The sequence below is a fragment of the Akebia trifoliata genome, chromosome 11, assembly GCF_017979445.1.
Source record: "Akebia trifoliata isolate Shusen 1 chromosome 11, ASM1797944v1, whole genome shotgun sequence".
NCBI lineage: Eukaryota > Viridiplantae > Streptophyta > Magnoliopsida > Ranunculales > Lardizabalaceae > Akebia > Akebia trifoliata.
Genome location: NC_141385.1, coordinates 2,293,070 through 2,427,524, shown reverse-complemented (window position 1 = coordinate 2,427,524; position 134,455 = coordinate 2,293,070). Strand labels below are relative to the sequence as shown.

General features: G+C 34.3%; 6 protein-coding genes and 3 pseudogenes across 10 annotated transcripts; 8 read left to right on the top strand and 1 right to left on the bottom strand.

Annotated features, from left to right (window-relative positions):
* The first annotated feature begins 10,509 nt into the window (after positions 1-10,509).
* On the top strand, positions 10,510-14,497 carry LOC147390289 (PR5-like receptor kinase). Of its 3 annotated transcripts, none has more exons than XM_086417099.1 (3): positions 10,797-10,936; positions 11,119-11,364; positions 13,038-14,497. In XM_086417099.1, the coding sequence occupies exons 2-3, from the start codon at positions 11,208-11,210 to the stop codon at positions 14,348-14,350; spliced, it is 1,470 nt and encodes a 489-aa protein (XP_086273225.1). In that variant the 5' UTR covers positions 10,797-10,936; positions 11,119-11,207; the 3' UTR covers positions 14,351-14,497. The 3 variants fall into 3 exon arrangements, with proteins under 3 accessions (XP_086273222.1, XP_086273225.1, XP_086273223.1); XM_086417097.1 differs by having other exon boundaries at positions 10,817-10,936; positions 11,023-11,364; XM_086417096.1 differs by having other exon boundaries at positions 10,510-11,364.
* Positions 14,498-23,185: 8,688 nt separating this feature from the next.
* LOC147390288 (cysteine-rich receptor-like protein kinase 10) lies at positions 23,186-32,055 on the top strand (annotated as a pseudogene). Its single transcript, XR_015182616.1, has 6 exons — positions 23,186-24,243; positions 29,661-29,875; positions 29,980-30,232; positions 30,383-30,620; positions 30,863-31,013; positions 31,668-32,055. The product of XR_015182616.1 is annotated as a cysteine-rich receptor-like protein kinase 10 (transcript).
* An 11,342-nt stretch (positions 32,056-43,397) lies between these two features.
* Positions 43,398-45,260, bottom strand: LOC147390287 (homeobox-leucine zipper protein MERISTEM L1 pseudogene; annotated as a pseudogene).
* A 755-nt stretch (positions 45,261-46,015) lies between these two features.
* Positions 46,016-47,295, top strand: LOC147390286 (cysteine-rich repeat secretory protein 1-like; annotated as a pseudogene).
* Positions 47,296-47,320: 25 nt separating this feature from the next.
* LOC147390285 (cysteine-rich receptor-like protein kinase 11) lies at positions 47,321-51,021 on the top strand. The gene is made up of 5 exons (XM_086457785.1): positions 47,321-47,326; positions 49,696-49,809; positions 50,219-50,279; positions 50,547-50,785; positions 50,901-51,021. The coding sequence occupies exons 1-4, from the start codon at positions 47,321-47,323 to the stop codon at positions 50,630-50,632; spliced, it is 267 nt and encodes an 88-aa protein (XP_086313911.1). The 3' UTR covers positions 50,633-50,785; positions 50,901-51,021.
* Positions 51,022-51,042: 21 nt separating this feature from the next.
* On the top strand, positions 51,043-63,240 carry LOC147390284 (cysteine-rich receptor-like protein kinase 34). 2 transcript variants are annotated; one of them, XR_015182515.1, is made up of 6 exons: positions 51,047-51,979; positions 53,682-53,807; positions 54,413-54,534; positions 55,000-55,930; positions 56,747-56,872; positions 63,101-63,240. XR_015182515.1 is itself a non-coding variant. In XM_086457365.1 (5 exons), coding segments are annotated over exons 1-5 (1,998 nt in total). In that variant the 5' UTR covers positions 51,043-51,162; the 3' UTR covers positions 63,103-63,221. The 2 variants fall into 2 exon arrangements, 1 of the variants encoding a protein (XP_086313491.1); XM_086457365.1 differs by lacking the exon at positions 56,747-56,872 and having other exon boundaries at positions 51,043-51,979; positions 63,101-63,221.
* Positions 62,650-70,848, top strand: LOC147390283 (cysteine-rich receptor-like protein kinase 25). Its single transcript, XM_086457362.1, has 7 exons — positions 62,650-63,672; positions 67,326-67,460; positions 68,844-68,965; positions 69,144-69,354; positions 69,720-69,957; positions 70,075-70,225; positions 70,335-70,848. Exons 1-7 carry the CDS (start codon positions 62,841-62,843, stop codon positions 70,677-70,679), a joined length of 2,034 nt encoding a protein of 677 aa, XP_086313488.1. The 5' UTR covers positions 62,650-62,840; the 3' UTR covers positions 70,680-70,848.
* A 29,691-nt stretch (positions 70,849-100,539) lies between these two features.
* LOC147390282 (cysteine-rich receptor-like protein kinase 25) lies at positions 100,540-111,686 on the top strand. The gene is made up of 7 exons (XM_086457363.1): positions 100,540-101,641; positions 106,032-106,169; positions 109,089-109,210; positions 109,369-109,579; positions 110,537-110,774; positions 110,892-111,042; positions 111,157-111,686. Exons 1-7 carry the CDS (start codon positions 100,834-100,836, stop codon positions 111,499-111,501), a joined length of 2,013 nt encoding a protein of 670 aa, XP_086313489.1. The 5' UTR covers positions 100,540-100,833; the 3' UTR covers positions 111,502-111,686.
* A 6,696-nt stretch (positions 111,687-118,382) lies between these two features.
* On the top strand, positions 118,383-134,252 carry LOC147390281 (cysteine-rich repeat secretory protein 38-like). The gene is made up of 2 exons (XM_086457784.1): positions 118,383-119,371; positions 133,873-134,252. Exons 1-2 carry the CDS (start codon positions 118,435-118,437, stop codon positions 134,250-134,252), a joined length of 1,317 nt encoding a protein of 438 aa, XP_086313910.1. The 5' UTR covers positions 118,383-118,434.
* Positions 134,253-134,455: the final 203 nt, after the last annotated feature.

Here is a 134,455-nt window from a genome sequence, read left to right as displayed (position 1 = left end):
ATTAAATCAATCAGATTTGGATTAGAAAATCGTTTTCTGACTTCATCAGCAATCCATTCTCCATCTCTCTATATCTCTTCCATTGTAACCCTTATGTCTTCATTCTGGAAATCACCTATAAGGGGGCTCATCACCCTGCCAATTAGACAACAGAACTGAGATTCCAGCACCTTTGTTCACTTTCATCTTAGAGATTTTTTTAATAACGTGCATAGCTTTTTTGATACTTCTCCAGATTCTCGAACCTCCTCATTTTGACACCAAAGACAACCAATCCCCATCATTGGCAATTTTTTTTTGTTTGTTTTTGGAACAGGATATCTCTAAGTCTAATGGACTGATCATGGTTCATTGGTCTTTATCCAACTCATGAAATAGTCTTATTCTTCAGAATTAATTCTTGAATATCACTCTTCATCCAACACCTTGTCACGTGACCCCATTTAAGTAATCACGTTGCTCTGGAGGGAAATATAAAAATTCAAAGTCAGGACCTAAAGAACATACCACATTGCAGGAACCTTCTCATTTAAGATCTACCAACAAATCCTCATCGTAAGGACTTACGAACCTCCTCCAAAGGTCTAATGCCTAGACCTCCCTCCTGTTTAGGCTTACAAATTTTCTTCCATCCAACTAAACGGTGCTTCTTTCTATCACCTACTAACCCCAAAAAAACCTTTACGAAAAAGAGTCAAATTGAGATGTAACGAACTTTGGGAGGGGCAGAATGGAGATTTTGGAGGCGGCCTCCTTCTGACAAAACTTTTTTTTTCCGCCCTTCTATTTTTTTATAGAAATTTTGGAGACCACGTCTCTCTCGTTACTCTTCCTGAAAATAGAGGAACTCTTGGATAATTCTTAGGAAGAGTACCTCTTGGAAAATCCAAGATTTGAGAACCCTACGCAATTCTATTTCTATAGACTGAATTACAAATAAAGAATTTATTAATCTTTGCTATACTAACTTGTTGCCCGGACGCCTTTTTCATAAGTTAGAGGGAAATCTTTAACAGCTCTTAGAGACTTCTTGGAAGCCTTTGCGAAGATAATCAGATCAAAAAATGGCTTTGGAGTTTGCCTCTCCTCGAGATATTAAACCTTTCCATTTTACCCGATTGAATCAAATTATTCATACCCAAGGAGAGAGATTCTTCCACAAGGATAAATAAACCTGGAGATAAATGTTTTAGACCCTGAGAAGTTGGGAAGAAAGCGTATGAAATTCCATTTATCATAAAAGAAAACATGGACGACTGGAGACACCCTCTTATTAATTTCAAGTAATCCCAAAGATCCCTCCTCTCCGTGACAAAACACGATGCTTTGATTATGCAAACCTTGACCTTAACATTCTGAATCTCCACTACGACAAGCAAAAAACCTAAGAACCCCATGAATTAAATTAATCTTGGCCTGATCTATGAACCACCATAGCCATACCGACCCACAATCACTAGAAAAAAAAAACCTTTGTTTTGAATTTCCTACTCAACTTCTGAAGGTTTAATCTTCTCCTTGACAACAATGAATAACTAAAAGATTATACTACTTTTTAAGATTCGTAAGTCCTACTTGAGATGAGAAATTCACGACCTCTCTCTGATATTCTAGATGATGGATGCACGACATAGGAAACAATCATCGAGTGCTCCTTGGGATACACCTTTTTATGGGGAAATGCAATCGTGTATCCCAAGGTGTACAAATCTTCGGTTCCCAAATTGTTTTGTTAGGGAGTCGATTGAGTATGTTAGTTGACGAGTCATATTATCATGACTCTTCTTACAATCCTCACAAGATCATTATCTTTTGAGTAATGATAAAATGACTCCCCCGCGTGGCATACTCAATCGATTGCCCTGACGTGGCATGTGCTATAGTTAGAACTGTAGATATGTACTCCTTCGGATACAAAATTTCACTTTTATTGTGTATCCTGAGAAGTATAGATCAACAATTCTAGCACATGTGACAACAAACAAGATTAAATGAAAAACTTAGATCTTTGATCTTTGGTGCAAGTTTCTTATTAAATAGAGAAGATAGGTATGAGAAGTTACATAAAATTGAAATTCCCGAATTTCTTTGATCTCCGGTTGAAGGCTTATTAAATAGATAATGAGTTACAAGTATTTAAATAACTACCCTATCCATATATTTAAATATGATTTAATGCATCTCAATGTATCTTAATACATAACTAGTATTTTAATATTGTCCTACAATTGCATATTCCTTTGAATAAGGAACATGGGATTAGTTACATTTAATATGAGAAAGTGATTAAATTGTTGATTGATGATTGGAAATGTCTAATCATCCTTGTTGAAGATCATCACTTGTATGTTGACAAATCATAACCAATTATATTTGTGGGATAATATGAGAGTATTAGAGGAGAATAGAGATGAGGAGAATGTAAACAAGGTCATAGAGGAGAAAAAACTAAGAGGAGAGAAGGGGCATCACATGGAAGAAGAGTGGAACTCAAAAGAGAGAGGCAAGGAGTGATAAAATAAAGTAAAGATAAGGAAAATACATGAAATTTTAGATTGAGACAAGGAGTTTTGTCAACAAGGTTTCTTAGATAACAATGACGTGTGAGTGTGTGTGTGTGTGTGAGAGAGAGAGAGAGAGAGAGAGAGAGATGCATGCTCATGTGTCGCCTTGTTTTTAGTCTTTTCCACATAAGAGGCATGAGATAAATCCCTATTTACTAGAATCTGGGTAGGTCAACGGACATGCATGTAAGCCAATTGAATTGATTATTTTGTAAGGCGAAAGTACTCAACCATCTATTTAAATTGATTCTTTCAATCGACAACAATGTTAGAAAATAAGCAATGGGTCTTCTTGGTTGAAGACGACATGTTGAAGAATACTTAATATGTGTAATTATTTGAGTTTGATTTGAAGATGATGAGATTGACAACACTACGTGAAAACTAGGAAATTCTATAGAAAAAATTGACGGGCCAAGGCCCACAAATTTTAGAAACTGAATTTTGACAGTCTAGGACCGTTCAAATTCTTGATGTTCTCAGATTTGATGGCCGAGAGCTATCAAATTTCTCTCATCCTTCACATTAGGATATTCTAATAACATGTCACATTAGGGGGAGTTGATTGAGTATGCCACGTGGGGGAGTTATTTTATCATGTTTCCTATTATTATTTTTTGTCAATTTGGGCTGCCTTTCTGTCTCTATTGTGTCCTTTTTGTATATGTAGTGCGATGCCCAATTTATGATAGCAAGTGTAAAAATGGGGAATCAAATCGTTCTCAATCCTTTGTCAGTAGCCCGAAGGCGCTACTTCAATCCAAACCCTTTTTGGTCTATCCTTCAAAAGATTGAGAAGGATACAAACCTTAGCTCTGTTCAATCTTTTCCCTCTTTGGGTGGCTTGATCGATAACATGAATTTCCCTAGAAAACAAAAGTATGAAAAAGGAATTAAAGAATTTTTTACTTTGGAGAAGTTTTAGAATTGTGTTTTGATTTGTGTCTATAGATCTCTTTATATAGAATTAAAGTGACTCTTCAAACAACTATCATGATTGTTTGTCTCAATAATCATGATTGTCTCTCTTTAGATCCAATCTTATTGTCATAAGGTAAAAAGACACATTCTTTTATGGTTTTTTTGAAGAGCTGCGACTCTTCATGAACCAAAGAAACACTCATTGGAGCGTGGTCAAACAAACTTGCTTGACCCACTATCAAACCTCAGTGACTAACTAACTGTCAAGTTGTTTAACCAACAATCCAATAGATATTTTCGTGGTCAAACCCATTGACCAACTTCCATGATGTTTGTCAAGCCTATCCTGCTCACTAAACAAAGTCCTACATCCACTATGATCATCCAATGGTCGAGATCAAATCTCATTGTTAGATCTAGCAAATAGAAAATGCTCCTCAAACTCTTCATGAGGATGCAAAGTGCAAAGTGTGTCTCTAATTAATTGCCCTAAACACACAATCGCCTTTTTTCAAGTGTGCAAATGTGGTGTTAAGCCACCATTTAGTAACCTCTTAAACAAATAGTTAAATTAGTTATTTGAGAGATCTTGTATAACCTTGAAGAGAGTGTTCTATTTTTTTCAATGCGGGACTATTCTTTTTTAAGAGAGAAAATCTTAAATTCCATAATCTCTCTAAAGTACAAAATATAAATTCAACTTACAACCAATTTAACACAAAAAAATACTTAAAAAACAAATTAACCTTTTATTTTTTTATTGAATCTAATAAATATTTGTTTTATGTTTTCTTGGTTCTCTCGGCCTCTTATATCCCCCCTCCACCTTAAGCAGCTCCATCGCTCTCTATGACTTAAGAAAAAAATTGAAACAAAGAGGGGAAGCAATGTTCACACAACTTCTCCTATTTCATTTTGTCCTGTTATTGGTAAAGGTGGCATCCCAAACCTTAATGCCTCATTGCCAACAAAATTGGGGAGACGTAAATATTCCTTACCCATTTGGCAACGGTGAAGGATGTTATAGGAATATTGGATTTAAGGTAACACGCGACAACAAGAATTATAGCACTCCAAAAGCCTTACAAGGTAATGCTACCATTGAAATTTTACGTTAAATTTAATTGCCTTCGTGCAGTTGGTTGTTTGGTAGAGCAACTGACCGAGAGCACACATGATCAAGTATCAATGGTCAGAGTTGCGGACGCTACAAAGAAGAACGAGAGAAGAAATCTGAGGACTTTTATCAAAACGTGCACTATCACAACCGTTAAAAAGCTCATATAGACTCTTTTAAGCTTGAAACGGATCTTAAAGAAACAATACAAGATAAGATATCAACTTTGAGTTGAGCTTGAATTATTTATATTAATTTGACAGAATGTTTGAATTGAATTAAGATGGTTAGCTGAATCAGCCAATGCAACCAAGTTCTTGAGAAACATGCATGTTCAACACTTGAAATAGTTTATATTTTCAGTTTTGTATATCTATAATGTCGTGATGGACTGCAATTTTCTTTGTTATTGACCAAAAGGATCCTAATTATATTAAGTTTAAATATAAATGAGGGGACATTTGTGGGATCCAAAATTTGGAGTCGAACCACTTCTACTCCACCTTCTCTCTTATAATAGTAAGGATATCTATATAATAAAATACTATGGTGGATCCCACTCTTTTGTTCCAAGATTTATACCCTACAAACAATGTATTTCTAGGACCGTTGTCCCCCCTCCATCTTCTCTCCTCTTCCTCTTCCCAAGAACCCCCAATTTTATTGTCTTTACTATACAATTTTTTATTGTGATATTTCATTTTTTCCTTTTCAATAATACATTTCCAAATCTATTATTCACCCCCCCCCCCCCCCCCCTTAACATCAAAGCGGATGACGCTGCCTACAAACTCTAGTTTGTATCCATTTTAGATCCCTCTATTTCCCAAGTTAGTTAAGACCTTTTCAAAATAATAATAATAATTGAAGTTGAAAGAGGAAATTACCAAATTAGCTAAGTATTGTAGCAAAATAACTAAACCAACATGTTTTTGTAATATTTACAAAAAATGATAAAAGTCTTTATCTCATAATTATTTCTTTAAAAAAAAAGGGTAATTTAATGTGCAGTGACGATAAGGATAGTTTGATGAATTTACCTCTATGCCCTTCAAGTTAATATAGGTTTGTAGGAAGGGTAAATAAGTAAATAGAAAATTTGATAATGCAATATATAATAATTTTGATAACAAGATAAATTAAGAAATTATAAAAATCCAATATATGATTATTTTCGTAAATATTAAATATACGTGGCTCATTTAGTATTTTTTTTTTTTTTTTTTTGCAAAATACTTGGTCATTTCGTAAAACAACCATTTGAAAATTTTACTTCCAATCTTTTTTTTTATTTCTATTCTTTTGGGCAATTAGAGGAATCTCCATCAAAACACCCTCTGTTTGGTCCAATACTACTTAAAAGTATCCATAGTTTTTGATGCTTTGCACAAGTGGTCTTCACTCCTCATAGCTATAGATGTTTGATTACAGACATCCTCTAATATGTGATTGACACAACTCAAGGGAAGATTCTCCTTTACTCATTTTAAATACTTAAAATCATGTTTTGTTTGTAAACTCTTAATTTTTTTCAGAGCTTCATAATCATTTTATTGGTCTGGGCTTGGGCCTATGTCGACTGGGGTCCAAATCAGGCCAAACTTGAAGGGCTAGGATCGAGGCCTGAAATGACTGGATTCCTTGCCAGCTCTAGAGTTGGGCCAGTCTTGGGAACCGAACAATCAGTCTGGGTCAGGTTTTGGATCTACTGGCTTCCTTTCACACCTCTAAAACTGATAATCTTGGTAGATCTATGTGCAAGATTTATTTTAAAAATAAAAAACAAGCAATTAATTAAAGATAATTCACATTTGATATTTACAAATGTATTCTTTTTAGGGTATTTTAGAAACACCCCTCTTGTTAAATTAGTGATAATAAAATTTGGTAGGTTGTGAGTTTGATACCCAGTATGAGCATTAATCCTCAAGGCCACTTGCGAGGGTGCACCATCACTTACCCAATACATGTGATGTGCGGGCGTTGCATGTGCCCGGGGAAGGGACCTACACGCCTTGTCCAACCTCTAGCTCTGGCTCTTTCGATCCCATAAGTCGAACGTAAGTTTGTATACCCCCTTCATAATATAAAATAAAATAGTGATAATGTTAGACTAAACCCTATGATCCGAAGTATAAATCAAGCAAAAACACAAGAATCTCACACGACACAAAATATACGTGGTTCAGTCAAAGAATCGACCTACGTCCACGGGCGAAAATGATGATTTCACTATATTAACCAAAGAAGAACACGGTTACAATTTCTCTCTGTCTCTCGTATATTTTTCTCTCTCCCTTTAGGGTTTCATCTCTTACCCTTTATATACTTAGGATTATAAAGAGATTAAACGGGTCGGATCCAAAACCAAATCAAATGGGTTATGCAGGTCGTTAACGGATCTCAAAAGATCCGGGTTGAATCCATGACTACCCTCCACATACAAGAATAGAATACATAACCAATAGATAATATGTTTACCCTCTTGTAAAAATGCAAGATTAGGTTTACTTCCTTGATCATAACTCAACTTTTCTTCATGATTTAATAGTGAAATTTTGATTTTTGCCAAATTTTGATTTAGTAATCTAATAGAGGGATACCATTTTTAAAACACCCTCTTTTTATTTTTTATAACCGGGTATCTCTATAAATAGCGAACTTCGCCTGTATATGAGTTTTGCCCAATCTATAAACCATGGTCTTGTCCAAGGATAAGTCTGAGGGCACGTGCAATACTTGCATATCACATGCACTAGGTAAGTGAGGGTGCACCCTCACAGGTGGCCCCTGAGGAATTAATACTCATATTAGGTATCAAACTCACAACCTATGGGCATTAACCACTTATTGGTTCAGAATTGTCATGGTTGCCCTTAAATATCATATTGATCCCCAATGAAAGTAAAATTAATTTTTAATAAGGTTGACCTTGTAATCCTATCAATGATGGATTTCCTGTCAAAAACCCCTCACGAGTCTAAGACATTTTTGATAATTTTTTTAGGATTAGGAATTTTAGAATTAATTATATTTTTTTGGTGAAGATTATATCCAACCTGAGAAGATCATCCTAACAAAAATGAGAACTCAGTCTTATCCCCTTTAAGTTTTCAAACTCATGGCAAACATTTGACGTTCTCCTTTTATGAGAAACTAGCATAAGCATGATTGAAATACTCTCACCTTAAACCTCTTGTTAGAAAATTTTGATTTCTCATAAAAATTCTTTAAATTCAATTTTAGGTTTGGTGACAATATTGCCCATATTTAGCCTATAGGACTTTTCAAAATAAATCAAAGATTGAAAATGATGTATTTTTTGAAGAAAAAAATCAGCAAAATTGTTTTAAAATAGATATGATTTTTTTGAGAAATAATCATGATAAATATGTTCATTGAAAAATTTAATTTCACCATTTGATTGGAAGTAGAAAAATGTCAAAAAAAAAAAAAAAACACAAAGCTTATTTTAGTTGATAACTTCTATTCGCACCTAAACTAAATTAAAAATAAATAATAGGACGAGAATATCATCCTCTCAAAAGAAAGTTAGGCCTGGATACAGTCTTCTCTTTGGTGGAGAGATTTTTATTTTGGAAGGTTTTATGGAAAGATATCAAAGAGTGAAGCGCACAATATGAACATCTAGGTTTTGTAGTAAACAATCATCTTTGATGTCAACTTGTTGGTTTTTTATGGGTCATTGTTGATAGTGATTATTTGAGTTTTTCTTATTTTGTTAAAGTATTACGAAGAAATTTGATGTTGAAATGCCAATTCCTTTTTTAAAAGGGATGTGTAATTTTTAACTGATACTTGATAAATAATTTAAGTAATTAAGGTGTAATAAGTAAAATTTGTAGACTTAATAATAAAAAATTGTTTTAATTTTGGGGAAAGGTTTAGTTGTGAAAATACGTCATTATGAGCTGTGACTATAAGATGGGAAATTGAAGATGGGGGTATTTCAGTCATTTTCTACTAATCTGAGGATTTGGTTTGGTGAAGAAGCCATCCACGGGTCCACTTAGGTGCACAACGTCTTCATACGTTTACGACTCGAGAGCGGAGGTTCCGTCCAGCAATTGTTTCCAGCCACATAACTTTAACTCCAGTACCAATCTGACACGTATTCTAACGTATGCTTCAAAGTCCACCAGATAGTTTAAAGATTTGTTATTGCCACATCAATGTTTACTAATGCCACACCACTGTATTGAATTCATGTAAGAATTTGTGTGGGATTAGTAAAAGTTAGTATGGCAATAATAACTCTCTAGATCAATGAGCCGCCAATGTTTCACTTATGTCTCAATCTCTCTTTCTTCATTTATTTTAAGAGAGAGAGAGAGAGAGATTGATTGATTTTATTTATTTATTTTTGTTGTTTAGCGAAGGAGTATCCCATGTGAACGTGACAGACAAATTTCCCTTGAGGGCCCCACGTGACCAACCCCACACGACTTTGATTCTTTCATATGATAATATTGTTCTCCACAAACCCCTAGTTGATGACGCTTCATGCATCGAATTGAGTACGGACAGAAAAGATGAGAGAGTGTGGACAGCTAGTAAGGATGGTAGATTCTCGGTTCGGTCCTTCTATCACTCTTTGTGCAACAATGGAGCTACCTCATTTCCTCATGTCTCAAATTGAGGGTTAAAAGTACCAAGTAAAATTTCTTTCTTCACATGGATGGCGTCTTTAAGAAGGATTCAAACAGTAGATTTTTTGATGTGGTGTGGTCTGTATGGGACGAGTTGTTGTGTGCTTTGTATGGATAATGAAGAATCATCAGATCATCTTCTCCTTCATTGTAAGTTTGCACATGGTATTTGGGCTCACTTCTTTAAGTTTTATGGAGTACTAACTTGCCTACCTAGAACAGTAAATGATCTATTCACTTGTTGGTCGACAATTGATTTCTCATTTGGTGGTTCGATAAGGTTGTTGTGGAGTATTACACCATTCACAATTTGTTGGGGAGTATGGCTTGAGAGAAATAGACGCATTTTTGAAGAGAAACAGAAAGATTGTACAGATACGATTATATCTATTTTGGGTCTTATTTTTTGTTGGTCCAAAGTCTATAAGGAGTTTAGAGGGATTTTCTTCGAGAATTTTCTTTATAATTGGGATGGGATTCGGTGTATTTCGCGTGAGTAGCGTCTTATTTCTAAGGTTTTGCTAGACTGGTCACCTCGACTGGCTTGGTGTTTTTTTTGAATTTTTTTTTTTTTTATACATTGTAATTCATTCATATAATAGAATCAGGTCGGTCGAGATGATCAACCTGCCAAGACCTTACAAATCGACACTAAACACCAATAAAGCAACAAATCCCATCCCAGTTATGCATAAAATCCTCGAAGAATAGACCCCTAAACTCCTTATAGACTTTGGACCAACAAAAAATAAACTCAAAAGTGGAAATAATCATATCTGAACAATCTTTTTGTTTCCCTTCAAAGATGCGCCTATTTCTTTCAAACCACACCCCCAGTAGATTGCGAATGGTGTGATACTCCACAACCTCCTTTTTACACCACCAAAAGAATACTCAATTGCCGACCAAGGATTAAAGAGATCCCTCACTGTTTTAGGTAAGCAAGTTAGTACCCCATATAGCTTAAAAAAATGAGTCCAAATAGCGTGAGTGAACCTGGAATGAAGAAGAAGGTGGTCTGATGATTCTTCATTGTCCATACATAACACACAACAGCTCGCCCCGAACCATCCACGCCGCATCAAAAAGTCCACTGTTTGAATCCTTCCTAAGGTCGATGTCCATGTGAAGAAAGAGAGTTTACTTGACATGTTTGGTCCCCAAATTGAGATATGGGGAAAAGATGAATCTCCATTATTGCACAAGGATCGCTAAAAAGAATGCACCGACAACTTTCCATTTTTACTTTTTTTTTTTTTTTTATAGAATGAAATGCTATTGGCCACGTACCAAAACCACGTCCACTCATCTCGACTCTTCTTTTTTACTTCTCAATGCTTGAGGAGAGACGACCCAATAATTCCTCTTCATCAATCCTTAAATTACTGAGAAGCATTTCCAATCCAAATCAGCTTAAATAGCTTATTTCCTGTTAATGTCAACCTCCTACTCTCTTCTTTATCATCCGCCACACCCAATAAAAAATTCTACAACACCACCATCGGCCAAAATCCTCCCGATCGAGTGTATGGTCTTTACCTTTGTAGAGGCGACGTTACGCCCGAAACATGCAAGAATTGTGTGGAGAATGCAAGCAAAGCTATCATCCAACGTTGTCCAACCAAAACAGAGCTATTTGTAGGGTATGATGAGTGTATGTTAAGGTACGCTAATCGATCCATCTTCTCTAATATGCAGATTTCCAGTAATGTTACGTGTATGAAGAATAATAACGATGTCTCAAATCCAGAACGGTTTAATAAGATATTGAGAGAGTTGATGAATCGCCTTGTACCAATAGCTGCTTATGGACCTTCTAATGATAAATTTGAAACTGGTGAAGCAGTCATTGCAGACTTTAAGAAAATATATGGGCTTGTGCAATGCACACCAGATTTAACAGGACTTGATTGCCAAAAATGCTTAATAGTCGCTATGGGTCAGATTCCAAATTGTTCCGGTGGAAAACAAGGTGGAAGAGTTGTTGAACCAAGTTGTAATTTGAGGTATGAGATTGATCCTTTCTATGAATCTTCACCTCCCCTCGCTTCTCCTCAACTGTCGTCTCCACCACCTCCAACTATCACAAATTGTAAGTATACACTTGATCTTGCTGTATATTTATGGATACAAATTTTTTTTTTATCCCAATACCTTTGATACATTAATTAATCACATTTTGATTTTGGCTCTTTGTTTATGACAAGTGAACATAATTTAAAAGTTAAAAATTACCTCTTTAAAGATGGTTCAATTATAATTTTAGAACTTGGTGAGTCACATCAAGATTCGGGTGAATCAAATCGACTTGGTGGCATTTTAAGGTGAGTCGATGTACATGACAAGGATACCTACATCTAATATAATTTTTTTAGAAAATTGAAAATAAACTTGTTTTTAATAGTGTTTAAAATATATTTTTTTAATTATATATTTATCATCGTCAAAGCCTTATACCAAAGATTTGTTTTCAGCTATAAAAAAAAATCATAGTTCTTCATAAAGTCACAATCAAAGAAATATGAAAATAGATTTTATATATTCTCTTTAATTAGATTATAAGAACTTTAGCTATGGTACAAGAATCAATCAATTTTAATATTAAAAATAATCTATCCTATTTTATGATTAACTTTAATATGCATTCTTTTTCACTGTCAAGTACGTATCATGATTGTTCTTCACAAATTTCATAGGCCAGTTGTTATACAATTAGAAATAGGGATAGTATTCTACTGTCATCTATTTTTTCATGGTTGAACTTGTTGGTTTTAGTATTATAGAACTAAAGAAATGGCTTACTTTCTAATTAATGAATAATGCTGAAGTGACCTCAAGCTAGAATCTCATATCGTACATCTTGACATGAAAGTGTACAAGAGTCATAGATGCTTTTTATTGAAATATGAATGAAAAATCATCTATGATTCTTATCCACTTTAACATTAAGAAATGCAATTTGAGGTTCCAACTTGAAGTCACTCCAGTACGACTATTAATTAATATATTGCACTTATTTTTTCCAATTCGACATGGGTGAACATTATCATGTTAAATCTTCTTCAAAATTTATGAATTATTTAGAGTAAAAAGTCTCTCCATGATGGTCCTTTTGCGTAATTTTGCCTATATAATTTCGCAAGACAGGCTGGCCCGTGCTGAGTCAATAATGAAAACGATTAATTATTGGGTCATTGGCTTATCCAACAAGTGGTCTCAATTGCTTTACCTTTTAAGTTTGTTTTAATGCCTCGTACGTAAAAAAAAAAAAAAAAAAAAAAAAAAAAAAGACACATCCCCTACAAATAAATTTCTGTCTTTCCAGCAATTCGTCATCCTTACATAACGTAACAGAATCTTTTGAAAATTTATATGGAAAATGATGAAATGACGTAAAGGTGACACAAATGATGGGTTGGTGCGAATATAACCATAAATACTTTTTTACTCGTATCTCAAGAAAAAACATTTATTATTATACATCATTATGTCACTCCAATCCGACTCAATTTATATTTTTTTTAAAAATTAAAATAATACTAGGGGTGAGTAAAGGATTTATTGAGATTCTCACATTTATGAAGTGGAGGTATACACATAACTAGAGATGCTTTTTTTACTTGTACCTCAAGGAATTATATCTATCGTCATCACATCAATGTATATCTCTTAAAAGTAATTTCTTTCATGTTTTTTGTTTTTTTCTTTTAAACTTCCATAAGAAAAAATTTATTTGATTTTTGTGCTCCTTTCTTTTGCCTACAGTTCCATTAAAGATTGTAGCCATTGCTGTAGCTGTACCTGCAATCGTCGTTGTATTGTCTTGTGTAGTTGCAATCGTAGTTAAAACAAAGAATACTAAAAGTACGGAGATGTGTTTAGAGGATCTGGCTCCGAGATGTTACACATATAAAGAAATCAAGAAAATGACAGGAGGCTTCGCTGCCAGTGCCAGATTGGGCGAAGGAGGTTATGGTGACGTATACAAAGGAGAGACAGATAATTGTACGGTAGCTGTGAAGGTGTTGAAAGAAAAGGGAGGAGATTTTAAAAATGAGATTGAAACCATTCGTAGGACTTCTCATGTTAATATTGTCACTCTGCGAGGTTACTGTGATGAAAAATCACATAGAGCTCTTATCTACGAGTACATGCCCAAGGGATCTCTTGACAACTTCATATTTCTTGAGAAATTATTAATGAGAGATTGTGACAACCTCGGATGGGCGCGTCTATGCAATATTGCAGTTGGCATTGCTCGAGGATTAGAATACTTGCATAATGGTTGTAACAATCAGATTCTTCATTTTGACATAAAACCTCATAACATTCTCTTAGATGAAGATTTTCATCCAAAAATCTCTGATTTTGGGCTCTCGAAACTATGCCCTGGAGGGAAGAGTGCGGTATCAATGAAGGGTACTCCAGGAACTGAAGGCTATATTGCGCCAGAATTGAACGTTTCAAATCCAAAAGCCTCTCGTAAGTCGGATGTATATAGCTATGGAATGATGGTACTTGAAATGGTCGCAGGAAGAAAGATCCTCAACGAGTTAGAAGCGAACGCTAGTGAAACATATGATAACTGGATCGAGAAGGTTCTTAATCAATCTAGGGATCACAGATTGCCTCAAGTTACAACTAAAGAAGATGAAGAAATTGTAAGAAAGATGAGTATAGGGAAGAGTGCGGTATCAATGAAGTGTGCTAGAGGAACTGAAGGCTATATTGCACCAGAAGTTTCAAAGGGAAAAGCCTCTCGTAAGTCGGATGTATATAGCTATGGAATGATAGTACTTGAAATGGTCGTAGGAAGAAAGATCCTCAACGAGTTAGAAGCGAAGGCTAGTGAAACATATATATCAAACTGGATCGAGAAGCTTCTTGATCAACCTAGGGATCACAGATTGCCTCAAGTTACAACTAAAGAAGATGAAGAAATTGTAAGAAAGATGAGTATAGTTGGTTTTCGGTGCATAGAAGAAGATCCTTCTAATCGACCTGAAATGAGAAAAGTAGTGGAGATGTTGGAAGGAGAACTTGAAGCATTGCAAATTCCACCCGTGCATCCGATATAAGATCGTTCTTCTATGATGTATCTCAACATTTCTTTCTTCTCACGACAAGTTTATCTTCCTTTTTGTGTGTGTCTGTGTGTGCTCTTGTTTGTAATTCAAATCGACTTCTATAAAATCTTCTCATGAAGCCTTTTATTGTCTCTCCAATTTCTTGTTTTAGGGAGAACAACATGTCGAAATAAAGAGTTAACTAGCTGCACAAGGCCTCTGTTGGTAGATTTTCTAAAATCCCACATGCTTGAAGCATCCATTTAGGCGACTTTCAAGTTAAGAGAGATGGTATTGACACTCCAACTTCCACTCATCACATCCCAATTAAAAATAAAGAAAATAAGTGAATGATTAAGATTAAGTAAAACTTGGGGTACCGATAGAAGCTCTTGGTTTCTTTGATAGATCTTTATTTTTTGGGTTTATGATTTTATATAAGCCTAATCATAATTTTGAAATTATAATTTCAGCCTTTGTAATATTCACTAAAAACCATTCCATCTTTCTTACAATTTGAGAGCTGAAGTAGATAAAGCCTTAAGGTTGAATTTGTGATTATAAATTTTAATCAAATCTGTTGAACACAATTGGTTTTGAGAAAAAAAAAAATCAAGGATTTTAACTAAAGGTTGAGACAAGGGCATTTGGAACTTTTTTTATTAGTCTACCAAGAAGACTGAGGTGGGGAAGGCATGTCATCAGTTTCGAAACTTAGGGTATCCCTAATATTCACCAAAAAGTAGGGAGTCATGGCTAAATCACCAAAAAAAAAGACCACTTTGATTATTTTAGACAGGTAATCAAGATTTCCCACTTCAGTTAGACTCTAGATTCATATCTTATTCTAAAAAAAAAAATGTTACAAGAACATTGTAGACAGATACACATTATTGAATGACTAGAGTTCGTGGTGCCCACCGAGCATTATTTTGGGATTAAAATGGTAATATGGAAAAGACAATTAAGTTGGAGAGGTATTCTTGAAACAAGGAAAAAACAAAAGAAAAATTAAATTAAAAGTTGCTCTCGAGACATATGATGAGATTGAATCTCAACTCGTCTTTGTAAGAGGGGTAAAATGAGACAAAGGGGGAAAGGGGAAGGGGGGTGGTCATAAAAATATCTTCTTTTTTAATGGTTAAGTGATTGTATGTAAAAACTTGATGTAGATTGCAGATGAACAAATATTTACAATGAAACTTTGGGAAGTCGAATTCGTTCTACAGGGACAGTTGGGATTCACTTAAAATTCGAGTTGAAAACAAAATAGATTTTAAAAACAGATTGGTTTAAAAACAAAACAAATTTGTTGTACAAATAAGATGAAAATTAACTTGCAATTGAAATAAAAACAGAAAGTAGAGATTGAAGATATAAGAAAAGGGCTTAGAGAAGTCAATTCAGCCTTTGCAAATCATCCATAATGCAAATTAATTCTAGAAATAACTCAATCCATGTAGCAAGTCATTGCTCATGAATCGGAAGGTGGAGTAGTTTAATCATTTAAAGACAACCAAAAGTTATTCATGAAAATCCAAATTTAATTGAGATTGCCTAACTTATATTTAAACTCTTCACAGAGCATAGCCATTCTTGAACTTATATAAGATATGACTATCAAAGTTTGAATCAGAAATATAAGTTAGATTATCTAATCATAGGAAAATTTTCAGAATAATTAACATGTAAAGTAAGAACATGGAATTAAAACTACATTAGAGGGATGAACTTACTTTGGCATCCTTGATCTCTCTAAGGAGAGTCTAGCCACTCATTGCAAGGGTCATGGTTGCAGCAATAAGAAAATAAAGAAGACAATAGATGGAGAGGAGAGTATAAAACATAACTGCAACTTGATTCCTTCTTTGATGGTCTCTTAAGAGAATTACAATAAGAACTAAACAAGAAAAACTAAAGAAACAATTGATCCTCTCACAACTACAAAAACTCTCTCTAAAAGAAAAATCAAGAAAAATATAGAGAAATTAGGGAGAAGAAGAGGGTCTAGAGGGACCCCTTCTTTGAAATCAACCCTCTAATTTATAACATTCGTAATCGGGTTATTGGGTCGGGTTGTTGCTTGATTCGATTCGAAAGAATCATTTAGTTAGAACGGCCAAACCTTCTAGAACATACTATGCGAATCTCGAGGCAAGATGGCTCTGGATCACCACAGAGCACTAGGGAGTCACCACGGAGCGATGACGTGGCAACTTTTGCTGCTCATCTTCGACGAAGTTTCTCTTTTTTGCTCGCACATTGTAACCGACTTTGTTACGTTATTTGGTAACTTCCACGTGCGCTTTATTTATCTGCATTTTAGCAATAATATCTCATTAGCTTTATTAATTGGAGAAACAATTTAATTTTGTAATTATTTACAATGACTAACATTTAAAATGTGATAGAATTTGCGAAATTACGGTCCCAAAATCACATTATTGGGACCTTATCATTAAGCATTGAGATTTATGGGTCTTGTATATCATTTGTCATTCTCAATCTCAGCAGTCTGCAACCTTTTTAAACAGAAAAAGGATGGTTTGGTTGATGGTTCCTTCTGCTATTTGTTAGTTCCTTCGGAAGGAACAAAATTATTGTGTTTTCTAGTGGATGGAATATTCTTGCAGCGAGATCATCATGAGTATTCTTAATTAATTTCATGTTATTTTGGTGCAGTTAATCTGAAGAATTTAGAGGTTTATCTTTTTAAGGATTTCTTGTTTAATTAGGAAAGGCTAATAACCAAAAGGATCATAGATGTGGTGTTTCACTTGCTAGAGATTTTGATTGGCCAGAAAATCAAGGATTTTAATAATCAATCTGAACAGTCTGAGAACCTTCTAAGCTATGTGAGTATGACTACTCAGATATTTATGGAGTAGCGATAAAATAACTCCCAATGTGTAGTTGTGTATCCCGAGGAGTACAGATGTACGGTTTAGCACATGTCACATTAGGTGATTCCATTGAATATGCTATGTGAGGGAGTCATTTTATCATTACTTATTTATATGACTATTTGGTTGCAATTTTCTACTTTTATATCATTGATGGTCACGATCCATATTTAGTAAAATAGAAGTATATGTCTAGAGTTCAAGAACTTAAACTTAACTTTAATAAATAAATGTTGAGTTATTGCGAGCATGGAGACTTTGGAAAGAAGGAAAAAACTTTAGATTTGATAGATCCAACATTGAAGGATTCCTTTTCAACAAGCCAAGCAATTAGATGCATCCACATTGGGCTATTGTGTGTTTAAGAAGATGCCGCAGATAGACCTACCAATAAGGGTGTCAATGGATAGCCGAAATCCGAATTCGAAATCGAAAAATCAGATATTATCTGAAATTTCCGGATATCGGATTCGGATTCGGATGTTATTTTAACATTTGAATGAGTTTCGGATACGAATTCGGATGTTACGAAATCTGATTCGATAATATCCACTCCGATTTAAATATATATATTACGTATTCATGTTACAATATATATATATATCTTCTTGTGTATTCATATTTCATAATTAAATTTAACTTTCAATGTTATCTTCTCTTCCAACCAAAACGCAAGAACTAGCAGGAGGGTTTCGATTGTGTGAGCTCCGTAGCCACCCTCTTCTCCGGTCGGCGAGCATCAAGGTAGGTACTCGTACTTCATCTCTCTCTCTCAAAGTAAAACTAAAACCCCTTATTTTTTTAAATTGTACGAGCTCCACAACCATCTTCTCCTACCGGCGAGCATCCAATTCTCTCTCTCTCTCTCTCTCTCTCTCTCTCTCTCTCTCACACACACACACACACATACACACACACAAAGTAAAACCTTATTCTTTTACCCTTCAAAATCCATCAGCTTCAACCTCAATCAAAATAATCTTGAATTATTTTTTGAAAATCTATTTCTTCAACGTTGATGTAAATCTTTATTCGAATTTTTCATAATTTCTTTTTTCAAAAATCAAAGTTTATTTGATTTTAAGATCATTTAAAAAAAAATCGAAGTTTATTTGATTTTAAGATTGAAATAGGTTGAAGATTTTGAAAAAAAATAGGAAAATCAATTTGGTTTTTACATATCGATTCCCTCAGGCTAGAAAATTTTGTTTAAACCAAATAGATTTTCCTATTTTTTTCAAAATCTTCAACCTACGGAGCTTGCAAGGTCGATTTGGTTTTTACAAATCGATTTGGTTTATCGAATCGGATATTAGCGGATATCCGATACATTTTTCGAATTCGAATTCGAATCTTGGTTAATGATATTCGATCGGATTCGAATTCGAATTTGGATATCAATATTTTTTTCGGATTTGAATTCGGATATAGCACTATCCAATCGGATATCTATCCGTTGACAGCCCTACCTTCTAACGCATCTGTGGTTCTTGTATGCTTAGTAGCTATTCTGTCCCTCGAACAGTACCTTCACGACCTACATTTTTTGATCATATAGACTAGGAACTCCACACCATTTGTGAATGAAGTGTCAATTACCGACTTATATGGCTGATGATCATAGTGAATTATTAGTATCATACACAAGTATACATAAGTAGATATATTTAAATACTGTACACGTGCGGGGTGATTGGTACGTGTGGCCTGCCAAAGCTAAAAAGAATAAAAATACATTTACAATTAAAGGCAGTTTATGCTTTAAGACATTATTAATTACTAATAGGGTTTTTCACTGCATGAATTGAGCTTGAATTATTTATATTAATTTGACAGAATGTTGAATTGAATTAAGATGGTTAGCTAAAGCAGCCAATGCAACCAAGTTCTTGAGAAACATGCCTGTTCAACACTTGAAATAGTTATATTTTCAGTTTTGTATATGTACAATGGGTCGTGATTGGCTGCAATTTTATTTGTTTTTGACCAAAAGGATCCTGATTATATTAAGTTTAAAGAAAGGGACATTTGTGGGATCCAAAATTTGGAGTTGAGCCACTTCTACTCCACCTTCTCTCTTATAATAATAAGGATATCTATATAATAAAATACCATGGTGGAACCCACTCTTTTGTTCCAAGATTTATACCCTACAAACAATATATCTCTAAGACCATTGTCCCCCCCTCCGTCTTCTCTCTTCTTCCTTTTCCCAATAAACCTCCAATTTTATTGTCTTTTCTTTTCTATCATTTTCATAAATAACTATATAATTTTTTATAGTGATATTCCATTTTTCCCTTTTCCATAATATCTTTCCACATCTATTATTTTTCCTCTTCACCCCCCTAAACATCAAAGAGAATGACGCTGCCTACAAACTCTAGTTTGTATACATTTTAGATCCCTATTTCCTAAGTTAGTTAAGACCTTTTCAAAATAATAATAATAATTGAAGTTGAAAGAGGAAATTACCAAATTAGCTATGTATTGTAGAACTAAACCAACATGTTTTCATAATATTTACAAAAAATGATCAAACTCTCTATTTCATAATTATTTCTTAAAAAAAAAAAGGGTAATTTAATGTGCAGTCACTATACAGATAGTTTGATGAATTTACCTCTATGCCCTTCAAGTTAGTGTAGGTTTATTATAGGAAGGGTAAATAAGTAAATAGAAAATTTGATAATGTAATATATAATAATTTTGATAACTAGATAAATTAAGAAATTATAAAAATCCAATATATGATTATTTTCATAAATATTAAATATACGTGGCTCATTTAGTATTATTTTTTTTGCAAAATACTCGGCCATTTCGTAAAACAACCATTTGAAAATTTTACTTCCAATCTTTTTTATTTTATTTTATTCTTTTGGGCAATTAGAGGAATCTCCATCAAAACACCCTCTGTTTGGTCCGATACTACTTAAAAGTATCCATAGTTTTTTATGCTTTGCACAAGTGGTCTTCACTCCTCATAGCTCTAGATGTTTGATTACAGACATCCTCTAATATGTGATTTGACACAACTCAAGGGAAGATTCTCCTTTACTCATTTTAAATGCTTAAAATCATGTTTTGTTTGTAAACTCTTAATTTTTTTCAGAACTTCGTAATCTTGTTATTGGTCTGGGCTTAGGCCTATGTCGATTGGGGTCCAAATCAGGCCAAACTTGAAGGGCTAGGATCGAGGCCGGAAATGACTGGATTCCTGGCCAGGTCTAGAGTTGGGCCAGTCTTGGGAACCGAACAATCAGTCTGGGTCAGGTTTTGGATCTACTGGCTTCCTTTCACACCTCTAGAACTGATAATCTTGGTAGATCTCTGTGCAAGATTTATTTTAAAAATAAAAAACAAGCAATTAATTAAAGATAGGTCACATTTGATATTTACAAATGTATTCTTTTTAGGGTATTTTAGAAACACCCCTCTGTTAAATTAGTGATAATAAAATTTGGTAGGTTGTGAGTTTGATACCCAGTATGAGCATTAATCCTCAAGGCTACCTGCGAGGGTGCACCATCACTTACCCAATGCATGTGATGTGCGGGCGTTGCATGTGCCCGGGGAAGGGACCTACATGCCTTGTCCAACCTCTAGCTCTAGCTCTTTCGATCCCATTAGTTGAACGTAAGTTTGGATACCCCCTTCATAATATAAAATAAAATAAAATAGTGATAACATGTTTACCCTCTTGTAAAAATGCAAGATTAGGTTTACTTCCTTGATCATAACTCAACTTTTATTCTTGATTTAACAGGGAAATTTTAGTAATCTAATAGAGGGATACCATTTTTAAAACACCCTCTTTTTATTTTTTATAACCAGGTATCTCTATAAATAGCGGACTTGGCCTGTGTATGAGTTTTGCCCAATCCATAAACCATGGTCTTGTCCAAGGACTAGTCTCGACGTGCAATATTTGCATATCACATGCACTAAGTAAGTGAGGGTGCACCCTCGCAGGTGGCCCCTGAGGAATTAATGCTCATATTGGACATCAAACTCACAACCTATGGGCATTAACCACTTATTGGTCTGAAATTGTCATGGTTGCCCTTAAATATCATATTGGCCCCCAATGAAAGTAAAATTAATTTTTAATAAGGTTGACCTTGTAATCCTATCAATGATGGATTTCCCGTCAAAACCCCCTCACGAGTCTAAGACATTTTTGATAATTTTTTTAGGATTAGGAATTTTAGAATTAATTATATTTTTTTAGTGAAGATTATATCCAACCTGAGAAGATCGTCCTAACAAAAATGAGAACTTAGTCTTATCCCCTTTAAGTTTTCAAACTCATGGCAAACATTTGACCTTCTCCTTTTATGAGAAACTAATATAAGCATGATTGAAATACTCTCACCTTAAACCTCTTGTTAGAAAATTTTGATTTCTCCTAAAAATTCTTTAACTTCAATTTTAGGTTTGGTGACATTATTGCCCATATTTAGCTTGTAGGACTTTTCAAAATAAATCAAAGGTTGAAAATGATGTATTTTTTGAAGAAAAAAAATCAGCAAAATTGTTTTAAAATAGATATGAATTTTTTGCCAAATAATCATGATAAATATGTTCGTTGAAAAAATTAATTTCACCATTTGATTGGAAGTAGAAAAATGTCAACAAAAAAAAAAAAAAAGAGCTGATTTTAGTTGATAACTTCTATTAGCACCTAAACTAAATTTAAAATAAATAATAGGGTGAGAATATCATCCTCTCACTTTAGGAAAGAAAGTTAGGCATGAATACAGTCTTCTCTTTGGTGGAGAGATTTTTTTTATTATTTTGGAAGGTTTTATGGAGAGATATCAAAGAGTGAAGAGCACAATATGAACATCTAGGTTTTGTAGTAAACAATCATCTTTGATGTCAACTTGGTGGTTGTTTTTGGGTCATTGTTGATAGTGATTATTTGAGTTTTTCTTATTTTGTTCAAGTATTATGAAGAAAAGTTTGATGTGGAAAGGCCAATTTCTTTTTTAAATGGTATGTGTAATTTTTAACTGTGACTTGATAAATAATTTAAGTAATTAGGGTGTAATAAGTAAAATTTGTGGTGTTAATAAAAAAAATTGTTTTAATTTTGGGGAAAGGATTAGTTGTGAGAATATGTCATTACTGACTATGAGATGGGAAATTGAAGATGAGGGTATTTCAGTAATATTTTACTAATCTGAGGATTTGGTTGGGTGAAGAAGCCATCCACGGGTCCACTTAGGTGCACAACGTCTTCACACGTTTACGACTCCAGAGCGGAGGTTCCGTCCAGCAATTGTTTCCAGCCACATAACTTTAAATCCAGTACCAATCTGACACGTATTCTAACTTATGTTAATAGTTTAAAGATTTGTTATTGCCACATCAATTTTTACTAATGCCAACTAACCGAATACATGTAAGAATTGGTGTGGGATTAGTAAAAGTTAGTGTGGCAATAGTAACTCTCTATATTAATGAACCGCCAATGTTTCACTTCTGCCCCAATCTCTCTTTCTTCATTTATTTGAGAGAGAGAGAGAGAGAGAGAAAGAGGTTGATTGATTGAGTTATTTATTTTTATTATTAAGCGAAGGAGTATCTCATACGAACGCGACAGACAAATTTTCTTTGAGGGCCTCGCGTGACCAACTCCACTCGACTTTCATTCTTTTTTAAGATTAAAAAAAAATCAAAATCGTGTGGGATTGGTCACACGACTTTAATTCTTCCAAGTGAGAATTCATCCTCATCGGTCAATGAATATGACTAAAAGTAAAGTCATCACGTCATCATTGAAGATTTGAAAGAGAAAAGGGGAGAGTACGATTCTGAATTATGTACGATTTGACTAATTGGTCATTTTAATTATCAAATATGAATGATGACATTTTTGTTAGAAAAAAATTCAGGACATAAGAAATTCGACTGTTTTAAAATGCCCATTTCACAGGTTTAAAGTGACAACTAAAATGAATAGTGAATCAGACCATTTTACTTCAATATTTCACTTGTGTCCCAATCTCTTTTTCATCATTTCTAGAGAGAGAAGAGAGAGAGCTTAACTTTGATTCTTCTAAATGTTGAATCTTCCTGGTCTTCTCAAGATAATTTCACACCCATTGATTCATCTTCATCAATCCATACTATTAAAACCTTCACATTTACATCCTTTCAATCCAAATTTGCCCAAAAACAAACAATGGGTTTCTTCTTCAAATTTCTCCTATTTCTTTGTTCCATCCTCATTCATGGTGGTCTCACCACAAGCCCAAACCTCCCCACCTAACTTTCTACACAACTTCTGTCAAGGAGCTAATTACACTAATAGTAGCCAATTTCGTATTAATCTCAATCCACTACTCTCTTCTTTATCTTCTAATGCCACACCCACAGACAAATTTTACAACACCACCATAGGCCAAAATCCTCCTGATAAAGCATATGGCCTTTTCCTTTGTGGAGGCGACGTTACAGATGATGTGTGCAAGAATTGTGTGGAGACAGCAACCAAAGATATCATCCGACTTTGTCCAAAAGAGAAAGAGTCAATTGTATTATATGATGAGTGCATGTTACGGTACTCAAATCAATCCATCTTCTCCACTGTGCAGACAAAGCCAGTTCTCTATATCTGGAATACGCAGACTGTTTCCAACCCAAATCAATTTAATACGGGATTGAACAAGTTGATGGATAAACTTGTAAGAATAGCTGCAAATGGGTCTTCTACTCTTAAATTTGCAACTGGAGAAGAAAACGTTAATAACTCTCAGAAATTATATGGGATGGTGCAGTGCACACCAGATTTATCTCAATCTGATTGCAACACATGCTTAATAGATGCTGTGAATCAGTTTCCGAGTTGTTGTAATGGGAAACAAGGTGCAAGAGTTCTTCAACCAAGTTGTTATTCTAGATACGAGATTTATCCTTTCTATGGACCTGCTGCATCACCTTCGCCATCGCTACCACCACTTCCGCCATTAACAAATACAACCAGCACAAAAGGTAACAAGTATACACTTGATCTTGCTATTTGTTTAATTAGGGATATAATTTCTTTTTATTTATTTATTACTAAAGCTGGATTACTTTGAATTTTTTTTTTCCACTAAATTTTTGTGGTTGTACTCTTTACCAAATCATCCAAGAAAGATTTGTTAATTGTCGAACCTAAAAACACTACAAATGAAAAGATGGTTCAACTTTCCTTTTTTAATTAATAGGATTATAACTTCAATTCTTGCCAATATTATCTTTACATACAAAATTTGTATGACTAAGAATTCCCTTTACAATTATAATTTTTTTTTTTTTTATAATTCTTCATTATTATTTTAACTTATCGTCATTCTCTTAGTTTTGTAAAAGTAGAACCTTAGAATTTGAGTAGCCTGATTGCTCCCCTGGGCAAATCATCTCAATCCCCAAAAACACTTTATTGATTTACTTTACATAATTAAGTTTGAATCCATCCAATAAAATAACAATAAGGATTTGACCCGAATTTAAATTCGGACCAGATTGGTACTAAATTGGTATGATCCAGCTCTTATCTGTGACATTTAGTTATGGATCCGCTGCAATAAAACATGCATGGCATGTTTCGAGACGATCTGATACAATAATAAAATGTATTTGATCCAAATTGTTCAATTAATTGTGATTTTAATTATTAAAAAAAACAAAAAAACCTAAGTATTGATAGAATTTTTTTATTTTTAAAATTTTTTAATGCTCACAGAATTTATATGCTGTCAGAAGTGGGGTGGTTAAATTTTTTAATAATGGCCTTAAGGAGGATGATCCAAATTTAAAGAATTCCAAGCGTACTTACAAATTTTGTTTTTCTAGGGTGCATAGCCAAAAACAAAAAAATCCAGATTTTGTACACCCACCACAATACATGCCACGGAAAATATATCTTTTTCACAATTCTTTTGGATTGTGGTTTACATGGCATGTATTGAGGTGTAGGAGGAGGGTTTTAATCCTCAACCATGGGTGACTAGGATAAAAAAGACAATGTTTTATTAATGTGTGCCTTGAAGAGGTCTGACCCCTTCAAAATTTTGGAGGTACCCTCCTCGTTACAAGACACATGGCTTTTTGAATTTATTTTGCACCTCTACATTTTGTAATTATTTAAAATATATACCTTCTTGAAAGCGCAGTGTCTAATTCAAAGATGTTCTACCAAAATTTTGAAGTAGATGATGCTTCAAAGTCTTTTCCCAAAGGGTACAAGTTAAGAGTAAGGGTGTAAGTGGGTACCCAATTTCCCGATTACCTAATGTATCAAAATCGATTAGTCGGTTTTGGCCGTCTACCAATGTAGACCCAATCATTTTCGGGTTCTAGTTCTGGGTAATTATCTTAAGGACCTGATAAGAATTAGGTCTCCTTCAAGTATTCGACTAGTAAATTTATAACATCAAATAAAATAGTAGTAATTTAATTAAATGCTTACAAAGAGATATCTTAAAATAAATGTAATTGTTGTAAAATTAAAAATAAAGAAAATATGAATTATTTAATTGTTTTTAGTTTTTCTCTACATGAATTTCCATTCATTTTTCATATTTTTATACAATTTCAAAGAACAATAAATGGATAATTTTTTATGATTTATAATCAAAAGTTTGACTTGCTTAAAGAATTTATTGCTCACGTTAAATTTCAATTGAGGAATTACAAGTTAAATGATTACATTTATAAATAATTATCTATTTTATGGATATACTCATATTTTTTTCTCATGAAAAAAAAATTATATTATCTATCTTAGTGGTTACTTGATGGGTATCAGGTATTTATTGGGTCGGTTCCGGATCCAAAGATCTTATACGCTGAATCGGAATTGAGATTTTATTGATTTTATTTTAGTTCAAGTGCTATCTATACGTGGAATCAACCCATTGACACCCCTAGTTAAGTTGCATTAAATGCACCTTAGAAAGAAGCATTTCAGGTAATTTCTGATAGATAAAAATTTTTGAGTAGCAATCTAGAATGGTGTTCCGTTCCTCTAATCACATTACGTGGCATTTTTTTTTATTGGAATTCAAATATATTGTACTAAATACACAGTTTGATTAAAAGTCCTAGTTGGTTTAAATCTAACTAAAATGTGACACATAGATACATTACCTTTATTATAGGAATCAGACACATCCTAACTCAAAAAAATGGAGGATATTTGAATAGGAAAGTAAAGTTTTGAGGTGTATTTAATGCATCCTTACGACACATGTTATGATGACTCTTAAAAGACAAGTGATTTTTTAACTTTCAAGGGAATACAAAGGTTACTTTTTGACTTACGAGAAATGAAAAATAAATCAATTAGTTAGTCCCCCAATAATTATCTTATTCAATATTGGGCAGCCCTGGTAAACCCATCGTCCTGCATTTAAGGCCAACGATTCTCAGTACAAAAATTATTGGAAATCATCCAATGGTCCGGATGATAGAGGGAAACTTTCTTGGGGATGATGGTATTATCGTGGTAGAGTTGGCATAGAGCAACTCTTTCCAGCAAGAGTCCTTATATAATAAGTGTCACGAAGGTGACAGTGGGCTACACTGGTAAATTTTTTTTTGATTTTTTGAATTATTAATTTAATATATTAAGAAAAAAAATAAAAGAGTCGTACTGGGAGGACTTCGTTTTTCACTGCATGTCACACTGCACTACCTAGGAGGTGTGCAGATAACCATCGAAACTTTTGACTTGTATCTTGAGGAAACACATCTATGGCGACTACATCAATGCAGTGTGAATCACAGTGAAAAACAAAATCCCTCTAAGATTTTCCAAAATGAAAATAGTTGATGTGGTGTTAAGCCAACATGTCATGTTAACTTCAAGGTGCATTAAAATAAGCACTTGAAGGTATTCTGGTAAGAAACTTTTTATGGTCAGTTTTGATAGAAATATCAGGGGTATTTGAGAAATACCTCCCTATGAAATTGGTTATTCGATTTATCCCCTTCAAAATGCAAGATTAGGCTTACCCTTGATCATAAGTCGACATTACATTTTTTAATAATTTAATGGTAAAATTTTGTTTTTTTATTCAAAATACTCTTTAAATACTTAAATTACTAAATCAAAATTTGTAAAATATAAAATCATCAAGAAAACACAACATTGACTTACGGGTAAGGAGGGTAAACCTAATCTTGCATTTTGTAAGAGGGTAAACTAGGAATGATAAAATTAAGGATAATTTCATCATTAAAAGTTACATTTTACCCTATTTGGAAGCTAAGTATAATTATCATAATTTATTTTCTTAAAAAGAGATTTGCACTATCTTGACTATGTAATTAAAAAAGACTTCTTAAATATAATGGAAAATGATTGTACGTAATGACCTATTTAAAAATATGTACCAAAGAGTTCTTTGACAAAGGATACAAATAGTTTAGGACATACTGTTGTCTAATTTACGCACGCAAGTATACGTATCGAAACAAGTAATAAAGTGATAAGAAAGTATCGTTCCCACGGAGACTAAATACCAATCTATTGCTAATTATCAATTTATCTCACTCTAATTTTATCCAAACAAAAGTAAAAATAAGATTTAAAAATAAACAAGAAAACTAACGGAGAAAATAAATTTGCAGATTTAAAATCAATTAATGATAAAATTTAGGTTTATAACTTCTCCCAAACAATCCATTTAATTAGATTATCTTTCCTTCTATGATAAATTAATCCACTATAATTATCACCCAAGAGCACTAAATTCTCTACAAGTCTCTGTCGATGGTCATGTAAAAATACCCTTCTAAACTAACTCCCTATATGTCTATGAGACTTAAATCAAGAAGAATTCATTAAGAATAAGCTCTCATGAGAAATGCACACGCAACGTGAGTTTATGTCTATCTCAAATTAGCGTATGTTACTCTATCTAGGTCATGAATACAAAACAACTCTGTCGATATTATTAAGGTTCACCGAATCAATTCAATCAATGGCCAGTTAATTAAATCGAATTAAACATAGGATAGAATAAACAATCACATGTAGAATCATAGAAAAAATAAATAAAACTAATTACATATCATGAATGGGTTCCATTATAACCCTAGAATATAAATTAGTTCATCATTGAAAAGAAAACAAAATCATAAAAGTATTCTGTCATTCTTAGAGATTACAAATATCAAGAGAAGAGATAAAGTTCCGAAAGATAAAACTCAAAAGTTGAATCTCTAGCTCTCGTTCTCCTTCTCGATCTTGTGCCTCCAAGAAAAATCCCAAAACTTCTGTCTCCTTCCGTCGATCTTGTGCCTCCAAGAAAAATCCCAAAACTTCTGTCCAGAATAAAGCTTAATCGTTTCTATTTATAGGTATGAAGTCACTAGGTTTTAAGAGTCCTAAAATCCGTCTCTAGTTCGGCTCCAAAAATTAACGTGTAAATCTGAAAACGTAAGCATGCCATGGCCTCAAAACATGTCATGCCGCGGCTTGTATTTTCATATTTCTGTTATACAATTCTTGAATTCCCGCCACGGTCTCGTTTTCTATCAAGTTGCGGCTTGAAGACTTTCTCTTAGCTTGTATGCTTAGCTTCCTTATTCCGAGAGTGAACAAATTTGACTCCAGAATTTCTCCTAAACGTATGCAAACATCCCAATGTTCCATATTGTTCCTAATCTGTAAAATAAGCATAAAAATCAAATAAAAACATATAATCACCAAAAAAGTATAAAATAAACTAAACTTAACTAAAAATAACTAAAAGACTCTAAAATTAACAAAATATTATATCTAAAAGTGATTAATTCATATGTATAAAACCTACTCATCAAATACCCCCAAACTTAACATTTTGTTAGTCCTCGAGCAAAGCAAAAACAAAGAAAAACCTAACTACAGGAAAGAAATCTAAAACACAAATAAAACAAAAGTGATGATATTAGCCTGATTCTCCACACTTACCTCAAAGATTACGCAAATTTCACAATTCTCAAACCAAAATCTTAATTTCTCATTTTTATAGCTAAGATTTTAATCATAGAAAGTGGTACTTTTGATTTCGGTGTAGCAATTGAACCCTAAACTCTTGATTTCATTTTTTAGGTTTTTAACATCGAGAGGGGATCAACTCAGTTGAGCTTCAGCACCGAAAGACAGGTTTTTAAAGATTTTATTGATTGTTCTTCACATCTGATTTCAATCACTTTTTGGACGAAATCAGATTTCAAGTGAGTTTATGGTCAATTTTTTTATTTTTTTTTTACTTTCCCGATATGCAATGTGCAACTGTTTTTTATTATTTTTTGTTTATGGTAAATTGTTCTTTTATCAACCATCTTATTTACCAACTTTGATATCAACACTGTGAGTATACATAAGTTTTGTTAAACATTTATACCACAATGTTGTGAGAAAACTGGTACTTGGTAATCCAAATTGTTGAATGTTACACCTCAAACATCAATAATCTTTACTCTTTACTTGTTTTCTCATATTTTCCATTATCCTTACGTTGGAAAAGATGGGGAGGAGATTACAAGTTTGGAATCATTGCGATTCCACTTTGATACTTTAGAAGTTGCAACTGACAATTTCTGTGGTGCTAATAAGGTTGGTAAAGGTGGATTTGGTGTTGTTTACAAGGTAATTATTAAAAGATTAACATGCTAGAAAAACGAAGAATTTTATATGATCTGAGTTGTTTTTTTTTATTTTATTCATTCACATTCTTGTTATATGTTTCACAGGGTAGGCTATTCGATGAACAAGAGATAGCAGTTAAGAGGCTCTCTAGAAATTCGGGGCAAGGGGAAGAACAATTTAAGAATGAGGTTCTATTAGCGGCTAATGGCGAAGAACAATTTAAGAATGAGGTTCTATTAGTGGCTAAGCTTCAGCATAGGAATCTTGTTAAGCCCCTAGGTTTCTGCATTGAAGGAGAAGAAAAGCTCCTGATCTATGACTTCGTGCCCAACAGAAGCCTCGATCAATTTACATTTGGTTTGGATCCAATGCTCCATCAATTGAGAGATTCCTTATTTAACATTATTGCTTTATGGTCTTGACACTAGCGCAAAGTATGAATGGTTTGATAAATACTTGCTATATTATTTTTGGCCTAACTTGAAATTTTATGTGGACAAGATGTAGATCCAAAAAAGCATGCTTCTTTGAATTGGGTAATGCGTTACAAAATCATAGTAGGGATTGCTCGAGGGCTTCTCTATCTTCATGAAGATTCTCGGCATAGGATTATTCATTGGGTCCTCAAAGTCAACAATATTTTGTTAGATGCAGAGATGAACCCAAAAATTTCAGATTTCGGCATGGCAAGGCTTTTTGTAGTGCCCCAAACTCAAGGGATTACTGACAGAATTGTTGGAACATAGTAAGTACTACACCTCAACGATATGTAGTTCAATATTCCATAAAATTTCAGTGTATTATCCTTTGCTTTTAATCTATGGAGGACGAAAATGTTTTTAGGAAGGCATATCCATGTTAAGGTTTTCAGGATATTTAGAAAAAAAAAATTACAAGCAGGCAAAAATATGTTTATTAAAATAAAAAAATTAAAGCACGATATCATGTTTCATATCAAGTAAAATTATTATTTGTAATGGCATGCAGTGGATATATGTCCCCAGAGTACGCAATGCATGGGCGATTCTCAGTGAAGTCAGATGTCTATAGTTTTGGTGTTTTGCTTCTGGAGACTTTAAGTGGTTAGAAAAACAACAGTTTCTGTGAATTGGAGCATTTTGAAAACCTTCTAAGCTATGTGAGTGATTTGATCATATATATTTTTATTTTATAATCAATTGTGTGATATAAACATACCCTTTTGTTGAATATTTGAGTTGCCATGCTATGTTTCCAGATTGATTGCATATCCATTAGCCTTGGTCTTCTCTGAGAGCCTAACTAAAAAAGTGGTTGAAGAGGTTGTAGCTTAAAAATTGAGGGTTTTGTACAAGAGGTTGAAGACATCGTAGCTTAAAAATAATTTGCCATTTCAACAAGAAAAATCTGGGTTTTTTGACTAGAAGATGAAGATGCGAGGACATTTAGGTCATTTTTGTTAGTATCTCAGAGAAGACCGAGATCAAGGGATATGCCATTAATTGGGCTTAGACCTATAACTCAGTTGGTTTGACACATTGCAAAACAACTTTGAGGTCATGTTCAAGTCCAGCTTACCCATTAAAAAAAAAATATTTTTAACCACAAAACAAAAGGGATATGCCATCATTTAGTTTGAAAACACAATGGGGGTATCTTAAATATTTACCAAAACTTGGAGTGGTATGTTTAAATTTCCCAAGTTGAGACTACCACATCCACTGAAATTGATCCAGCTTAATTGACTTTGGTTTAAATATTGGCGAACACTTTAGATTTGAAATTATGAATACATGTTGAATTATTGTTACAGGCATGGAGACAATGGAAGGACGGAACAGCTTTAGGGTTGATAGATCCAACATTGAGGTCTAGTTTCTCTACAAGTGAAGTGATGAGATGCATCCACATTGGGCAGTTATGTGTTCAAGAAGATGTGTCTGACAGACCAACCATGGCAACTGTTCTTCTTATTCTTGGTAGCTATTATTCCTGCACTCTTGCTGTTCCTTCACGACCAGTATTTTGCCTGCATGGTAGAATGAATTCAAACACGCTTATAAGTGACTTAACACCGCCATCGTCTATGAATGAGATGTCAAATACCGAGATATACCCTCGATAAATCATATTGGATTATATCGGAATTATTAACAATGGCTTTTCACTGACATTTATGGCACCAAATAAGTTTGAGTTAACTAGCCAAATGTAATCAGGTTATATGAAAACATGTGCAATGCTAGGTAATTGTGGCCTTTTATTCTCATTATATATATATATATATATATATATATATATATATATATATATATATATATATATATTGTTTCAATTTTTTTTTAAAAACATCGGCACTCAACTTCTCAGAATAGGGGAATTTGCTCTGGGGTTTTTGAGGTGGTTTTAGGAGATTGATCAGGGCTCGACTAGAAAAATGAGAGAGAATTGAGGGAATTGAAACTTTTTTTTTAGAAAAATCGACACACTTCTCAGATCATAATTTGTTGTTAGAGGGAATCGAAAACACCACAAATTTGTTGTTAGAAGTATTTTCCACAATTGAGGCTTTGAAAAATGAAGCAGCTCCAAGATCATATGGGTGCGTCTTTGAAGCCGCATCATTTTTTTTTTCCTCTGAAGGATCACCAAATAGGTAAACTCAAGTAATTGAAGCCGCATCATTATTTCAAAACTTCTTACTAATGGGTTGTTGGAGTGCCAACTAAAAATTATTTAGAAGGAACAGGGTACTTTAGAGAAATAATTATGACAAGGTTGTACTAGCTCATGATGTAACCAACATAAAATCAAGAAAAAAAGTGAAGGGTGAAATCTGATTTCTTAAAAAATTAAAATCTATCATTAGCTCATTGTCAATCAACAATGTTAACCTTCGTCGAGGAACAAAACTAGCCTTCAACCATTGATTACTGACCACTAACCTTGCTTTCATAGCAAAATAAAAAAAGTCTAGTTTGATAAGAGTTATTTGCTTGAAAGTAATTCAAGATTAGATGCACAAAAATTTCATTAAATTAAAGGAAAATAAACTCAATGCCCTATGCTAGTGATACTTGTACCACCTATAAACAAAATAAGTAACAATAATTTAATTAGTGATACATACTACATAAAAGATATATTGTTAGAGTATTACATAGGATGAATCATTCCCAATCTAAAATATTATCTATCCTAATCATCATCATGATCTAAATCAATCTTTTAGTTATTCAAATCTAATCCTAAATGATATGGTGTAGCACGATACACCTTATTACATTGCATCCTATGCAATACTCTAACATATATAAAGACTAGAAGAAAGGAAAATTAACATCTGTTGACAATAAATTTCACAGATCTACCTCGAGATTTGTGAAATAAAATCGTAAAAGAATTTATTGATTTTGATAAAAATAAGAATACAAATCTCAGTGTTTTCCTCTGATTAATAGTTAAATACAAAAATAAAGATGATGTGTGTAGCTTTATTCTCTTTGGATTTCACGCGTGATCAGCTAAGAAGATTATTTTGACAGTAGTTTTGTTTGTGTTTGATTTTTTGTAAAGACTTTTGTAGATTTTCTTCTCTCCAGACTTTGTGTTTTATCTGCTGAGAAGAATTTCTTAACTTCTGAATAAGGGATTTTGAGCTTTATATTATGTAGAGGTTTATGTAGATTTTCTTTTTTTGGACTTCACGCTTTATTGTCTGAAAATGATTTCTTGACTTCTGAAGAAGGATTTTTAAGTTTGATCTTCTCTTGAATCAAAATCAAAATCTCTCTTGAAGAGTTTTACTTCGTCTCGAGAAAAGGACTTGAGAACTTCTGTCTTCTAAGAGAAAATGATTCACTTCCCCTTTCAAATTAGAAAGGCTTTGGTATTTATAGATATAAGGTAAGAAGATATTTTCAAATATGACTCCAACTTAATCAGATTTTACATAATTAATTTAATTGGTATTTGGTTATTGATCCAACTCGTTATAGTGGGTTTTGGATTTAACCATGGACTAACCCATTTGTATTTGGGTGTATGGGTTCAATACTTAATGCGGATCACTTAACTTTATTTTGATCATGGACTTTATTCGTGAAAGCCCAAACTATAATAGACCTACCCCAGTCAATGACCCAAATTTATGTAAGCACAATTTTGATTTTTATGTTCTTCTTTATAATTTGAAAAGCTATAGGGTCCTTGGAAATTTTGATGCCTACAACATCCAAACATAATCTATTCAATGATTTATAATAAAGGGGAAATTATTAAAAAAATAAAAAATATTTATAAAAAAAATCCTAAATTTAATGAAATTTGTTTTAGGAACCTAGTTTGGCCCTTAAAGGGCTGAATAATTTCCCTCTCCTCCGCATCATTTAAAAAATAATTAATAATTAAAAAAATAATTTTTAAAATTATTAAAAATAGGAGAGAGAAAATTTCAGCCCTTTAAAGGGTTGAAATTTTCTCTCTCCTATTAATTTGAAATTAAATTCTAATATTTTAAAAATCGTTATTAATTTTAAATATTAAATAATATTTTAATAAAAATCATTATTAATTTTATTAAAATATTAATAATTTCAAATTAAATTCGAATATTTTAAAAATCGTTATTAATTTTAAATATTAAATAAAAATAAAAAATTAATAATGATTTTTAAAATATTAAATTAGAATTTTTTATTTTATATTTAATATTTAAAGTTAATAATGATTTTTAAAATATTCAGATTTAATTTGAAATTAATAGGAGAGAGAAAATTTCAGTCCTTTAAAAGGGTCAAACTAGTTCCCAAAATGAATTTCGTTAAATTTAAGATTTTTTTAATAAATATTTATTATTTTTAATTTTTTTTTATAATTTCCCCTATAATAAATATCAAATTTAATAGTAAAAGTTACAAATAAAGTTGACTGCTATGTTAAGGTCGACCGAAAGATACCTTCTAGGGTTAGCAGGTCCCATTAAGTGTACCAGAAGACATTTCAAGTCAAGGACGTCAACCTTTTGGCATATTTAATCCATGGTTTGCGGGTTAGTCGCGTGCAGCGTTGCCTCAAACTCTTGACTGGTCACCAACATGACTCAGACGCTAAGGACCAAATAACTTGTCACTCACGCCAATCTCTCTTATCTTTCTATCTTTCTAATGAATCTTTAATATTCCACATGGACACAGATATTATGACTTTATTTATTAAAAATGTTGACTACTTTCAAGTCTTATTAATAGAATCACAAGCCTATAATTCATCTTCATCAATCCAAATATTATTAAAACATTAATCTCATGCCAATCCAAACTGACCAACATCAAGCAATGGTTTTCCTTCAATTTCTCTTCTTTTTTTGTGTCATCTTCATGCGTAGACTTTATATATATTAGAGTATTGTATAGGATGTAATGTAATAAGATATATTGTGGTATACAGTATCAACTAGGATTAGATTTGAATACCTAAACAATTGATTTAGACCATGATGGTGATTAAGATAGATTACATTCTAAATTTGACATGATTCATCCTATGTAATACTCTAATAATATATCTTCTATGTGTCACTAGTTAAATTATTATTATTATTATTATTATATTACTTATTTTGTTTATAGGTCAAAAGAGAGATGGCCCAAGTATAAATCATCAGCATAAGACAAAGAGTTTATTTTCCTTTAATTTAATGAAATTTTTGTGCAACTAATCTTGAATTTCTTTCATGCAAATAGCTCGTATCAAACTAGACATTTTTATTTTGTTATGAAAGCGAGGTTAGTGGTCAATAATTAATGGTTGAAGGTTGGTTTTGTTCCTCGGCAAAAGTTAAGTTGATTGACAATGTACTAATGATAGATTTTAATTTTTTAGAAGTTAGATTTGATCCTTCACTTTTTTCTTGATTTTATGTTGGTTACATCTTGAGCTAATGCAACATTGTCATAATTATTTCTCTAAAATACCTTGTTCATTCTAAATAATTTTAGAAGGCACTCCAACACAATGTTTTGAAAATCAAACCGATGATCCAATCGAAAATTTTCTTAATTGGTGGAACTGGAGTCCCATTAAGTGTACCAGAAGACATTTCAAGTGTAGGACGTCAGACTTTTAGCATATTTAATCCATGGTTGGCGTGTTGGTCACATGCAGCGTTGCCTCAACGCTAAGGACCAAATAACTTGTCACTCACGCCAATCTCTCTGACCTTTCTAACTAATGAATCTTTAATATTCCACATGGACACAGATATTATGACTTTGTTTATTAAAAATGTTGACTACTTCCAAGTCTTATTAATAGAATGACAAGCTCATAATTCATCGTCATCAATCCAAGTATGGGTCCCATTCAGCACCAAACATTTTGGCCAACATTTTAGCCAACACTTTTTGTCCTACATGGGTTAGAAGTTTTGGAATGAGCTGATTTTTGGTGAGGATGATCTCTACGGTGAGGAGATCATCCTCACCAAAAATCAGCTCATTCCAAAACTTCTAGCCCCATGTTTACAAGTTGAAAATTTGTGAACTGTCCATTTTTTGTAAACCACTTTTAATAGGGTTAGAAATTTTGGAATGGGCTGATTTTTGGTGATGATGATCTCCTCACCGTAGTGATCATCATCACCAAAAATCAGCCCATTCCAAAACTTCTAACCCATGTAGGACAAAAAGTGTTGGCTAAAATGTTTGCCATTGAACGCTACCCTCCAAGTATTACTAAAACATTAATCTCATGCCAATCCAAACTGACCAAAATTGAGTGATGGTTTTCTTCAATTTCTCTTCTTTCTTTGTGTCATCTTTATGCGTAGACTTTATATATATTAGAGTATTGCATAAGATATAATATAATAAGATGTATTGTGATATACCGTATTATTTAAGATTAGATTTGAATAACTAAATGATTTAAACCATGATGATGATTAAAATAGATTACATTCTAAATTTGGAATGATTCATCCCATGTAATACTCTTATAATATACCATCTACGTGTCACTAGTTAAATTATTATTATTGTTATATTACTTATTTTGTTTATAAGTCAAAAGAGAGAGGTCCAAGTATATATCATCAGCATGGGACATAGAGTTTATTTTCCTTTAATTTAAGGAAATTTTTGTACAACTAATCTTGAATTTCTTTCATGCAAATAGCTCTATCAAACTAGACATTTTTATTTTGTTATGAAAGCGAGGTTAGTGGTCAGTAATTAATGGTTGAAGGTTGGTTTCGTTCCTCCACAAAAGTTAACATTGTTTGATTGACAATGAGCTAATGATAGATTTTAAGTTTTTAGAAGTTAGATTTCATCCTTCACATTTTTCTTGATTTTATGTTGGTTACATCATGAGCTAATACAACATTGTCATAATTATTTCTCTAAAATACCCTGTTCCTTTTAAATAATTTTAGAAGACTCTCCACCAATTTGTTTTAAAAATCGAACCAATGATCCAACCGAAATTTTTCTTACTTGGTTGAACTGGGGTCTAATTTGGTCCGACCGTTTTCTATTTATTAAATAATTTTCATATATATAATCTGAAAATAAAAATAAAAGAGAACTCAGAAAACTAAAATATAATAAATTAATAAAAAAAATTGATAATTTGAATATAAAATAACAAACAAAAATCCACTAACCATTAGAAAAGTTAATGTTTAAGTTTCTGTTTGCTGTCCATGAAAAATGTTGAAAACATTACTTTAGGTCAAACTCTTAAAATAAATTAATGTACTTTACTTTATGCTAACGAAAATGATTTTTGACTTAATTTAAGAAGATTTTTGTTATTCTTTTAAGAAATTAATGATTTAGGGATTCCACCCTTAAGATTTCTATATATATATATAAATAAAACCTAGAAAAAGAGGCTGATTTGAAAAAGAAAAACATTTTCCCTATTAACTTAATAATATTTCAAATTACACAAGAGTTATTGGGCCACATGGATTGCCACATTAGCAATCCAACACAATAGTCTTTTAGATATCATGGAAAATTCAGATTCGAAAGAAAAATATATAAAGATAATATTTTTTTTTAGCTTGATCTATGGAGGTATGAGTGTTAGAGCTCGATTTCACTATAAAGAAAATGGAGCAAATCAATATAAAGAGTCACCTTTATCACTTATCTTCACCTTCTTCTAGATCTCAATCTTCCCAAACATCTCAACCTCTCTTTTTTCAAGTTTCTTTTTTCTCTATTCTTTTCTTTAGAAAAGACTTAGACTTAGAGTTAAATTTAAAACAAAAGAAAACAAACACCTTTTAAAAGCACCAGAACACCAAGGCTAAGGGATATATATGCAATCAATCTGGAAACATAGAACGGCAACTCAAATATTGAACAAAAGGGTATATTTAAGTCACAATTAATTTAAAAATAAAAATATATATGACCAAACGACTAAGAAATTATGATTTTGATTATTCCACATAGACACAGATATTATAATGACTTTGATTATTAAAAATGTTGACTACTTCCACCAATGATCTTGTAACTTGATCTGGATCTCAAGTCTTATTAGTCGTTGAAAGACTCGAGAGGGGAGTCCAGATCGAATGTACGTTAAAAAAATAAACAAATATTTTATGAACGACATAACAAGCTCTACGTGGAAAATTTTGACAAATTGATCTACAAGTCAATTCTAGTGTAAATAAAAATTGGCGAGTCAACTCATGTAGTAAAAAAAATTAAGTTCTCATGTGCATGGAAATCATTGAATCAACTCAAAAGAAAATTAATTTTTACTCTTTTCATGTGCACAAAATCAATAAATCAATCGACATGTTACAAATAGGAGTACTAGTTGTACTTAGATTTACTTAAGTCTACTTTTATATCCATTTTACAACAACAAATAAATGCCTTTGCAAAAGAGTATAAAAGTAAATTTAAATAATACAAATATTGCTGACGCCATGATTGGTAAAAACTTCCATTATCACAGGTTGTTGGATCAATTGGTCTGTTGGGTAGCTGATTGTTGGGTTTTCTTATTAAAGAAGTAAATCGATTAGGGAAGGTTAGTTGAGACTTTCCATTGATTTGGAAAACCTCTATCTAGGAAAGAACTATACTCCTTTGATGGGTTGGATTCTAATATAGAAAGGATCTAGACGCCCTACTCCTATGTATAAAAGTTATGTATCGGCTCCTCTATAAGGTGTATATTTTCAATTAGAAAAATAAAGAGCATTTTCAAGCTCTTAAACAGTTTTGCACTTTAAATCGATAGGATAGAAAGGTCTTTGAGGATCTAAATTCCACCAAGAAAGTAATCAATCCTTAGAAGGTAGATCAAAGAAGAAAAGGTGAGTTTGTAGATTAAAGCTATTTCATAAGAGGGGAATTGTTAATTTCAAGTTTTTGTACTAATGGAGATGGCTTTAATTCCAGCTATGTAATGATATACCCTAATACGTTATGGATATATATGTTTTTCTAATGATAATTAATCCTAAAATTGATCCTTGGAAAAATATATAGATGAAAAAAGTAGTTGTAGACACTCCAATTTGAACGGTCCCCTCTCGAAAGGACAAAAAAATATCAAATTTTCTAATAAAATTTGTCAATGGGCCTAAAAAGTCCAAATCGTCGAAACATGACGTTTTTATCGATTTGAGAGATCTTAAGACTCCTAAAAGTCTAAGGGACCCACAATAAAGACTTGGCATACCTACCACCTTCCCTATCTTTCATCGCTTTACCATCGGAATTGAAAATAACCCAAGTCCACTTAAGGCCCATAAACCCTCAATCATTCTTCACCTTGTCCAACCTAACCTAGACCTAATGCCATATTACTTAAATCCTAAAACACCCCACCCTAAGCAAAATAAGCCCTAACCAATCCTAAATAAACTAAAATATTTCTAAAAACCCAAGCCTAACACACCAAATCCTAAACCAATTCAATTCCACTTTCATAATCTACAAACCATTATCCATATCAACCAATCAATTTTTGATCAACAAATGGACACTTGTCCACACCACAACTCACCTCCCAAAAAATCATTATACTCAACCTAACCCCCCACCTTTCTCTAACACAACTACCAATCCACATCATAACCCATACCGTTCACATTCCATGTCATAAACATAATCCATTACTTTTCTTTAAAACAACCACTAACTCACATCACAACCCACACCTCCCTTTATTCACCCTCAACCCATTCTCACAAGCCATCCCCACACCCCTTCCCTCCAATCATTAATACCCCATCTTACCTTCCAAAATGGATACTAAGTCTAAGATAAAAATAAATAAATTTTCTCAATGACTCTCCTCACTTCACCTAATCTAAAAGATTTCCACTTTTATAATCCTACTAAGGATACAAGAAAGTGGAAGAAGAAGGAAGGAAAGAAAGAAAACATTAAGGTTTCAAGGTAGGTCAAAGGAACACATATCCCCCCTTCTCTCTTTCTCTTCCCTCTTCATATCCCTCTTCTACTATCCTCTTCATAGCTTTAATTTTTATTTTAGAAAAACTTGAGTTGTGATGCTCCCCCTCCCCTATCTCTAGTAGTTCGAACTTCAGTTCGATTGAAAGTATAGGGGTTATAACCATTTTCAAAATAAAATCGATTTTAAATCTTTCTAATCGTTTTGAGGCAATCGGTATTCAGGTCCTTCTCAACTCATGAGAAGTGACTCATAACCATAGTCGACACTTTTAAAAAACACATATTGTTTCTAAGGCTAGGTCCATATAAAGATCATCTCCTTCAATAAGATGATCCTTATAAGCTAAGTCGATAGTAAATCTCTATTTAAGGTACAAGTCGTTAACATGTGGCACTTTTATTTTATTTGCGTTTTCATCCAAAATGATCGAGTTATTTTGAAGTTACCACCATTTGATGGAAAGAAAGGAGTGCTTAACACCTTCCCTTTTTTCTAATCGAGTCGCTTACCCTGACTAAGTTTGATCGATATCTTATCTGTACAAGAGTCACTAAACGCCAAAAATGACATTTTTTTTAAAATGTACATCAGGTGACTATTCATACTGTGGACACGAGATTTATTCAATTTTGAATATATCAACCACTTTGAAGGGGGGAGTTTGGAGTCGCCACCATTCATATTTGAAATGGGTGTGAATAGTCACTCGAATTGCATATTTTTGAAAAATCATGTTTTTTGACATTTGATGACTCTCGTACGGATATGACTCATTTGGTCCAACTTTTGATTCAAGGTAAGGGGATCCATTTTATGGAGTAAAGAAGGTGTTAGGCACTCTACTCCATTCACCGTTGGTGGTAACCTCGAACTCAGTCCATTTTAAAAAATAAAAAAAAAGTTGGAAAAATTCGACATGTACCCTCAAAGATGAGGGACTTGGATATTGGTTCAAATCGTTGAGGGCACCCTTATTGACAAAGGGGACCCTTTTCTGATTCAAACCATTTGTAGTGTGTATGTGTAAGTGTAGAGAATGGGAGAAGTAGAAGAGGGAAGTGGGGAAGAGAAAATGGGGGTGATCTTTCTCCAAAACCCACCTTCTTCTTTTTAACCTTCTTTGACTTTTCTTAATTTGTTTGAGAGAATTGAGAGTTGAGAAAAAATTGAGAGTTGAGTATTAAGGGTTGAGAGTAATGATGTGAGTTAAGAGTAGAAAATTTTTTAGATGGAACTTTTTTCAAAATTTTATTAGGTAGTGAGAGTTGAGAATGAGGGAATTTTATAGAGTTTGGGAGTTATTTTTAAGGGTAAGATAGGGTGAAATGTTGGGAGAGTAGAGACTGGCATGAGTTTTGAATGTGGGGGTATGAAATTTAGAGTTAGGATGAGGGTAGTTGTGTAATTAAGGTAAATGGGTGATTTTTGACCCAAATGGTTTGGATCCTATCCAACCCATTTGGGTGGAGTGTTTGGTGAGGTGAGATGATGGGTGTTTAAGAGGGTGGTTGTGATTGAATAGTGTTTGGTTTAAGAGAATGGATGGTGTAAGAGGGTGGTTGGGAAGGTGAGGGAGATGGTGACATGTGGCAAGATATGTGGAGGTTAGGGATTTAGATTTAATTAATGGGAGAGAATGAGTGTTTGATTTGAGAGGAGGGGTATAGGTTTAAGTTGTAGAGATAGTAGATTAGGGGAAGGTGATGGTTGGTTAGTAGGGAGTGATGATAATAGGTTAAGGGGAGGTGTAGATTGATGTGATTTTTTAGAGAAAAAGTAATGAGGTAATTAATTTTTTTAGAGAAAGGTGATAGGAGTTGGTGGTTTGATGAGAGAGGTGAGATGAAATGATGACATGTGTCACTTTTTATGAAAAAAAGGGTGATTGGCTGATATGGGTAGTGGTTTATGGGTTAGGGTTGTGATTTGCATATAAATTAGATATAGATTTGGGCTTAAGGGTATTGGGCTTAGGTTTTTAGGAAGATTGTAAATATTTTGAGATTGGGTAGGGTTGGGTATGTTGGAGATATTTTGGGATTTAGGTTATGTGGAGTTCGATTTAGATTAAGGGGTAAGGTAAGAGATTGATTTTAGAGAGTTGAAGGTTGGTGGACCGTAGATGGGCTTGGGGTATTTTTGGTTTCGGAGATGGAGCGATGAGGATAGAGGAAATGATAGGTGTCCCAAGTCTCATTTTTTTTAATTTTATTCATTTTTTGAGATTTTTGAAAATATTGGATTGGTCAAAATGTCACGTGTTGGCAAGTCGGGCTTTTTAGGCCCATTGGCGGAGTTTATTGAAAATCAGGTATTTTTGAATTTGGGAGTGGAGCGATGAAGGTGGAGGTGCGCCAAATTTTTTTGATAGGCCCACTAGACCACTAGGAAGTCTCAGGAGCCTCGATTCGATCAAAATGTCCTATTTTAGTGATTTGGGCTTTTGAGGCTCGTTGGCCAATTTTATTAAAAGATTGTTGTTTTAGGGCCCTTTTGAGTGGGGGCCCGTTCAAATTGTGGTGTCTACAACTGTCTTTCTTTGCAGGAATTGCTTACAAAGAACTACAAAGAATAGATTAAACCCCTATTTGTACGGGTCGGAAAAACTTTGTAAAAACACAACCTCGGATTACCGATTGAATTGATGAATTTTATGGAAAATGGCAACTCAAGCACGGGGTCTAACAGAGTTTTGCCTTATTAATTCCTTAATCTCGATGGCGCAGAGCTCATGTGAGATCTTGGATTTGATGAAAATTTGATGAGTTTTGAAATCCGACTATTTCTTTGGTCGTGTTTTGACAAATCGGAGTTGAGTGCAACTCGAAAGATTTTTGAAGTTCTTTTGAATTTAAAAAAAAAAAAAAAAAAAACATATTTGGAAGTTAATACCCGAACCAATACCTTTGCAAGGTAGTGAAATGCTCCCCAAGTCGTCTTTTCTCAAAAAAAATCACAAGGCAATGATGATGTTTGGTGCGTTCTTGATTTCTTTACTTTCTTTCTTTTTCCACCTAAAATCCATTCTTCATTGCCTTCTTTTGTTGATCTTACTCTATTTCTACCATAAGTTAACCCTTTCAATTCATGCATTGTCCCTTGTAATGACACATTTGATCCTTTCAACGGTGCAAGCAATAAAATTATTAACAGTTGCCACAAATCCAAGAGAGAATTTTGTTGTTGGAGTTGGATCAACCAAGATTTAAAGGTAGGAGGGCTACATAGTCTGAGTCGGCCCCATTTAGAATCACATTCATTGCAACAATATTAACAAGAGCATAAACTACGAAAGAGCTTGTTGTATCGGTGCTACTCTCTTGCAATATCAATATGTTGTTCTGGTTGGAATTTGGAGCATTTACTCACACTAGAGATACAGAGTTATCAGGATCTTGGCCATTAGCAATATGTATCATTTCTTGAACAACACCACCATTAGAAAGGATATCCCACTCATCACGAGAATTCTCATTCCGGAGAAAATCAAAGACTCTCTTTGGTGGAACAGGAAGCCAGAAAGAAGTAGCTACACTTAGCACAATACCAGGAGGTCGCCCTGGGTCGTCTATGCTCTTTCTGGTCATGACCCTCATATCTTCAGCTCCACTTCCTGATAATGTGGTCCATGTGTGAGCGGTAGAAGCACTCACAGCAGAACAAAAACTCATCACTATTCTCTCAACTAGCTTCAACATACTCTTTCGCCCTTCTTGATTCGTTATCACACCAATATCTCTAACTGGCATATTACTAGACATAACACTTGCAAGGCGTTCGCATTGTCGATCTAAGGTAGCAACCCATCGCTTTGTTCCAAATCTAATGTCAGAGTTAACTAGTGATTTATATATAGTGTGAACTATTTTGTCATCTACTTCAACATGTTCAATCCATACAACCTTGGAGTATCCATTTGGCATTTCTTGGATTACACAGCTATATGGCTTTCTTCGACATCTCAATATCAGGTTAGGACGTAAATGGTCCAAGGACATATCGACAACCACCCAAATTCCCTTGGAGTGTTGTTTACAATACCTTACAAAGAAACTCTTTCGGGTTGGAACAAGAGATGAAGGGACTTGAAATTCTGCTGTCATCACTTGAAGGGTTCCATTGTAGTTTTCTGCTACGCCTGTTGATAAGACCTCGAGAGTCATTACTTTTGAAACAATGCTAGAAAACACAGTGGACCACTGATTCATATCCATAAGGATCTCAACAAGGTTAATATGATTCATGATTACAATGACACTTTCTTGTGAAGCTTCTGTTTTCAATCCAAAAGGTTTTAGCCCAATTCCCCTAAGAAAAATTCCCATTTACTCTTCTTCATTTAGAATCTCATAAGTATCGTCAAGGCCACACATCCATAAGGGTTCCCCAAGTTGAGCCATTTGGATCAGCTCTTCCATTGCTGAAATCACAAGCTCGATGATCAATGGTTTATCTGCCTCAATAGGCCCGAAGAGTGATCTCAGGAGATGTTTGCTCAGGATCCTTGTTGTGATACATTTACGTCTTACCTGGTGAGTCGTGATGCTTCAGATGCTGAGGTGGTGATGATGGGGTAAGCTGCATAAATTCATGTCTTGGAAGAGAGATTTGATCGAGACGTGTGATTGGAACCATATATTTTATATTTTCTTTTTGTAATGTGAAACTTTTGAAATGAAAAGAAAATAGATTTTTTACTTACTTGGCCTTAGGTGTATCTATTGCTTTGAAAACATGAAGTTTGAATCAATCCTAGATTTTTCATCATTGGTCAAAATAGTAGTTTTGAAAACGTTTGAATTTTTGTGATTTTTCTTTGTCGAATAAATATTAAAGATGCAGAATATGAACATTTTTGAAAAATCTTTGTTACTTCAATGATTTATGTGCTTTTACCAACTATTGAGGATATTAATGTCAGTAGCTCTTTGGCTCTTTTTAGAGTCATCCTCAATGCCTCAGTACTGAGTGAATATCTATTGAGTGTGGGACTTGGGATTTCGAGAAATTTTTACCATTCACAATTTATACTCATGTGGGCCAAGAGTTAATCTTTTTTTTATTTTTAACATTTTTTCCCCTGGTGCCAATTACGATTTTCACCAAACCCAGTTTCCACGTTTTTGCACATCGACGTCCTTTTTTAGGATTTTTATCGTGCCGGTGGCTTTGATCTTGTCATAATCTGATTCTTTTACTCGTAGCACCCTTTCGGATTTTCACTATGCCCTTTCAGACTATGCTTGCATTTTTTGGATTTTTACATTATAAATCTTGCTTGGAGCCTCTGTATCTTTGTGGCTTGATGACTCAAGTTGAGCTGCGAGATTGGCGACTTTATTCTTATAGTGGTGCTCTTTCTTGAGTAATCGATCTAGATTCTCTTCTCGAGTTTGCTGATGACTATTCGTGGTTCGACAACTCAAGTTGAGTCGCGAGATCGATTACTCTACACTTTGAGTATTCTTTTTTTTTTTTGTTATAAGTAGAATCGCAAGCCCATTATTCATCTTCATCAATCCAAATATTACTAAGACGTCGACATTGATCCCTGGCGAGTCCAAACCGATCAAAAACAAGCAATTGCTTTCTTTCAATTTCTCTTCTTTATTTGTGTAATCTTCATGCGTTGTGACCTTATCCTTGCTCAATTATACCACTTCTGTGAAGGTGTTAATACTAGCAATAGCCTATTTCATGTTAATGTCAACCTCTTCTTTATCTTCAAATGCCACCACTAACAAATTTTACAATGCCACCATCGGCCAAAATCCTCCCGATGAAGCATATGGCCTCTACCTTTGTAGAGGCAACGTTACCAATGAAGGCTGCAAGAATTGTGTGGAGAAGGCAAGCGAAGATGTCATCCAACTTTGTCCAACCCAGACAAAGCGAACTCTATGGTATGATGATTGTTTGTTAAGGTACTCCAATCGATCCATCTTCTCTATTATGCAGAGTGACCCAGCGGCCAATATATGGAATAGGAATAATGTCTCAACCCCAGATCAATTTGATACAAAACTGAACGAGTTGATGGATGGGCTAGTAACAAAAGCTGCTGATGGATCTTCCACTGCTAAATAATTGCAACTAACGATATAAACGTTATGAACTTTCAAGAAGTATATGGGCTAGTGCAATGCACCCCAGATTTATCTGGATTTGATTGCAATAGATGCTTGAGAGTTGCTGTGGGTCTCATTCCTGATTGTTATTTGAGGTACGATGTATCTCCTTTCTATGCATCACAACCACCTCCCACGTCTCCACTTGCTTCTCCACCACCACCACCACCATCATCATTATCAAATAGGACTAAAATGAATTGTAAGTATAGGCCTAATCTTTCTACTCATGGATACAACCTTTTTGTTTTTTTGTTTTTTTTGGTTTGGAGGATAGATGCCATGCCTTCATTTATTTTAATTTGATTTTGGCTCTTTGCATCAGTTTAATGTGAACATAATTAGAAATTAAAAATTACCCCTCTGGAAAGATGATTTAATTTTAATTTTAGAACTCGCTGAGTCACATCAAGATTCTAGACGAGTCAATTGGACTTGATAGCATTTCGAGTGACTCAATGTACAAGACAAGGATACTTGTATTTAACATATTTTTCTAAAAATCGAAAATAAATATATTTCTTTATAAATTTTCAAATGTTTAAAATGAGCCCTTCAATTAGCACAAAACCCGGATCGCAAAGTTAATCATTATTGGGATTAGGAAAGTCATGTTCATATCTTTATTAATTAGGTCATTGCAGCTGTGGTTGGATTAGCTAGCACTGTTGTATGAAGTTTGCCAACAGCTTGGTTTCAAAATTTCATCCTCATCAATGTGAGTTACTTACTGAAAAAATTGATGTTATTTTCTCAGCAAAGGAAAATCCATTCCCAATTATTGCGGTTACAGTTCCTCTTTCAATCATTCCGATAGTATTTCTCTCCACCATTCTTGTATGCTATTGTTCGTGAAAGAGAAGGGCAGAGGAAAAAGTTGATGATGGTAAGTAACTATATTTCCATCATCTAATCTAGTATGACAACATTAATCTAAGTGAATGTGACTATTTATGTGTCAAAAATCTTTAGAAACCTAAATAAGTTGATCATCAAAGTAGCCACTAGCCACTAAGTGTGTGAATAATTTTCTACCAAACAGTATCTTGGGACAAATTAAATAGGTTATTGTGAAAAACAATTTCTTGAACAAACATCCACATGTGCTTGATTGCACTCCCGAATTCCAGTATCCATGATGCTGGCTTGCGATCTAGAACCCAGGGCATGTGAGGAAACTTAAAATCAATCTATCATAACGAAAAATTCCTCAAATAGCTTTTTGGACATCACTTCCTCTAAAAATAGAACTTTTGAAAAAATTTGAAAATAAGTCTACACAACGTACAATTCATATATTCAATCATCCACAATTACATCACATCCGTCAATTACACATCATACATCCACATTACATATATACAATTTATACCTACATAATATAATCACAAAACTGACTCTTTGATCAACCATTAGCATGCTATTTCTCTGACCTTGTGCTTGTCGATAGCTACAACAAATCTTCCATCCAAATATGAAATTTTAAGCAAAGTGAGGTATGAAACCCAATAGGTTCTAAGTTTTTTTTTTCCCTTCTTTTAATTAAAACAAAAGGAAAAAGAATTCACAACCAATTAAATATTTTTACAGATAAAACTCTAAAATCATCAAGTTAAAATATAATTTCTTCTCTATGTCATTCATCCTCTTTTGTTTTCTCTAGGTAACAGGCTTTTGAAAACCCATTTTTATGTTTTTAAAAGGATGATATCTCCTTGACCATAGTCTCTTAGGAAATACTAATAACGAATGACCTTAATATCCCCATCCTGACCTTTTTCTAAACTTAATAATTTTGGTGATGGTATCCAGCACTACACAAGTACAGCCGCGCACTCACACTACAAGTCTTGCCTCCACAAATTTCTACTAACACCTTCAACTTCTTAAAATTCTACTCGACCCTCTTCCAGTTCTTTATTTTGATTTTTTCAACCTTAAAACGTTAGTCAATTATTTTATTGAACTCGTTAAATTTCTTTTGTCCTCTAACTTGTATAATTCAATAAACAAATCCATTTTTCATTGTATTTACTCATCCACATTCTTTAATTTACTTTCCTCAATAAAATATTATTTCAACCTCAATAAAATACTTTAAAGACAAAAAATCTAGAACCTTTAAAAATATGAAGAAATAAAGAGAACAAAAAACTCATGAAACGCACAAAGATTTAAAATGTGTCTACATCAACGAGTCAGAACCAATCTTCTTCACTTAAAAATCAAAGGAGAATAGTACTTGAAAAACACTCAAGATTTTTATCCCAACCCAAGCCCTAAAATCCTTATACAGGCTCAACTCATTTTTCATAGAACTCAACCCAGGCTCGCCCATCAATCGGGTTGAGCCCAGGTTAAGTTCAGCCTGGCCAAGTTGCAACCCTCTTCTTTTCCATGTCAAACCTTAGAATAAGAAAATCTTTTTTATGTGATTTTTGTTGAAATATAGCTCAAAAATCAATTATGCTCCGTCTAAGTGTGTGCATAGTTAGGTCGGTCTAAGGTAATTTGGGTTAGACTTGTAACTTATGTAAGTGACCTACTTATGTGGTACTTATAAAAAGGGTTTTGTTCTTTTGTTGTAAGAATTCTAATTCCAAGTTTAAGTCTTTTCTAGAAAAGAGTAGAGAAAGAAAAAAAAACCCTAAGAGAGGAGAGGTTGAGAGGTTTGGGAAGATTGAGATCTAGAAGAAGGTGAATCTAAGTGATAAAGGGAGTTCTTGCATCTATTTGCCCCATTTTCTTTATAGTGAAATCAAGCTCCAATGCTCATACCTCTGTGGACATAAGTTTTAAGTGAATGTAAAATCTCATGTTGTAAGTATTGTGTTCTTACTCTTTTCTTTGTATGATTGTTAATCTTTTTTGTATTTGCTACTATTAATTGAATTACCCTTTATTGTCATTATCAAATAAGGTCTTGAAAGGTGTAGCATATAAGGTGTTTTGTTAAATACCCAACAGGTATTTTGTTAAATACCCAACAGGTGTTTGATCAAATTACTAAGTGAGTTTCACAAGGGTGTTCACATACACAACAATTTTTACAATTGTAGAGATCTTTATTTATAAAATCAAAGTTTCTAAAACGTGTCTATCCATCCAAAAATAGAAATATTCAAAGTATAAAATATCTAAAAGAAAATATTGCATAATCCCCTTTTTAGTAATGAACCCCCAAAAAATCATAGATTTGTTGTTGTTTGTGAAGTCTTTACTAATATTTGTATCACATTTCGAAAATATGTGGAGGTAATTACAAGTGTGGACTCTTTTCAATTTGGCTTTGAAACAATAGAAGTTGCTACAAACAATTTCTCTTATGCTGATAAGCTTGGTCAAGGTGGATTTGGTGTTGTTTACAAGGTAATTGACTATTTAAAAATTTATCATGCAAAAAAACAATAAGAGTCCTGATAATATGGATCGCAAGGTGGCATACTCAAATGACTCTTTGAAGTAGACAAGTTCGGGAATGATAGATCTGTATGCCTCAAGATACACGATTGCACTTTCCCATAAAAAAGTGTATGTCAAGGTAACCATGTATCCCGAGGCATACAGATCTACAATTCTCTAACTTGTCACATTATGGAGTCATTTGAGTATGCCACCTGGCTAGTCATATTGTTAACTCAAACTATAATTATACATGCACCTCAAATGTCTAAGATCTTAGAAGTTCTTGAAGTTCTTGAAGGACATACACAGTTTTACATGAATTCACATGTTCTTTATATTGTATTTCATTCATATTGTTGTAATATGTTTTCAGGGTAGGCTATCCAATGGAGAAGAAATAGCTATGAAGAGGCTCTCTAGAAACTCTGGACAAGGTGAAGAACAATTTAAGAATGAGGTTTTCTTGATGGCCAATCTTCACCACCAGAATCTTGTTAGGCTCTTAGGTTTTTGCATCAAAGGAGAAGAGAAGTTATTGATCTACGAGTTTGTGCCCAACACAAGCTTGGATCACATTCTATTTGATTTGTCTCTACTACTCCATGTATTTTTTAATTGTGTGTGTGTGAGACAGAGATTGAGAGAGAGATTATTGCTAAATACCTTGATTTTTCATAAAATATTCTTTACTTGAATTGTAGATCCAACAAAATGTGCATATTTGAAATGGGAAATGCGTTATAAAATCATAGAAAGGAATTGCTCGGGGGCTTCTATATCTTCATAAAGATTCTCGACATAGGATTATTCATCGAGATCTTAAAGCCAGCAATATTTTGCTAGATGGGGAGATGAAGCCCAAGATTTCAGATTTCGGTATGACAAGGCTTTTTATAGTGGACCAGACTCAAGGAAATTCCAGCAGAGTCTTCCGAACATAGTAAGTACTAAACTTGATCTCTAATACCAATCAAAATTTTCATGATATCAAGATAACAATTGATATTACTTTTATAAACTTTTAAAAAGCTTAAAATTAAATTTTCTTTCTCAAGTGTAGGAAAAAACAGTACTACAAAGGATCCACTCCCGGATTCTCTAAAGTGGTGGTCGCCAGAATCGCTCCCAAGATAGAGATATCATGATTTCCATGCATTTTCCAAAGGGTTGACTGTTGACTGTTGACTGTTGACTGTTGACTGTTGACTGTTGACTATTCCAAGTCTTTAAAAGAGAATCCCAAGTCCAATAATTCATCTTCATCTTCATCAATCCAAAATCCAAAATTCTAAAAGATTTTCCAATCCAAAACAACCGATGGATTTCTTCCAATGGCTCTTCTTCCTTTGTGTCATCCTCATTCATCACTATGACCTTATCACTGCCCAAACAAATTTATGTGGAGGTGCTTATTACAATAACAATAGCCCATTTCATGCTAATCTTAACATCCGACTCTCTTCTTTATCTTCTAATACCACACTCCGATTTTTCAACACCACAATAGGCCAAAATTCTCCTGATGATAAAGCATATGGCCTTTTCGTTTGTAGAGGCGATGTTTCCATCGAAATCTGCAAAAATTGTGTAGAGATCGCGAGCAAAAATATCACCCAACGTTGTCCAAACAAGAAAGAAGCAATTATATGGGATGAGAAGTGCATGTTAAGGTATTCCGATCAATCCTTCTTCTCCACTATGCAGGATAAACCACCTAAATTTGTATATAATCCAAACAATAACTCAAACCCAAATGAGTTTAATCGGATATTGGTGGATTTGATGGGTGTGCTTGTAAGAAAAGCTGCTGATGGATCTTCTACTCTTAAATTTGCAACTGGAGAGAAACAATTTACAAACTCTCAGAAAATATATGGGTTAGTTCAATGCACACCAGATTTATCTCGAATTGAGTGCAACACATGCTTAGTAGGTTCTGTGAATCAGATTTCAATTTGTTGCAATGGGAAAGAAGGTGGGAGAGTTCTTCAACCAAGTTGTAATTTGGGATTCGAGACATTTCTTTTCTACGATGAATCAATGGATTCCGCACCAATTACTCCTTTGCCACCACTGCCGCCATCACCCTCACCACCACCACCACCACCATTACCAAATAAGACTGCCAGAAAAGGTAAGTATGCGCTTGATCTTAGTATTTATGGACACAAATTATCTATTTTCTTTTTCCTTTTTGGGTTTTTGATTCGAAAACCATAGCTACATTAATTTCAATTTGATGGCTATTTGCATTGGTTTACTTTGGAAATTAATCAGTTGTTTACATAAGGATTCATGTGTTATAAGTAAAATTTGGTGTGCTAATAGAAAGCTCTCTACGACACTGACTTCTTTCACACGGTACTGTGCTGCGTGATGAATGCATCACGGAAAGGTACGTCACATCAGTCACGTACAAACATAGATTAAGACTCGAGGTAACCCTGAGTCCACTCGTTGGATGAGCCAAAGCTTCATTATGATTCTTACTCAGTATTGGTATTAACCCGGTACAACTTCCTTTAAGTTCGAACCATTGTTCAGATTGATTAAAGAGCCGGTATTTGCATCCAAACTTTTACTTATTACACCCTGATTTCTTAAATAAGCTATCACATCCCAATCAAAGATTAAAACACATCCTTCAAACATTACAAAGGTTTGGCTCATATTATAATATCAAAATTACAAAATGTTATAACACTACAATTTCAGTAATTGTTTGCAATTATAATTAGGTTCATATAAAATCATAAACCCCAAAAATTAGAAATCTAGAAAAAAAAAAAATTAAAAAAATTAGAGAACTTCTATTGGCAACCCAACTTTTACTTATTATCAATCATTCACTTATTTTCTTTTTTAATTTTGTGTAATAAGTAAAAGTTTGGGTGCCAAAAACAACTCTCCTGATATAAGACTCTTGGTAACCCTGCAGATCTTTGAATAACGCGAGACCTTAATGTGTTAATTAGAAGCTTATGAAAAATTTCCATCTTTTAAGAAAAATATTTTGAACTAGTAAAGGTATTTTTAGTTTGTCTGGAGTATTAAATAAATTTCTCTTCAGTTCCACTCTTGCCAATTTGAATTCTTTAGGAGAGAAGCGAATGAATGGCGAATTTTTTTTCTAGGCTATAGGTTCTTCTTCACAGGAGTTTACAATTTTTGAAAATTATTGGATTCTTTACCCTCAGCTAGCAAATATTTTGTTGAATGACTGCACATGTAATTTCTTTCGCATGTAATTAGTCGGTTGCACCTCCTTGGTGTGGGGACCCCTTACCCTAGCTTATCAATGTTTTTTTTTTTTTTTTTTTTAAATTTTTTACAAGCAAATCACTAATGGTGTGATTAGAACTCCAGACCACTTTCTTCAAAATCTTAAATTACTTTAAGCTGGTGCTCACTTTAGCTTGACTTTAGAATCAGGGGTGGATTTACAATGGGGATACTTTCCCCCACACAAATTTTCAAACTCTATGGATTGGTGAGTTATTGTGACATATTTTAGCTGCGGATAAAAAATATCTACCACTATTGCCCGCATAATTTTTTATTTATTTTTACTCTTAGTCTACTCTTGGTTGTCTCCAAATGCACAAAATCCTGGCTCCTCTTAGAGTCTTATTTTTTTTTATAGACATATGTTATGAGAACATTGTAAATATGAGGCTAATTATTGAATGTTAGAGTTTATTTTTTCCATTCCTATATGAACCACCTTCAATTGATTGGATTATCATTGCAGGAAGTTTTCTAACAACTTTAGTTTAAAATTTTGATGTCCAACAATTTGGGTTACTTACAAAAGAAAATTGAACTTACTTTCGCAGCGAAGGAAAACTCATTCCCAATTGTCGTGGTTATAGTTGTTCCTTCAATCATTGCAATAGCACTTCTCTCCACCATCACTGCATACTACTGTTTCCGAAAGAGAAGGGCAGAGGAAAAAGTTGATGGTAAGTAGTTATTTTTTATCATCTAATAAAGTATGACAACATTAATCTAAGTTGATGCCACTATTTATGTCGGAGTTTTTCCACACTCATGACAAAATCATTTTCCCCTGGAAATTTTCTACAAATATTTTCCCACCCTGAACTGTAAATGTGTCCTCTACAAAAATATGCAATCAAATGCATGTGAACTGTATAATTTTCTTATGGAGAAACCTGGATTAATTAGATTGAACCCTACCACATTACTACACAAAATGAGAATTACTGCATCAGCAAAACCTTTAATTTTCAATATTATCAAAGAGATTACCATCAAACACAATAGTTAACAAAAATAAAAATAAAAAAAATAAAAACTTGTGACATAAGCATATTTAGAAGTAAAAAAAAGGAGATCAACAGATTTTTTTTGCTTCCCTCCACAAGTGCTTGAATGAGAAGAGTTGTGCTTCTTTGCTAATGTTTCTCATAATGGATCTAACTCTCCAAAGACCCCATAAATGGCCTTTATTTTAATTGTCACAAATGATGGAACAACGCCTATTTTCATAGATTTACTCTTGTTTGTGAAGTTTTTACTCATATTTGATTCACATTTGGAGAAGATGTGGAGGAGATTATAAGCGTGGAATCCTTGCAATTTGGCTTTGATACAATAGAAGCTGCTACAGATGACTTCTCTGACGCTAATAAACTTGGTCAAGGTGGATTTGGTGCTGTTTACAAGGTAATTCAAAATTTTATCAAGCAAAAAATCTGTAATTTTATATGAACCTTAAGTGTCTTTGACTCAAATCTTATAGCATCTCAAACCACCAGTCTCTATTCTTCATATATAGAGAATGTTTTGCGTAATCCAATTTAACCGGTCTTCAAATTTGCAGGGGGTGGATTTATAAAGACCCCTTTATATCACCATTCACTTTCTCTCTAATTTTCATTTTTGTACTTTTCCTTCATTCATCTTTTTTAAATGTGGTCTCTATCCTTTCACGTTTTCAAAACTATCCTATAACTTATTTCAAATTTCTTTTGGGTCTTTTTGATAAAAGTGAAAATTTTAAATCAATCCACACCAACAATGATGGAAAGATGCTTTTTTGAAGGGTCTGGCTGGACGTAGTGAATAATTTTATAAAAATTCAAAAATAATTTATTTTATTTTATTCATATGATGGTAATATATTCCCAGGGTAAACTATCCAACGGACAAGAAATAGCTGTGAAGAGGCTTTCAATGAGGAGAGACAACCCAATAATTCATCTTCACCAATCCATAAATTACTCAGAAGCATTTCCAATCCAAATCAGACTGAAACAAGCAATGGGTTCCTGCCAATTGCTTATCTTTCTTTGTATCATCCTCATACATTGTGATCTTATCACAGCCCAGATCAAAGTACCGAATTACATCTTTTGTGACGGTGTTAATTCTAGTAATAGCTTATTTCCTGTTAATGTCAACCTCCTATTCTCTTCTTTATCATCTGCCACACCCAATAACAAATTCTACAATGCCACCATCGGCCAAAATCCTCCCGATAAAGTGTATGGTCTTTACCTTTGTAGAGGAGACGTTCCACCCGAAACATGCAAGAATTGTGTGGAGAATGCAAGCAAAATTATCATCCAACGTTGTCCAACCCAAACAGAGCTATTTGTAGGGTATGATGAGTGTATGTTAAGGTACGCTAATCAATCCATCTTCTCTACTATGCGGAGTTACCCGACTGAGTGTATGAAGAATGATAACAATATCTCAAATCCAGAACAGTTTAATAAGATATTAAACGAGTTGATGGATCGCCTTGTAAAAAGTGCTGCTTATGGACCTTCTAATGATAAATTTGCAACTGATGAAGCAAACTTTATAGACTTTCGGAAAATATATGGGCTTGTGCAATGCACACCAGATTTAACAGGACTTGATTGCGAAAGATGCTTAATAGGTGCTGTGGCTCAGATTCCAAAATGTTCCGGTGGAAAACAAGGTGGAAGAGTTGTTGTACCAAGTTGTAATTTGAGGTATGAGAGTGATCCTTTCATTGTACCTCCTTCACTTCCCCTCGCTTCTCCTCAACTGCCGTCTCCACCACCACCACCACCTCCAACTATCACAAATTGTAAGTATACACTTGATCTTGCTGTATATTTATGGATACATTTTTTTTTAAATCCCAATTTCTTTGATACATTAATTAATCACATTTTGATTTTGGCTCTTTGTTTATGACACGTGAACATAATTTGAAAGTTAGAAATTACTTCTTTATAGATGGTTCAGTTATAATTTTAGAACTTGGTGAGTCACATCAAGATTCGGGTGAATCAAATCGACTTGGTGGCATTTTAAGGTGAGTCGATGTACAAGACAAGGATACCTACATCTAATATAATTTTTTTAGAAAATTGAAAACAAAACTTGTTTTTAATAGTGTTTAAAATATATATTTTTATTATATATTTATCATTGTCAAAGCCTTATCACAAAGATTTGTTTTCAGCTAAAAATTAAAAATCATAGTTCTTCATAAAGTCACAATCAAAGAAATATGAAAATAGATTTTATATATTCTCTTTAATTAGATTATAAGAACTTTAACTATAGTAAAAGGATCAATCAATCAATCTTAATATTAAAAATAGTTAAACAGATAAGTAACATAACAGAGTCCATCCCCGTGCATGATACTCAATAGTCAGATATTGAAGGACAAGTCTGTTGTAACAATAATAGTTTGAATAGATCTTTGAACTGCTTATCTGATAAGTCTGTTATGTAGATCTTTATGTAATCTTTCTATTTTGTTATTTTGAAATTCTCTCTATCGTGTAAACTACTGTAAATACTAATGAAATTCTTCTATCTGGTATTCCATTGAAACCAGATCAATTCATCTATTTTGACTTACAAAAGAAAATTGAACTTACTTTCGCAGAGAAGGAAAACTCATTCCCAATTGTCGTGGTTATAGTTGTTCCTTCAATCATTGCAATAGCACTTCTCTCCACCATCACTGCATACTATTGTTCTCGAAAGAGAAGGGCAAAGGAAAAAGTTGCTAGTAAGTAGCTATTTTTAATTGTAGAATCTGTTATGCCACTATTTATATTTTGACCTAAACAAGTTGATATATCATCAAGGAAGCCACTCAAGGAATGTATGATTTTCTACTAATCATTTTCTCGAGAAAATAAATTTCACACAAAATTGGTTATTGTCAAAAAGAATTATTTCTCAGGCCGAGCTACATGTGCTTGATTACACATAGGAAAACATTGGAGGTGAATTTTAGCTTTTGATGTTGGGGTTGGGGCAATCATGAGAAAAAAAAACATGTCCGGAATACTGATTACAAAATCATTTGCCCCAGGAAATTTTCTACAAATATTTTCCCACCCTGACCTATAAATGTTTTTTCTACTAAGATATGCAATCAAATGCATGTGAACTGTATTTTTCTAGTAAAACCGATTTTCGTTCATTTACTTGGGTAATCATACAAACCAAGGATAAGCTTTATTAATTTTATCTTTATTTTGTTTTTAATTTTCTTTTATTATTTTCTTATGGAGAAGCCTGGATTAATTAGATGGAACCCTACCACATTACTACAAAAAGGAGTATTACTATGATGATCGTGGATTCTTGGTATCACGCTCAAGTATATGTATTCACAATTAAAAATAGCTCGTGCTTTAAGACATTAACTAGGGTTTTTGACAACCATTTACGTCAATAAATCAACTTGAGTTATTTATATTATCCAGAATGTTTGAACTGAAGTAGCCAATTAATGCAACAGAGTTCTTCGTAAACATGAATGTTTTACCCTTCAAATAGTTTAATTAATTGGATTGGGATCCGTTGACTCTTAAAAATGACTCATGAAAAAAACACATGATCCCAACCCTTTAAACACAAAATCCAATGGTTGAGATTTATGAGTATCTTGATAACACAAATCTCGAGGATACTTGTCTAAGGATAAGTCTCAACTATTGGATGGTTGATATTTATGAGTATCTTGATAATACAAATCTCGGAGATACTTATCCCAAAGATAAATCTCAACCATTGGATTTTGCATTGACAGGGTTGGGATCATGTTTATTTTTTTTTTTCAGGAATCATTCTTAAGAGTCAATGGATCCTGACCCTAATTATATTTACAGTTTCAATTATCTAGTGTAATTAATATATATTTATAAAAATTTATTCTAATTTAATAATATGACCAATCGAAGTAGAGATGACTTGAATGAGTCAACTCAATCTTTATTGTTGCCTAATCAAAATAGAATTAAGAATTCTCAAAATATTTTAGGAAAATAGTTATCTTAAAGATAAATCTCAACCATTGGATTTTGCATTGAAAGGGTTGGGATCATGTTAATTTTTTTTTTTCAGGAATCATTCTTAGGAGTCAATGGATCCTGACCCTAATTATATTTACAGTTTTAGTTATCTAGTGTAACTAATATATATTTATAAAAATTTATTCTAATTTAATAATTTGACCATCGAAGCGGAGATGACTTGAATGAGTCAACTCAATCTTTATTGTTGCCTAATTAAAATAGAATTAAGAATTCTCAAAATATTTTAGGAAAATAGATAGATCTTAATTGTTTATCTGTAAATCTAATGTCTAATAGTTTTTACGAATTTAAATATTTCTTATGATGAAAATATATTTAAATACATTCCTTAAACTAATAATTGGTTTTAATAAGAATAATTATAAATTGATTTAAAAAATACTCAAATATATGCGGAATATGCAAAGAACCATAGATATTTTTCCTTGTGTATCACAAAGAAAAAATCTATGGTTTTCTGCACATGCCTTGTTAGTTGAGTATGTTTTTTTAAAGTATGTTTATCATGACTCTTTAAATAAGAGAGCTTCTATTCACGCCCCAACTTTTACTTATCCTCATCCATTCACTTATTTTTTTTATTTTTAATTGGGGTGTAATAAGTAAAAGTTGGGATGATAATAGTAACTCTCTTAAATTAGTAGAAAGATCTAAGTTGATAATCCCATTGGTATGAAATGTACAATATTAATCCACGTTAACTGATATAAAGAGACATTTTAGTGATTTTTAAAATGAAGGAGGGTAATTTCATATTTTAGTATTGATGTCTTGGAAGAGGGAAAGTCATAAAAGAATTTTCTTTGAGTGAAGACCGAAGTCAAACTCTGCATGTCATTATCTGGAAAACATATCGGTTATATCAAATACTTGTAAAAATTTGAAGGGGGTATGTCCAAATTTTCCTTTTTCCTAAACTTCGGTGGTGGTTACGCTTCCATGTAACGTTGAAATTGACATTGTTTCAAACATTGGTGTGCAATAATGCTTCTCATACGTATCTCAATGAAAAGTATATATGGTCCTGTACACATCTTTATCAACAATGTCTGAAACAATTTCAATTTCAATGTTAATTCAACACTTTCCAAAAAATAAATAGGTTTCGCTTATCTTTTTGTTGTTTAGTGTTGAGGTCACATCACTACTATAATAAGAAGAATTAAGATAACTAATGTGTTATATTGTGGAACATTTTGATTGGAAAGACAATGCAGACAACTGCACACAAAAATCACAATCCTAAATCCCTAAAAATCACTTTGTAAGTGAAATTTTAAAAAATTTAACTCTTAAAAATTCTCCATCTTTACATTTAAATTTAATATTATTAAAAATTATTTTTGCCAATAATAAAAAATTTACAATCCCATTAATCTTATATCCGTACAATCCCATTAGTCATGTATATCCTTAAAATTATTATTAGTCTACTACTATTTTGATATAAAAATACCCTTACTTTAAAAAAATAAAATTACTTAAAGTACTCTAGTGGAGGGAGTTTGTTCAATGACAAACTAGATAAAGTAGGTCTGTTCCATCTCTCAAAAGAAATAAATTAATCTGGCGAACTCAATTGACTATCTTAACATGACAAATTTCGCACTCTTAGATTTGCTCTCTTCCGAATACATGGCTGCACTTCCCCATGAAAATATGTGTCTCAATAAAAATGTGTATCCGGAGGAGATTAAATCTATGAATTTTGAACTTGTCATGTTAGGAGATGGATTTCGTATGCCACGTGGGGTAGTTAGAGTATCACTACTCAAAGAAAATAGCAAATTTAAATCATATGGCATCAAAATCTGGCTCGACACATAGATTCACAGTTTCACACACTAACGACACGGAGCACACATAATAAATTATCTATTAACCTTACCAGAGTAGATACCCCCATCTGACACGTTGTTGTTGAGGAATAGAAAATACATGTCGTCAATGGAAGTTTGAGCTCTTTTATCAAATGAATGGCTGAGATAAGAGATAATGTCTTGCTGATCTATAGAGAAAATGATGTTTGACATAGTGTTGAAAGTGCATTTATTTAGCGGTCTTGCTAGAGCACACTTTAAAGTGCCATAAATACACTTTGGAAATTAGAATCTAAAGGTATTTTGGTAAAACAATCGTGATGAATGCATACTGTTTTGATACGTGGCTGACATGGTAAAGGAACATAACCATAGATTTTTTTTCGTTGGAATACACAAGAGTTTTTACCAATAAATTAAATGTAGAAAATTATGGTGTTTTTTAAGGAAAAAATTGAAAAAAAATTTCCTTGAAATTTGTTTTAAAAGAGATATGAATTAATCATGATAAACATATTCCTTGAAAAAAAAAAAGAATTTTTACTATTCTTGATAATATGATTCTCTAGGTGACATACTCAAACGACTCTGTGACGTAGGCAAGTTTGGGAATCATAGATATGTATGTCTTGGGATACATGATTTTCTCGGGATACATTTTTTTATGGAAAAATGCAATCATGTATCTCGAGACGTACAGATCTACGATGCTCGAACTTGTCACTTCAGAGGGTCGATTGAGTATGCCACTTGACGAGTCATATTATCGTGAATTTTTTTTTTTTTTAGTATTGCTTGACTCCCCCATAGTGTCATATTCAAAATACTCTCTTGATGTAGCATGTGTTAGAATCATATATCTTTTTACCTTAGATTCACAAAAACATACAATTATGGGATGTGCGGAGGCAAAAAATTTATGATTCTAACACATGGCCTGTATTTTGAGTATGTCATGTGTAAATCAGGCCTTACATGACATTTTTATATAATTTATACGATTATAAATTTTTAGAATTAATTAATTAATAATATTATTATTATTATTATTATTTTGGTGAAAATGACATCCCAACTTGGGAAGATTGTTCCAACAAAAAAGAAAAATCAGCCTTAGGTGCTGTTTGTTAAATTGAAAAAAAAAAAAAAGTGTTGAATAACATTAAGCACTGAAACTTAAAAGCGCTAAATTTAAGTGTTGAAAAAATTATTTGTTTAGATGCAGAATCACGTTTGTTACACATTACTGAAATTTGTAAATTGTCTTTTTTACCCTGAATTTAAGTTTTTGGAATGAATCAATTTTTGGTGAGGATGATCTATATGGTCTAGAGATCATACTCACCAAAAATCAGCCCATTCCAAAACTTCTAACCACGTCAAAACTAGTTTAAAAAAAAATTGGATAATTTACGGTTCTTAAACTTGTTTTGATGGAGTTAGAAGTTTTGTGATGGGCTAATTTTTGGTGAGGATGATCTTCTCATTGTAGAGATCATCCTCACCAAAAATCAACTCATTTCAAAACTTTTAACTCATATAAGATAAAACAATTTGGCCATGGCGTGGGTTTATTAATTTGTGAGGTGTTTTTATACTTATCCATGGGATATAAGAGGTAATATCCTTTTATGTATAAGGGCATACTTATCCATGCCCAAAAAACGCAATGTATACTTGTCCGTGCTGAAAAAAGTGAAGTGCTTACCGCTTCAACACTTTTTTTCACTTATTTTCAACAATAAACATTGAAAATATGGAATAAACAAACGTGCTATTTTAATAAGAAGTGTTGAATTTTTTTTTTTTCAACAATAAACGCTGAAAAATAACACAAACAAACATCATTTTAGACTATTCTATTATCCCTTTAAGTTTTCGAACTTAGGACAAATATCTTGACTTTGATCTTTTAAAAGAAACTAGCATTATGACTAAAATACCATTGTCACTGTCAGAACATTTTGATTTCTCATAAAAACCCTTTATCTTGAATTTTAGGTTTGGCGACAAGGACTTTTTCAAATATATCAAAATGATGAAATTTTTTTTTTTTTTTAAAGAAAAAAGTCAGGAATTTCTTTTAAACAGGTATTAAAAATATTTTCCCTCTTTGATTTCAAATACAAAAATGTCAACAAAAAAAAAAAAGTGTGGCTAGGATTGACTGTGGGAATATAATGTTCTGAGATGGGAAATTAAACCTTAAAAAAAAAGAAATTGGAAAATTGAAAATGAGGGTATTTCAGTCATTTTGTATTAATTTCTTGTACCAGACCGCTGACATGTGGCATGTCGTCAGTTTGTAAACAGAAGGGGATATGGTTCTGAAGATCTCATCTATGGGTTTACGACTCGAAAGTCGAGGGCTCAGTCTATCACTTGTTTGCATGTCATGATTGTAACCATAGAACTTTTCTCGTCGAGATCGAGATATACAACTGCACATATTTATGAAATTATGTATTTGTGTATCTCGAGGCATAAAATTATGCTTCTAACACATGCCACGTCAGGATAGTATTTTAGTATGCTAGTTGGTAGAATCAGCTTATCAAGACTCTATCTTACCAATTCCAAACTATTCTTTAAAGTCCACCAAATACATTAATTAATTAATTAATTAGCCGACGACGTTGCACTTCCGTCCCAATCTCTCTTTCATCATTTCGAAAGAGAGAGACTCCTTGACTTTGATTCTTCTAAATGTTGAATCTTCTAAAAGAAAATTCCAAACCCATTATTAATTCATCCTCATCAATCTATACTATCAAAATCTTCCGAATTATATATTTTCAATCCCAAATTGGCCCAGAATCAGAAACAAACAATGGGCTTCTTCTTCTACAAATTTCTGTTCTCTGTTTGTTCCATCTTCATTCATGGTGGTCTAACCATTGCCCAAACCCCACCCACCTTGCTATACAACTTCTGTCGAGGAGCTAATTACACTAATAATAGCCAATTTCGTCTTAATCTCAATCCACTACTCTCTTCTTTATCTTCTAATGCCACACCAACTAACCAATTTTACAACACTAGCATAGGCCAAAACCCTCCTGATAAAGCATATGGCCTTTTCCTTTGCAGAGGAGACGTTGCAGCTGACGTCTGCAAGAATTGTGTGGACACAGCAAGCAAAAATATCACCCAACTTTGTCCAACACAGAAAGAGCCAATTGTCTGGTATGATGAGTGCATGTTAAGGTACTCCAATCGATCCATCTTCTCCTCTTTTCAGGAAGATCCAGCTTTCTTTATGTGGAATTTGAACAATATCTCCAACCCAAATCAATTTAATGCGGGATTGAACAAGTTGATGGATGGGCTTGTAAGAAGAGCTGCAGATGGATCTTCTACTCTTAAATTTGCAACTGGAGAAGAAAATGTTACAAACTTTCAAAAAATATATGGGCTAGTACAGTGCACACCAGATTTATCTCAATTTGATTGCGACAGATGCTTAAGAGTTGCTGTGAATAAGATTCCAACTTGTTGTGATGGAAAACAAGGTGGGAGAGTTATTCAACCAAGTTGTAATTTGAGGTACGAGATTAGTCCTTTCTATCAATCTCCACCACCTCCGCCACCTCCGCCACCATCTCCATCGCCATCGCCACCACCACCAACTTCGCCATTAACAAATACGACTATCACAACGGGTAAGTCTGCAGTACTTGATCTTGCTACTTAATTAGGCATACAATTTTTTTTTCTTTACTATACATCTTGTTTTTATTATAAATGCTAGATTAATTTCAATTTGATTTTCGCTAAATTGTAAGGGTATTTCACTGAATCATGCATGAAGATTAGTTAATTATGGAACCTAAAAAAAATAAACCACCAGATTTCTTATATTATTATTATTATTTTTTTAATTAATAATTTTATAAGGTTTCTACCTTAATTTTTCTAGAAGGGTATTAAGGCGATCCTAATTTTTCTAACATAAGGCGAAGTTGAAAACAATAGATTGAAAATGCCATTTCTAACAGATAATTTTACCGTCCTCTTTCACCATTAAATTTTATCTCTTTCAACGATCAAAGACGAGAGGATTGAAGATCATTTTCATCGATTTATAAGAGAAGACTATGATCAAGGAGTTTCAATTTGTTGATTTGGAGAGAAAAAAGAAAATTAATTCTAAAATTCTTAAATTAAAAACTACTTTTGAGAAGATGGTCCAAGTAACTCTTTTTAATTAGAAGGATTATTACTTTAATTCTTGTCAACGTTATCTTTATATTTAAGCTTTGTTTAACTAATAAAAGAACTAAAACAAAGTCCCCCAATCAGGACTCTTCCCTTTAACATCATATCATCTTTTATACATACTTTCATTATTAAAAAAATTTGTACTCCTACTTTTATTATTTTAACTTATCTTCCTTCAGGTCTTTCTCTTACTTTTCTAAAAGTAGAACCTTTGATTTTGATTAGCCTGGTTGCTCCCCAGGTCAAATCATTGAGGCAATTTATTGATTTACTTTCCATTTTTTATTATCAACATTTACTTTATATAATTAAGTTAGCAATAAAGATTAAAATCAAAATTTAAATGGGTGAATTAGGAGTGTCAATGGACCAGGCTCAGGTTGGATTGGTAATGAATTGGTCTCGATCAGATTCTTATCTAGATCTACTTTGATCAATCACATTTAATTATGGATCTGCTACAATAAAACATGTATGGTGTAGATGTAAAAAAAATTATAATACCTTGAAATTTATGACGATGTCTTGCAATCTCCATTTCTTGTGTCCTTGAGTGTACTTACAACAATATCATCTTAGTACAAAGAGTAGTGCAAAGTTTAGAGGGGAGAATTACTTATCTTTTAATGTCTTTGTTTATGTAATGATAGATGTAAAACCCTAAGATCCTTTTTGATAAGCTTTTCAATTTTGTCCTTCTCTATTTTAGTAAGTGAATATTGATTATGAATGTCTTTAATCAATATCTTTTCCTTGTTCAATTTTTTATTTTTAAGATTTTTCTTTAAGAAAGATTTCAATTACATTTACTCGTAAAATCTTGGATTTATTAAAATTTGAATTGATTAAGTTATTCTGTCACGTAATCTTGATCTGATATTCTTTTGATCAATCTAGATTTGAGTCCATGGTTAATTTGCGATTGAACTATCGAGTTTACCCTCAAATCTCCATGCTTAATACGAATCTCTTACTATCATGTGATGTCCTTTGGTACCCAAAGAAAATTATCCTCCACACATAATATGTTTTGAATTCTGTTTGATCCAATAATAAAATGTGGTTCTAAATTATGTTTTTAAAAAAATAAGAATCTAATGGTGTATTGATAGAAGAATTTAAAAAGAAAGATTTCTTATAGAATTAGGGTAGTTAAATTTTTTGCTGATGGTCAATGAATATGATTAAAATTTATTGAATTCTTGGGGTGTACTTATAAAAAAATCTAGGTGCATAGCGAAAAAGTCTGATTAAATGCGAGTGATATTTCAACTTTCGAGGGAAATATAAATGCACTCGTCTGGCTATTTGACTTATTTGACACGAAAAAACAATAAATTAATTGGCTGACAATGACAGAACTCTTTCCAGCAAGAGTCCTTAAATAATGTGTCACGAAGGTGACAGTCGGCTGAATTGGTAAAAAAAAAAAAAATTATCTTTTGAATCAGGGAAAATTATTTAAAAGACCTGATAGAGGGCTTATTTCTAAATACTCTTTAGTGGTCTCCTGCCTGGTCATTTAGTAAACTTTTCTTTCCTTAAGAGTCCGTGAACCTCATCTCCGGTTGTAATAATTTTGAAATACCCGAAGTATCATTTTCTCATTTTTTTCACAAAATTATTTATTTTTTTTTTTCTTTTTTTTTTTATTATAGTGATTGCAATCATTTTAAATGATTATTTATTTATTTATTTTTATTTATCATGAATGATGAACGAAGAATGATATATTCCTAATTTTGAATATTTAAGTGTATTTTTTTTTAATGATTTATTAAAAAAGAATAAATTTTAAATTTTAAATATTTTAAAATTGTAATATTTAATTTGTGTGTCCGTGTCGACACTACGATATATGTGCATGTTAGGGTATTTTGAGAAGATTTAGGAATTACAGTTGAAAAGAATGAAACAATAAAAGAATCACATTTACAATGTTGAGTTCACAACTTAGTGTTGAGCTCACCACATTTTATTATTGGGTTCAACACTTTTTATTGCCGGGATCAATGACAATTAAACATCGTTTAAAATTGCCAAATTCATCAATAAATATCATCAAGTTCGATGCTAATTAAAAAGTAATAAACTCAATAATAAAAAGTAGTGAACTCGACGCTAAGTGGTGAGGTCAGCAATAAAAATATTGAACTCAACAATAAAAAAGTGGTGAACTCAATACTATAAATGTGATTTAGATTTTAATTTTAATTTTTTCGTTTTTTCAACTTCAATACTTGGTAAATCTTCTCAAAATATCTAAAATTCATAGATCATACTTTCAAAACAAATACTCAAATCTAAAATTTTAGAATTTGAACTTCTTCATTCTTCATTTTTTATAAATCATCAAAAAAAAAAAAAAAATCTAAATGTTTAAAACTAAGAATATATTATTCTCCATTCGTCATTCACGATAAAAATTGTGGAAAATGAACACAATCATCATTACAAAATCTAATTATGTGAAGATGAGAAAAAGGGTAGTTCGAGTATTTCAAAAAAAAAATTACAATGTGAGATGAGGTCCTGGGGTTATTAAGAAAAATCGAGTGATTATTAAGAAAATAGGAGTTTACTAAATGGACTATCAAGAGACTGTCCAAAACTTAGGTATTATTTAGAAAAAAGTCCCTCGGTTAGGGGTTTTTAAGTAATTTTTCCTTAAAATTATTAATTGAGTTTGACTAGCCTTTCTAAGTTAGTAAGGATTTCATCCTTACTGAACGTCCTTGGACTCACCTTATGACATCCTATAACATGATCCAACGCATCAAGGTTGTAAAGGACAACATTTTATGAACTTTGAAAAAGATCATGAAATGCTAGGTGAATCTTTTAAGTGATATGTCTTGTGCAAGTAGTTGCTCTCTTATATTTACACTATAATGAGAGAAGGAGAAGGCCGAGTAGAAGTAGTTTGACACTAAAATTTGAATCTCACAAATGCCCTGCCCTTAACTTAATATAATCAGGGTTATTTTGATCAAAAACCAAGTTTTTTCCGGTCAAAAACTAAGTTTTTTCTAGTTTCAAAATTTGACATTCAACATTGTGGGTTACTCACAAAAAACTGATCTTCATTGTGCAGGAAAGGGAAAGGTTTCATCCCGAACTATTGTGATTATAGTTGTTTCTGTAGCTGTTCCACTAGTACTTCTCGCCATCACCGTCATATTCTTTTGTTCACGAAAGAGATTGCCTCCGTCAAAGGGAAAAGTTGTTTGTAAGTATCTGTTTTTCATCTAATCCAATGGGAGAACATTGATTTCGAAACTTGATGCAATTATCGAGGCATAAACAAGTTGATCATCAAATTAGACTATCCGGGCATGTATGATTGCCAATAAAACATTGTCTTGAAAATTCATTTTCCCAAGGAATTGGTTCTAGTGAAATGAATTTTTAAAGAGCATGTCTCTTTGTTTGACTGTACATATGAAAATGCGCAGTCAGACACAATATTTTCATCCTTCATGGGAAAATGGCTTTCTTGCGAAAACTTGCAATCAAATGCATGATGAGCTGCATTTTTCCCAAAAATCCATTTTCCACCTTTTTAGTTGCAAAATCATGCAGACCCTACAACAAGCTTTATTTTTTTTTTTTCCTTTTTTATTTACAATAAATTTTTTTTTTTAAATTGTTGGGCAAGCCTGGGTTAGGTGCCGTACCTGCACAAAGTAACTATAAAAGAACTATAATAAGAACAAGCAAACATGAAGGTGCCAACTACTTGACAAAGTTGGGAAGGCTTGTGGAATGTTGATACCATCTTGGATTAAAAGAAAAATTACAAGCAAACACGCTACCATCCCTTACCATCACCTCTAATAGTATGAGGGAAAAAAAAGAGGTGTCCATCGTGCACTAACTAGCAATCGTGTAGACATGAGAAGGAATGAACTATTGAAATTTTAGTCACCTACCAAATCATGTCTAGATATGTACATTTGGAAAGTGCCAGCTTGGTTAGTTAGTAAAATATATTTGTTGATTTTGATATCATAGACCTGTGTCAAAAAAACATCTTCACTTGGCTTGCTAATGTCATTAAAAACAGGCTTATCCAATGACAACACAAATTTTGAATGTGTCAGTTTGCTTTTAATTGGTAAAGTATGCACGTGTTGATACTTGTGGACCTAGCTAGGCTTAAAACCCATCTTCACTCGAGTTACTAATCTAATTAAAATAAGCTTACCTCGTGGCAACACTAAAGTATAAATAAATAATTTCTTATATAGTTGAGAAAGAAAGCAGATCTGAAAGACAGAGAGTCAGAGAAGGGGTTTTCCTTTGTAACATTTACTTCATATAGTGAACAAGATTGATCCCCTCCACTAACATAGGTGTACCTTGTAAGTTTGTGTGTTCCTGTGTGTGTATGTATTTTCTTCTTTATTTTGAATCGTGTGCTTATTCTCTTGTCAATTTTTGCAACATTAACTCCATTCGAGTTTGTATACAAAGTTACCTTCAGTTCAATCTTACTCACCAAGTTTCAAATGATGGAAGAACACATCTACTTTCATAGATTTACTAATTGGTTTTTGTGAATTCTTTACTCATTTTTCATATTTCTACCCTTGTTAATTACCTTGGCAAGATGCGGAGGAGATTACAAATGCAGAATCTTTGCAATATGGCTTTGATACAATAGAAGTAGCTACAGGCAACTTCTCGGATGATAATAAGCTTGGTGAAGGTGGATTCGGTGCGGTTTACAAGGTAACTATTATGACCCCCGCCCCCACACACACACCAAAAAAAAGTTATAGTTTTGCATAAACCTCAAACACGTTGGATTCAAATCTTAGAATATCTTAAAGGAAGTTGTAAATATCATTTTGAAGCAAATTATGAACTTTTATTCCATTTTATTCCGATTATTGCAATACGTTCTCAGGGAAGTCTATCTAATGGACAAGAAATAGCTGTGAAGAGACTCTCTAGAAACTCTGGACAAGGTCAAGAAGAATTTAAGAATGAGATCGTGTTAGTGGCCAAGCTTCAACACAGAAATCTTGTTAGGCTCTTAGGATTCTGCATCAAAGAAGAAGAGAAGCTATTGATCTACGAGTTTGTGCCCAACAAAAGCCTCGATCACTTTCTTTTTGGTTCGTCTCCAAAGCTCCATCTATTTTGAACTTTGTGCGAGCATGAGAAAGAGGGACAAAGATCCCTGTGACGACGTTATTTTTAACAACCTCCCATACAATGATTTTTCATAAAATCCCCAAAAACCAATCCTTCTATTGTCTTTTAGTGGTAAACAACGACTTTGTTATCATTGTATGATGGAAGTTTAGTAAGAAACTAAGAATGATAGTCTCAAAAAACTATTTCTGAAAATCATCATACAATGACAAGAAAAATTAATGCTTCATATCTTTTGAAAATCAAGGTATTGGAGATTGCTTAAACCAGATAATTACTATGTACTTTTAGACCTAACTTGGTATTTTGTTTTGATGAAACATAGACCCAATAAAACGTGAATACTTGAAGTGGGAAACACGTTACAAAATCATAGAAGGGATTGCTCGAGGGCTTCTCTATCTTCATGAAGATTCTCGACATAGGATTATTCATCGAGATCTCAAAGCCAGCAATGTTTTGTTAGATGCGGAGATGAACCCAAAAATTTCCGATTTTGGCATGGCAAGGCTTTTTGTAGTGGACCAAACTCAAGGCAATACCAGTAGAATTGTTGGAACATAGTAAGTACTAAATTTCTTCTCTAAGCTCAATTAAGTGAATCCCAATATGGAACAAATGAAACTATTTAAACAAAAACATAAAGCTTACTATCTCAATTGATTTTATTGGTGATACAGTGGGTATATGTCACCAGAGTATGCGATGCATGGGCAGTTCTCAGTGAAGTCTGATGTTTATAGTTTTGGTATATTGCTTCTTGAGATTGTAACTGGCCAGAAAAACAGTAGTTTTTATCAATCAGAGCGCGCTGAGGACCTTCTAAGCTATGTGAGTATGACTAGCTATTTGGTTGTAATTTTCCATACTAAGTAAAAGAAGAGTCTTGAATTAAAGAACTTGAATTTATCTTTAATGTATATATGTTGAGTTATTGTAGGCATGGAGACATTGGAATGAAGGAACAGCTTTAGAGTTGATGGATCCAACTTTGAAGGATTCTTTTTCAAGAAGCGAAGTGATTAGATGCATCCACATTGCGCTATTATGTGTTCAAGATGATGTTGCAGACAGACCTACTATGGCAAGTGTGGTTCTTATGCTTAGTAGCTGTTCAATCACTCTTGCATTACCTTCATCACCTGCATTTTTCGCACATAGTAGAATGGTGTCCGATGTGACTTCGAAAGAGTTTGAATCACGATCAACTCAGCCCAACCAACATACAAGTAATTCAACACCTTCTGTGAATGAAGTGTCAATTACTGAGGTATATCCCCGATAATCGCAAACAGAAGTATATATACATGCTCATAACTTTAAAAACATCTTGTGCTTTTTAAGTCATTACTTAGGTCATGGTCATTTATGCCGATAAATGAGCTTGAGTTATTTGTATTGGGAGAATGTTTTAACTTAAGCAGACAATGCAAGTTTGTAATTATTCTTTGCTATCCTGAATTTTTTTTTTCTAAGTGCGAAAAATTGAATTGATATGGAAAAATTACAAAAGTCTAATTTACAATTCTGAAATATGGAAGATCAAACCTATCTCTACAATAACACTTTTTTAACAATTAACGGGAGGTCGGGGACCTCATGGAAAAGAGTTGATGACGAGGATTGAATCGCAAAATTTGCCAGCGCATCTGTTGTGGCATTCCCTTCTCTCCAAGAGTGCTGGATTTCCCATGTGACCCTTGAGAGTGCTGACCGAATTCTATGGAGCCAAGTCTCCAATTGCCAGGGAATAGGATTCCCTTTTAAAGTGCTCACCAGCAGCCCAAAGTCCGACTCAATGACTACCATCAGATTTTCCAAGTTGAATGTCTTCGAAGAATCACAAAGTGCCTTAACTTACGCCCAGTTATTTGAACCTGAGCCTAAGAACCAACGCCCCATAGTACTGAGAGGAAGAAGACTAGGAAATTTGAGATAAAAATTGACAAGTTTGGAACTCTAGTAGCTAGCACAATCTAGAAGATAAGCACCAAAAACCTCAAAACTAATTTCGCTAATGCACATTGGAAAAATAAATGAGGGATCAATTCCTCACAAAGCACACACATAGAAGCAAAGCACCGCCCCCACCACTTCCTCACTGAGTCGACCGGGCAAAGCTCCGTGGAGCAATTTCCAGCCAAAATTCTTCAATTTAGTAGGAATTGGAGCTCTCCATAAAACTTTCCATTTTATCTCCTCTAAGCCTCTCAATCTGATCTCACTCCAAGCCATTTTTGAAGAGAAATTACCCAAAGCAGAATCCTTCTGAGTTCATTTTTCAACCGAACTACTAAGGAGAGTCGATTGTAAAATTAAATCAATCAGATTTGAATTAGAAAATCGTTTTCTGACTTCATCAGCAATCCATTCTCCATCTCTCTATATCTCTTCCATTGTAACCCTTATGTCTTCATTCTGGAAATCACCTATAAGAGGGCTCATCACCCTGCCAATTAGACAACAGAACTGAGATTCCAGCACCTTTGTTCACTATCATCTTAGAGATTTTTTAAGTAACGTGCATAGCTTTTTTGATACTTCTCCAGATTCTCGAACCTCCTCATTTTGACACCGAAGACAACCAATCCCCATCGTTGGCAATTTTTTTGTTTTGTTTTTGGAACAAGATATCTCTTAGTCTAATGGACTGATCATGGTTCATTGGGCTTTATCCAACTCATGAAACAATCTTATCCATCAGAATTAATCTCTGAGTATCACTCCTCATCCAACACCTTATCACGTGACACCATTTAAATAATCACGTTGCTCTGGAGGAAAATGTAAAGATTCAATGTCAGGACCTAGAGAACATACCACATCACAGGAACCTTCTCATTTAAGATCTACCAACAAATTCTCATCATACGGACTTATGAACCTCCTCCAAAGGTCTAATGCCTAGACCTCCCTCCTCTTTAGGCTTACAAATTTTCTTCCATCCAACTAAACGGTGCTTCTTTCTATTACCTACCTAATCCCAAAAAACCCTTACACCTCGCCGTCGACGGAATAATGCACGGATGACCACACGGCCACGTAATCCAACGAAATCGTAACGCGTCGCCGTTCGCCCGGTCAGACGCAGCCTTGTGGTCGATCGAAATATGCCATATGGAAAAAGAGTCAAATTGAAATGTAACGAACTTTGGGAGGGGCAGAATGGAGATTTTGGAGGCGGCCTCCTTCTGACAAAACTTTTTTTTCCGCCCTTCCATTTTTTTATAGAAATTCTGAAAATAGAGCAACTCTTGGATAATTCTTAGGAAGAGTACCTCTTGGAAAATCCAAGATTTGAGAACCCTACGCTATACTAACTTGTTGCCCGGACACCTTTTTCATAAGTTTGAGGGAAATCTTTAACAGCTCTTAGAGACTTCTTGGAAGCCTTTATGAAGATAATCAGATAAAAAAAATGGCTTGAAGCTTTGCCTCTCCTCGCGATATTAAAGCTTTCCATTTTACCCCGATTGAATCAAATTATTCATACCCACGGAGAGAGATTCTTCCGCAAGGATAAATAAACCCGGAGATAAATGTCTTAGACCCTGAGAAGCTGGGAAGAAAGCGTTTGAAATTCCATTTATCATAAAAGAAAACATGGACGACTGGAGACACCCTCTTATTAATTTCAAGTAATCCCAAAGATCCTTCCTCTCCGTGACAAAACACGATGCTTTGATTATGCAAACCTTGACCTTAACATTCTGAATCTCCACTACGACAAGCAAAAAACCTAAGAACCCCCATGAATTAAATTAATCTTGGCCTGATCTACGAACCACCATAGCCATATCGACCCACAATCACTAGAAAAAAACAACCTTTGTTTTGAATTTCCTACTCAACTTCTGAAGGTTTAATCTTCTCCTTGACAACAATGAATAACTAAAAGATATATTATACTACTTTTTAAGATTCGTAAGTCCTACTTGAGATGAGAAATTCACGACCTCTCTCTGATATTCTAGATGATGGATGCACGACATAGGAAACAATCATCGAGTGCTCCTTGGGATACACATTTTTATGGGGAAATGCAATCGTGTATCCCAAGGTGTACAAATCTTCGGTTCCCAAATTGTTTTGTTAGGGAGTAGATTGAGTATGCCAGCTGACGAGTCATATTATCATGACTCTTCTTACAATCCTCAAGAAGATCATTATCTTTTGAGTAATGATAAAATGACTCCCCCGCCTGGCATACTCAATCGATTGCCCTGACGTGGCATGTGCTATAGTTAGAACTGTAGATATGTACTCCTTGGGATGCACAATTTCACTTTTATTGTGTATCCTGAGAAGTATAGATCAATGATTCTAGCACATGTGACAACAAACAAGACTAAAGTGTTGTTTGTTAAATTGAAAAAAATAAGTGCTGAATAGTATTAAGCGTTGAAACTTATAAGCGCTGAATTTAAGTGCTGAAAAAGTTGTTTGTTTAGATGCTGAATCATGTTTGTTACACATTGCTGAAACCGGTAAATTGTCTTTGTTACCCTTACAATCATATTATACATTGTTTGCATGTTTCAAATGCCTATTTCTTATCAAACACAATAAAATATATTATTTCTCATAAAATTAAAATACAATTCATTTTTAAATAATAAATAATACTCAAATTTCAATTTATAAATAATAATTTGTATTTATAAAATCCCACAAATTTCAAATTAAAAATAATATTGTCATATAAGTCACCAAAATTTGAAATCAACATTAAAAGAACTTAATTTTGGATGAATAATTTTCAATGGAAATGAAGGATGTGTAATTATAAAAGTACCCTATGAATTAATAAGGGCAACCCACACCATAGCAAATTTTTTTTGTTTTATATGAGTTAAAATTTTTGGAATGAGCAAATTTTTAGTGAGGATGGTCTATATGGTCTAAAGATCATCCTCACCAAAAAAACTTCTAACTAGTTAAAAATAGTTTTCAAAAAAAAAAATGGACAATTTATGGTTCTTGATCTTGTTTTGATAGGATTAGAAGTTTCAGGATGTGCTGATTTTTGGTGAGGATGATCTCCTCATTGTAGAGATCATCCTCATCAAAAATCAACTTATTCCAAAACTTTTAACTCATATAAGACAAAATAATTTAGCCATGGTGTGGGTTTATTAATTTGTGAGGTGCTTATATACTAATGAGGAGATCATCCTCACCAAAAATCAACTCATTCTAAAACTTTTAACCCATATAAGACAAAATAATTTAGCCATGGTGTGGGTTTATCAATTTGTGGGGTGCTTATATACTTATCCATGGGATATAAGAGGTAATATCCTTTTAAGAATAAGGGTATACTTGTCCATACTCAAAAAAACGAAGGGCATACTTGTCCGTGTCGAAAAAATCGAAGTGCTTACCGCTTCAGCACTTTTTTTCAGCATCAAAATAGTGCTGAATTTTTTTCACTTATTTTCAGCAATAAACGCTGAAAATATAGAGTAAACAAACGTGCTATTTTAACAAAAAATGCTGAATTTAATTTTTTTCAGCAATAACCACTGAAAAATAGCGCAAACAAACACTGCCTAAATGAAAAACTTAGATCTTTGATCTTTGGTGCAAGTTTCTTATTAAATAGAGAAGATGGGTATGAGAAGTTACATAAAACTGAAATTCCTGAATTTCTTTGATCTCCGGTGGAAGGCTTATTAAATAGATAATGAGTTACAAGTATTTAAATAACTATCCTATCCATATATTTAAATATGATTTGATGTATCTCAATGTATCTTAATACATAATTAGTATTTTAATATTGTCCTACAATTGCATATTCCTTTGAATAAGGAACATGAAATTAGTTACATTTAATAAGAGTATCCTTTGAGAAAGTGATTAAATTGTTGATTGATGATTGGAAATGTCTAATCATCCTTGTTGAAGATCATCACTTGTATGTTGACAAATCATTACCAATTATATTTGTGGGTTAATATGAGAGTATTAGAGGAGAATAGAGATGAGGAAAATGTAAACAAGGTCATAGAGGAGAAAAAACTAATAGGAGATAAGGGGCATCACATGGAAGAAGAGAGGAACTCATAAGAGAGAGGCAAGGAGTGATAAAATAAAGTAAAGATAAGGAAAATCCATAAAATTTTAGATTGAGACAAGGAGTTCTGTCAACAAGGTTTCTTAGATAATAATGATGTGTGAGTGTGTGAGTGTGTGTGAGTGTGTGTGTGTGTGTGTGAGAAAGAGAGATGCATGCTCATGTATTGCCTTGTTTTCAGTCTTTTCCATAGAAAAGGCATGAGATAAATCCCTATTTGCTAGAATTTGGGTAGGTCAATGAAAGCTCCCTCCATCCGCAGGATGCGCGGATCCGCTTTTGACCTTTGAGGTTTAGGAGTCGTCACCTAGTTATTATGGTCTAGGAACCGATCATTGACTCTAAAAGGCAAAAGAAACGAATCTACGAAAAATAAGAAACTAAGTCCGGGGATCACGTTACGGAGTTGAAAGGTGTTAGGCACCAACCCTGCCCGGTAAATGCCGGTCTCTACTAATTCCCAAATAGAACTACATTGCTAAAAAGACCTAATCAATAAAAAAAATAAAAATACTTACCTTTTCCAAACACAATGATTTTTTTCCCTCAAATCTGATAGAATAACTTCTTGTACAGTATTCCTCGCTTCGTTCTGTCTCCGGATATGATTTCTGATCTCCAAGTTGAGGTATCTCTTTCTTAGATCTAAATTCTTTAGATTTGTTTATGGGTTTCTAAGTGTTTTTGAAGAGTTTCTAGGTATTTTTTGAGCTAAAATTGAGGTATGAGTGTTAGGTAAGGAGTTAGGACTTCAAAATTAGGATTTATAGGAGGTTAGGGAGGCTTTTTGACCTACTTTTTCTAGGATTTATTATTTGATACGAAAATAGGGTGTGAGGACCTCTATTTATATATTTTTTTAAGGGTTGATTTAGATAGAGTTAGTGTTTAATTAGAGTTCTTTTAGTTAGAGTTGTATTTTAAATAGAATTATTTTAGGTAGAGTTGTATTTTAGTTATAACTCTATTAAATAGAGTTATTATTTAATTAGAACTCTATTATGATTTTGACTTTTGGTCTTATTTGATTGACTTTTAATATTTTGACTTTAGTCTTAATTGATTGACTTTTAATATCTTGATTTTAGTCTTGCTTAATTGACTTTAATTTTGACTTTAGTCTTACCTGATTGACTTTAATATCTTGACTTTAGTCTTGCTTGATTGACTTTAATCTTTTGGAGAACCCTCCTCTATTATATCTTTAATTCTTTGGACCCCCAAATGTAGGGGTCCTTAAAGAAATATCTCACGAACCCTCAACAATTTTTCATAAGAGCCCGATTGATCGATTTTTTTAGTTCAAAATTTTAAATTAATTTCATTAATGTTTCACTTTAATTATTTAATGTTTTATTTACTAATTTCGAAAATTTTAATTATGAAAATTGTGAAATTACCGTTTTACCCCCGGAGAGGACATTTCACATTTTAAGTCGATTTTCGATGTTTCAGGATGTTTTGGAATCAGTGTTTCATAAGGAATTCGATGGGAATGTTGGTTTGTGTCATTTATGAAATTTTTTGTGTGAAATGGTTGTGAACTTTATGAGGGGCATTTTTGTAATTTTGTCGAATTCTGTGAAAATTGGCTAAATAATTTATTTGGTTTCGATTTGTTATTTTATGTGTTTGAATGGATTTTCCTAAGCGTAACGTAGGCTCTAAGGATATTTTAAGTTTAGGGGTATTTTGGTAATTTGGTAATTTTTTAGTGATTTTTATCGTAAAACTTCTTTTTGTCTATAAAATGATGATTTCTATGTTTCTGGGGTCATATTTTCCTAGCGTACCGTGATTTCTACAGTTTTGTTAATTTGAGATACCTCATCTGGATTTCTGAAACATATCTGGTAACAAAATAAAGCATTGGAATAATCATCCATCATTAGGAAACGTTGCAATCGGGTTGACGAGTTGATTAATCAAGCGAGTGCAAAAATGGGGTGTCTACAGATGCCCCTCTTTGGCAGAGGGTTGAAGCAAACTAGATAGCAAAATCTATTTTGGTAAATAGTGCGATATCCGAATGCCAAAGCTAGTGACAGTTCATTTTGCAGCCTGATTTAGTAATTCGTCGAGGCGTTCGGATCCTTGAGGGTAAAACTCTCCTCGAACTAAAAGGTTGTCAGGTCCTCGAGCTTGAACTCTCACTAACGATGTCAGATCCTCGAATTTTAGAAAATTCTCCCTGACTAATGCAAAAGTGCACGTGTGTGCAATAGTGTGATGCTTACTGAGTAAAAATGTGTCAAATCCTAGAGATCTTCTCTCACTGACAATAATGATTCAAAATTGAGATGCACTTATGCAATGAAAACAATCATGGCAAGGTTTAACAATGTGGTAATTGGAGTCATAACATTATAAGAACTTCGTTAAATCCTATTTGAAATTCTTTTTTAGAGTTCAAAAAAGTTTGAGTCTCGTTTATCGGATTCGAGCATATCGTAGCCACGCTTCTCGGGTTAAGGAACTTAAACAATCCTGTTAATTCATTCTATGATTCAAAAAAGTTAGAGTCTCGTTTCTCGGACTCTGGCTAAGGTTTACAGTAACTTAAACAATCCCATTAAAATTGGAGTCTCGTTTATTAGACTCGAACTAAGGTTTAGAGGCACTTAAAAAAAACCTATTCATTTTATGAGTCAAAAAGTTAGAGTCTCGTTTCTCGGACTCGTACTTAGGTTTGTAGGCACTTCAAAAAGCCTACTCATTCTATGATTCAAAAAGTTGGAGTCTCGTTTCTCGGACTCAAACTTAGGTTTGTAGGCACTTCAAAAAACCTACTCATTCTATGATTCAAAAAGTTGGAGTCTCATTTCTTGGACTCGAACTTAGGTTTGTAGGCACTTCGAAAAGCCTATTCATTCTATGATTCAAAAAGTTGGAGTTTCGTTTCTCAGACTCGAACTTAGGTTTGTAGGCACTTCAAAAAGCCTACTCATTCTATGATTCAAAAAGTTTGAGTCTCGTTTCTCGGACTCGAACTTAGGTTTGTAGGCACTTCAAAAAGCCTATTCATTCTATGATTCAAAAAGTTGGAGCCTCGTTTCTCGAACTCGAACTTAGGTTTATAGGCACTTCAAAAAACCTATTCATTCTATGATTCAAAATCGAGTTCAAAGTTTGAAAGATCAGGCCTTTATTGGCTTATCATGCATCTGGATTCATAATTATCATTGGGCTTCGCCAGAGTTTTAAGCTTTTTTATGATTTTCTTTTTTATCATGTGATCAAGAACAAAAACTTTGGAATTAAATGACCTTCAAAAATGCCCCTAGTTTCAAGGTTGGCTTTAACTGGGACTTGACTACGAGACTGATGGAATGGATTACGCTTGAAAAATATAGACTCTGATGTATGACAGATAGAAGAACTGACATTCTCTTAAATTTAAGACTCTTGATTATCATATTGTAATAAAGAATTGATCATTATTTTTGTGAAATGCTTGAGCTGGACTTAAAAAATCTTGATAAATATTAGAATAGAAGATCTTTCTCTTCAAAGTGGTTAATGATTTTACATCTTCCATTAGCGAACACTTGAACAAGTAACATACTTTTGAAGATCCTACAATGTTTAAGATGACTTCTGATTTTTTTGACTTCAACATTGTCTTCGTCGGATGTGAGCTTTTGGCTGAAAAACACATATTGTGGCTTGAATGGTTCTGCAATTTTTGCACAAGCTTCCTTCTGAATTTTTCTTCTTGATAAGACTTTTCCTCCCATTTGATGATGCCCTAATTTTTGCCTAGATCGCCTCTTCAGATTTTCAATCTAACGGGCTTTGTTTTTTCTTTTTCTAATGATGCCTTGATTTTTGCCTAGGTCGCCTTTTCAAGTTTTCAACCTAGCAGGCTTTCTTTTTTATGATTATGCCCTAAATTTTGCCTAAGTCGCCTTTTCGGGTTTTCGACTTAGCGGGCTTTTTTTTTTTTAATGATCTTAAATAACCAACTCGACAATTTCTTGGTTCCCTACACCTTAACCGAGTTAATTAGCATTCAACATGACTTAATAGGTGGGCTTAGGATATGATTTAGAAAGAAAAGATATAAGGCTCAACTTCCCAAAATGCCCCTAGTTTGATATTCTCTCTTTTCTGTCAATTATTTTGATTTTTTCTAAATGCCCCTAGTTTGACACTCTTTTCTTTTTTGCAAATTTTTTTAATGCCCCTAGTTTGGCATTTTTTTTTCTTTTGAATCTTTCAATAGGGGATTTTCCTTTTAGATGACACTTTTCTTAAGAGAATACATTTATTCTTTGCGTGACCGGGCCTGAAGTAACTTCTCAGATTGCCTGCGTTCCCCAAATATTTCTTTTTCTTTTGGGATCAGGTCAAAATGTAGTTCATACTTAGACTTCCCTCTCGAGGTTGGTTGGTGTGGTTTAAAAAGAAACATGCTATTTGATTTTTTTTAAAGACTGCAAGGGGGTAAAGAAAGTTATTTTTTCTTGGTAAAATAGAGAAATGATTCGACCAAAGAAGGCCCCCTTTTGTGAAATACTATTCGATTTGGTCAAGGTTTTAGGAACTCAATGTCTTGATTGTTCTATCGAATAAGATATTCTTTTGAGAATGAGTAATTTTCAATCTTTTTCTGAGAAGAAATAATCTTCAGTCTTTTTCTGATAAAGAAAAATCTTCAGTCTTCTTTTACAAAGTTGAGTGTGATTGACTTCTTTGTATTTGACGTTGACTCGTTCAACCCTTTCCAAACTTTGAAAAAAATCTTATATTCTTTCGCGAATGAGAACTCTTCTTTCTTAAGTGAAAAACATGAGAAATCCCTTCTTACAAATCTTAACACCTTTGTTGATGGTTTCAACTACATCATTCTTGATAGTTTTTTATTTTGAAGTTCACCCTCAACTTTAGGATTTGATTTATTTTGGTGAAATCTATCCATATATTCTCACGAGACCATGCAGGAACGTTGTTGAATTTCTCAAGTAAATTTATTATTCTCTCATGTTCTTCTAAGGAAAATGTAGTACCCATTTACACTTTTTGAGTGTACTCTTTAATTCAAATATTTATCGAGCTTGATTAGTGAGTTTTGAGTCATTTATCATATTTTGATATTATGCTCAAATCGTTATTACACGAATGATAATCAGAAGCTTCTTTATTTTATTAGAATTAAAAAACATAAACTGACAAACTCGTCGAAGACTCGAGAGTTGAAGAAAGACTAACGCAATTGAAACAACTAACTGGATTTAAAGACTGACGAAAACTGGATTGAAACTCAAAGAAAACTCAGCGACAATTATCTACAAAACGAAAAGGTCCTTCTGGGTGGATGGACTACTTGGACTTGACATTGGTACTTTGACTAGACGACTCTTTTGACGGACCCAAAATAACACAGATGAGGGTTTAGAACGTTTAGGGGCACCTAAGATTAACCATCGATTCTGAAGGTTTGACTCTTAACCACATGATTAGCCCTCTGGTAGAAAATATCGAATCCAAATGCACTATACGTCTATAGTGACCAAAAAAGTGAGAAAGGTTAGACACGGGTCTTCCCCTGATTGGGATTGAACCTTTGATTAGACAAATTAATTTGATCCTAAGATCGAATCTTTTTTATATAAAGTGGTATGAATCTTTAAAAGTTAAACCAATTAGTCAAACTAATTTGGTGTTGATCAGTTTAATCCATTTGTCAATTGGGCGAACTAGTTTAATTGGTTCAAATTGATCGGTACATTTTACCAATTGGGTCGGACCGATATTACGGGTATAGTTTGAACGGTCTGGATCGGTCCGCCCACTTACCTGTTGGTTGGATTGATTAAAGCAACCCGGGAACACCCATAGTCGGTTCGAGTCGTGACCTATAGGAAAGTTTCTAAACTCTAGGTTTACTACGTGCAATGCAATATATCTGGCCACTCTTGCCCAAGTGCACCTATATACCTCTTAATACGTGGTGACTTGGTTTGATATACCGTAGAGGTGATAATATAAAACCTCAACTCACTTCTCTAAAGTTAAAAACAGCCAGTTTGATCTCCAGTTGAGAGGTGGCGCACGATGCCGAGTAAGGGCCCACTTAAATACCTCTTGTCTATAATAGACGTAGTCTATCCCCCTCGTACATTAGGGTACAACGGGGCAAGATCTCGCTTAGGCACCGGTTTTGACCAAGAAGTGCAATTGATGTACTTGGATTATCTTTTATATACCTACGGGTACGAGTCAAGAGTTGTAACTTTCATAAATGGTTTGGCATCCCACAAGGGGACCGACCACGTACTAGTACTACGTTGGCAATCGGGACATGTGATTGTGTGGCTCCCAATAGGTCAAAGGCTTAGGTCGCTCCAGCCTGAGTGCATCGATATACCTTTCAGAGTCACCTGATCAGACAGCATTGATGCCCCAGTTTGATATACCCTAAGGTACGTGACTAAAGTTGTAATTTTCATGAATGACGTCGCATCTCCGAAGAGACCGGACCACTCACTAGTGCCGCTATATTGGGACATGTAGGCATGCAAAACAGTAAACGTGCATGTGGTATGTGCAAAACAGGGTGGGGTGTGCCCGGGGCATTTTTCAAATAAATGGGCCCATGGGCTAGATTAAATCGTCAATGGGTCACAATCATAGGGGATGCGAATATATTAAGATCACAATCATAGCATGCAAATCAAAAGAAATTAAAATCAATCGAACAAAACCAATTAATTAATTAAGATCAAGCAATCATGTGAGACTTAAGGTTCAATAAATCAAGGTATCCAAGGAGTATGATCATATCAATCGAGTAGAAAGGAAACCATGCACCCTAATCTAGCACATAACTCATTCGAACATGGACTCATCAAGTTAACTCATCTCCTAGCATTCAACGTCGTATAACATGGAAAAATATCACATGGAAACATTGGCATGAAGCATAAAGAGAATGCACAGTGAATTCCATGAGATCTATAATCCAAACGAGTCAACTCGACTTATGACAATCAAAATCGGGATATCATAGCAACACATTATGGAAACCTAACATTAAAACAATTAGCACACAATTAATTCCTTACGTGGTGCAAAACGAGTTAACTGAGTTGACTCACATAAAAATTCCTCCCTATGGTTAATTTTCGAAATCCAACCCTCCTTTTCTTTTTATGGTTCAATCAGGGATCACTTTTTTTACAGTCCGAAATAATTCGAAACTTCAAAGAGTATTAAATCGAGGACAGAATGATAATTCTTGAGATAAGGAGTGATGGTCTATTTTAAACAAATTGAATTTTTTTATTTTTTATTTTTTAAAAATGCAACAATGAATCAACCAAGTAAATCTCTTTTTTTTTTATTTTTTTTTTTAATGTGTTGCTGCCATAGGTAGACATCAAAGACCTTTAGCAAGATTTGAAATCTTACTAACTTGGTGAGGATATCATTCCCTTTTGGGAATCACAAATGCTATCAGGAGCACCCTTTAGTAAGGAAAGTTCTTTCCTTAACTAAACTAAATTTCAAATGGGACCCATATGCAAATGATTAATCATAAAAACACCCATGTAAATTTTTGTTTGAGAAATCAACATTATTGAATTGAGGTGAAGAAAAAAAAAAAAAAACTTTTATAAAACATATGAGTTCCACCTCAAAACTTGGTAAGTGACAGACTTGATAAAATAAAAATAAATTTAAATTTTTAAACCAAATGTAACACTAAGTCTACCAAGTTAATCTCTGTTATTTATTTATTTATTTTTTAATCTTTCTTTGCTGCTAGCACACACGCACATACCACATGCGTTTCCTTTTTAAAAAAACATTTGCTGCCCATACAGCCCACATGAACATGACAAACCAAAATCTCTAAAAACAAAAAAAATCTTTTTTTATTTTTTATTTTTAAAACAGCACACACGCTTATTAATACATATATTTTTGCTGTTTTACCCTTGCTGCCAAAGGACGAACTCACCCAGTTTTATTTTTGGTTTCTCAACTCAAATCATCACAATTTTATTTTTGATTTCTCAACTCAAATCATCAGCTTGCTGGAATGGAGACAAGAAGCTAGTAATGATCTTAATATTTTGCTATTGGTCCACATGTTACAATATCCACCTGGTTAAGAGATCTCTTTCAAAGTTGCTGAGCCAAAAGAACGACATCAATGTGTTCACTTATAGTCCCTTTTTTCACAAACTCCAACTCTAGATTAAACAAAGCTAGATTGAAATCATCAGGTGAAATAAATCCACTCACGGATATTGTGTCACCATTGGGAAATTTCGCATGCCAACGTTGAATGGTATTCAAGTTAATATGACCATCATGTATGCTTTCATGAACAGAAACAGAGAGAACGAACGAATCGCCTACCAACGCGCGAATGGGCTTCGATCTACTAACAGAGAACTTGCTTAGATCATAAAAAAAAAAGCAATAAGTGAGATTCGTGAGAGCTAGATCTGCAACTAGTGTGTTGGTTATGATCATGGTAGAAGGAGCCGTCAGAAGAACCGAACCATGATCACCTCACCGTTAATGGAGAGTAACAGGGGAATTAATTGGTGAGGTTTTGGGGGTTTTGCAGAGAAAGAGAGAGAGAGAGAGAGAGAGATGGAGAGACGTTCTCTCCCTCTGCTGTTTCCAATGGAGAAGAAGATAATAAAAGAAAAACAATAAAATTTCTAACAGCACACCACCTAATCAAGATAAAAACGTTAATGTTTTTACAATTAAAACTTGATTTTTACTGTGGACACACCGTCCTAATAGAAGCAGCAGGTTGCTGCTAACAGAACCTAAAAAAAAATCCCATTTTTTTTATTTTTATATATATCATTTTCTGTTTGCTATCATCAGAGAGTAAAACTTGCTAACTCTAAAAAAAACTAAATACCTAAACAAAAATAATAAACGAAAAACAAATAAATAAATAAATAAAATTCTTTTTCCTTATTTTAAAAAAAAAAACATTGTCAAATAACCGATCAAACATATATATTTTTTTGGTTTTTTTAAAAAGAAATCTTTTGTTATCAAAAAATAGATCGACATAACTAAAAAATAAATAAATAATAAAAAGGTAAATAAAAGAGCCCCTTTGTTTCATTATTCCATCCTCAATAAAATAATCCTTTGAAATTTAGCATTATTTAAAGTCATCCTAAGTGACTCTCGATTGAACTACTGAAAAATAATATGCCAGGTTAACGCACTCGACATTAAACCGAACAATTAATGATTGGACCAATAAATATAATAAATAAAAAAACAAATAAACAAACAATAAAAAGAAACTAACTAAAAATTAAATAAAATAAAATAAAACTAGGTCATTGGCAATGTTCCAATACTTGGGGTTTTTCAAGTCTAATCCTTAATGTCCCGAGTGGAGTCGCCACTAAAAGCTCCCTCGATCCGCAGGGTGCATGGATCCGCTTTTGACCTTTGAGGTTTGGGAGTCGCCACCTAGTTATTATGGTCTAGGAACCGATCATTGACTCTAAAAGGCAAAAGAAACTAATCTACGAAAAATAAGAAATTAAGTCCGGGGATCACGTTACGGAGTTGGAAGGTGTTAGGCACCAACCCCGCCTGGCAAATGCCGGTCTCTACTAATTCTCAAATAGAATTACATTGCTAAAAAGACCTAATCAATAAAAAAAATAAAAGTACTTACCTTTTCCAAACGCAATGATTTTTTTCTCTCAGATCTGATAGAATAACTTCTTGTACAGTATTCCTCGCTTCGTTCTGTCTCCGGATCTGATTTCTGATCTCCAAGTTGAGGTATCTCTTTCTTAGATTTGAATTCTTTAGATTTGTTTATGGGTTTCTAAGTATTTTTGAAGAGCTTCTAGGTGTTTTTTAAGCTAAAATTGAAGTATGGGTGTTAGGTAAGGAGTTAGGACTTCAAAATTAGGGTTTATAGGAGGCTAGGGAGACTTTTTGACCTACTTTTTCTAGAGTTTATTATTTGATACGAAAATAGGGTATGAGGACCTCTATTTATATATTTTTTTAAGGGTTGATTTAGATAAAATTAATGTTTAATTAGAGTTTTTTTAGTTAGAGTTGTATTTTAGATAGAATTGTTTTAGGTAGAGTTGTATTTTAGTTAGAACTCTATTAATAGAGTTATTATTTAATTAGAACTCTATTATGATTTTGACTTTTGGTCTTATTTGATTGACTTTTAATATTTTGACTTTAGTCTTAATTGATTGACTTTTAATATCTTGACTTTAGTCTTGCTTAATTGACTTTAATTTTGACTTTAGTTTTACCTGATTGACTTTAATATCTTGACTTTAGTCTTTCTTGATTGACTTTAATTTTTTGGAGAACCCTCCTCTATTATATCTTTAATTCTTTGGACCCTCAAATGGAGGGGTCCTTAAAGAAATATCTCACGAACCCTCAACAATTTTTCATGAAAGCCCGATTGATCGATTTTTTTAGTTCAAATTTTCAAATTAATTTCATTAATGTTTCACTTTAATTATTTAATATTTTATTTATTAATTTCGAAATTTTTAATTATGAAAATTGTGAAATTACCGTTTTACCCCCGGAGAGGACTTTTCGCATTTTAAGTCGGTTTTTGATGTTTCAGGATATTTTGGAATCAATTTTTCGTAAGGAATTCGATGGGAATATTGGTTTGTGTCATTTCTGAAATTTTTTGTGTGAAATGGTTGTGAACTTTATGAGGGGCATTTTTGTAATTTTGTCGAATTCTGTGAAAATTAGCTAAATGATTTATTTGGTTTCGATTTGTTATTTTATGTGTTTAAATGGGTTTTTCTAAGTGTAATGTAGGCTCTAAGGATATTTTAAGTTTAGGGTTATTTTGGTAATTTGATAATTTTTTAGTGATTTTTATCGTAAAACTTCTTTTTGTCTATAAAATGATGATTTCTATATTTCTGGGGTCATATTTTCTTAGCGTACCGTGATTTCTAAAGTTTTGTTAATTTGAGATACCTCATCCGGATTTCTGAAACATATCTGGTAACAAAATAAAGCATTGGAATAATCATCCATCATTAGGAACCGTTGCAATCAAGTTGACGAGTTGATTAATCAAGCGAGTGCAAAAATGGGGTGTCTACAGTCAACGGACATGCATGTAAGCTAATTGAATTGATTATTTTGTAAGGCGAAAGTACTCAACCATCTATTTAAATTGATTCTTTCAATGGACAACAATGTTAGAAAATAAGGAATGGGTCTTCTTGGTTGAAGACGACATGTTGAAAAATACTTAATATGTGTAATTATTTGAGTTTGATTTGAAGATGATGAGATTGACAACACTACGAGAAAACTAGGAAATTCTATAGAAAAAATTGACGGGCCAAGGCCCACGAATTTTAGAAACTAAATTTTGACGGTCTAGGACTGTTCAAATTCTTGATGTTCTCAGATTTAATGGCCGAGAGTTATCAAATTTCTCTCATCCTTCATTAATTTGACAAATTCGACTTGTCGAAAAATAAAATTTGACAATGAAAAATTTGACTCCAATTCGACCTCTTGGTCCGTTGAATTTTATGAAATTTGACGACCCAAGACTATCAAATTTGGGCTTTTTTCACATTGTGCAAGGTCTCAAGGCATGCAAGTATGCAACATAAGGAAAATACAACCAAGGAAAATAAAAGAAATACGATCAAGATGTAAGAGGACAAGAGCCACTAATGTGCTTGTTCAGATCTAATGGTACCACTACTTGCATTTAGAGATTTTTTGGTAATGAGATTTCTCTTCAAGAATAAAGGTAATAAAATGGAAATGATGAAGATATGGGTCGTTGAGGTTGTAGATTACGAGAACAAAACACAAAAGAGAATGGGTTGAGGTGGAGATGGAGATAAAGTTAGGTTTAAAGAAAAAATGAAGGCAAGATCATGGTCGGCTTGATCGCAGGATCAAAATTGGCCATGGAACTGATACCATGAAAACAAACCAGATTAAATGAAAAAAATCAAATCTTTAATCTTTGGTACAAGTTTCTTATTAAATGGAGAAGATAGGAATACGAAATTACATCATTACCCTAACCACATTTAAACATGATTTGGTGCATCTCAATGTATTAACAACATGACTAATATTCTAATAACATGTTACGTTAGGGGGAGTTGATTGAGTATGCCATGTGGGGGAGTTATTTTATCATGTTTCTTATTATTATTATTATTATTTTTTGTCAATTTAGGCTGCCTTTCTGTCTCTATTGCCTCCTTTTTGTATATGCAGTGCGATGCCCAATTTATGATAGCAAGTGTAAAATTGGGGAATCAAATCGTAGTTAATCCTTTGTCAGTAGCCCGAAGGCGCCACTTCAATCCAAACCCTTTTTGGCCTATCCTTCAAAAGATTGAGAAGGATACAAACCTTAGCTCTGTTCAATCTTTTCCCTCTTTGGGTGGCTTGATCGATAACATGAATTTCCCTAGAAAACAAAAGTATGAAAAAGGAATTAAAGAATTTTGTATTTTGGAGAAGTTTTAGAATTGTGTTTTGATTTGTGTCTATAGATCTCTTTATATAGAATTAAAGTGACTCTTCAAACAGCTATCATGATTGTTTGTCTCAATAATCATGATTGGATCTCTTTAGATCCAATCTGATTGTCATAGGGTAAAAAGATACATTCTTTTATGGTTTTTTTGAAGAGCTGTGACTCTTCATGAACCAAGGAAACACTCATTGGAGCGTGGTCAAACAAACATGTTTGACCCACTATCAAACCCTAATGACTAACTAACTGTCAAGTTGTTTAACCAACAATCTATTAGATATTTTCTTGGTCAAACCCATTGACCAACTTCCATGATGTTTGTCAAGCCCATCCTGTTCACCAAACAAAGTCCTACATCCACTATGATCATCCAATGGTCGAGATCAAATCTCATTGTTAGATCTTGCAAATAGAAAATGCTCCTCAAACTCTTCATGAGGATGCAAAGTGCAAAGTGTATCTCTAATTAAATCGCCCTAAACACACAATCACCTTTTTTCAAGTGTGCAAATGTGGTGTTAAGCCGCCATTTAGTAACCTCTTAAACAAATAGCTAAATTAATTATTTGAGAGATCTTGTATAACCTTAAAGAGAGTGTTCTATTTTTTTTTTCAATGCGGGACTATTCTATTTTAAGAGATAAAATCTAAAATTCCATAATCTCTCAAAAGTACAAAATATAAATTCAACTTACAACCAATTTAACACAAAAAAAAGACTTAAAAAGCAAATTAACCTTTTATTTTTTTATTGAATCTAATAAATATTTGTTTTATGTCTTTCTTGGTTCTCTTGGCCTCTTATATCCCCCCTCCACCTTAAGCAGCTCCATCACTCTATAACTTAAGAAAAAAATTGAAACAAAGAGGGGAAGCAATGTTCACACAACTTCTCCTATTTCATTTTGTCCTGTTATTGGTAAAGGTGGCATCCCAAACCTTAAACCTTAATGCACTACGTGAAAATACACAAAATTCGACGGCCCAAAACCGTCAAATTATGTAACTATTCGTCGGCCTTGACCGTCGAATTGATCTGTCGAATTTAGCCTTGTCGAAAAAAAATTCGACAGTTGAGAACCATAGAATTTTTATAAAATTCGACGGTCTAAAACCGTCGAATTTAATAAATTAGACGGCTCAAAACCGTCGAATTTTAAAAATTAGACGGCCCAAAACCGTCGAATTTATTAATTCGACAGGCCAAAACTGTCGAATTTGGAATTTTTTTAACAGAATACTATATTTTCAACTAAGCCTAATGAAATCTCTTTTTTATGCATTTGTCTTCAATCCATACCTGCAAAAAAAATCACACATTCATATTCATATCGACATTCACATCCCATCCACACCAATTTGCATTCAAGCATTCAATTCATAGTATCGAAGAATAATAAGATTAAAAAAAAAAAATTACTTATATAAGTCAAAATTTTAATCTCACATATTGTAAGAATTCCTAAGATCATGTTCACATACATCAATGGAATGAAGTCTAAAACCTAAAACAAGGTTTTACCATCCACTCTTGATGGCATGGACCTAAAACAACCAAGTTCAATCTTGTACAACGAGTGTTTTCTCCGTTGAATTCAGATTCCACAGTAACTTGAAAGACCTCTCACCATCGAAATGAAAGAATGGAACCCCTTGTACCACAAATGAAAAGAATTTTAGATCTTCACCACGGGCTGAAGGACTTTAGACTTCTTCCTTGCCTTAGTAGCAACCTTGGAGACTTCTTCTACATTCAAGCGTGCCAGTGCTCTTCATTGTTCTATACATATGCAAATGACTCTTCACATAAATCAAGATGGTATTTCTTTATAACTTTTAGCCTAAACTTTCCTAAATAAACAACAGAAACAAACAATTAACAAGAGAGAAACCCAAGAATACTGTTTTGTGTTAACAATTGTTTTCCCCATACAAATACAAAACAACCATATAAATAATAAAACCAAAACGCACCTTCAAGACTGCTTTGTACATTCCACTACAATCAGTATGAGGAATGATTCTCAGTCATAGCAGTAAGCTAATCTAAACAAGGACAGCAGTGGCTCAATGTCTTGCATGATTATATAAGTGCTGAGCGTCACATAAAAGTAAAAGGTTATGCAACATGACATTGGGAGCTTTTATGTTTGTACATATAAATGATTCAATCAATGATTAACAACCAATCATGAAAAATTATCAAATTTTTGGGTTATAAGAACATTCACAATGGAGTTACTTGTTTACGTAAGACCCAAAAGAAGGGGCAACTCTATGATTCTAATCCTACAGATCCTTTCTTCTGTTTATCTAACCAATCTCTGATTGGGACTATTATGTGCATCTATAATGATGGGAGTATGGTAGCTTATAATATATATGATGTGTGGAATCAATTCCTTATGGGGTAGAATATATAACATAGCAACATTTTAGGTGTTTGTAACTTAAAATATACAATCTTGCAGTATAACTTACTTTCCACACACACACACATGTCAAATAGATGTGAAACTCTTTGGTCATGAAGGCAACTTGTTCAGTGTTCAATCCTGTGAACAAAAGAAACATGGGATGGGTTTTACCTCTAGCACGTAAAGCATCAAAGAGTTGTTGCCGCATGCTGATGATCCGGTCAACCATTGCTTTCAACTCCACCATCCATTCATTATACATATCCCTGCAGACCAAACATCAGCCTAGTTTAGTGATATAATTTGAATTTATTGCCACTATAATATAATAGATTGCACAGTCCAACTTAGATCCAGTGTGTGAATGGGTCTGCTGGCCTATTAACAGGACACCCCAAAAATAAGGATTAAAAGCCTTGATTTTGAGGGGATTCTAATCCATTAAATGCAAGTAATAAGGATTACCACTCATAGGTAATATGGAAACTTACCATCTGAGCCTTGGCATGGAGTACTTCGAATAGAGGAACTCTGCTCAAAGCCCAGTTTTGGAGGATCACTAAGCATCCCATGGTGGGAACCACCAAACATAAACAAATCCCCTTCATCTGTGTAAGATACAAAAAAAAAGCTATTTAACTAGCCACACACCACCATTAATTTGGAATATGGGACAACATGGATTAAATCAAACTAGCTGCTAAAACAATCTAAGTTGGGGGGTCTTTTCCAATGTTGGATTCAAGTTCACCTTCATCAAAACTAGATATCATAGCCCAAGCATGTCATTGGCGAGCTATTAGAATCCTCTATCAACGACATAATGCCTGTATGGAATAACATTAAAAAAATAGTATAGATATTTGAAACAAACATTGTTTGGTTGAAATATCACCATTCTATCATTTAATGACCAAGGTTATGGATTGAAATTGTTTCAGGCATGGATACTATGGGAAGAAATCAATGCCTTGAAACTAATGGATTCATGTTTGGAGGATTCATGAGTTGTATCCGAAGTGTTACGATGTATCCAAGTAGGCCTACTGTGTGTACAAAAACTCCGAGATGAGAGGCCTAACATGTCATCTGTGATTTTTATGCTCGGTATTGAAAACTCAACATTGCCTCAACCCAAATAGCCTGGTTTCTTTGGAGAAACAAGTCCTATCTAAGTGTCTTCAAATTTTTTAGATAGAAAGAAAAGGATACTAGTAAAGGCAAACAAATGTAAGTAGGCCTTAGATATCGAGAAGACCACCCGAATCTACAAAATGAGAAAAACTTAACTAAAATCAATGCTTACAACTATGTCCTGTTCAAAAACAAGATCATGATGGAAAATTCCTTTGCATTCATTGAAAGCGGCAACCTCTGTGGTGAAACAATAAAGATTTTATGTTAAGTGTTAATGCATCATATCTAATATAACGTATACATCTAATTTAATATCCTTTGAGTAACGAAAAAACACGAAATCGGACGGCTTAAATGCGAGAACCAACTGTTTGTACTGAAGGTCAGTAACCCCAAAGAGTGTGTACAATGACACCAGAACAATATTAGTAAGAGTGCGACTAGCCTTACTAAGTTATTAAGGATTTCATCCTCATTAAGAGGCCTTACACTCCCCTTTTGGCATCCCAAAAACATGATCCGATGCTCATTTGATATCCCTATAAAGGAAATACCGGATATTAGTAAGCATGCCATCAGGTAGAAGCTAGCAATGGTAAAATTTAGATGGCTAACATAATCTATTTAGAAATGATAACAAAGAGATCAATAGTACTTGCAGCATCTCTTACTACTTAATGTACATCATATGGAAGAAATGTTCAGGTCAGGAGGGAAGAACAAAATGAGTTTGATGCGGTATGCTTAAGGTCCAACTGCCAAAAGTAAAGACAAACATTCATCTTGAGTCCGTGTCACCAATCACTTCTAATAAAAGAAAGGTCATAAAAGTTGTGACTTCCAACAACTTACCTTTAGACAGACAAATTTCAAGCTAGTAAGTGCTTTGCATAGCTAGAAATTTGAATCAAGCCAAAACATAGCTAGGGCGGGTGTCAATGGATTCAGAAGTCCAAAACATTCATTCATGTATACAACCGTGGTTTAAACATTTTGAGGCAACGCTTCGATAAGGAGAAAATCAAAATTGTCTCAACAGAAACATTCCAAACCAATCTAAAATATTATGAAACATAACTAGACATCTTGAAACATTCTAGAAGCATTGAATGTTTTGGGGTCAAAAGTTTCAATCTTGTTTCGGCGGAAATCAATCTAAATATTCCATTAAAACAAATCTGTATAAAATAATACAACACAAGGAAGAAACATAAGCATAAGAAGAAATCAAGAACACAATGCAATGATCAAACCTGCTATTTGCTTGCTTCCAGGTCAGACAGAACTTGCTTTGTCAACTCAGCTAGAAAACGCTCTGAAATGTTTATTTGAAAGGTATAAGCAGATATCAACTTCACGTGGAATGCAAGTTGATAAAAACCAGCACATACAGTAAGTCTTAGCCTAGCAAAAAAAAAGTAACTTTAATAATATAAAGATTGACAGAGAGAAGGGGGTCCATATTAGTCAATGACGGTTGGACTTGGTAGTGGGATTAACTTAGTTTGGTTAAGGGGTGAAGTCTAATTTTGGTGTTTGACTTACTGATCCATCATTTTAGTTTTAGGAACAACTCATTCACAACCTGTGTATTTTATAATATTTTAGAACCTATTTTATAATTAAAACCAAAATTAACAAACACCACTAGTTTATTCTAACTAATCTCTGTATGAACCATTCGATGAACATATAACAAAAGAACAAAAAAAAACATGAAAATTCACAAGCAATACAACATATCTTGATCCTTGCTTCTGAATTCTGATCCAAATAAACAAATAATAAGTTTTCAAGAGAATCACTCAACATGTTTTTGGAATTCTAACCCATAACAACCAGAAATTTACAATCCAATTCAACTGAAGTCCATCCAATCACACAAACCAAGAAAAAAAATCCATATAAAAAGAGAATTGTGACTGACCTTGGAGTAAATCCATTTATCATGAATTTCTACTTCTAAAACTCAGCATGATTGAAAAGAACCAGAAGTTGAATTTAGGGAGCGATTGAAGACAAAGGCGTAGAGTGAGAGTGAGAGATCGTTTGGTGCTGTCGAATGTCTTATTTGATCGATCGTGCTTCAATATTGATGGCTTTGTGAGTTTTCGATTGAAACAGGAGATTGAGAAGAAATTCTCATTTTCCTTGAGAAAGAAAATCGAATGGGAGATTGACGGTTTTGTGAGTTTTCGATCGAAACAGGAGATCGAAACAAGGATCTGTGAGTTTTCGATGAAACAGGAGATCGAAACAGGGATTTGTGAGTTTTCGATCGAAACAGGAGATCGAATGTGACTTTTCGATAAAAGAGGAGATGGAATGTGACTTTTCGATAAAAGAGGAGATCGAATGTGAGTTTTCGATGAAAGAGGGGATCGAATGTTAGTTTTCGATGAAAGAGGAGATCGAATGTGAGTTTTCGATCGCGTTCTCCAATGGCTCCAGTGAGTTTTCGATGAAAATTCGAATGGAGTTCTCGTTCGTCTTCTCCGATGGCTCCAGTGATAGTCAGCTTTTGAAGAAAATGTCAATTTTTTATTTTGTTAAAAAAAACAGTCTGGTGGTTCGTTGGGCTTAGCCCGTCGAATTAACTTATTGGGCTTAAATGGGCCGCCCAAATAAACGTGTGACTTGGGCCACCGAATTTAACGCCATATTAATAACGAATTTTAGCTTTTTTGACGTAGTGATGCCTCATTGCCAACAAAATTGCGGAGACGTAAATATTCCTTACCCATTTGGCAACGGTGAAGGATGTTATAGGAATATTGGATTTAAGGTAACATGCGACAACAAGAATTATAGCACTCCAAAAGCCTTACAAGGCAATGCTACCATTGAAATTTTACATTAAATTTAATTGCCTTCGTGCTGTTGGTTGTTTGGTAGAGCAACTGGCCGAGAGCACACATGATCAAGTATTAATGGTCAGAGTTGCGGACGCTACAAAGAAGAACGAGAGAAGAAATCTGAGCATGCAAAGAGGGACTTTTATCAAAATGTGCACTATCACAACCGTTAAAGAAACAATACAAGCTAAGATATCAACTTTGAATTAAGCTTGAATTATTTATATTAATTTGACAGAATGTTTGAATTGAATTAAGATGGTTAGCTGAAGCAGCCAATGCAACCAAGTTCTTGAGAAACATGCATGTTCAACACTTGAAATAGTTTATATTTTCAGTTTTTTATATCTACAATGGGTGGTGATGGACTGCAATTTTCTTTGTTGTTGATCAAAAGGATCCTAATTATATTAAGTTTAAATATAAAGGAGGGGACATTTGTGGGATCCAAAATTTGGAGTCGAACCACTTCTACTCCACCTTCTGATCGATTGTAGATCTTGCTAAATAAATGCAGAGATTAAGATTAAGAAATGGACTTTGGGTAAGTCGAATTCGTTCCACAGGGACAATGAGGATTCACGGATTCATTCGGATAAAAATGCCAAAACAGAATTGGAAAACAGATTAGTTTTAAAAACAAAACAAAGTTGTTGTAGAAACTAAATTGAAATCTAAACAGAAAATAAAGATTGAAATTCTAAGAGAGAAGGATTAGAGAGTTCAATGTAGCCTTTGCAAACCATCCACAATGCAGATTAATTCTGAATCTAACTCAATCCATGTAGCAAGTCATTGCTCATGGATAGGAAAGTGGAGCCGTTTAATCAACGAAAGTAACTAGAAGTTATTCATGTAAATCCTAATCTGATTGAGATTGCTTAATCTATATTCTGATTCTTCACAGAGCATAGCCATTCTTGAACTTATCTAAGTAGTGGCTATCAAAGTTGAATCAGAAATATAAGCTAAGGGATCTAATCAAAGAAGAATTTACAGAATATTTAACAAGATAAGCAAGAATAATGAATTTGAAACTACATTAAATGGATGGACTTGCTCTGGCATTATTGAACGCTCTAAGGAGATTCTAGCCACTCATTGCAAGATTTATAATTGCAACAATTAATAAAAAGCAAAGAATATGGGTGAAGAAGATGAAGACGATGATCGATCCAAAATTCTCTTTTTATAGCTCTTCCAACAATTACATAAACAATGAGTGGTTCCTCTTGATGTTCTCACTACACTCAAGATCTCACTCAAAGGAAAATTGCAGAGAATTACAAAGAGGAGAAATCAAAACTTAGAGAAGAAGAGAGCAAGGAGGAGGACCATTATCTAAAATCAACCCTCAAATTTATAATGTTCGTATTCAGGCAATCGGGTTAACTTTTCGGATGATTCGCTTCAAACTACCCATTCAGTTACAACCACCGAAGCTTCTAGAAGCTTCTGGGAAAATCTCGAGGGCAAATTCCTCGAGATGACCGTGGCGCGGTCATGCCTAGCCGCGGCGCGGTCATGCCTAGCCGCGGCGCGGTGACGTGGCGCCCAAATCGATCGAGATTTTTCTGGATGCTTCCTTTCGGCTCGTGTATTGTAACCGTAATTGTTTCGCGATTTGTTAGCTTCCACGTGCGCTACAATTAATACTAATATATCATTAGCTCTATTAATTTGGATAAATAAAATAATTTTGCAATTATTTAAATGAACTAACATTTATGTAATGGTAATCTTAGTGCAATTGTGGTCCCAAAATTGAATAATTGGGACCTTATCACCTTCTCTCTTATAATAGTAAGGATATCTATATAATAAAATACTGCGGTGAATCCCACTCTTTTGTTCCAAGATTTATACCCTACAAACAATGTATTTCTAGGACCGTTGTCCCCCCTCCATCTTCTCTCTTCTTCCTCTACCCAACAACCCCCAACTTTATTGTCTTTACTATACAATTTTTTAAAGTGATATTTCATTTTTTCCTTTTCAATGATACATTTCCAAATCTATTATTTTTCCTCTTCACCCCCCTAAACATCAAAGAGGATGACGCTGCCTACAAACTCTAGTTTGTATACATTTTAGATCCCTCTATTTCCCAAGTTAGTTAAGACCTTTTCAAAATAATAATAATAATAATTGAAGTTAAAAGAGGAAATTACCAAATTAGCTAAGTATTGTAGCAAAATAACTAAACCAACATATTTTTGTAATGGGTCCCGTTCAACATATTTTTGTAATGGGTCCCGTTCAATGGCAAACTTTTTGGCAAAATATTTTTCAAAACATGAGTTAGAAGTTTTGGAATGGGCTGATTTTTGGTGAGGATGATCTCTACGGTGAGGAGATCATCATCACCAAAAATCAGCCCAATCCAAAACTTCTAGTCCCATCAAAAATAATTTACAAAAAAAGGACGATCCACAATTTTTCAACTTGTAAACATGGGTTAGAAGTTTTGGAATGCTCTGATTGTTGGTGAGGATGAGGAGATCATCCTCACCAACAATCAGCCCATTCCAAAACTTCTAACTCATGTTTTGAATAATGTTTTGCCAAAAAGTTAGCCATTGAATGCTACCCTTTTGTAAACAAAAAATGATAAAAGTCTCTATTTCATAATTATTTCTTTAAAAAAAAAAGGGGTTATTTAATGCACAGTGACGATAAGGATAGTTTGATGAATTTACCTCTATGCCCTTCAAGTTAATATAGGTTTATAGGAAAGGTAAATAAGTAAATAGAAAATTTGATAATGCAATATATAATAATTTTGATAACAAGATAAATTAAGAAATTATAAAAATCCAATATATGACTATTTTCATAAATATAAAATATACGTGGCTCATTTAGTATTATTTTTTTTGCAAAATACTCGGCAATTTCGTAAAACAACCATTTGAAAATTTTACTTCCAACCTTTTTTTTATTTTTATTCTTTTGGGCAATTAGAGGAATCTCCATCAAAACACCCTCTGTTTGGTCCGATACTACTTAAAAGTTTCCATAGTTTTTGATGTTTGCACAAGTGGTCTTCATTCCTCATAGCTCTAGATGTCTGATTAAAGACATCCTCTAATATGTAATTTGACACAACTCAAGGGAAGATTCTCCTTTATTCATTTTAAATACTTAAAATCATGTTTTGTTTGTAAACTCTTAATTTTTTTCAGAGCTTCATAATCATGATATTGGTCTGGGCTTGGGCCTATTTCGACTGGGGTCCAAATCAGGCCAAACCTGAAGGACCAGGATCGAGGCAGGAAATGACTGGATTCCTGGCCAGGTCTAGAGTTGGGCCAGTCTTGGGAACCGAACAATCAGTCTGGGTCAGGTTTTGGATCTGCTGGCTTCCTTTCACACCTCTAAAACTGATAATCTTAGTAGATCTCTGTGAAAGATTTATTTTAAAAATAAAAAACAAGCAATTAATTAAAGATGGTTCACATTTAATAATTACAAATGTATTCTTTTTAGGGTATTTTAGACACACCCCTCTGTTAAATTAGTGACAATAAAATTCGGTAGGTTGTGAGTTCGATACCCAGTATAAGCATTAATTCCTCAAGGCCACCTGCAAGGTTGCACCATCACTTACCCAATGCATGTGATGTGCGGGCATTGTATGTGCCCAGGGAAGGGACCTACACGCCTTGTCCAACCTCTAGCTTTGGCTCTTTCGATCCCATTAGTCAAACGTAAGTTTGGATACCCCCTTCATAAAATAAAATAAAATAGTGATAATATGTTTACCCTCTTGTAAAAATGCAAGATTAGGTTTACTTCCTTGATGATAACTCAACTTTTCTTCATGATTTAACAGTGAAATTTTGATTTTTGCCAAATTTTGATTTAGTAATCTAATAGAGGGCTACCATTTTTAAAACACCCTCTTTTTTATTTTTTTATTATTATAACCGGGTATCTCTATAAATAGCGGACTTGGCCTATATATGGATTTTGCCCAATCCATAAACCATGGTCTTGTCCAAGGACTAGTCTCGGGGCACGTGCAATACTTGCATATCACATGCACTAGGTAAGTGAGGGTGCACCCTCGCAGGTGGCTCCTGAGGAATTAATGCTCATATTGGGTATCAAACTTACAACCTATGAGCATTAACCACTTATTAGTCTGAAATTGTCATGGTTGCCCTTAAATATCATATTGGTCCCCAATGAAAGTAAAATTAATTTTTAATAAGGTTGACCTTGTAATCCAAAACCCCCTCACGAGTCTAAGACATTTTTGATAATTTTTTTAGGATTAGGAAGTTTAGAATTAATTATATTTTTTTGGTGAAGATTATATCAAACTTGAGAAGATCGTCCTAACAAAAATGAGAACTCAGTCTTATCCCCTTTAAGTTTTCAAACTTATGGCAAACATTTGACCTTCTCCTTTTATGAGAAACTAGTATAAGCATGATTGAAATACTCACACCTTAAACCTCTTGTTAGAAAATTTTGATTTCTCATAAAAATTCTTTAACTTCAATTTTAGGTTGGGTGACAATATTGCCCATATTTAGCCTATAGGACTTTTCAAAATAAATCAAAGGTTGAAAATGATGTATTTTTTGAAAAAAAAATCAGCAAAATTGTTTTAAAATAGATATGAATTTTTTGAGAAATAATCATGATAAATATGTTCATTGAAAAAATTAATTTCACAATTTGATTGGAAGTAGAAAAATGTCAAAAAAAAAAAAAAACCTGATTTTAGTTGATAAATTCTATTAGCACCTAAATTAAATTAAAAATAAGTAATAGGGTGAGAATATCATCCTCTCACTTTAGGAAAGAAAGTTAGGCCTGGATACAGTCTTCTCTTTGGTGGAGAGATTTTTTTTTTGATTTTGGAAGGTTTTATGGAGAGATATCAAATAGTGAAGAGCACAATATGAACATCTAGCTTTTGTAGTAAACAATCATCTTTGATGTCAACTTGTTGGTTTTTTATGGGTCATTGTTGATGGTGATTATTTGAGTTTTTCTTATTTTGTTCAAGTATTATGAAGAAAATTTTGATGTGGAAATGCCAATTCCTTTTTTAAATGTTATGTGTAATTTTTAATTGAGACTTGATAAATAATTTAAGTAATTAAGGTTTAATAAGTAAAATTTGTGGACTTAATAAAAAAAATTGTTTTAATTTTGGGGAAAGGTTTAGTTTTGAGAATATGTCATCATGAGCTGTGACTATGAGATGGGAAATTGAAGATGAGGGTATTTCAGTCATTTTCTACTAATCTGAGGATTTGGTTTGGTGAAGAAGCCATCCACGGGTCCACTTAGGTGCACAACGTCTTCATACGTTTACGACTCGAGAGCGGAGGTTCCGTCCAGCAATTGTTTCCAGCCACATAACTTTAACTCCAGTACCAATCTGACACGTATTCTAACCTATGCTTCAAAGTCCACCAGATAGTTTAAGGATTTGTTATTGCCACATCAATGTTTACTAATGCCACACCACTGTATGGAATTCATATAAGAATTTGTGTGGGATAGTAACTCTCTAGATCATTGAGCCGCCAATGTTTCACTTCTGTCTCAATCTCTCTTTCTTCATTTATTTTAGAGAGAGAGAGAGGTTGATTGATTTATTTATTTATTTATTTTTGTTGTTAAGCGAAGGAGTATCCCATGTGAACGTGACAGACAAATTTCCCTTGAGGGCCCCGCGTGACCAACCCCACACGACTTTGGTTCTTTCAGATGATAATTTCACACCCATTAATTCATCCTCATCAATCAATGAATATGACTAAAAGTAAAGTCATCACGTCATCATTGAAGATTTGACAGAGAAAAGGAGCGAGTACGATTCTGAATTATGTACGATTTGATTAATTGGTCATTTTAATTATCAAACATGAATGATGACATTTTTGTTAGAAAAAAATTCAGGACATAAGGAATTCGACTGTTTTAAAATGCCCATTTCACAGGTTTAAAATGACAATTAAAATGAATAGTGAGTTAGTCAAAAGTTGACGACTTTTAAGATATGATGACGGTGAAGAAGCCATCATGGATCCAACGTCCTTCATATGTTTACCAGTGCTCTTAAGTTGTTTCCATACTCATAAATTTAATCACCTGAACAAAACTGACACGTACATCCAACTAATCCTTCGAAGTCCACCAATACTCATAAATTTAAATTTAATCACCCTTGACACCTTGAGCATTTTACTTCAATATTTCACTTGTGTCCCAATCTCTTTTTCATCATTTCTATAGAGAGAGAGAAAGAGAGAGCTTAACTTTTGATTCTTCTAAATGTTGAATCTTCCTAGTCTTCTCAAGATAATTTCACACCCATTGATTCATCATCTTCATCAATCCATGCTATTAAAACTTTCATATTTACATCCTTCCATTCCAAATTGGCCCAAAAACAAACAATGGGTTTCTTCTTCAAATTTCTCCTATTTCTTTGTTCCATCCTCATTCATGGTGGTCTCACCAAAGCCCAAACCTCCCCACCTAACTTTCTACACAACTTCTGTCAAGGAGCTAATTACACTAATAGTAGCCAATTTCGTATTAATCTCAATCCACTACTCTCTTCTTTATCTTCTAATGCCACACCCACAAACAAATTTTACAACACCACCATAGGCCAAAATCCTCCTGATAAAGCATATGGCCTTTTCCTTTGTAGAGGCGACGTTACAGATGATGTGTGCAAGAATTGTGTGGAGACAGCAACCAAAGATATCATCCGACTTTGCCCAAAACAGAAAGAATCAATTGTATTATATGATGAGTGCATGTTACGGTACTCCAATCAATCCATCTTCTCCACTGTGCAGAGAAGGCCAGCTCTCTATATGTCGAATCAGCAGACTGTCTCAAACCCAAATCAATTTAATACGGGATTGAACAAGTTGATGGATGAACTTGTAAGAATAGCTGCAAATGGGTCCTCTACCCTTAAATTTGCTACTGGAGAAGAAAACGTTAATAACTCTCAGAAATTATATGGGATGGTGCAGTGCACACCAGATTTATCTCAATCTGATTGTAACACATGCTTAATAGATACTGTGAATCAGTTTCCGAGTTGTTGTGATGGGAAACAAGGTGCAAGAGTTCTTCAACCAAGTTGTCATTCTAGATACGAGATTTATCCTTTCTATGGACCTGATGCCTCACCTTCGCCATCGCTATCACCACTTCCGCCATTAACAAATACAACCAGCACAAAAGGTAACAGGTGTACACTTGATCTTGCTATTTGATTAATTAGGGATATAATTTATTTATTTATTACTAAAGCTGGATTACTTTCAATTTTATTTCCACTAAATTTTCGTGGGTGTACTCTTTACCAAATCATCCAAGAAAGATTTGTTAATTGTCGAACCTAAAAAGACTGCAAATGAAAAGATGGTTCAACTTTCCTTTTTTAATTAATAGGATTATAACTTCAATTCTTGCCAATATTATCTTTATATATAAAATTTGTATGAATAAGAATTCCCTTTACAATTATAATTTTTTTTTTTTATAATTCTTCATTATTATTTTAACTTATCGTCATTCTCTTAGTTTTGTAAAAGTAGAACCTTAGAATTTGAGTAGCCTGATTGCTCCCCTGAGCAAATCATCTCAATCCCCAAACACTTTATTGATTTACTTTACATAATTAAGTTTGAATCCATCCAATAAAATAACAATAAGGATTTGACCCGAATTTAAATTCGGACCAGATTGGTACTAAATTGGTATGATCCAGCTCTTATCTGTGACATTTAGTTATGGATCCGCTGCAATAAAACATGCATGGCATGTTTCCAGACGATCTGATCCAATAATAAAATGTATTTGATCCAAATTGTTCAATTAATTGTGATTTTAATTATTTAAAAAAAAAAAACCCAAGTATTGATAGAATTTTTTTATTTTTAAAATTTTTTAATGCTCACAAAATTTATATGCTGTCAGAAGTGGGGTGGTTAAATTTTTTAATAATGGCCTTAAGGAGGATGATCCAAATTTAAAGAATTCCAAGCGTACTTACAATTTTTTTTTTACTAGGGTGCATAGCCAAAAAAAAAAAAAAATCCAGATTTTGTACACCTACCACAATACAATACATGCCACTGAAAATATATCTTTTTCACAATTCTTTTGGATCGTAGTTTATGTGGCATGTATTGAGGAGTAGGAGGAGGGTTTTAATCCTCACCGTGGGTGAATAGGATAAAAACGACAATGTTTTGTTAATGTGTGTCCTGAAGAGGTCTGACCCCTTCAAAATTTTGGAGGTATCCTCCTCGTTTCAAGACACATGGCTTTTTGAATTTATTTTACACCTCTACATTTTGTTATTATTTAAAATACCTTCTTGAAAGTGCAGTGTCCAATTCAAAGATGTTCTACCAAAATTTTGAAGCAGATGATGCTTCAAAGTCTTTTCCCAAAGGGTACAAGTTAAGAGTAAGGGTGTTAGTGGGTACCCAATTTCCCGATTACGTAATGTATCAAAATCGATTAGTTGGTTTTGGCCGTGTACCAATGTAGACCCAATCATTTTCGGGGTCTAGTTCTGAGTAATTATCTTAAGGACCCGATAAGAATTAGGTCTCCTTCAGGTATTCGGCTAGTAAATTTATAACATCAAATAAAATATTAGTAATTTAATTAAATGCTTACAAAGAGATATCTTAAAATAAATGTGATTGTTGTAAAATTAAAAATAAAGAAAATATGAATTATTTAATTGTTTTTACCTTTTCTCTACGTGAATTTCCATTCATTTTTCATATTTTTATACAATTTCAATGAAAAATAAATGGATAATTTTTTATGATTTATAATCAAAAGTTTGACTTGCTTAAAGAATTTATTGTTCACGATTAAATTCCAATTGAGGAATTACAAGTTAAATGGTTACATCAATAAATAATTGTCTATTTTATGGTTATACTCATTTTTTTTTTCTCATGAAAAAAATTAAATTGTCTATCTTAGTGGTTATTTGATGGGTATTGGGTATTTATTGGGTCGGTTCCAGATCCAAAGATCTTATACGCTGAATCGGAATTGAGATTTTATTTTAGTTCAAGTGCTAGGTATATGTGGAATCGACCCATTGACAGCCCTAGTTAAGATGCATTAAATGCCCCTTAGAAAGAAGCATTTGAGGTAATTTCTGATAGATAAAATTTTTTTTAGTAGCAATCTAGATTGGTGTTCCGTTCCTCAAACCACATTACGTGGCATTTTTTTTATATTGGAATTCAAATACATTGTACTGCATACAAAGTTTGATTAAAAGTTCTAGTTGGTTTAAATCTAACTAAAATGTGACACATAGATACATTACCTTTATTATAGGAATCAGACCCATCCTAACTCAAAAAAATGGAGGATATTTGAAGAGGAAAGTAAAGTTTTGAGGTGTATTTAATGCATCCTTACGACACATGTTATGATGACTCTTAAAAGACAAGTGATTTTTTTAACTTTCAAGGGAATATAAAGGTTACTTTTTGACTTATGAGAAATGAAAAATAAATCAATTAGTTAGTCCCCCAATAATTATCTTATTCAATATTGGGCAGCCCTCGTAAACCCATCGTCCTGGATTTAAACCCAACGATTCTCAGTACAAAAATTATTGGAAATCATCCAATGGTCGGGATGATAGAGGGATACTTTCTTGGGGATGATGGTATTATATCGTGGTAGAGTTGGCATAGAGCAACTCTTTCCAGCAAGAGTCCTTGTATAATGAGTGTCACGAAGGTGACAGTGGGCTACACTGGTAGAAATTTTTTTGATCTTTTGAATTATTAATTTAATATATTAAGAAAAAAATAAAAGAGTTGTACAGGGAGGACTTCGTTTTTCACTGCATGTCACACTGCACTGCCTAGGAGGTGTGCAGATAACCATAGAAGCTTTTGACTTGTATCTTGAGGAAGCACATCTATGGCGATTACATCAATGCAGTGTGAACTACAGTGAAAAACAAAGTCCCTCTAAGATTTTCCAAAATGAAAATAGTTCATGTGGTGTTAAGCCAACATGTCATGTTAACTTCAAGGTGCATTAAAATAAGGCAGATTTACCAAAACATGCACAACTTTTCATTTATTTACCAAAACGGTACACTGTAGCAATTAATTCTGAAAACGGTAAATTTATCGTTTTCGGAATTAATTTTTTTTACCAAAACGGTAAAAACAGTAAAATGTATTTTTTTATACCGAAAATGCCCTTTTTTATTTTTTGACTGAAATTACAAAAATAAATTTGATTTCGGTAAAAAAAATTATAAATACATATGATTGTTGGATTACCGAAAGAGAGTGAATCTTTTTAGTTGGATTTTCATTTTTTTAAAGTTAAAATTGTAAATATATATGTAAAACAAAAAAAGGGTATTTTCGGTATAAAAAAAAATATTTTACTGTTTTTACCGTTTTGGTAAAAAATATTAATTCCGAAAACGGTAAATTTACCATTTTCGGAATTAATTTCGAAAACTCTACCGTTTTGGTAAATTATTCTTAAAATAAGCACTTTAGGGTATTTTGGTAAGAAACTTTTTATGGTGAGTTTTGATAGAAATATCAAGGGTATTTGAGAAATACCTCCCTGTGAAATTGGTATTATTAGATTTATCCCTTTCAAAATGTAAGATTAGGCTTACACTTGATCATAAGTCGACATTGCATTTTTTAATAATTTAATCGTGAAATTTTGATTTTTTTTCAAAATACTCTTTAAATACTTAAATTACTAAATCAAAATTTGTAAAATATCAAATCATCAAGAAAAAATAACATTGACTTACGGGTAAGGAGGGTAAACCTAATCTTGCATTTTGTAAGAGGGTAAGCAAGGATTGATAAAATTAAGGATACTTTCATCATTAAAAGTTACATTTCACCCGATTTGAAAGTTTAAGTATAATTATCATAATTTATTTTCTTAAAAAGAGATTTGCACTATCTTGACAATGTAATTAAAAAAGACTTCTTAAATATAATGGAAAATGATTGTACGTAATGAACTATTTTAAAATATGTACCAGAGAGTTTTTTGACAAAGGATACAAATAGTTTAGGACATACTTTATAAAATATTAGTCTAGAAAACATTTTTTGAAGGATTTTTTATTTTTTTATTTTAAATAAAATAGTTAAACTACCCTTTTCAAACAAACTTCAAAAGTTTGGAAGAAAGTGTCATGAGAGGTAGTTTCTCCACATTTTGATAAATATTTGAGATACTCCATAAAAATGACCAATGTTAAGAAGTTGTAAATCTTTCATAAGAAGATGTAAATCTTACATATACGACCTTACATGATTTAGTCTTATTTTCTTATAATAAATGTTATAAGAACATTATATATAAATGAGACATATTTGATTATTGAATGCTATATCTCAAGATTTTATTTATATTTATTTTTCAATACTTGTAATACCTTTATGGATTTATTGGATTAGAATTCTCTTAGATTTGCATTCTTATAACTGTACCTGCATCACAAACTAATATCATTCCCTATTTAATCTAGTTTTCAAATTTTATATTCAAGAATGTGGTCACTTACAGAAAACTGATCTTACCTGTATAGGAAAGGGAAAGCTTACATCTCGAACTATTGCGATTATAGTTGTTTCTTCAACTGTACCACTATTACTTCTCGCCACCATTGTCATATGTATTTGTTCACGAAAGAGAACACGCCCAACAAAGGAAAATGTGGATGATGGTAAGTAACCACTGTTTTTAATCTAATCTAATCTATTGGCACAAATAAGTTGATCATCAAATTAGTCCCTAAGTGTTTGTATGATTGCCGAGAAAACATTGTCTTGAAAATTCATTTTCCAAGGGAATTGGCTCTAGTGAAATGAATTTTCAAAGAAAATGTGCGCAGTTAAAAGCACATTTGCCACCTTTATGGGAAAATGGCTTTCTTGCAAAAACTTGCAATCAAATACACGATGGGATGAATTTTCCCTGAAAAGTTGCAGAATCATGCAGACAGCAGACCCTAAGACAAACTTGATACTTGATTTTTTTTTTTTTTTTTAATATTTAAAATAAGAATTGTGAATATCTGACTACTGCACGTGGCACTGTCAATCGACTCTCCTAATGTGACAATTTCGGGAATCATAGATCTGTATGCCTCAGGATACAAAACTTCAATTCCTCATAAAAATGTCTATCCTGAGAGAACTGTGTATCCCAAGGCATACAGATCTACGGCTCCCAAACTTGTCACGTCCGGACAGTCGATTGAGTGTCAAGTGGGGTTGTCAGATTATCACGACTCTTAAAATAAAATGTAAAAATTGATGGATAAGCCTAGGTTAGGCAGTAACTAGGGGTGGGAGCCACATGGGGGCGATGGTCTCACCAGATATTTAGAAAGAAATTAATTTTATATATCGAATAGATTTAAAAAAATGTTAGTCGTGCATCTGAGTAGTTTGAAAAATGGATACTTTTGAAATAAACAATAGAAATAACCCCAAAATTTTGAAAGGTATGACTCATTACTTATAAGGGGTGTCATTGGGTCGGTTGGGTTTGGTTCCTAAGGAATTTAGAACCATAACCATTATATTTAGTTTGGTTCTAGTTTCAAAATAAATGAAACTGGAATTGGAACCATAAAAAATCTATGGCACCTATCGGCTTGGTTCTCAAGAATTGAATAAGCAAAATTCCTTTCAAAGCATTATAAAAATAAAATTTCTTTCAAAAAATCAACATATTATTAATAAAATTATTAACTTAGTTATAATTTGTTATACTAAAAATACAAATTAATGATTTTTAAAAATAAAATTTTATCTTTATAAAAAGTAGAAATTTTTAGAAGAGCAACTCATTTTAAGCTCCAATTGATAATTTATATAAAAAATTGAAGAATTTTAAATAACATGCATTTATTTTGAAACAAAAAATACCTTAAATTATCTATACTATGGAAAGAAATGACAAAATAAATTGGTTCCGGGTACCCACGGTTACCCATTGGATATAATCTAACAATTCCGGTTCCTATCGGTTCCATTACATTTTAGACCCGACTTTAATAGGTTCCAATAAAAAGGGATCTGGAACAGAGATTTTCGATTTCGATTCTAATTCAATTTTGATTAAATGGGTACCCATTGACACCCTCAACTACTTAGTGTGGTGTGTCACATAGTTTAAAAGAGAATCAAGTTAGCCTGATTAACTTAGAATGATTTCAAATCTTACTTAGGCTTGTTGGGCCCAATTACTAGTGGCAATCCAACACCACAACCTTCTAAATTTCATAAAAAAATTCTTATTTGAATTTGATGTTGTTAAAAAATGATGGCTATTGAATTCTCAAATTTAAAATTAAAATTAAAATTCAATGGTGAAAAATAACTTTTTTTTTTTTTTTCAAAGTTCTTAGACTTCTTTCCTCTATGTCATTGTGGCATTATTCATGTTTTTGATGCTACAAGGTGATATGGTTAGGAAACTCCTTATTTAGTAAGGAAATTGTTTTGCTTTACAAGATGGGGGATGTAGACTTATTCCTCACATTTTGGTAAATATTAGAGTAAGATGTCAATGGGTACGTACCTAAAATCGATTGGTCGGTTTTGGGTCTATCAGTATGGACCAGATCATTTTTGGGTCCGCTTATGGTTAGCCATCTTAAGGACCCAATTACAATTGGGTCTCCTTTGAGTATCCTATGGATACCCAACTAATAAATTTATAATATTATAATAAAATTACTCGTCTAATTTAATGCGTAAAAGATATATTTGAAGTAAATGTAGTTGAAGTAAAATTAAAATATGAAGAAAATGTCAAAGTCTTAATTTTTTTTCTTTTCTCAACATAAACTTCCATTCATTTTCCATATTTTTATACAATTTCTATGATTTTATTCTCAAAACTTCAACTTGCTTGAAGAATTTATTGTTGATCTTAACTTTCAATTCAAGAATTCAAGTTAAATAATTATGTTTATAAATAATTGCCTATTTTATTGATACTCATATTTCTTTCTCGTTGAAAAAAAAAGCATTTTGCAAACTATAAAACATTTTGCAAAACTAAGGTCAAGTCTATTTTATTGATACTCATATTTCTTTCTCGTTGTATCTGCAATTGTGCATTTTTATAAGAACATTTGGTTGAAGTTTATAATTAATTGAAATATTTCACTGAAACCTTGGATTGCTATACCTAAAATTTGATTATTTATGTCAAAATTCAATATTCACCAAAATATTTTGCAAAATGAATAGTAATGTCTGCCAACATATATACATGATTAAAGAAATTGTCGGTTACATTTCAAGTCAGGCTGTGGGGAAATGTAAATATTTTGTGAAATATGTCGAATTTTGACACTATGATTATAACACATAACTTGGCTGAATTCTCAGTCCAATTCACAGGTTTCTGAGTCGACCCAGTTAATTAACTCCATTCGAATTTGTATACAAAATCACCTCGAATTCAATCAATCCAGCCAACTAGCCGATATTTAAAACTGATAATATACCTTCCCAAGTTTCAAATGATATGGAAGAACAGATCAACTTTCATAGATTTACTATTGTTTGTGAAGTCTTTACTCATTTGGTTCACATTTCTATTATTGTCAATTGCCTTGGCAAAGATGAGGAGGAGATTACAAATAAAGAATATTTGCAATATGGCTTTGATACAATAGAAGCTGCTACAGGCAACTTCTCTGATGCTAATAAGCTTGGTGAAGGTGGATTCGGTGCTGTTTACAAGGTAATTATTATCATACCAAACTATAATTTTGCATAATCCCCAAATATATTGGATTGAAATCTTAGAATTAATATCTTGAAGGTGGTTGTAAATATCATTATGAAATAAATTATGAACTTTTATTGTATTTTATTCAGATTATTGTAATATGTTCTCAGGGAAGGTTATCTGATGGACAAGAAATAGCTGTGAAGAGACTCTCTAGAAACTCTGGCCAAGGTGAAGAACAATTTAAAAATGAGGTTGTGTTAGTGGCCAAGCTTCAACACAGGAATCTTGTTAGGCTCCTAGGTTTCTGCATCAAAGAAGAAGAGAAGCTTCTGATCTATGAATTTGTGCCCAACTCAAGCCTCGATCATTTTCTATTTGGTTTGTCTCCAATGCTCACTCTATTTTGATAATGTTATTTTTTAACAACCTTCCATACATTGATTTTTAGTAAGAGTCGTGATAATATGACTCGCCAGTGACGTACTCAATTGACTCCCTGACGTGACAGGTTCGGGAACCGTAGATCTATTCGCCTTGGGTTACACGATTGCACTTCCCTATAAAAAGTGTATCGTGAGGCATGCATATCTACTTTCCTGAACTTGTCCACATGGCAAGTCATATTATCATGATTCTTTTAGTAAATATCCATAACAAGCAATCCTTCTGCTGTGTTTTAGGTGGTAAACAACAACCACTTTATTTTCATTTTTTTTATCGGTAAACTGAGGCTACAAAGGGCCTGACCCTGATTTATTAGAAGAGGCTAATGCCGAAAGAAACAAGAAGATTGATCCTCAAAAAGGACTTGATACAGTTCAGCAGAAATATTAGAAGAGACAAAATAACTGAAATTCTCAATATTAGTAGCTCCTTTTTGGGCAAGCCAATCAGCAGCTCTATTGGATTCATGCCAAGCAAACTCCATTTCAATGGATTCAGAGCTCAACATAGAACTTTGAATGTCTCGAATAAGGCTCGTTAATTTCCAAGGAGAATTCCACTTGTCCACAATACTTTGTATCGCTACCCAAGAGTCATAATTCACAATGATTTTCGATATTCCATAATCTCTGAGAAAATGCAAACCCTTAATGGTGCGACCGACCCAATAAGCTATAATAAGCTCTCCATTGTGATCCCTAGCAATAAGTTTATTACCATTGTATGATGGCATTTTAGTAAGTGTGATAAAGTCTCAAAAAACTATTTATTTAATCATCATGCAATGATAAGGATATTATTGCTGTATATATTTTATCGTAGATTGCCTATGTCAAGTGATAACTCTATAATTTAAGACCTAACTTGGATTTTCGTTTTGATGAATCATAGATCCAATTAAACGTGCATCTTTGAAGTGGGAAACGCGTTACAAAATCATAGAAGGGATTGCTCGAGGGCTTCTGTATCTTCATGAAGATTCTCGACATAGGATTATTCATCGAGATCTCAAAGCCAGCAATATTTTGTTAGATGCGGAGATGAACCCAAAAATTTCAGATTTCGGCATGGCAAGGCTTTTTGTAGTGGATCAAACTCAAGGCAGTACCGGTAGAATTGTTGGAACATAGTAATCACTAAATTTTATCTCTAGACTCAATTAAGTGAATCCTGATTTGAAGTAAATGAAACTGTTTAAATAAAAACATAAAGCTTACTATCTCAATTGATTTTATTGGTGATACAGTGGGTACATGTCACCAGAGTATGCGATGCGTGGGCACTTCTCAGTGAAGTCTGATGTTTATAGTTTTGGTATATTGGTTCTGGAGATTGTAAGTGGCCAGAAAAACAGTAGTTTTTATCAATCAGAGTGTGCTGAGGACCTTCTAAGCTATGTGAGTATGACTATTTGGTTTTAATTTTCCATATTTACCAAGTAAAAGAAGAGTACTGCCTTGATTTAAAGAACTTGAATTTATCTTTGATGTAAATATGTTGAGTTATTGTAGGCATGGAGACATTGGAATGAAGGAAAAGCTTTAGAGTTGATGGATCCAACTTTGAAGGATTTTTTTTCGAGAAGTGAAGTGATTAGATGCATCCACATTGCACTATTATGTGTTCAAGATGATGTTGCAGACAGACCTACCATGGCAACTGTGGTTCTTATGCTTAGTAGCTATTCGATCACTCTCGCCTTACCTTCATCACCTGCATTTTACGCACATAGTAGAATGGTGTCCGATGTGACTTCGAAGGAGTTTGGATCACGATCAAGTCAGCCCAACCAACATACAAGTAACTCAACACCTTCTGTGAATGAAATGTCAATAACTGAGTTGTATCCCAGATAATTGCAAACAGAAGAATACATGATCACAATTAAAAACAACTTGTGCTTTAAGACATTAATTAGGGTTTTGTCAAGGTCATTTATGTCAATAAATGAGCTTGAGTTATTTGTATTGGGAGAATGTTTGAACTTAATATCCTTATTTATTGTTACCACCACTATCATAAGGGAGAAATAGGATTTTCATGTCGGTGCAGCAAAAATCAGACTCATTGGCGAACTCGATCATTTTCTTTTGACGGGTAATTAGTTGAACTTCACCTAAGATCTCAAAGTTGCTTTGCATTGTCAAACTGGGCTATGGGCCTAAGCCCCTTATTGGCAAACTCTATCTATTGAATTAAAAGAGTATGGACTTCTGTAATAAGATTTGGGTTGTGGCTCTATCTTTGGTGGAACTAAGCACCCAAACTCAGACTAATTGGTTAACTCTAGCTATTGAACCGAAGAAGTATGGAATTTGGGAAAAAGATGTAGAATAGGTTGTGTTAAAATTCAACACCAGCCCAATTAGGAAAGGCCCAATGACAATTTAGAGCCCATTTTCTAAAATATTCTTAAAGAAAACTCTAGATATTTTTAGAGTCCAATTTCTAGAATCTTCCTAGAGAAAATTCTAGATATTTTTAGATAAGATAAAAATAGAAAATTATAGAATAGTAGATATTTTGGTGGAAAGCTCTAAACTAATAGATATTTTGGTGGAAAGTTCTAGATGACAAATTATAATCATTAGATTAAAAATGTGTTGGCACAATCCTGGCCATTAGTTAAGGAGGTGCCACTAGTATAAATAGGGGTGAGTCATCTCATTTTGTATCAAGTAGTAAGAAAACAAGTTGTGATAAATAAGTTGTGAGTAAGAGCTCTTGAGATGTTGAAAAAAGTGCGAGTGTTTGTAAAAGTGTGTTTTTCTTAATAGAGTGTTATTTTCTTCTTCAACTTATGAGTAATATTTTTATTGAGGGTATAATACAAGTAAATTATTTACTTTTTTATATCCAATAATTGTGCATTTAGAGTCAAGTACTCTAGATTTTTTCCTCAACAATTGGTATCAAAGTAAGGTTGCCAAGGATCGATTTTGGTGGAGTTATCTTGAGTCGTGAGGAGTTTACTACTCTACAACATCATTAGTCAAGTTTATTCCGTTTAGTCGAAGCTTTGTCAGCACGATGGGTGACTTTCAAGTAGTTGGAGGAATCAAGAAGCTCAACAACTAAAATTATAACACGTGGGCAACATGCATAGAGTCTTACCTACAAGGTCAAGACCTTTGGGAGATTGTTGGTGGTAGTGAAGTTACACAACCGACAACAGAAGATGCCAATAACATCTTGAGAAAATGGAAGATTAAAGCAGGCAAGACGATGTTTGCTTTAAATATCACAATTGAAGAAGAAATGTTATAACACATTTGAGATGCCAAAACACCGAAAGAAGCATGGGATACTTTCACTACACTCTTTTCAAAGAAGAACGATATAAAGCTACAACTTCTCGAGAATGAGTTGCTATCAATGGCGCAACGTGATATGACGATCGCCCAATACTTTCATAAGGTGAAGTTTATATGCCGTGAAATTTCAAAGCTAGATCCGAATGTTGTTATTGGAGAAACCAGGATAAAAAGAATAATTATCCATGGTTTGTGACCCGAAAACGAGGCTTTGTTGCTGCAGTACAAGGATGGCCGACACAACCATCATTTGTTGAGTTTGAAAATTTGCTTGTTGGTCAAGAAGTTTTGACTAAGCAAATGGGAGGAGTCTCGTTGAAGGGTGAGGAGGAAGTACTCTACACAAGTAAAAACAAGGACAACTTCAAGCAGTACGTCAGAGGCAGATTTAAAATGAATGATGACAAGATAAAAGGTCATCAAAGAGAGGGAGGTTTTCGTCTAGGGGGAGCTTCAAAGAATCACGGTAATGGTAGAACGTTCGAAGGCAATTGCTACAATTGTGGGAAGAAGGGCCACATGGTGAAAGACTGCTGGTCTAAGAAAAAACATGCTGAGAATAATGCTGCTACTTCTAGTTCTAAAGAGAAAATCGAAGATGAATGGGATGCTGAAGCATCATTTGTAAAGGAAGAAGAAGAGGTAGCTCTTACAACTACATCTAAAGGGATTGACTACGAGAATGACTGGATCGTAGACTCGGGGTGCTCAAATCACATGACAGGTGATAAACAAAAGTTGCAAAACTTGTCTGAGTATAAGGGAAGTCGTGTGGTAGTGACAGCTGACAACTCAAGGTTACCGATAGCTCACATCGGTAAGACGATAGTTACACCTCGTTATAATTCTAACCAAGTGCCACTTCAAGATGTCTACCATGTTCCATGAATGAAGAAAATTTTACTATATGTAGCTCAACTAACATCATCAGGCTACTATTTCTTGTTTGGTCCCCAAGATGTGAAGGTATATCATGACCTCAAAATCTCAGAAAAGCCAACGATGGAGGGACGACGATTGGAGTCAATTTACGTAATGTCAGTAGAGTCTGCATATGTAAACAAGACAAGAAGGAACGAGACAACAGATTTGTGGCACATGCGGTTGAGTCATGTTAGCTATTCCAAATTAAGTGTGATGGTAAAAAAGTCGATGCTTAAGGGACTTCCTCAGCTTGACGTGAGAACAAACACGGTCTGTGCGGGATGCCAGTATGGTAAAGCACATCAATTGCCATACGAGAAATCGAAGTTTAAAGCAAATGAACCATTAGAGTTAGTTCACTCTGATGTGTTCGGGCCAGTCAAGCAACCATCAGTTAGCGGAATGCGGTACATGGTGACCTTCATTGATGACTTCTCTAGGTATGTGTGGATTTTCTTTATGAAAGAAAAATCTGAAACTTTTTCAAAGTTTAAAGAGTTCAAAGAGATAGTTGAAGGAGAAGTAGGAAAGAAGATCCATTGCTTGCGCACAGACAACGGAGGAGAATATAGCTCGGACGAGTTCTCTCTATACCTACGAGAATGCAAAATACGTCGTCAGTATACGTGTGCCAATACACCACAACAAAATGGTATAACAGAAAGAAAGAATCGGCATCTTGCAGAAATTTGTCGGAGTATGCTACATTCAAAGAACGTACCTAGAAGGTTTTGGGCTGAAGCTATGAGAACAGCAGCCCATGTGATCAACAAACTTCCTCAACCAAGGTTAGAATTTGTTTCACCCTTTGAGAAACTCTGGGACATAAAACCTACAGTTAGCTACTTTTGAGTATTTGGATGTGTATGCTATGTATTTGTTCCTGATCATTTACGTAGCAAGTTTGATAAGAAAGCAGTTAGATATATCTTCGTTGGATACGATAATCAGATAAAGGGGTGGAGATGCTGTGATCCTACAATTGGAAGGTGTTATACATCGGAGATGTGGTATTTGACGAAGCATCTTCTTGGTGGTCCTCAGGAAAAGAGGTGTTGCTAGACTCAAGAGAATTCGAAGACAAGCTGCAACAAGAGGTAGATGAGCACACTGTCAAAATTCAACCAAGTTCAGATGAAGTTGGAGATCCGCATGACAGTGATGGTGATCAAGAGTTTGCCCAAAATCCTTGGAAAACTGGTGTATATCAACAATCAGATCATCTTGAAGAAATGGAAGTATCAACTCCACAATCACAATTGAGAAGGTCAAACAGAATTCGCAAACCAAATCCCAAATATGCCAATGCAGCCATAGCTGAAGAAGCAACTGTTAAAGACCTCGAGACATTTGAAGAAGCATCACAAAGCTCTGAGTGGATCAAAACTATGGAAGAAGAAGTCACAGCGTTAAAGCGAAATCAGACTTGGGATCTAGTGCCAAAGCCAAAAGAAGTGAAACCCATATCCTGCAAATGGGTTTACAAGATAAAGAGTCGTCACAATGGATCGATTGAGAGGTACAAGGCTAGATTGGTGGCTTGAGAGTTTTCTCAATAATATGATGAAATGTATAATCCGGTGGCGAAACTCACAAAAGGATCGAGTACTGGCAAAGTTCAAAAAATTTCGTCGTCAGCTCGGCATGGTGCATAGAGTGAGAGCTGGTGTTGAGGGGGAGTGTTAAAATTCAACACCAGCCCAATTAGGAAAGGCCCAATGACAATTTTCAGCCCATTTTCTAGAATACTCTTAGAGATAACTCTAGTTATTTTTAGAGTCAAATTTCTAGAATCTTCCTAGAGAAAACTCTAGATATTTTTAGATAAAATAAAAATAGAAAATTCTAGAATAGTATATATTTTGGTGGAAAACTCTAGACTAATAAATATTTTGGTGGAAAGCTCTAGATGACAAATTATAACCATTAGATTAAAAATATGTTAGCACAATCCTAGCCATTAGTTAAGGAGGTCCTACTAGTATAAATAGGGGTGAGTCATCTCATTTTGTATCAAATAGTAAGAAAACAAGTTGTGAGAAATAAGTTGTGAGTAAGAGGTCTTGAGAGGTTGAAAAAAGTGCGAGTGTTTGTAAAAGTGTGTTTTTCTTAATAGAGTGTTATTTTTTTCTTCAACTTGTGAGTGATATTTTTATTGAGGTATAGTACAAGTAAATTATTTACTTTTTTATATCCAATAATTGTGCATTTAGAGTCAAGTACTCTATATATTTTCTCAACAGGTTGGTCCTATCTTTAGTGGACTCAACACAGATAATCAGCCTAATTGATAAACTCTTCTTATTGGATTCAAGCATTTCTTCATTATTGAGAGGTCACTCCCCACCCTTTGAGGTTCGATACCTGGAGGAGGATGGGTTCCAAGCCCACAGCTAAAAAAAAAATGCTCAACCTAACGTCAAAAGTTTATCAATCAAGATGAGTTTTAGTTTGAAGTTAAACAAAAGATAAGGCCTCAATATTGGACCCGAGAGACTATGATATAGTGAGAAAGGCTTTGAGTTGTAGTCTGTAGAGGATCCTACCTCCTGTTTCATTGATTAAACTAACATGCTTAAATGTGTGGTCTCAACTTGGTGGTCTCCTAACTTACCCAAGTTGCACGTTGGGAAATTTTCGTGGGATTAGGGCGTGTGAACATAGAGACTAGTTCTATCCCAAAAGAGTGAGGTGAAACCCTGCAATAGAGAAAAGAAATTCATGTTTAAAAGATCAACATAAGCTACTTGAATATGTTTGGGTATTCTTTTCAATTTACATGTAGTGGAAGCTTCCACAGACATTTTCAAAAACGGTGTACCACATTAATCCGTCTCATAATGTAAATATTGGCCACTAATCAACATAATTTTAAAATAGACATTCATCGCAATTGAATTCTATCAAACGGTGATGGCAATGTTGTTGAGTGCGGGATTAACCTGTTTCCTGGTGTTACATATTACCATACCCCTATTTATCCCATAACCCTCTTATTTTTATTATGCACCCCTTTTCTAATGGGGCCGACTAGTTGCACACCACCCATTAAAAGTTACTCTTTGCACTGCATTTTGATGATTACACTCCAAAAATAATAGCAAAAATATTGCACTTTTCTTCTTCTTCCCCAACCATGCCCACATTAATTATTTTTGTATAGTCTAACCTATTTGCAAACATCACCATGTATCTTGATTGATAAACAAAGGAAGGACTAGTTTTGACGATTTTAGGCCATTGTGAGGCTTAAAAAAATTCGTTAGAATTCATGTCGACACTTCGGGTTGATTAGTGATCATAGAATTTTAAGAGATTCTTCCAAACATAGACTTTTATCAATTTGTAAACAAGGCCTAAATAGAAATTAGTGTCTAAGAACATGAACAAAATTAATCTCAAGTAAAATAGAACATGAACATGGAAGAAGCCCTGGGATGATGAATAAACACCATAAACACCCCTAAGTCATAAGATTACCATAATGAAGTGCATTTGGTAGGTTAAAAGAAGTATTTTTTTAAGATGGAGTACAACCAACAATTAGTGTTGTGCAACTAGTCGGTCCCTTTTTCTAATAGGTCGACCATTTGGGACAAATGGTTAGTTAACATGGTATCACAGCTGAAGACCCATTTAAGTCATGAGTTTGATTCTATCTACCCTATGGTTGAGGGGGAGTGTTGTTGAGTGTAGGATTCACCTACTCCTAGAGTTGCATATTATTATATCCCTAATATTTATCCCATGACCCTCTTATATTTATTGCACACACAGGCCAACCTTTTGGGATAAATTGTGGATCCTAAAGTAGTTTCCTTTTCAATTGATTGGCTAATGTGGGTAGAATCCTCACTCTTGATCACCTCATCTCTAGGCTTCCATTTGTGGGTCCAGTAGCTACACAACGTCCCTCACACGTTTACGATTTACCACTTTAGTGAGTCGAGGCTCTGTATAGAAATTGTTTCCAACAGGAACAGAGCCATGATTTACTTGTAGTGGGGGCAAACTGATGTCAATGGAAAGGTTGAAGATCTTGAAGTCAAATGGTTTGGGGAAAAATTCAAAGGTTTTTGGTTGAAGGTTGAAGAAAAGGTTATTTAGATGATTTCCAATTAGTCTATGAGAGAAGGCCCAAGTCAAGGGGTACTGTCATCTGCCAAAAAATTAGAGGGAGGTGAGGGAGTGGGGGCAAATGGGGCAATGTCATAATTTAAAAAATACAGGGGTATCTCAAATTAAGGCATAAATACAAGGGAAAAAAATTGAGTGGGTACCAGCTCCGCCCATGGTTTACAGGGTGGTTATAAAGTGACTCCCTTTGACACTGCGCCTAAACACTGTACTAACGTGTAGTGTGCACAAAATTCGTAGCTTTTTCTCGAGATACAAAGATACAAATCTATGATTCTGTGCGCAAATGAAGTCACTTCACCATTTTCCATTGTACCCAACGTAACGACTTTTTACCACCAAGACCAGCCAGACACATACATCGAACCTTTACTTAGAAGTTAGAAGCCGATCAGATACATTAATGAGCCTTAAATGTTTCACCTCTGTTCTGTTCAACCTCTCTCTATCATCATTTCCAGAGAGAGAGAGGAGAGATCTATTTTGAATTTGAATCTTTCAAATGTAGACTCTCCCAAGATAATTTCACAGTTCGCACACATTAGTTCATCCTTTCAATCCAAATTGGCCCAAAAACCAACAATGTTTTTCTTCAAATTTCTCCTCTTTCTTTGTTCCATCCTCATATATGGTGGTCTCACCACTGCCCAAACCAAACCCAACTTTGTATACAACTCATGTGAAGGAGATGAGTACACTAACAATAGCTCATTTCATCTTAATCTCAACACACTACTCTCTTCCTTATCTTCTAATGCCACACACAATAATCAATTTTACAACATCACAATAGGCCAAAACTCTCCTGATAAAGTATATGGCCTTTTCCTTTGTAGAAGAGATGTTACAGCTGATATGTGCAAGAATTGTGTGGAGACAGCAAGCAAAGTCATCATCCAACGTTGTCCAACAAAGAAAGATTCAATTATATGGTATGATGAGTGCATGTTAAGGTACTCCAATCAATCCATCTTCTCCATTTTGCACAATAAGCCGAGTATCAAAGTGAATTCGGAGAGTGTTTCAAATCCAAATCAATTTAATACAAAACTGAACAAGTTGATGGATGGACTTGTAAGAATAGCTGCAAATGGGTCTTCTTCTCTTAAATTTGCAACTGGAGAAGAAAATGTTACAAATTTGCAGAAAATATATGGGCTAGTGCATTGCACACCAGATTTATCTCAAATTGATTGCAACATATGCTTATTAGATGCTGTGAATCAGTTGGCGAGTTGTTGTGATGGGAAAGAAGGTGGAAAAGAATTGCAACCAAGTTGTTTTTCGAGATACGAGATTTCTCCTTTCTTTGGGTCTGCACCACCATTAAGAAAAACAACCAACACAAAAGGTAATAATTTCAACCAACATTAATTACTTATTTTCTTTTCTTTTTTATCTTTTTAAAAAGAATGTTCACTGAGCGTGTTTTACCAAAATCATGCACGATAGATTAGTTAATTGTCGAATTTAAAAAAGAATGAAAATTATAAATCGCAAATTTTGAAAATTAGTGATTTAATCATGTTTTTTTTGTTCCAAATCGAAGATATGATTATGAGGTTTTGTCCCTGTTTTCTAATAGATAATTCTAGCGTTCTCATCTGTCTGTCTATCTAAGTCTAGCTTTTTGACTTATGAGACATGAAAAATAAATTAATTAGTTAGTCCCCTAATAATTATTCTTATTCAGTATTGGGGTCAACCTGGGTAAACGATCATCCTAGATTTAAAACCTTCCGATTCTCCGTACAATTGTTTTTGGAAATCATCCAACGGTCTTGACAATTAAGAGGATACTTTCTTGAGGATGACGGTATTATCGTCCTACAGTTGGCTGACGGCTGACAGCAACTCCTTCCAAGAGTCCTCAAGAAATACGTATCACGAAGGTGACATTGATATTTTGAATTATTAATTTATTAATATATTAAAATAAAGTAAAAACTAATTTAAGCAGTGCTTACTCGCAAGAAAAACTAGGTGTCATGTGCAACAAAAATATTGATATTACATAATAAAAAAAGATATTTTTATAATTTTGAAAAATATTATTATTTTTATTTATCAAAATGACATAAATTATATTAAATTTGAATTTGAATGTAGAGGTGGGGGCATTTGTGAAATTTAAAATTTGGTGTCTAACTACTTCGACTCACCTTCTCCTTATAGATGTAAATGTAATGGTGGCATGGGGATGAGAATACCCTACATTATAAAATAAAATAAAATATATTTTATCAATAAAAATTTAATAAAGATAAGTAAGCAAATACTTGCACACCACATATCTCTTAAAAAATCTATTTGCACACCACATAACCTTGCATTCCGTTTGTTTGATTGCACACTCGAGTGAAAACAATGTCCGCACCACACTCAAAGCAACAAAAATGAAGATGAATGCTCTCTCTCTCTCTTATTGGAGGAAAGTAGTGTATGACATCACATTTCTCCTTGCACCCTAGAAAAAAATATGTATTTTTCTAAAGATGGGGTGCAAGGGACTACTTGTGATGTGCAAGTAGTTATTCCCCAAAATAAACAAGCACACCCTCATCCAAAAACCAATACAACTTTTAAGTTATGAAACCCCGAGGGGGTGGCTCAATGGTAGTTTCGGATCCAATAAGCGGTAAAAGTCTGTAGGTTGTGAATTCGATACCTAGTATGAACAGTATTTCCTCAGGACTACCCGCGAGGGCACACCCTCACTTACCTGGTGCATGTGATGTGCGGGTGTTGCATGTGTACGAGGGAGAGACCCATATGCCTTGGCTTCGACCCTAGCTCTTCCGATCCCCCTAGTCAGACGTAAGATCGAACACCCCATCATTAAAAAAAAATATACTTTTAAGTTATGTTAGATTTATGTAAACATGAGAATAACCACTACTATAATAAAATTTATAAAAATAAAAAATAAAAAAAATAAAAAAAATAAAAAAAATAAAAAAAAAACTTTAGATAGTACTTTTTTACAAATAAATATCAAGTTTTGGAAAAAATGACATGTCAAGTGTAGTTTTTGTGGTTCGAGTGATAGAGCCAAAAAGTGTGGGACTTTAGACATCAGTTTATATTGGTCTTTCAACATCACTTGAGAAATCGATTGCTAAAAGCTGCCTTTTAAATGTACTTTTCACCTGAAGAATAGACATTATTTAAAAAGTGATGTCTAAAGTCTTTTTTCTAGTTGTGTAAGAAGTAAGTCTAAGTTGGTTTTCTTGCATTTTTGTTTCCTTCTAATATTTGAATGCTTGCTTTTGTGTACAGTGTTTTAGGCTTTTTTCTCTACTTATAATTGTCCATGCAGTTTTTTTACTCATGGTCGCCAATTTATGTATTGGTTTGTGATCAAGAATTTAATTGGGGCTTAATTGAAAATTTTAGTCCTGGACACAATCTAGAGAGGTTAAACAATCATGATCAGTTATCTTCATCCAAAGATAATCAAAGTCTGAGAGTCATTTAGTCCAAATACAACATTTTATATTCAAGATTTTTTTTTTTGATAAATAAAACTTATATTAATAAAGAAGCGAGAAGAGAAATATATTCAAGATATTAAATTCATCTTGTCCAAAGTCCCACAGTCAAAATAGTTAACCATTGAAAAGGTCAGCACGACCTCTTTAGCTTGTATTCTATTCCCCTTTAGTGATTATTGAATGCTATATCTCTAGGTTTTATTTTTAATTTTTTTTTTCAATACTTGTATGACCTCTATGGATTTATTGGATTAGCATTTTCTTAGATTGCATCACAACCTTACTTCATTCATTTACATAATATTTATAGAATAATGTACAATCATGAGATCCTAAAATTATGGGACAGTTACAAACCAAATTTAAAATACAAAAACTGTAGAATTCAAAATAGGCAACAAGTGATCAAGATAAGAGAGATTTTAGGGAGGAAATTTAGGAGAGAATTAAGTGACGTGAGTTGACTCTTTTGAGTCTTTTGAAATAGATGGTCTTTGAGAAATCCTAGGAGAGATTTCCTCTCTTGAGTTATCACTAACCAACCATCATCTATACATGGGAAGGAAATAGAAGTTTCAGTCACCTATCAAATCATGTCTCCTGTTTCTTATGTACATTCAAAAAGTGCCTACTAAGTTTGTAAAATATATTTGTTGATTTTGATATCATAGACTTAGGTTTAAAACACACCTTCACCTTAGTTACTAGTGCCATTAAAAACAGACTTATTCAGTGATAACACCACTTTTGAAAGTGCCAGCTTGCTTTCAATTGGTAAAGTATGCGGGTGTTAATTCTTGAGAATCTAGCTAGATTTAAAACCCACCCTCACCCGAGTTACTAAACTAATTAACAAAAAGTTTACCTGGTGGTAACACTTAAAGGTAAATATACAACCTCAACCTTGGTAAGCTTTACTTGATATAGTGAAGAAGATTGATGCCCTCTGAATACATAGCCCAGAAAAGGGTGAACCTCATAAATCTCTATGTTTGTGTTTGTGCTTTCTTCTTCATTTTGCATTGTGTGCTTGTTCTATTGTCAATTAACTCCATTCGAGTTTGCACACAAAGACCTTGAATTCAATCAAGGCAGACACTAGATGAGATTTAAAACTATGGATCTTGTAGGCATCAAAATTTAAACGGGCCCCTAAATCCTTCTAAGTTAACAAAAAGCCCATCAAATCAAAATTTGGCCCACAAATGTAAATTGAGGGACAGGGCCTCATATAGTTTGGGTTTGGGTTTTCGCAGATAAAACCCATGAGCCAACAAATTCAAGTGATCCACATTAAATATTGGGCCTTACACCTAAATAAATAAGTTTGGCCCGATAATGATCCATTAAATCCTTAAAATTGGATTTGGACAAATTTAGCTTTTTAAATAAATCAATTAAACTTCTTTAAATTGGGGGTATAATTGGAAAGCTAAATTACTTTTAAGTCTATAAATACAAGAGCCTCTCTCATTGAGAGGGGATCGGGATCACTTTCTCTCAGAAGACAGAAGCTCTCCCTCTAGAGAAAAAGAAGCTCTCAAGCCCTCCTCCAGAGACAAAGCAAGGTTCTTCAGAGATCCGGACTCCGATTAAAGAGAAGATCAAGCATAAAGCTCTTCTCCGAAAGCCAAGAAAACTTTCTCAGCCGATAAAGCGCGAAGCCCGGAGAGAAGAAAATCTACAGAAGCCTCTACAGAAGATCAAGCACAAAGCAAAGCCACCGTCCAAGCAACCTTTCTCAGCCGATAAAGCGCGAAGCACGGAGAGAAGAAAAGCATACATACGTCATCATCACTATTTTGTACTTGACTGTTAATCAGAGGAAACACTGAGATCTGTATCTACTTTTCATTAAAAATCAAAATAATCATTTGCGATTATTTTTCACAGATCTCGAGGTACATCCGTTGAAATTTATTGTCGACAAATTTCTGGCACGCCCGGTGGGACCATCTCAACCTCTCATCTTTCAGTCAACTGCAAGAACATCACCTAAAGCATCAATGGCATCTCGCAACGTCAACGCTATCGCATCTGCCACTAATGAGAAAGGCAAGAAAACCCTTTCTTCCAATCTTGAATCTGATCAAGTTACTAGTCGCGATCATCATGTGACACGAACAAAGACAAAGACTGGTGGAATCAAGCTAATGGAGCCTCTCCAGCATCACTCCAAGAAACGTGCCACGAAAACGGCACTTACCACGAAAGAATCGTGGGCGGACATGGTAGAAGACGACTCGTCAGATTCTGGATCTGATTCGAAGTCAAGCGAGGGATCATCTAGATCTTTATCGATCACTTCTCCGTCACAAACTCACACATCCATCAGAGCAGTAATGACAGCTGGCGCACTAACGATGGAGGAACAAGTTGCTCAGATGGCAGACACCATCAACAAGTTAACAAAAGCAATGGAAGAAAAAGATATTCAAATAGCAACTCTCGCCAGCCGTTTGGAGCAGAAAGACAAAGAAAATGAGTCGAGTGCTGGACCCTCACGTCCTCCAGGATTCACCCCTGAAGCATACATGGCTCCGCACAAAGAGGAACAACGAGCAGACTATTCTGGTTCACAAAAAGCTACTCGAGATCCACCATAGGGCTCTGTTGCTTCGCTTTCCGTTCAACAACTGCAAGCAATGATTACTGACACCATTCGTGCTCAGTATGGGGGCATGCCACAATCCTCATTGGTTTACTCCAAACCCTACACTCAACGCATCGAACAAATGCGTCTTCCGGCAGGATATCAACCACCAAAATTCCAACAGTTCGAAGGAAAAGGCAATCCAAAGCAACATATTGCCCACTTCATCGAAACTTGCAACAACGCCGGTACATTCGGAGACTTCATTGTGAAACAATTCGTTCGCTCCCTTCGCGGCAATGCGTTTGATTGGTACACTGATTTGGAACCCAACTCAATAGACAGTTGGGATCAACTTGAGAGGGTGTTCCTCGGCCGCTTCTACAGCACTAGAAGAACAGTAAGTATGGTGGAGCTCGCCGCTATCAAACAAAGGAAGGATGAACCAGTCATCGAGTACATAGAGCGATGGAGAAATCTTTCCCTCAACTGTATGGATCGACTCTCGCAATCTTCTGCTATCGAGATGTGTGTTCAAGGGATGCACTGGCAACTCCTTTACATCTTGAAAGGAATCAAGCCACACACTTTCGAAGAGCTTGCTACTCGAGCCCATGATATGGAGCAGAGTATAGCTGTGCATCAGACTCCACGACCAAGCGAGCCTCGAAGGCAAGAAAAGAAGGATGGCAAGTCCTTCAAAACTAAGGAAGTCTTATCCACCACTACCAGCAAACCTGTCAAAATCACAGGTAAAAGAAGAGAAGATCAGCCACGAGCTGATTCAACACAAGAAAAAGGAAAAGCTTGGAAGACTCTCAAAGAGCTTGAAGCAAAAGAGTACCATTTTCCTGATGCTGATGTCTTGGGCATGTTCGAAGAGTTGCTGAAATTAAAGCTCATTGAACTTCCAGTGCCCAAACGACCCGAGGAAGCAGGTCGCGACAATGATCCGAAGTATTGTCGTTATCACAGGGTGATCAGTCATCCGATTGAAAAATGCTTCGTTTTCAAGGAGAAGATTATGGATTTGGCACGTCAAGGGAAAATTGAACTTGACTGTGTCGAAAATGTTGCTACTTCCAACATGACCTCTGTCACTTTTGGATCTTTTGATCCAATACTCTTGACAAGTCAGTATGCTACGCAGATTCCATCTCCTCCGATCACCAAAATTTTACCCAAACCATCACAACTCATGTCCATACATTTTGATGTTGAAAAGGCCTATCCCACGCTGGGGGCAAGGCCACATCAAAGAAAAATCATCACCTTTCCTACTTCATTTCAAGAAGGACCACAATCTCATTCGGCTTCAAAATCAAAGTTAGAGATCTCAGAGTCTGCTTCAGTTGGTGATGAAGGTTGGACAGTTGTCACTCGTCGAAAAAGACGTCCTACATATGTGCCAACTCCTTCCATTTCGAAACCAAAGAGAAAGAGAAGAAAGTCAAAACCAAGTACAGGGTTAAAGAAACGAAAGAGGACAATAAAGAGGAAGACTTTCCTAGTTCCGCCTGCAGACCCTGAAGACATCTTTCAACAACCTCCCCGTGTACCGATTACTCTTTTAGAGTTCTTACCAAAGAAGCTCTTAAAGGAAGTCTGCACGGTTTCATGTCATCAAGTGGAAGCAGAAATGCTAGAAGATGATGTCAATGATAGGTCCGAAGAACATCCTACTACTTCCAGTAATGGAGATCAACGACTTGAGAAAGACAATAACACCGCGGAAATAGAAGATTCACAAGTCGACGTGGATTTGTCCAATGAATTCCAAAAAGTTCAGCTTACTTCAAAGCAAAGCTTAACTGATTCAAAACAGGAAGTTCAACCTGACATAGATCCACGACAAGACAGTATGTGTATGGCCACAATTACGTTCACTGATGAGGATCTCCAATTGGGATCTCGACCTCACAATAGACCGCTTTACGTCACAGGTTATGTGAGGGAGAATAAAGTTCAAAGAATTCTCCTAGATTGTGGTTCTGCGGTGAATATCATGCCCATTCGTACCATGAAACAAGTTGGGATCTCGTTGGATCAACTTGCTCGCAGTAAGTTGATGATCCAAGACTTCAACCTCGGTGGTCAAAGAGCTATCGGCATGATAAGAGTCAAGCTTTCAATCGCAGATTTGGAGTCAACAGCGCTCTTCCACGTGATTGATTGTAAAACTTCATATCACTTGCTTCTCGGCCGACCGTGGTTGCATGAAACTGGGGTAGTACCATCCACGTTACATCAATGTTTCAAGTATTACCAAGATGGTGTGCAGAAACGTGTAATAGCTGAAGATCAACCATTTGACAAGGCAGAAACGTATTTTGCAGATGCAAAATTTTATTTTGGAGGGGACATCATTAAAGAAGCACTTCCCGTTTCGGTTCCTTATTCTAGTAAACAAAAATCCGACAAGGGAAAGCATACTACGAATGATGCCGAGGAGATTTTTCCTGATCTTCTACTTCAGAAAGAACGAAATGAGAAGCAAGAACCAGAAACTCGACAGATGAAAGTGGGTCAATCAATGGTGGACGCATCATCTACAGTTGTATCGCCAACCCCAATGCTTCGCTATGTGCCACAATCGAGACGGAAGCCGGGACAATCACCTTTCGAAGAGATTTCTTCAAAGACCAAACCTTCTGTCTCTAAAATCGAATTGGAGACGTTGAAAGAAGAGTTAACCTTTCTGGTTACACCTCTCCAAAAATCTTACATAGTAAGGACACCAGTGGAAAACGTTGTCCCAACTACATCAATTGCGAAGAACCATGAAGACAACCTCGCAAAAGTAGAGTCCAAAAGTTGGTTCGGTCCTAAAACTTCAAAGCTATTCAAGATTGCTGGTTACGGAAAAGATGAACCCGTACAATTGGGTGAACTACTACCAACTGATCAAATTCATGGTTTAACTGCAACACAAGTCAAACTCGTTCGAGCGGGAGAAAGAGTTTCATTTACACGAGCAGGGCTAGGTTATACGCCAGAAGCTCCAATCAAAATTTCTAAGATGAAGACGGCTTCTTCACAACATACTACAGTAGAGGTCATCGATGAGTCAGTAGAAGAAGTACCAATTCCACGAACATCGGTCTTTGATCGAATTGGTGGTCACATCACAACCACGTCGGTATTTGATCGATTGGGTGCTTTAGATGATCGTCATGATGTACAAATTCATACCTCTCGTGCGTCTGCTCTATCTAGACTTGGTCAGAATGTTGGGGTAAAAATACGAAAAGAATCGCGACGTCGACCTAAGCCAATGAATAAACATGTGGAGCATAAAGATAGTAGTGGCTTGCATAGCACTATTCCATCTCGCATGAAACGACAAACGACTTTAGAAATCTCGATATCAGATGCATTGGTTGTGAAACGACGCACCATCATCCTCACAAACCAAACGAGTAACAACAGAACTTCAACTGTTGAAACAGACAATTCTGAAGATGTCGTTTCGGTAAATCATATTACCATCAAGGAATTCCCTGAAGAAGATTCTACGTCGTTAGATGAAGAACTCGAAAATGCTCCACCGGTCTTTGAAGAAGGCGGACAAGCCACTGTAGATGACTTAAAAGAAATAAATCTAGGGACAATTGAAGAGTCGCGACCTACGTTCGTTAGCACTCTTCTAAATCAGCATGAAGAAGTCGAGTACCTCAAGTTGCTACAAGAGTACCGAGATGTATTTGCTTGGACTTACAAAGAAATGCCAGGACTTGACCCGAAGATCGCTGTTCATCAACTCGCGGTTAAACACGGAGTTCGCCCAATAAAACAGGCACAACGTCGTTTTCGACCAGAGTTGATACCACAGGTTGAGACAGAGGTCAACAAGCTGATAGAAGCTAGTTTCATCCGGGAAGTAAAGTATCCAACATGGATTTCTAACATAGTTCCGGTAAGAAAGAAGAATGGACAAATTCGAGTATGTGTCGATTTTCGCGACTTGAATAATGCATGTCCAAAAGACGATTTTCCACTCCCAATCATAGAACTTATGGTTGATGCAACCACAGGACATGAAGCTTTGTCTTTCATGGATGGATCTTCTGGTTACAATCAAATTCAAATGTCGCCAAAAGACGAAGAGCTTACAGCCTTTCGTACCCCAAAAGGTATATATTGTTACAAAGTTATGCCTTTTGGACTTAAGAATGCTGGTGTCACTTACCAGCGAGCTATGCAGAAAATCTTTGATGACATGCTACATGACAAGGTGGAATGTTACGTTGATGACCTAGAAGTAAAGTCCAGGAAAAGAGAAGATCATTTACAACATCTACGTGATACCTTCGACAGATTACGACGGTACCAGCTCAAGATGAATCCATTAAAATGTGCTTTTGGAGTTACCTCGAGCAAATTTTTGGGATTCGTGGTTCTGCATCGTGGTATTGAAATCGACCGAAATAAAATTGAAGCCATTCAAAAAATGCCGGCACCAAAAAATATTCATGAACTCAAAAGTTTACAAGGTCGACTTGCCTACATTCGTAGGTTTATCTCAAACTTAGCTGGGCGTTGTCATCTCTTCAGTCGATTGATGAAGAAAGATACATCATTTGAATGGGATGAAGCTTGTGAGAATGCTCTGAAAAGCATCAAGGAGTATCTTCTCAAGCCTCCTGTTCTTTCTGCACCAATTCCTGAAAAGCCACTGATTCTCTATATTAGTGCACAAGAAATGTCACTAGGAGCATTGTTGGCTCAAGAAAATGATGAAGGAAAAGAAGGTGCACTCTACTACTTGAGTCGAACTCTTGTTGGAGCAGAAGTAAACTATTCACCCATTGAGAAGACATGTTTAGTGCTCATCTTTGCCACAAAGAAACTCCGGCACTACATGTTGTCGCACACAATCCGACTCACTGCGCGAGCTAATCCACTCAAGTACATCATGACAAGGCCAGTCTTGTCGGGAAGACTAGCTAAATGGGCCCTTCTCTTATCAGAATTTGAAATTATTTACATCCCTCAAAAGGCTGTAAAAGGGCAGGCGTTAGCCGATTTTCTTGCTGATCATCCTATTCCGGCTGAATGGGAATTGTCTCACGACTTGCCCGACGAAGAAGTATTCTCTATTGATGTGCTTCCAGCTTGGAGAATGTTCTTTGATGGCGCAGCTAGAAGAGATGGAGCGGGGGCAGGTGTAATTTTTATCACCCCACAAAATGAAGTATTGCCATTCTCGTTTGTCTTGACGAAGTTATGTTCAAACAATGTTGCAGAATACCAATCTCTGATCATTGGTTTAGAACTCGGGCTAGAGATGAAGTTACACCAACTCTACGTGTATGGGGACTCACAACTCGTCATTAACCAACTCTCGACAGAGTATGACGTTCGAAAGCATGAGTTAGTGCCTTATCACTGCTATGCTGTGCAACTGGTAAGACAATTCGAAGACGTCATCATTAGGCATATACCAATAGCTGAAAACAAGCAGGCTGACGCTTTAGCTAGTCTTGCTGCAAGTTTGGCTATGCTGGAAGGAGAGACAATGAGTATCCCTATCTGCCATCGGTGGGTATTACCTCCTTTGATAGATGAAAATTGTGAGTCTCACGAAGCAAACGTTGTTGAAATAGCTGAAGTCAAAGATTGGAGACAGCCACTTATCGACTATCTACAGCATGGGAAGCTACCAGACGACCTAAAACACAAAATCGAAATACGTCGTAGGGCACCTCGATTTTTATATTTCAATGATAAGTTATATCGTCGCTCTTTCGACGATATCTTAATGAGATGTCTCGGAGATGATGAAATCCGAGATGCTTTAGAAGAAGCACACTCTGGAGTGTGCGGTTCACATCAGTCAGGACCAAAACTCCATCACAGTCTGAAGAGGATGGGATTTTACTGGCCTACTATGGTGAAAGATTCTCTAAACCATGCAAAGAGGTGTAAAGCTTGCCAATTTCATGGAGATTACATTCGTCAACCACCGGAGCCATTGCATCCTACAATCGCATCTTGGCCCTTTGACGGGTGGGGACTTGATGTCGTTGGACCACTCCCAAAATCTTCAAGGCAACATCTCTATATCCTCGCCGCAACAGATTACTTTTCTAAGTGGGCAGAAGCAGTTCCCCTTCGAGAGGTCAAGAAAGAAACGGTAGTCGACTTCATCAAAAGTAATATCATCTTCCGTTATGGCATTCCACGATATATCATGACAGATAATGGGAAATATTTTAGCAATACGCTGATGGATCAATTCTGCATGAAGTTTAACATTAAGCAGAGATGTTCTACAATGTACAACGCTGCAGTAAATGGACTCGCCGAAGCCTTCAACAAAACTCTCTGCAAGCTTCTTGAGAAGGTTGTCTCAAAATCGAAAAAAGATTGGCATGAACGAATTGGAGAAGCATTATGGGCATACAGAACCTCATACCGCACCTCCACACAAGCCACACCTTACTCATTGGTTTATGGAGTTGAAGCTGTTCTCCCATTGGAACGACAGATACCTTCCTTAAGGATTGCGATTCAAGAAGGTTTGACCTGCGATGAGAATGCTAAGTTACGTCTGGCTGAACTTGAAGCATTGGACGAAAAAAGATTGGAAGCACAACAACGGCTAGAATGTTACCAAGCCCGTCTGTCACGTGCATTCAATAAGAAAGTTCGACCACGTTCTTTTCAAGTTGGCGATTTAGTTCTCGCTGTACAACGACCAATCATCCTCTCACACCGTTCTGGAAAGAAGTTTGATCCAAAATAGGATGGGCCTCATGTAGTGAAAGAAGTATACACTAATGGTGCATATCTTCTTATAACACCAGAAGGATTACGTCTTGGCCCAATTAACGGCAAATTCCTCAAAAGATACTATGCTTGAAAGAATATGCTCCCCAACACGAGCCTAAACTGTTTGACAATGCTCCTCGGCACGAGCTTAAACTGTTTAACAATGCTCCCCAACACGAGCCTAAACTGTTTGACAACGCTCCCCAGCATGAGCCTAAACTGTTTGACAATGCTCCTCAGCACGAGCCTAAACTGTTTGACAATGCTCCTCGGCACGAGTCTAAACTGTTTAGCAATGCTCTTTATCGTACGAGTTTAAACTACATGATACTCCTGACCCACATGAGTTAAAACTGTGAACGGTCCAAAAAAAAAAGGGAATTGAGTTCGCTAGATTGAAAACCAGAGAGGGCGGTCTAAGCAAAACTTAGAGCATTATCCATCTGAACTACGTTATGGTTTGATCCCATTTTGGGTATGTAGGCAGCCTGTAAAGTTACTTCAGGTTCAACCACATTAACAAAAAAAATCATCATGCTCAATAATGCTTTAGCGCTAGAGTTTGGCCAATTGATTGTACAAATAGTTCGTCGCATGTTTTTTTTTTAACCAGTTGACGTTTGTCAGCCAATTGACGTTATGATGCTGCCAGTCAGTTGATGTTGTGTACTATTAAGCATTACTGATAAACAGTTGCTTTAGAAAGTTAGTCAACTAACTGGACAAATAGTTCGTCGCATGGATCTTCTACGTGCATAAAGCTTGCGTACCGTGATTCTTTTAGCCAGTTGACGTTTGTCAGCCAGTTAACATCATCCACTTCTAAGCATTACTGATAAACAGTTGCTTTAGAAAGTTAGTCAACTAGCTGGACAAATAGTTCGTCGCATGGATCTTTTACGTGCATAAAGCTTACGTACCGCGATTCTTTCAGCCAGTTGACGTTTGTCAGCCAATTGACGTCATCCACTCCAAAGCATTACTGATAAACAGTTGCTTTAGAGGTTAACCAATTAGCTGGACAAATATTTCGTCACATGGATCTTCTACGTGTATAAAGCTTGTGTACCACGATTCTTTTAGCCAATTGACGTTTGTCAGCTAGTTAACGTCATCCACTTCTAAGCATTACTGATAAACAGTAACTTTAGAGGTTAGTCAATTAGTTGGACAAATAGTTCGTCGCATGGATCTTCTACGTGCATAAAACTTACGTACCGCGATTATTTCAGCCAGTTGATGTTTGTCAGCCAATTGACGTCATCCACTTCTAAGCATTACTGATAAACAGTTGTTTTAGAAGTTAGCCAACTAGCTGGACAAATAGTTCGTCGCATGGTTATTCTGCGTGTATAAATCTTACATCATGTGATTCTTCTAGCCAGTTGACGTTTGTCAGCCAGTTGACATTGTCCACTCTTAGACACTACTGATGGAACAGTTGCTTTAGAGATTGACCAACTGGTTGGACAAATTGTTCGTCGCATGGTTCTTCTGCGTGTACAAATCTTAAATCTCGTAATTTTTTTTAGACAGTTGACGTTATCCGTCCTCGAGCGCACATTTAGGCCAACTATAACTGACAAACAAACGGCTCAAAGAGAAGTATATTCAAGCCTGTCATATTCAAATGGATCAATCACTACCATTTTGGGAAGAATTGGTGAAGAGAGGTCAAGTATAAAGCAAGATTAACATTACTATCTGCAATCGTCAAAGCACTTGGTGTCAGAATCATATGACCTTGAAGCCACTGCAATCAAATAAAAAAAAAAGTAGAAAATAAAGTTATTGCATCCACGGTAGAGCCATATCGGGATGATGGATGGATGAAGGCATCGGACAATGAAAATTGACATGCACTTCATGGAAACCCAACCCAATTTGTCAAAGATTTGGTCATAGCTCTACTTTCTTCACCAAGTAGTTGCAGCCCCAACAGTAAGAGATCTTGCATGATTGCTTGAGGTTGATCAAGAGTTGTGTTTCCACACCCACCAGGGTTTATATGACTTGCTAAAATCTTCAATGTTGTAGTAGTGATTCGAATCACTGCTTTCTTGTTGCAAGCTATGCTAGTGCTCCGTTAGTGAGTTCAACTTTGCACCATTCAACCAATGTTGCTAGAGCTGTTGAGAAATCTTCAAATTCCACAATAAAAGTCATTTGTTCTGTTGCTCATGGCCGATTCAAGTTCTCCTTGTATAGCATCTGTATAGGCTAAAAAAATTTCAAAAATAAAGAGAAAGAGAAGGAAAAGGAGAACTCACCACAAACAATACCATTTTTTCTTTCTCTTCATTGCTGCAATTTCAAAATAGCCAAATTTAAACTTCATAGTAGTCATCTTGAATAATTTATGAAGGAGTGGAGACATGGCACAATTATTTTGGGTATATCCATTATTACTTTTTTCCATTCTTGAGAAGTGTGCTTAAAAAGAAAATGGAGAGCTCTAAGGAGAAGCTTTCAGGAAAAGAAAAGTTTTCTTCCCCACATATGCTCAAAACCAAGACAACCTGTAGATTTCTTGGGTTTAATGCTCCAACTATCTCATAATTGGACGAATATTTGACCATAACTAGTTTGGCCCATTAGTCCATATTCCATACAATTTCAGTTTGGATATTGACGTAAGCCCAAGCCCACTTTAAAAGAGAAAACAAAGGTTTGTGTTCCTGCACGTAGGTGTCAAACGTCAGTAACAGAAAATTACGAAAAAAAAAAGAAAAAAAAGAAGAATATGTGAATTGATCATGATGCTGTTGGAGATCAACAAACCACCATATGTCATCTTGTGGGATGGATTTTCAAACCCGAAATTCAGTTTGGTCTTCATCCACGATAGCTACCTTTGCCATTATCTATGTTGCTGCCGTTGACATAGATAAATTTATTTTAGGAGGTTAGAGAGATGAAAAAGCAATTGCTTATCACTGCAACCGTCCGTGGCTGTTATGTTGTTGCCTAATAACCATATCTTATTTGTAGAATTGAGAGTTCCCACGATTCCAGTTGGAGTGCATCAAGTTATGACCGTCCAATGCCGTTACAAAGATCTAACGATTCAAGAGATTATCTTCAGCAAAGAACAAATTATGTTGATCCCCCGCTCTCACACCATTGGATCCTCGAATTCAAAGATTGAACGGCTGAGAAGCCTCTTCGTCACTACTCGCGTTGTAGTCGAGGCTTGGCTATTAATGGAGCATAACGACTTATCTAGAGTGTACCATGTACTCTCTTCGGCTCGTGCGCTATTACTCCAATCGAACACAATCTCCTTTGATGAGTATCTCCGCGGCTTGGAAGCCGAATTGAAAGAGCTACATTGGCACAGGCAGCATCACCATCAACAGCAACTTCAATAGATCCAACGGAGGAGAACGAGTGAGAGAGAGAAAGAGAGGCAATTTTTCTTGATGAGAATGGAGAGCCTCTTACGCCAACATCAGCTTGGAGAGCCGCTGAACAACTGATTGAAGTAGCCATCAAGAGGAAGTCCATGAATAAAGTCAGCGATTTGCATGGCTTTGAGATACGCCACCGTCTTCTTCATTACCTTCTCATCTGT

Coding starts and splice junctions, on each gene's coding strand:
- LOC147390281 (XM_086457784.1), top strand. CDS start 118,435: ATGTTTCACCTCTGTTCTGTTCAACCTCTCTCTATCATCATTTCCAGA. Junction 119,372..133,872: donor AAAAACAACCAACACAAAAG/GTAATAATTTCA, acceptor TCTTATTTGTAG/AATTGAGAGTTCCCACGATT.
- LOC147390282 (XM_086457363.1), top strand. CDS start 100,834: ATGGGTTTCTTCTTCAAATTTCTCCTATTTCTTTGTTCCATCCTCATT. Junction 101,642..106,031: donor AAATACAACCAGCACAAAAG/GTAACAGGTGTA, acceptor TTACCTGTATAG/GAAAGGGAAAGCTTACATCT. Junction 111,043..111,156: donor CTGAGGACCTTCTAAGCTAT/GTGAGTATGACT, acceptor GAGTTATTGTAG/GCATGGAGACATTGGAATGA.
- LOC147390289 (XM_086417096.1), top strand. CDS start 10,929: ATGTTAAGGTACGCTAATCGATCCATCTTCTCTAATATGCAGATTTCC. Junction 11,365..13,037: donor ACCTCCAACTATCACAAATT/GTAAGTATACAC, acceptor TTTTGCCTACAG/TTCCATTAAAGATTGTAGCC.
- LOC147390284 (XM_086457365.1), top strand. CDS start 51,163: ATGGATTTCTTCCAATGGCTCTTCTTCCTTTGTGTCATCCTCATTCAT. Junction 53,808..54,412: donor GGCAGAGGAAAAAGTTGATG/GTAAGTAGTTAT, acceptor CATTTGGAGAAG/ATGTGGAGGAGATTATAAGC. Junction 54,535..54,999: donor GATTTGGTGCTGTTTACAAG/GTAATTCAAAAT, acceptor ATATATTCCCAG/GGTAAACTATCCAACGGACA.
- LOC147390283 (XM_086457362.1), top strand. CDS start 62,841: ATGGGCTTCTTCTTCTACAAATTTCTGTTCTCTGTTTGTTCCATCTTC. Junction 63,673..67,325: donor AAATACGACTATCACAACGG/GTAAGTCTGCAG, acceptor TTCATTGTGCAG/GAAAGGGAAAGGTTTCATCC. Junction 70,226..70,334: donor CTGAGGACCTTCTAAGCTAT/GTGAGTATGACT, acceptor GAGTTATTGTAG/GCATGGAGACATTGGAATGA.
- LOC147390285 (XM_086457785.1), top strand. Junction 49,810..50,218: donor GATTTGGTGTTGTTTACAAG/GTAATTGACTAT, acceptor ATATGTTTTCAG/GGTAGGCTATCCAATGGAGA. Junction 50,280..50,546: donor CTCTAGAAACTCTGGACAAG/GTGAAGAACAAT, acceptor CTTGAATTGTAG/ATCCAACAAAATGTGCATAT.